The sequence below is a fragment of the Oncorhynchus nerka genome, linkage group LG18, assembly GCF_034236695.1.
Source record: "Oncorhynchus nerka isolate Pitt River linkage group LG18, Oner_Uvic_2.0, whole genome shotgun sequence".
In the NCBI taxonomy this organism is placed as follows: domain Eukaryota; kingdom Metazoa; phylum Chordata; class Actinopteri; order Salmoniformes; family Salmonidae; genus Oncorhynchus; species Oncorhynchus nerka.
This window is the reverse complement of record NC_088413.1, coordinates 33729796-33873974: the sequence shown is the minus strand read 5'-3', so window position 1 is coordinate 33873974 and position 144179 is coordinate 33729796. Positions and strand designations below refer to the sequence as shown.

The 144179-nt window shown below is 44.0% G+C and overlaps 1 protein-coding gene and 1 pseudogene across 1 annotated transcript; both read right to left on the bottom strand.

Moving 5' to 3' along the window:
• Positions 1-37129: 37129 nt before the first annotated feature.
• LOC115145795 (melatonin receptor type 1A-A) lies at positions 37130-95310 on the bottom strand. The gene is made up of 2 exons (XM_029687328.2): positions 94895-95310; positions 37130-39126 (listed from the first exon to the last, which is right to left on the bottom strand). Exons 1-2 carry the CDS (start codon positions 95076-95078, stop codon positions 38258-38260), a joined length of 1053 nt encoding a protein of 350 aa, XP_029543188.1. The 5' UTR covers positions 95079-95310; the 3' UTR covers positions 37130-38257.
• Positions 95311-108528: 13218 nt separating this feature from the next.
• On the bottom strand, positions 108529-121388 carry LOC135561615 (cytochrome P450 4V2-like; annotated as a pseudogene).
• Between the last annotated feature and the right edge of the window lie 22791 nt (positions 121389-144179).

The window sequence follows — 144179 nt, the reverse complement described above, 5'->3', positions numbered from 1 at the left end:
AATGGAAACCGATGACTTTGAACCATTCAGTGTCTATTTTCAACCAAAGCAGTGTGCATGAATTCATGTTAGTTGACAACTCAACCAAATGTGATGTCTGTGCCCAGTGGAAAGCTTCATTGAAATCAAGTACATTTTTAGAAATGTGTGTTGCAACGGTAGCTCAGAAGGTAGGTTGGAAAATATGACACACTCGGAGACGATAAAGAGTAAGGTTGAATCCAGGCAAAGCCACACTTTTTTTGTATTGTTTTGAAACAACTGCACATTGTTGTTCTAATCATTTGTTTAATGTAGTAGGCTATATTATAAGCTTTTGCTGCATACTAAATAATGTTTTAGAAAAATAGTGAACTTGGAGGGAAAGAAGAGAACTAACCTAGGATGTAAGATGCAAACCTTGTATTCTACCCGAGGGGTTAAAAACCCATGACTAACCTCTGCGCCACAGAGATTTGACAAATGATGGGAAAAAGTATCTGAACATCAAATGCTGCTGTTTGTCACTGACCTGCAGATGTCACTAACATGCATTGTGTTAACTGTTTTTTTGGCACAATTTGGTGAAAGCCCCAAAGGCTTTAGAAAGCCTCGTTTTCCCATAACTACTAATTCAAGATGGCACTTTTGGGTTGGTCACACCTCCAACCACACCCATACCTGCAACCTTAAAGGCCTACTGCTTAATATGTATGTATCAGCACATTATAGTGTGTTAGTGACAAGACAGTCCACAGGGAGGAGGTGAGGGCCCTGGGAGAGTGGAAAATAACCTCTCACTCAACGTCAACAAAACAAAGGACCTGATCGTGGACTTCCGGAAACAGCAGAGGGAGCACCCCCGCTATCCACAGCGACGGGACAGCAGTGGAGAAGTTCTTCGGGCGTACAAAAAAAAACTGCAATGGTCCACCCACACACACAGTGTGGTGAAGAAGGCGCAACAGCGCCTCTTCAACCTCAGAAGGCTGAAGAATTTGGCTTGGCCCCAAAAACCCTCACTAACTTTTACAGATGTAAAATTGAGAGCATCCCGTCGGGCTGTATCACCGCCTGGTACGGCAACTGCACCACCGGTAACCACAGGGCTCTCCAGAGGGCTGTGTGGTCTGCTCAACGCATCACCGGGGGCAAAACACCTGCCCTCCAGGACACCTACAACAACCGATGTCACAGGACGGCCAAAAATATCATCAAGGACCACCCAAGCCACAGCCTGTTCATCCCGCTATCATCCAGAAGACGAGGTCATTACTGGTGCATCAAAACTGGGACAGAGAGACTGAAAAACATCACCTATCTTAAGACCATCAGACTGTTAAACAGCCATCACTAGCCGGCTACCACCCGATTAAACAACCCTCCACCTTAGAAGCTTATGCACTATATACATAGACTTAGAATCACTGGCCACTTTAATAATGTTTAAATAATGTTCACATCCTACTTTACTCATCTCAAATGCACAGTTGAAGTCGGAAGTTTACAAACACTTAGGTTGGAGTCATTAAAACTAGTTTTTCAACCACTCCACAAATGTATTGTTAACAAACTATAGTTTTGGCAAGTCAGTTAGGACATCTACATTTTTTCCAACAATTGTTTACAGACAGATTATTTAATTTATAATTCACTGTTTCACAATTCCAGTGGGTCAGAAGTTTACATACACTAAGATGCCTGTGCCTTTAAACAGCTTGGAAAATTCCAGAAAATAATGTCATGGCTTTAGAAGCTTCTGATAGGCTAATTGACATAATTTGAGTCAATTGGAGGTGTACCTGTGGATGTATTTCATGTGCCTCTTTGCTTGACATCATGGGAAAATGAAAAGAAATCAGCCAAGACCTCAGAAAAAAAATTGTAGACCTCCACAAGTCTGGTTCATCCTTGGGAGCAATTTCCAAACACCTGAAGGTACCACATTCATTTGTACAAACAATAGTACGCAAGTATAAACACCATGGGACCACGCAGCCGTCATACCGCTCAGGAAGAAGATGTGTTCTGTCTCCTAGAGATGAACGTACTTTGGTGCGAAAAGTGCAAATTATCCCAGAACAACGGCAAAGGACCTTGTGAAGATGCTTGAGGAAACAGGTACAAAGGTATCTATAGCCACAGTAAAACATCGACATAACATGAAAGGCCACTCAGCAAGGAAGAAACACCTGCTCCAAAACCGCCATAAAAAAGCCAGATTACGGGTTGCAACTGCACATGGGGACAAAGATCGTACTTTTTGGAGAAATGTTCTCTGGTCTGATGAAACAAAAATATTACTGTTTGGCCATAATGACCATTGTTATGTTTGGAGGAAAAAGGGGGATGCTTGAAAGCTGAAGAACACCATCCCAACCTTGAAGCACGGGGGTGGCAGCATCATGTTGTGGGGGTGCTTTGCTGCAGGAGGGACAGGTGCACTTCATAAAATAGATGGCATCATGAGGTAGAATAATTATGTGGCTATATTGAAGCAACATCAAGACATCAGTCAGGAAGTTAAAGCTTGATCACAAATGGGTCTTCCAAATGGACAATGGCCCAAAGCATACTTCCAAAGTTGTGGCAAAATGGCTTCGACAACAAAGACGAAGTATTGAAGTGGCCATCACAAAGCCCTGACCTCAATCCCATAGAAAATTTGTGGACAGAACTGAAAAAGTGTGTGTGAGCAAGAAGGCCTACAAACCTGACACAGTTACACCTGCTCTGTCAGGAGGAATGGGCCAAAATTCACCCAACTTATCATGGGAAGCTTGTAGAAGGCTACCTGAAACATTTGACCCAAGTTAAACCATTTAAAAGCAATGCTACCAAATACTAATTGAGTGTATGTAAACTTCTGACCAACTGGGAATGTGATGAAAGACAAAAAAGCTTAAATAAATCATTCTCTCTACTATTACTCAGACATTTAACATTCTTAAAATAAAGTGTTGATCCAAACTGACAGGAATTCTGAAACATTGAGTTTAAATGTATTTGGCTAAGGTGTATGTAAACTTCTGACTTCAACTGTATACTGTATACTGTATTCTATTCTATTTGATTTTAGTCAATGCCACACTGACTGTAACGTTCTGGGTGTAGTGGGTGAGAAGTCAGGCGCAGGAAGCAGAGAGTTCAGGGTAGTGCTAATTTAATACACAAAACGGCGAACATACGCCAACCCCACGAAAACACAGGGCGTACAACAAAACAAATGCCCCAAACACGGGGACTTAAACTGTCCAGCAAAACCCACGGAATGGGAAACACGTTACCCACAGACGTGCACACAAGTTACACAAAACAATCCCGCACAAAGAGCAGGCGGGCCGGCTGGCTAATAAAGCCCAACTAATCAGCAAATACACAACAGGTGTAACCAGTAAACAGACAAGGAGGGGGAGGAAATATTCAGTGGCAGCTAGTAGGCCAGGGAAGACGACCGCTGAGCGTCACCCGAACGGGAAGGGGAACCACCTTCGGTAGGAGTCGTGACACTGATGTGACGCTCGATCGAATATTTGTATATCTCTTAATTCTATTTTTCTACTTTTCTATTTTTGTGAATTGTTTTTAGATACTACTGCACTGTTGGAGGTAGGAACACAAGCATTTAGTTAGATACTACTGTACTGTTGGAGGTAGGAACACAAGCATTTAGTTAGATACTACTGCACTGTTGGAGGTAGGAACACAAGCATTTAGTTAGATACTACTGCACTGTTGGAGGTAGGAACACAAGCATTTAGTTAGATACTACTGCACTGTTGGAGCTAGGAACACAAGCATTTAGTTAGATACTACTGCACTGTTGGAGGTAGGAACACAAGCATTTAGTTAGATACTACTGCACTGTTGGAGGTAGGAACACAAGCATTTCGCTACACCTGAATTAACATCTGCTAAATGTGTGTATGTGACCAATACAATTTGATTTGATTTGATTTCAATATAGTCTTTGCTAAGTACCTACGCTACATGACTAAAAGTATTGGGACCCCTGCTCGCCAAACATCTCATTCCAAAATCACGGGCAGTAATATGGAGTTTTCCACTAGTTGTTGGAACATTGATGTGGGGATTTGCTTCCATTCAGCCACAAGAGCATTAGTGAGGTTGGGCACTGATGTTGGGCGATTAGGCCTGGCTACTGATCTAAGATCAGTCTGCATTCCAATTCATCCCAAAGGTGTTCGATGAGAGTTGAGAGCAGGCAAGTCAAGTTCTTCCGCACCGATCTCAACAAATTATTTCTGCATGGACCTTGCTTTGTGCATGGGGGAATTGTCAAGCTGAAACAGTTAAGGGATTTTCCCAAACTGTTGCTGCAAAGTTGGAAGCACAGCATTGTCTAGAATGTCATTGTATGCTGTAGCCTTAACATTTCCCTTCACTGGAACTAAGGGGCCTAGCCCGAACCATGAAAAACAGCCCCATACCATTATTCCTCCTCCATCAAGCTTTATAGTTGACACTAAGCATTGGGACAGGTAGCTTTATCCTGGCATCCACCAAACCCAGATTCGTCCTTCAGACTGCCAGATGGTGAAGCGTGATTCATCACTCCAGAAAAGGCATTTCCACCACTCCAGAGTCCAATGGTGGCGAGCTTTACACCACTCCAGCCGACACTTGGCATTGCGCATAGTGATCTTAGGCTTGTGTGCGGCTCCTCGGCCATGGAAACCCATTTCATCAAGCTCCCGGCGAACAGTTATTGTGCTGACATTGCTTCCAGAGGCAATCTGGAACTCAGTAGTGAGTGTTGCAACCGAGGAATTTTATGCACTACGCGCTTCAGCACTCGGCTGCCCCATTCTGTGAGCTTGTGCGGCCTACCACTTCGCGGCTGAGCCATTGTTGCTCCTAGACGTTTCCAGTTCACAAGAACATCACTTACAGTTGACGGCGGCAGCTCTAGCAGGGCAACAAAAATTGACAAACTGACTTGTTAGAAAGTCACTGAGCTCTTCAGTAAGGCCATTCGACTGCCAATGTTTGTCTATGGAGATTGCATGGCTGTGTGCTCGATTTTACACACCTTTCAGCAACGGGTGTGGCTGAAATGGCCAAATCCACAGATGTTAAGGGGTGTCCACATACTTTTGTATATGAACTGTACATTTACACATTATTTTCCTAATTTCCTAATTGAATTTCTTTAAGGACTAGATATTCACGTTATGCGTTCACGGTAGTGTGTGTTACAAACTCTATGGATCTCCAGAGGATGACGTTTGTCACCAGTGGCAGACACGTCACTTCACTCTCTTCCCATATCTGGAGTGTTTCCAGATGATTCGTCCTCACTCGTGATTTATATCAAGTGATTCATGAAGTCTATGTTCTCCTGTTACATGTCTGAGTGGTTGATAGCGACATCTCCTCCTCTCCTCTTTTTTTTTTTGAATGGTCGGCTAAGGAGTGACCCATTCGGCCCAGACGGAGTGGTGAGAAATGCCTCCAGAGTCAAATTCCCCAGGTCTCAAATCACCTTATTCTTTCCTCCCTTCTCCTTTCACATCATTTATGCCTCTAATACATAAAACATTCAAAATAATTTTTTATATAAACCGGCTTAGATAAGGAGCCACTGCTTAACGATGGCAGGAATACTAATAATTATTTCTTATCTACAGCGGTGTGGATGAAAGGGGTGGGGGGACATTTGATCCTAAGCTCTCGAAGGTAATGATGGGGGGTGAATAGCGATAGCAGGAGCCCCTTATTACGCTCGTGTGTTTTTGTGCTTCATGTTCCTTCGACCCCTGCTATGATGAAGGTCAAAATGGCCACCAGATTGGCGTTCACGGCGGGATGAAAAATGACTCATCATTCATTTGATGTAACTCAAAGCTCATTGCCATTCCGTGCCACTTCTTGCAGCACTTTTTAAAGAAGACCTGTTTAATTAAACACTATGTTTAATCACTTGAGTTGGTGTAACTAGTTAATTATCAAACAGGCTGTATTAGTTATGAAAGATTGGGTGGTAATTGTTTTTGAACTCGTTTTGATCCACAGTCAGGATTCATTATTCTGTCTCTATGTGTAAAGAAAGTTCCAAAACTTTAACGGTGGTTGGTAGACATACATTTTCCAAAGATCTAAGTTGGCCATGACATAGTAGTGTCACACCCTGATTTGTTTCACCTGTCTTGGTGATTATCTCCACCCCCCTACGGGTGTCGCCCATCTGCCCCATTATCCCCTGTGTATTTATACCGGTGTTCTCTGTTTGTCTGTTGCCAGTTCGTCTTGTTTGTTCAAGTCAACCAGCGTTTTTGTGTCTAAGTTCCTGCCTTTTCCAGTCTCTCTTTTTCTCGCCCTTCTGGTTTTGACTGTTTGCCTGTCCTGACTCTGAGCCCGCCTGCCTGACCACTCTGCCTGCTACTGACTCTGAACCCTCCTGCCTGACCACTCTGCTTGCTCCTGACTCTGAGCCCGCCTGCCTGACCACTCTGCCTGCCCCTGACTCTGAGCTTGCGTGCCGACCTGTGCCTTTGCCCCACCTATGAATTATTGACCTCTGCCTACCCTGAGCCTGCCTGCCGTCCGGTACCGTTGCCCCACCTCTGGTTTACTAACCCCTGCCTGCCTTGACCTGTCTATTGCCTGCCCCTGTTGGATAATTAAACCATTGTTAATTCGACGTTGTCTGCATCTGGGTCTTACCCTCATACCTGACAGTAGTCTTTACTTGTGGAATGGTCAGGTGCGTGTCAGACATGGCCAAAGCCTGGGCTGTGTTCATTGGGCACTAGGCGAAAGAAAAAGTTCTGAAACATGCAGGGACCACCTGTACTTGTCCAATAGCAAACATTCACTTTCATTACAAAATTTTGTCAAATGTTACCCATTGTGTGCATTAATGAACATAACCCAGGCACTGTCATGGAAATTGTAGTCAAGGACAAGGCAGACAGATCGCTTTTCAAACCCCATTCACAGCCACTTGCATGGCTCTTTTAGGCCCTCATCCCTCTCTTTTTTTATTTATTTTTTTATTTCACCTTTATTTAACCAGGTAGGCTAGTTGAGAACAAGTTCTCATTTGCAACTGCAACCTGGCCAAGATAAAGCATAGCAGTGTGAACAGACAACACAGAGTTACACATGGAGTAAACAATTAACAAGTCAATAACACAGTAGAAAAAAAATGGGCAGTCTATATACAATGTGTGCAAAAGGCATGAGGAGGTAGGCGAATAATACAATTTTGCAGATTAACACTGGGGTGATAAATGATCAGATGGTCATGTACAGGTAGAGATATTGGTGTGCAAAAGAGCAGAAAAGTAAATAAATAAATAAATAAAAACAGTATAAAAACAGTATGGGAATGAGGTAGGTGAAAATGGGTGGGCTATTTACCAATAGACTATGTACAGCTGCAGCGATCGGTTAGCTGCTCGGATAGCTGATGTTTGAAGTTGGTGAGGGAGATAAAAGTCTCCAACTTCAGCGATTTTTGCAGTTCGTTCCAGTCACAGGCAGCAGAGTACTGGAACGAAAGGCGGCCAAATGAGGTGTTGGCTTTAGGGATGATCAGTGAGATACACCTGCTGGAGCGTGTGCTACGGATGGGTGTTGCCATCGTGACCAGTGAACTGAGATAAGGCGGAGCTTTACCTAGCATGGACTTGTAGATGACCTGGAGCCAGTGGGTCTGGCGACGAATATGTAGCGAGGGCCAGCCGACTAGAGCATACAAGTCGCAGTGGTGGGTGGTATAAGGTGCTTTGGTGACAAAACGGATGGCACTATGATAGACTGCATCCAGTTTGCTGAGTAGAGTGTTGGAAGCCATTTTGTAGATGACATCGCCGAAATCGAGGATCGGTAGGATAGTCAGTTTTACTAGGTAAGCTTGGCGGCGTGAGTGAAGGAGGCTTTGTTGCGGAATAGAAAGCCGACTCTTGATTTGATTTTCGATTGGAGATGTTTGATGTGAGTCTGGAAGGAGAGTTTGCAGTCTAGCCAGACACCTAGGTACTTATAGATGTCCACATATTCAAGGTCGGAACCATCCAGGGTGGTGATGCTAGTCGGGCATGCGGGTGCAGGCAGCGATCGGTTGAAAAGCATGCATTTGGTTTTACTCACGTTTAAGAGCAGTTGGAGGCCACGGAAGGAGTGCTGTATGGCATTGAAGCTCGTTTGGAGGTTAGATAGCACAGTGTCCAATGACGGGCCGAAAGTATATAGAATGGTGTCGTCTGCGTAGAGGTGGATCAGGAATCGCCCGCAGCAAGAGCAACATCATTGATATATACAGAGAAAAGAGTCGGCCCGAGAATTGAACCCTGTGGCACCCCCATAGAGACTGCCAGAGGACCGGACAGCATGCCCTCCGATTTGACACACTGAACTCTGTCTGCAAAGTAATTGGTGAACCAGGCAAGGCAGTCATCCGAGAAACCGAGGCTATTGAGTCTGCCGATAAGAATATGGTGATTGACAGAGTCGAAATCCTTGGCGAGGTCGATGAAGACGGCTGCACAGTACTGTCTTTTATCGATGGCGGTTATGATATCGTTTAGTACCTTGAGCGTGGCTGAGGTGCACCCGTGACCGGCTCGGAAACCAGATTGCACAGCGGAGAAGGTACGGTGGGATTCGAGATGGTCAGTGACCTGTTTGTTGACTTGGCTTTCGAAGACCTTAGATAGGCAGGGCAGGATGGATATAGGTCTATAGCAGTTTGGGTCCAGGGTGTCTCCGCCTTTGAAGAGGGGGATGACTGCGGCAGCTTTCCAATCCTTGGGGATCTCAGACAATATGAAAGAGAGGTTGAACAGGCTGGTAATAGGGGTTGCGACAATGGCGGCAGATAGTTTCAGAAATAGAGGGTCCAGATTGTCAAGCCCAGCTGATTTGTACGGGTCTAGGTTTTGCAGCTCTTTCAGAACATCTGCTATCTGGATTTGGGTAAAGGAGAACCTGGAGAGGCTTGGGCGAGGAGCTGCGGGGGCGGAGCTGTTGGCCGAGGTTGGAGTAGCCAGGCGGAAGGCATGGCCAGCCGTTGAGAAGTGCTTATTGAAGCTTTCGATAATCGTGGATTTATCGGTGGAGACCGTGTTACCTAGCCTCAGTGCAGTGGGCAGCTGGGAGGAGGTACTCTTGTTCTCCATGGACTTCACAGTGTCCCAGAACTTTTTGGAGTTGGAGCTACAGGATGCAAACTTCTGCCTGAAGAAGCTGGCCTTAGCTTTCCTGACTGACTGCGTGTATTGGTTCCTGACTTCCCTGAACAGTTGCATATCACGGGGCTATTCGATGCTATTGCAGTCCGCCACAGGATGTTTTTGTGCTGGTCGAGGGCAGTCAGGTCTGGAGTGAACCAAGGGCTGTATCTGTTCTTGGTTCTGCATTTTTTGAACGGAGCATGCTTATCTAAAATGGTGAGGAAGTTACTTTTAAAGAATGACCAGGCATCCTCAACTGACGGGATGAGGTCAATGTCCTTCCAGGATACCCGGGCCAGGTCGATTAGAAAGGCCTGCTCACAGAAGTGTTTTAGGGAGCGTTTGACAGTGATGAGGGGTGGTCGTTTGACTGCGGCTCCGTGGCGGATACAGGCAATGAGGCAGTGATCGCTGAGATCCTGGTTGAAGACAGCGGAGGTGTGTTTGGAGGGCCAGTTGGTCAGGATGACGTCTATGAGGGTGCCCTTGTTTACAGAGTTAGGGTTGTACCTGGTGGGTTCCTTGATGATTTGAGTGAGATTGAGGGCATCTAGCTTACATTGTAGGACTGCCGGGGTGTTAAGCATATCCCAGTTTAGGTCACCTAACAGAACAAACTCTGAAGCTAGATGGGGGGCGATCAATTCACAAATGGTGTCCAGGGCACAGCTGGGAGCTGAGGGTGGTCGGTAGCAGGCGGCAACAGTGAGAGACTTATTTCTGGAGAGGGTAATTTTCAAAATTAGTAGTTCGAACTGTTTGGGTATGGACCTGGAAAGTATGACATTACTTTGCAGGCTATCTCTGCAGTAGACTGCAACTCCGCCCCCTTTGGTAGTTCTATCTTGACGGAAGATGTTATAATTGGGTATGGAAATCTCTGAATTTTTGGTGGCCTTCCTGAGCCAGGATTCAGACACGGCAAGGACATCAGGGTTAGCAGAGTGTGCTAAAGCAGTGAGTAAAACAAACTTAGGGAGGAGGCTTCTGATGTTGACATGCATAAAACCAAGGCTTTTTCGATCACAGAAGTCAACAAATGAGGGTACCTGGGGACATGCAGGGCCTGGGTTTACCTCCACATCACCCGCGGAACAGAGAAGGAGTAGTATGAGGGTGCGGCTAAAGGCTATCAAAACTGGTCGCCTAGAGCGTTGGGGGCAGAGGATAAGAGGAGCAGGTTTCTGGGCATGGTAGAATATATTCAGGGCATAATGCGCAGACAGGGGTATGGTGGGGTGCGGGTACAGCGGAGGTAAGCCCAGGCACTGGGTGATGATGAGACAGGTTGTATCTCTGGACATGCTGGTTGTAATGGGTGAGGTCACTGCATGTGTGGGAGGTGGGACAAAGGAGGTAACAGGGGTATGCAGAGTGGGTCTAGGGGCTCCATTGTGAACTAAAACAATTATAACTAACCTGAACAACAGTATACAAGGCATATTGACATCTGAGAGAGACATACAGCGAGGCATACAGTAATCACAGGTGTTGAATTTGGAAAGCTAGCTAAAAACAGTAGGCGAGGCTAATCCGCTAGCACAACAAACAGCAGGTAAAATGGCGTTGATTAGGCAACGGGGCCGACAGGTAAGACAAACAAGCAGAAAGGAGTACCGTGATTAATGGACAGTCCAGCGTGCATCAGCTATGTAGCCAAGAGATCAGTGTCCAGGGGGCAGCGGTGGATGGGCAGGGGGGCTGGGCTGGCGAGTGTTATCCAGGTTTTTTTAAAACTAACAATGACTAACTAGCTTGTAGCTAGTTAGCTGGTTAGCGTCTGGAGGTTCTTGAGTGTGTCATAAAAATAAAAATAAGAGTAAAAGTAACAGCGATTCCGTATCACATTGGGTGAGGCAGGTTTCCGGAAGGTATAAACAAATTAAAAATCAAAAAGAGATAGAAAGTAAATGGGGTCAGAGAGTGATTGGGACGCGGTGGTTCAGACGGTTAGCAGGCCTGTGCTAACAAGCTAACAGTTCGTAGGCCCGAGCTAGACAAGGTAGCAGTTAGCGGACCGGAGCTTGACAAGCTAGCCGTTAGCAGGCCGAATTAGCAAGCAGGGAGATAGCGAGGGCTAGAGAGTTAACCTTTGGGGGACGTCGCGATGGGGTGAGTCTGTTTATTCCTCTTCATGCGGTGAGCTGGAGATACAGCGATTCAGAAAGCTCGCGGGCCTTGGCCAGCAGATGGATCTTTGGCGATGTCGCAGCGGAAAAGCCTGTTGAAACCCCCTCGGACGATTATGTCGGCGGACCAGTCGTGATGGATCGGGCGGGGCTCCGTGTCGGCAGTAGAGGGTCAGTAGAGGGTCCAGGCCAATTGGCAAATTAGGTATTTTGGACCTCTTCAGCAAGTCGGGAGATGGGCTTAGCTCGAGGCTAGCTCCAGGCTAACTGGTGCTTGCTCTGGGACAGAGACGTTAGCCAGGAGTAGCCACTCGGATTGCAGCTAGCTATTTACGATGATCCGGTATAAAGGTTCAGAGCTTGCGGTAGGAATCCGGAGATGTGGTAGAGAAAAAGCAGTCTGATATGCTTTGGGTAGATGTCGCGCTGGTGTCCTAGTTAGCGTTGAAGACCGCTAGCAGTGGCTAGCTAGTAGCTAGTTAGCGGCTAGCTTCTGATGAGGGTTCCGATTCTAAAGTATAGAAAAAGCAGATCCGTACCACATTGGGGGATGCGGGTTGCAGGAGAGTATATTCAGCCTGTAGTTGGAAAGTGAGATTAAAATATGTACAAAATATATACAGAAAAAAAACGAGGAAAAAACTATATTTACACTATACAGGACGGGACAAGACAAAACACACGTCCGACTGCTACGCCATCTTGGAAGAGATGTCACTGTCACACAGATATCGTCAGGAGGGGGGAAGATGTCTATGAAAAACGTATCCGGTATCATTGATATTGGTATGAATGACGGATTGTGTCAGTTGATTCCTTCCCCCTACTGGGATGCTATTATGAAAACAAGAAAGGAGGGCTGGAGAGATGGGAGAGCAGAGAGTGGGGAAGGAGGTGGCTGTGAGAGGCTTTTGAATGCAAACACCTTTATTAATACACATATATTGATTTGGATCATCTCGAAAATCACATTACTGTTCCGGGGCTTGTGACGCACAAGTCTGCCCGACGAAAATAGCCAAAGCTGGAAAGCTGCAAAAAATATTACCAGAATGGATAATGCAAAAGAGGCTGATTTAGACTGCAGGTTTAGGCCTTTACACAGACAATGGATTCAAGCACTCAGCTCTGCATGCACTGACCAAAGCCTATAGATCCACTTTCCTACTCATTCATCACTGCTGCACTGCTTGTTGTAGCGCTGAGTGGAAATAGGAAGAACGTGCATTTTATGGCTTATAAAAGTGTTGAATACAAAGTGTTGACAGTTCTGAGTAAGAACTTAAACATGAACTCACTCATAAAAACAGCAGCTCTTTGCTGTGTTCGTTGACAGTCTCTATCTAGTCATGGTTTTAAACGTTTTTTGAAATCTCACAGTATCAATTTAGCTTTCTTTTATGCCTGCTATGTTACTGCAGACTCATCTGAGCAATCTGATTGGCCAGAGGTTGCACAGTGCACTTGATTTCCTCTCCAGGCCCACCGGGAAGGCAGAGTTTGTACCTTCAGACACATGAAATGGCAACAGTTTACCTGGTGCGCAGGGCAGCTGAATTGGACCTACCACCAACAGCCCGAAACTAATAAAAAAAATAGGAAGACAAGGCTTTATCGTTGTTGTTTTTACATAAATGTTTGGGATCGACTAGAAATGCCTTGTAGATCGACAAGTCGATAGTCAAGTCACTGTACTAAGACATATGGAATTGTTTTAATATGGTCATAACAAGGATAATTTTGCTATTTGATGTAGAATTTTAAGACCCCTTGAAGTACCAAAAAAATACAGTGGGGCAAAAAAGTATTTAGTCAGCCACCAATTGTGCAAGTTCTCCCACTTAAAAAGATGAGAGAGGCCTGTAATTTTCATCATAGGTACACTTCAACTATGACAGACAAAATGAGAAAAGAAAATCCAGAAAATCACATTGTAGGATTTTTTATTTATTTATTTGCAAATTATGGAGGAAAATAAGTATTTGGTCACCTACAAACAAGCAAGATTTCTGGCTCTCACATACCTGTAACTTCTTCTTTAAGAGGCTCCTCTGTCCTCCACTCGTTATCAGTATAAAAGACACCTGTCCACAACCTCACAGTCACACTCCACTATGGCCAAGACCAAAGAGCTGTCAAAGGACACCAGAAACAAAATTGTAGACCTGCACCAGGCTGGGAAGACTGAATCTGCAATAGGTAAGCAGCTTGGTTTGAAGAAATCAACTGTGGGAGCAATTATTAGGAAATGGAAGACATACAAGACCACTGATCTCCCTCGATCTGGTGCTTCACGCATGATCTCACTCCGTGTTGTCAAAATGATCACAAGAACGGTGAGCAAAAATCCCAGAACCACACTGGGGGACCTAGTGAATGACCTGCAGAGAGCTGGGACCAAAGTAACAAAGCTTACCATCAGTAACCCACTACGCTGCCAGGGACTCAAATCCTGCAGTGCCAGACGTGTCCCCTGCTTAAGCCAGTACATGTCCAGGTCCGTCTGAAGTTTGCTAGACAGCATTTGGATGATCCAGAAGAAGATTGGGAGAATGTCATATGGTCTAGCCAGTCTCCAGATCTCAACCCCATAGAAAATCTTTGGAAGGAGTTGAAAGTCCATGTTGCCCAGCAACAGACCCAAAACATCACTGCTCTAGAGGAGATCTGCATGGAGGAATGGGCCAAAATACCAGCAACAGTGTGTGAAAACCTTGTGAAGACTTACAGAAAACGTTTGACCTCTGTCATTGCCAATAAAGGGTATATAACAAAGTATTGAGATAAGCTTTTGTTATTGACCAAAAACTTGTTTTCCACCATAATTTGCAAATAAATTTATTAAAAATCCTACAATGTGATTTTTTTTTCTCATTTTGTTTGTCATAGTTGAAGTGTACCTATGATGAAAATTACAGGCCTCTCTCATCTTTTTACGTGGGAGAACTTGCACAATTGGTGTCTGACTAAATACTTTTTTGCCCCACTGTATACTACAAAATGACTTGATCAAACATTTCATTCAGCCTTACTGCTTGTTGAATAACAGTGTAACGTGTGCTCTGGGAGACAGGAAGCAAGTTCAGGGGGTGAATAACTTAATAAATGAACGAAACATAATACAAAACAAGAAACACGAACAACGCACAGACATGAAACCTCTGCTGAGGCGCTGGAACCTGTCGATCCGGCTGAGGCGCGGGAGAATGGTGACCTAGACCGCCAGAGAGAGAGCATATGTGACAAACAGATTCACTACACAGATAGCCCCCCCAAAAAAAAAAAAAAAATCTAAAGTAAGTTTGTTCTGAAGTGTATGTCCTATATCTGAGAGCTATAAGAAAGATCAGGAAGTATATATAAGTATTGACTTGATTACACACAGGTGGATTGTATTTATCATCATTAGTCATTTAGGTCAACATTGGATCATTCAGAGATCCTCACTGAACTTCTGGAAAGAGTTTGCTGCACTGAAAGTAAAGGGGCTGAATAAGTTTGCACGCCCAATTTTTCAGTTTTTGATTTGTTAAAAAAGTTTGAAATATCCAATAAATATCGTTCCCCTTCATGATTGTGTCCCACTTGTTGTTGATTCTTCATAAAAAATACAGTTTTATATCTTTATGTTTGAAGCCTGAAATGTGGCAAAAGGTCGCAAAGTTCAAGGGGGCCGAATACTTTCGCAAGGCACTGTATTTATGACTGTCATAAACCTACCCCCAGGCCAACGTGATGACACTGCACTTCCATAGTTTTTTTTCAACTGGTACCGGGTGACCTTCAGACGAGTCTTGTGAGACCTGTGGCCGTACTAGAGCAAAACAACTGACATGTAGGTGTCTGTGAGAATCTCACCATTCCACAGAGGGGTTATCAGTGTGTAGCCCAAACTGTTCGGACACTACAGCAGTTGCAACCCCAGGGTTGTGGGTTTGATACCCAAAGGGTACCAGTGTGAAAATGTATGCACTCACTACTTACTGTATGTCGCTCTGGAAAAGAGTGCCTGCTAAAATGTGGAAGTGCGACGTTGGTGGAATGAGACGCATCCAATGCACCAGATATCTCAAGCTTAAACTAAGAGATTTTTCATTAACCTAATAAGATTTTTGTGGGGGCGCGAACAACGACTCTAGGTTAATTTGTCCATTTATGAATGTTTTCTCTGGATATGTTGTTGTTTTGTCACAGCATTATAATTGCCATGACACTGGGAATAACTATTTGGCCATTTACGGTTCCAACTACCTCGCTGTACAATACCATAAAGGAGAGCCTTGGAGTGACATTGGTTGAAGTGACTAGGTTTTCCAACCAGTCCCAAGAAGCGAGTCAAAATTATAGGCAGTTGTATTGGAACATAACGCCTACCTTTACAGTTTTCTTTTTTTACAATCGCTAGGACCCATTTCTCAAAACTTAGGTCACTTTTTCAAAACTCTTCACACAGTGAGCACAACAGCAGTCTATGTGGGCGAAACTGTGGATCATTTTGTATTGTTTTAGCACAAAATGCATTCAATTACTACAATTTTCAAATGTTATCAATTATTTTCTCACTCAGACACTACCACCAAAACCCTATGTACCTACAGTCCAATTTGCACGTTTACATACTCGTTTCAAAACTTTTAAACTTAAGTTCAAAACCTAACATAACACTAAATTGAATAAGACAGCAATTTGCTACATTTCTACAGTAATACAGCATATTCCAAATCTAATAAATGAAATACTATCAAAACAATTAGACCAACCACAGCTGATTCCCATTGTAGCTGAACACCTACCCAGGTGTTAGTCTTTCAATTGCATTACCATCTATATTACAGTTTTTATCAGTCGCTTTGGTGCATTTCTTAGATCAAAAGTGCAATTCTTGATACTACTACTTCCAAATCATCTAGTCACTTGTGCACATCATTAAAGCAAGTTCTTATTCCTTTGAACAAATTGCAATTGATAATGTACAAGTGTCAGCTTTTTTCCACATTATCAATTGCTTATGTCATGTTGATCAAAATATAGTAGATGGTTCTCTGTTGAATAGTCTTACCCCTCAAAACATCTAGGCATTAGTTCCTTGCATAAGCCATTACATGCACAATTGTTGAACTATTTGTCATAAACTGTCAGACATAGTTTTACACATTTCTATTAGACCTTTTGTACAAAAACGTGAATTGATGAATCGTGCAGGTGAAATTGACCCTCACTCATGAAGGAATGTAAAAGTGTTAGTTCAACCAACAATCAACCAGTTGTCTAAATTGCTCAAAGGTGCATCTCATGAAGAATCAATTGGCAAGCATATATAGACAGACCACAACACAGAGTTGCAATTTTCCAATAATGGATGGACCAGGAAACGAACAGGGTCAACAGCCAAAAGGAGGAAGAAGAGGAGCAAGGATGCGTGGTGGAAGGCAAAACTGAGGAAGAGGCAGAAGAGGACATAGGTGCATATCTGATGACATAAGGGCCACTATTGTAGACCATGTTGTCAATCATGGCCTTACAATGGCTGAGGCGGGTTTAAGTGTGCAGCCGAATATTGGGAGATCAACCGTGTCCTCAATAGTTCAAACGTTTCGAAGAGAGAACAGGTATGTCCACCAATGTACAGTGCACTGTTACTGTATATAAGCAGTATACTGTATACTTCCTACAATGCTTCATATTACAGTAGTCATTTTATAGTGATACATAGTACAGTAAGCATAAACTGCACACATTTCCATTGCTGTGGAAGGAACATGCAATATATGTACATTTTATGTCACTCTTCCTTACCAAAACAAATTCAACTGTGTGTTCTGGGATATCAAATCAAATCAAATCAAATTTATTTATATAGCCCTTCGTACATCAGCTGATATCTCAAAGTGCTGTACAGAAACCCAGCCTAAAACCCCAAACAGCAAACAATGCAGGTGTAAAAGCACGGTGGCTAGGAAAAACTCCCTAGAAAGGCCAAAACCTAGGAAGAAACCTAGAGAGGAACCAGGCTATGTGGGGTGGCCAGTCCTCTTCTGGCTGTGCCGGGTAGAGATTATAACAGAACATGACCAAGATGTTCAAATGTTCATAAATGACCAGCATGGTCGAATAATAATAAAGCAGAACAGTTGAAACTGGAGCAGCAGCACAGTCAGGTGGACTGGGGACAGCAAGGAGTCATCATGTCAGGTAGTCCTGGGGCACGGTCCTAGGGCTCAGGTCCTCCGAGAGAGAGAAAGAAAGAGAGAATTAGAGAGAGCATATGTGGGGTGGCCAGTCCTCTTCTGGCTGTGCCGGGTGGAGATTATAACAGAACGTGGCCAAGATGTTCAAATGTTCATAAATGACCAGCATGGTTGAATAATAGTTATAGCGTAGATATAGCGTATAATGGAGTTGGAATCAAGTGAACCCTCTCAAAACTTTGTATACGTGGATGAGGCTGGCTTCAACCTGACCAAATGTAGAAGGCGGGGTCGGAATATCATCGGTCACAGAGCTACTGTGGATTTGCCAGGCCAAAGGGGAGGAAATATCACCATGTGTGCTGCTATTTCGGAGCATGGTGTCCTAACCCATATCCCCCTTATAGGGCCATACAACACCCAGCATCTACTCTACTTTTTAGAGACTCTCTACGGGGTCTGTTTAGAGAGGATTGTCCAAAGTATGTGGTAATTTGTGATAATGTGAGTTTCCATCGATCAAACATCATAAGGCAATGGTTTGTGACCCACCCGAGGATGCTCATAGAATTCCTCCCACCTTATTCACCATTCCTTAACCCAATTGAGGAGTTCTTTTCAGCATGGAGGTGGAAGGTGTACGATCGTCAGCCACACACACAGATGACCCTGCTGGCTGCAATGGATGCAGCATGTGAGAACATCACAGTAGACGCCTGCAGAGGATGGATAAGGCATTCCAAAAGATTCTTTCCACATTGCATTGGAAGGGAAAATATCCGGTGTGATGTGGATGAGAATATGTGGGCCGACAGACAGGAACGTCTGGATGTGTAGAGACAGCACAACAGTGCTGCGGGCAAAGTTGTGCCTTAGGGGTGGTTTCCTGTGTTTCTTTCTAATTTCATTTTTTTCCCTTTGTGCCCCTTGGGTTGTCCAGTCTCTTTCAATCAATAACCCACATACAGTAATATGTAAATAATACTGTTGAAATTGATATATGCCATAGAAGTGCAGCCTTGTGCATTTTCCATACAGTAATTGTCATCCAAACTGTAGCCTAAGTTTACATCAGGTAATACTGTCAAAGTACACAGTTACATTGACAACATGCCTAAACATTTTGACGACCTTGTTTGTGAACAATGACTCAATGACTTATCATTCTGATGACACTGACATGATCATTGGCATGAATATTTACTTTTGAGAGATGCACTAAGGATTTTTAGTGACTGACTAGCTTTAGAAACATATATATTGTATATTGCAGTTTGTACAAATTGTTCTGAGAAATGCACTTATTCTTTTGCACATGTTAGGGATGATGTGAAAAATGCACCAAAGTGACTGAGAAAAACTGTAAAGGGGACATCTTAGGAATAATGCTGTACTGTGATGTGAACATGGACCCAGACAGAGATAGAGAAGCGGCTGACAGATAGAAGGATAGAAGGGTGACTGGTAGAGGAAGAGGAGTACGTACGCGTGGTGGAAGAAGACAGAGGAAGATCAAGGGCTGTAGTCTCAGATGAATTTAGGGCTACTATAATTGATCGTGTAATAAATCATGGTCTATCAATGAGAGAGGCTGGTCTGAGTACAGCCAAATCTGCAACGCTCATCAACAGTATCATCTACTGTTACACATTTCCGGCAAAACAACAGGAAAGATGTGCATTCTGCAAGGGCATCTGACTGAACTGCACACTACAGAAGTAAATTGAGCAAAGCCTCCAAACCCACTTGTGTGTAATTGTTTTTGTATTTCTGCTTAGGACCCAACAGTTACCTCCCACGGGTGGTAAAAGGGAGGATTTTCACTGCTGTGCAGGAAACTGCAATTGTTGATATGATCATCAGCAACATTGGCATAAAACTCAGAGATTCTGGACAGTGTTGGCAGTTAACATTCCATTTGGAAATATTCACAACGTAAGCATAACAACTCTTTCTAGAGTCCCGAAACAACATCAAGTCAGGATGAAGCAGTTGTACACTGTCCCCTTTGAGAGGAACTCTGAACGAGTCAAGCAATTTAGGAACCAATATGTCCAGTTAAGATAACTACAACATACAGAACTGGTTCTGAACAAAACCAAACAGGGCAGAGGGCACACAATGGCATGTTTTTAGGTACAATGTAAACTACCGTAATAGCCTAACTCTTATGTTGCCTTAGAGAGTCATGGAGATTGAAGCCAGGCAAACACCCGATATATTCATCTATGTGGATGAGGTTAGTTTCAACTTGGCCAAAACACGGCGGCGGAGGAAGAAATGTGACTGGGAAAAGAGCCACAGTGGATGTCCTGGGCCAGAGGGGTGCCAACATCACAATGTGTGCAGCAATATCCTCTAATGGATTGCTGCTACACAAACGGCTAATTGGGCCACACAACACAAGCGTCTCATTTCATTCCTGGGTGACCTCTATGGAAGGTGTTTGCCAGGTGAGGGAAGGGTTGCAGTGAAGCGAAATCGACCAACGTTTGTAATTGTATGGGACAATGTGGCATTTCACCACTCCCGTGCAGCCACAGAGTGGTTTTCAGCCCATCCCAGGATGGTGCCACTTTTCCTCCCACCTTACTCTCCATTCCTCAACCCCATAGAGGAATTCTTTTCCTCGTGGAGGTGGAAGGTTTATGAACCCCATCCACATGATCAAATGTCCCTCCTGGACGCAATGAAGGCTGGATGCCTGGACATATCTGCAGATGACATTTCTTGTTAACAAACTATAGTTTTGGCAAGTCGGTTAGGACATCTACTTTGTGCATGACACAAGTAATTTGTCCAACAATTGTTTACAGACAGATTATTTCACTTATAATTCACTGTATCACAAATCTAGTGGGTCAGAAGTTTACATACACTAAGTTGACTGTGCCTTTAAACTGCTTGGAAAATTCCAGAAAATAATGTCCTGGCTTTAGAAGCTTCTGATAGGCTACATTACATTTTTTGTGTCAATTGGTGGTGTACCTGTGGATGTATTTCAAGGCCCACCTTCAAACGCAGTGCCTCTTTGCTGGACATCATGGGAAAATCAAAAGAAATCAGCCAAGACCTCAGGAAAAAATTGTAGACCTCCACAAGTCTGGTTCATCCTTGGGAGCAATTTCCAAATGCCTGAATGTACCACGTTCATCTGTACAAACAATAGTACGCAAGTATAAACACCATGGGACCACGCAGCCGTCATACCACTCAGGAAGGAGAAGCTTTCTGTCTCCAAGAGATGAACATACTTTGGTGGGAAAAGTGCAAATCAATCCCAGAACAACAGCAAAGGACATTGTGAAGATGCTGGAGGAAACAGGTACAAAAGTAACTATATCCACATTCAAATGAGTCCTATATTGACTTAACCTGAAAGGCCACACAGCAAGGAAGAAGCCACTACTCCAAAACTGCCGTAAAAAGCCAGACTACGGTTCGCAACTGCACATGTGGACAAATATCCTACTTTATGGAGAAATGTCCTCTGGTCTGATTAAATAAAATGTAACTGTTTGGCCATAATGACCATCGTTATGTTTGGAGGAAAAAGGGGGAGTCTTGCAAGCCGAAGAACAACATCCCAACCGTGAAGCACCAGGGTGGCAGCATCATGTTGTGGGGGTGCTTTGTTGCAGGAGGGACTGGTGCACTTCACAAAATAGATGGCATCATGAGGTAGGAAAATTATGTGGATATATTGAAGCAACATCTCAAGACATCAGTCATGAAGTTAAAGCTTGGTCACAAATGGGTCTTCCAAATGGACAATGACCCCAAGCGTACTTCCAAAGTTGTGGCAAAATGGCTTATGGACAACAAAGTCAAGGTATTGGAGTGACCATCACAAAGCTCTGACCTCAATCCTATAGAAAATGTGTGGGCAGAACTGAAAAAGCGTGTACGAGAAAGAAGGCCTACAAACCTGACTCAGTTATAACAATTCTGTCAGGAGGAATGGGCCAAAATTCACTCAACTTACTGTGGGAAGCAGGTGGAAGGCTACCCGAAGTTAAACAATTTAAAGGCAATGCTACCAAATACTAATTGAGTGTATGTGAACTTCTGACCCACTGGGAATGTGATGAAAGAAATCAAATCTGAAAGAAATCATTCTCTGTACTATTATTCTGACATTTCACATTCTTAAAATAAAGTGCTGATCCTAACTGACCTAAGACAGGACATTTTTACTTGGATTAAATGTCAGGAATTGTGAAAAACTGTGTTTAAATGTACTAAGGTGTATGTAGCCCTCCGACTTCAACTGTATGTAGCCTTAGAAATAAGGTTTGTGAAATCAATAACTTGCTAACATCAGATACCATTCATATATTAGCCATTTCTGAGACTCACTTAGAGCATTCATTTGATGATACGTCAGTAGCAATACAAGGATAAAACATACATATATAGAAGAGACAGGAAAGGTTATGGGAGAGTTGTTGCTGTATATATTCAGAGCCATATCCGTAAGGCTTAGAGAAGATCTTATGTCAAGTGTTATTGAAATGTTGTGGTTGCAGGTTCACCTGGAACTTGGTGTTGCTATAGGCCACCAAGTGCTAACAGTCAGTAACTAAGTAATATGTGTGAAATGCTTGATAGTGTATGTGATGTGAACAGAGAGGTCTACTTTCATGGGAAAACTGAATATTAACAGATTTTCCATCAAGCTGTCCCCTCGGGAGGAAGCTTCTCGCTGTAACCAAGTGCCTGTAATCTGATTCAGGATATCAATCAACCTACCAGGGTGTTTCCAAACTCTCCAGGAACAAGATCATCCACATGTATTGATCACACCTGAACTAATACTGTAGAACGTTGTTCTAAGGCTGTATCTGTACCCATTGGATGCAGTGATCACAGTGGTTCTTCCTAGAAGTGTTGAGCTCATGCCGCGACCGTTGTTGGTAGATTGCGGCATTCTGTTATTGCACCACACTATCACAATGGGGGGTTAGAACTCCGATCTTTCGGTAGTCTAAACTGTGGCACAAATTGACTATCTTTTCTTGAGTTAAGGGAGGTGTTTTCAGTCTGAGAGTCTCTCTTCTCTGGCACGAGAGTCCCGCGTCAGGCAACAACGACGAAAAACTGTCGGTGGTGTTGGAGTTAAGAGAGAACTTGGGTAAATACAATGGGGGAAGTTACACTTGACATGTGGACTGACGATGTTCGAAAAATAGGCACGTGGGATTTTGGTTTCTCTCACTCTTAAAACTGAAATAAATCATTCTAAGTAAGAAACTGGCTTTATTTACCACAGTGTGAAAAAGTGATAGCCCCTCTATATAAAGTGAGTTTCTGAAACCCAGAGTCCTTCTCTGATGACGTGAAGAAGAAACGTAATGAAATAGTCCAGCGAGGATTTGTCTGCATAAAGATGAGTGACTCCCTCATTCAATTTGCTTTTGATCAAAATAAATATGTAGCAACCTTCTTTCTGATCCTCTTTTAATAAAGAAATGTTTTGACTGTTTTGTCCAAGTTAATTAGCTCACGTTGTGTTCAATTATTTGTGACATTGTGGTTACAATGAAGAATGTAAAGAAAATAGATCAAATAAATCCTATTCATGATAAATAATCAGATGCGTGATACAAGCTTGATTTATTTGTTCTTACTATATCACAAAATCACAAAAATATATAACTTTTACATTACTGTGTAGTTTACCAATAAAATGGACTGACAGGGATGTGGACATACTCGGTATATAATTTTTTTTTTTTACCTTTGCAGGTTGTTTAACCTGTTAAAATTGAATATTTTTTTATCATATAATTTAATTTGGAATTACAAGCCAGACAAAATTAAAAGGGCCTATTTATATAATGAATTTGGAGGGCAGAAATGAGAAATTACTTGATCAATTGGAAGGGAGAAAAAGTAAGGAACTTGTCTGTCGGCCATGCATTAAAGACCAAAATTGGTTAAAGAAAATTGTGATGAATAAAAAGAAACTCAGCATAAAAAGAAACTTACCTTTTTCAGGACCCTGTCTTTCAAAGATAATTAGTAAAAATCCAAATAACTTCACAGATCTTCGTTGTAAAGGGTTTAAACACTGTCTCCCATGCTTAAACAATTAACAATTAATGAACATGCACCTGTGGAACGGTGGTTAAGACACTAACAGCTTACAGATGGTAGGCAATTAAGGTCACAGTTGTGAAAACGTAGGACACTAAAGAGGCCTTTCTACTGACTCTGAAAAACACCAACAGAAAGATGCCCAGGGTCCCTGCTCATCTGAATGAACGTGCCTTAGGAAAGCTGCAAAGAGGCATGAGGACTGCAGATGTGGCCAGGGCAATAAATTGCAATGTCCGTACTGTGAGACGCCTAAGACAGCGCCACAGGGAGACAGGACAGACAGCTGATCAGCCTCGCAGTGGCAGACCACATGTAACAGCACCTGCACACGATCGGTACATCCGAACATCACACCTGCGGGACAGGTACAGGATGGCAACAACAACTGCCCGAGTTACACCAGGAATGCACAATCCCTCCATCAGTGCTCAGACTGTCCACAATAGGCTGAGAGAGGCTAGACTGAGGGCATGTAGGCCTGTTGTAAGTGCTCTTCACTGACAGTCACGTTTTTGTCTCACCGGGGTGATGGTCGGATTTGCGTTTATCATCGAAGGAATGAGCATTACACCGAGGCCTGTACTCTGGAGCAGGATCGATTTGGAGGTGGAGGATCTGTCATGGTCTGAGGCGGTGTGTCACAGCATCATCAGACTGAGCTTGTCATTGCAGGCAATCTCAACGTTGTGCGTTACAGGGAAGACATCCTCCTCCCTCATGTGGTACCCTTCCTGCAGGCTCATCCTGACATGACCCTCCAGCATGACAATGCCACCAGCCACACTGCTCGTTCTGTGCGTGATTTCCTGCAAGACAGGAATGTCAGTGTACTGCCATGGCCAGCGAAGAGCCCGGATCTCAATCCCATTGAGCACGTCTGGGACCTGTTGGATCGGAGGGTGAGGGCTAGGGCCATTCCCCCCAGAAATGTAAGGGAACTTGCAGGTGCCTTGGTGGAAGAGTGGGGTAACATCTCACAGCAAGAACTGGCAAATCTGGTGCTGTCCATGAGGAGAAGATGCACTGCAGTACTTAATGCAGCTGGTGGCCATATAAACATATACGCCCCTAACACAGATACTCCTGCCTTCATGTAAAAAATTATAACCCTGTTCAATGAGCATTGTGTCTCCTTTGGTGTGGTGGCCGGAGATTTTAATTGTACCCTTAACCCAAACCTAGACAAATCATCTTAAGTCCCCACCACAAATCCTAGATCTGCAAAGATGTTGAACTCTCTTACTAAAGAGATGGGGCTGATAGATATCTGGAGAGAGACTAATAGCTCATCTATGGACTATACATACTACTCTAATGTCCATAACACCTACTCCCGTATAGATTACATTTTTATCCCAAAGAGTTTCATAAATTCAGCCACTTGTACAATCGGACCCATAGCACTTTCAGATCACGCCTTTGTCCACCTCCGCTTTGACCTCTGCAAAAACATCCCGAGGTCAAAGAGCTGGAAATTCAACACCTCCATGCTATCAAATGACGAGTTCCATACATTAGTAACTACATGGATAGACAACTACACACAAGACAATAAAAATTCCCCTGTTTCTCCGGCCACAATGTGGGACGCTGCTAAAGACACACTAAGAGGTCATCTAATTGCATATGCTTCCTCTAAGAAAAAAGCAATGGGAGCACACAGGCTAGATCTTGAGAGGGAGCTGGAATGCTGTGAAAAAATACACAAACAATCCCTAGACAGCACTTCCTGGAGTCATCTTAAAGCAGCCAAAGCCAAACTGAATTTGGACTACACTCGGGAGATAAAAAAAAAAGTTTTCTTTACTAAACAGAAATACCATGAGTATAGCAATAGGCCCAGTAGATTGCTTGCTTACCAATTAAAAAAGGAGCAGTCAGAGCGTACAATCATGGCTATCCGAACAGCAGAGGACGAGGTCACATATGACCCAAAAAAGATCAATTGAACTTTTCATGATTTTTACTGCAAACTATATACCTCTGAGAGAAAACACACGGAGGCAGAACTCCACTCTTTCCTAGAGGGAATCTCGCTACCTAAACTATCAGAGACCGACCAGGAAGATCTCAACTCCCCCTTCACTCCTGAGGAGATCCTGGAGGCAATTACCTCCATGCCACCTAATAAGTCCCCAGGCCCAGATGGATTCCCCAGAGAGTTCTATAAAGCTTTTTAGCCCCAGCTCAGCCCTATCTTCATGCCAATGCTGGAGGATTTTTGCAAAAACTGAGTTCTCCCAGACTCAATGCACACAGCTCGCATTACAGTGTTGCTAAAAAGGGACAAGGACCCCCTATCCTGCTCGTCCTTCCGGCCCATAAGCTTGTTGGATTTCGACTATAAAATAATTAACAAATTGCTCGCCATAAGACTAAACACTCTTCTTCCCAAAATAATAAAAGCGGACCAAACTGGATTTATTAGAGACAGATACTCTTCTGATAACATTCGCCGTCTTTTTGATATTATTGATCAAGTAAACGCACAAAAGACCCCTGTCCTGCTGGCTTCACTGGATGCTGAGAAGGCGTTTGACAGGATGGAGTGGAGCTTTCTGTTTTCAGTCTTAAAAAAGTTCAATATGGGCCCAAATTTTATTAAATGGATCAAATCACTATACTCTCATCCAAATGCCATGGTGACTACTAATGGACTGAACTCTGACAGATTCCCTCTGGAACGGGGCACAAGACAAGGGTGCTCGCTGTCCCCGCTGCTCTACTTGTTGGGGGCAGAGCCTCTGGCAGAGCTGATAAGGAGCAATCCAAGTATTATGGGTGTTTCTGCAGGTGGCCTGCAGCACAAGATTTCGCTTTACGTGGATGATGTCTTGCTCTACATATCCAACCCTGAGAAATCCCTCCCTCTCATTTTAGACACAATTGCTCAGTATGGCAAGTTCTCAGGTTATAAGATCAATTTTAACAAATCCACTGTCTGCCCTCTCAATATTACACTCACCAGCTCTATGAAGACACTTTGTCCTTTCCAATGGAAAACACAGGGGTTTCAATACCTCGGGATCTTCATAACACCAGATCTGAGTAGCCTTTTTAAGGAAAATTATCTTCCACTCCTGGATCGAATCAAGAACAATCTCCAAACCTGGATCTCCCTCCCAATTAGCTTAGTAGGAAGAATTAATGTAATCCGTATGAACGTCCTCCCTAGACTGAACTACTTATTTCAGATGCTCCCATACTATCTCCCAGTTTCCTTCTTCAAAACAACTAACCAAAGCATCACCAAATTTATATGGGGCAATAAAAAACCTAGGATCAAGATTTCCACTTTATCAAAACCTGAATCTAAAGGTGGCCTTGCCCTTCCCTCCCTTCAATTGTACTACTGGTCTGCCCAAATCCGCAACATGCTAACATGGATCACAAACAGACAAGAGTCAACGTGGATTCAGATAGAAGCCCAATCCTGTGGCTCATTGCCCTTAAGCTCAATTATATTCATTAATAACTTTAGTGAAGTGGGCAACATAGCCAAATCCTTTGTGATTTACAGCACCCTACTAGCGTGGAGGGACTGTAAGAAATACCTGGGCATTTCCTCCCAAATATGTTCTCACTCGCCTATAGTAGGCAACCCAGACTTGCCAAAAGCCCTGAGGGATGCCAACTTTAATCTTTGGCATACTCTAGGAATCAGGACCTTTTCAGACCTATTTCATCAGAAAACCACTACACTGAAATCCTTTCAAGAGCTCTGCAGTGAATTCGATGTGCCAAGATCCCATTTTTTTAAATATCTTCAAATTAGACATGTAATTTCCTCATTTACCTCCAAGAGGAGGTTTAGAACTCAGTTGAACGAAGTTGAAACCCTTCTTGTCACAGCACAATCCATTAAAGGCAAAATATCTTGCATCTATAGACTCCTTTCTGAGAAAGGAAGCTCCTCCTTTACTCCTTTGAAAATAATCTGGGAAAAGGACCTTGGTCTGACTATTAGTGATGAGTTATGGGCGGAGGTTTGCGACAAGGTATACTGCTCCTCTACCAGTGTAAAAATGAAAGAATCTAATTACAAATTTTTGTACAAATTTTATTATACTCCTTTGAGACTCCATAGAATGAAAACAGATATGTCTCCTAACTGTAAAAGATGTACCTCTGAATGTGGAACCTATATGCATGTATTTTGGAGCTGTAGGGAGATTGCCAGATTCTGGCAATCTGTACATACCGCTGCACAGAAAATACTAGAGGTACAGTTTGATATGACCCCATGTATCTATCTTCTTAATGCCCAGCAGGACTTTGTTCTTGATCCTGACAGAGAAAATTTGCTTATGACTATTACATACTTTGCTAAGAAATGTATTCTTCTATTGTGGGCCTCTAATACCCCGCCTACATTTAAAATGTGGATTGACCAGATTGTTGACTTTCTTCCTCTTGAAAAGCTCACTTATGACCTTCACAAGAGACAGCCCAAGTTTGATAGACTCTGGTCCCCACTATTCAACTATATTTCAAACTGGACAGAGTGAACGGGGTGACTAGGGAAATGCGCAGATACATTTTGTGTAAGGTACTGTAAAACCTAAAAACGAATTATTGGCCCGTCGTCTCAGCGAATGCTTGAAATAGCTGATAAGAACCTTGATAGTGCTGCTGCAAGTGGTATGTTTCATTCATTTTAATTGTATTTAAATTTTTTCAAATGTATTATTATTTTTTGACTTTTTATTTTTTTAAAGCCTGTCACATCTGTGAATGTGGAATGTGTTTTGTTGGTTGATTGAAAAACAAGAACTTAATAAAACTTTAAATTGAAAAAAATAAAAAAAATAAATAGAAAATAAGCACAGATGACAGTGAGAGGATGTTTCTTTTTTACATCAATGATGTCGCTCTTGATGATGGTGATTCTCTGATCCACCTCTACGCAGACAATACCATTCTGTATACTTCTGGCCCCTCTTTGGACACTGTGTCAACAAACCTCCAGACGAGCTTCAATGCCATTCAACTCCTTCCGTGGCCTCCAACTGCTCTTAAATGCAAGTAAAACTAAATGCATGCTATTCAATCGATCACTGCACGCACTCGCCCGCCTGTCCAGCATCACTACTCTGGACGGCTCTGACTTAGAATACGTGGAAACTACAAATACCTAGGTGTCTGGTTAGACTGTAAACTCTCCTTCCAGACTCACATTAGGCATCTCCAATCCAAAATTAAATATAAAATCAGCTTCCTATATCGCAACAAGGAATTCTTCACTCATGCTGCCAAACATACCCTCGTAAAACTGACTATCCTACCGATCCTCAACTTCAACGATGTCATCTATAAAATAGCCTCCAACACTCTACTCAACAAATTGGATCCAGTCTATCACAGTGACATCCGTTTTGTCACCAAAGCCCCATACACTACCAACCACTGCGACCTGTACACTCTCGTTGGTTGGCCCTCGCTTCATACTCGTCTCCAAACCCACTGGCAACAGGTTATCTACAAGTCTCTGCTAGGTAAAGGCCCGCCTTATCTCAGCTCACTGGTCACCATAGCAGCACCCACTCGTAGCACGTGCTCCAGCAGGTATATCTCACTGGTCACCCCCAAAGCCAATTCCTCCTTTGGTCGCCTTTCCTTCCAGTTCTCTGCTGCCAATAACTGGAACGAACTGCAAAAATCACTGAAGCTGGAGACTCATATCTCCCTCACTAGCTTTAAGCACCAGTTGTCAGAGCAGCTAACAGATCACTGCACCTGTACATAGCCCATCGGTAAATAGCCCATCCAACTACCTCATCTCCATACTGTATTTATTTCCCTGACAACCAAAAGTACTCAATACATTTTGAATGCTTAGAAGGACAGGAAAATTGTCAAATTCATGCACTTTCAAGAGAACACGTTGTCATCCCTACTGCGTCTGGCCTGGCGGACTCACTAAACACAAATGCATCTTTTGTTAATAATGTGTTGGAGTGTGACCAGCTCACAGATCACTGCACATAGCCCATCTGGAAACAGCCCATCTATCTACCTCATCCCCATACTGTATTTATTTATTTATCTTGCTCCTTTGCACCCCTGTATCTCTATTTGCACATTCATCTCCTGCACATCTACCATTCCAGTGTTTAATTGTTAAATTGTAATTACTTCGCCACCATGGCCAATTTATTGCCTTAACTCCCTTATCTTACCTCATTTGCACTCACTGTATATAGACTTCTTGTTTTCTTTTTTTCTACTGTATTATTGAATGTATGTTTTGTTTATTCCATGTGTAACTGATTATGTCATTAGCAAAGTGAGCAAACTTAGGAAGGAAATTCCTACAATGAAAAGTGTGCCATCGTACTCATGCATAAAAAAAAATGAAAGAAAGAAAAGCATTGTAAGTTTGAATTTTGTAAAGTTAGAGTGGGTGATGTGGAAAAATTATTGTTATTGATCAATAATGACAAACTTCCTGGCATTGACAACTTAGATGGAAAGCTACTGAGGATGGTAGCTGACTCTATGTCCACTCCCATCTGTCATGTCTTTAATCTGAGTCTAGAGGAAAGTCTTTGTCCTCAGGCCTGGAGGGAAGCCATAGTCATTCTGTTACCCAAGAGTGGTAAAGCGGCCTTTACTGGTTTTAACAGCAGATCTCTCAGTCTGCTGCTGGCTCTTAGCAAACTGTTGGAAAAAATTGTGACCAAATACAATGCTTTTTCTCTCTTATAGAGAAGGGCACTCGGCGTGTGCTGCACTGACATAAATGACTGATGATTGGTTGAAAGAAATTGATAATAAGATTTTGGCTTTTTACAGTTATATTTCAGTGCAGCCTTTGATATTATTGACCAAAACCTGTTTTTGAGAAAACGTATGTGTTATGGCTTGTCAACTTCTCCTATATTATGGATCCAGATCTATCTAATATAACTCAGAGGGGTTTCTTTAATGGACACTTCTCTAATGTCAAACATATAACGTGTGGTGTACTGCAAGCCAGCTCTCTAGGCCCTCTGCTCTTTTCTATTTTTACCAATGACCTGCCACTGGCATTAAACAAAGCATGTGTGTCCATGTATGCTGATGATTCAACCATATACGCATCAGCAACCACAGCTAATGAAGTCACTGAAAGTCTTTATTAACAAAGAGTTGCAGTCTGTTTTGGAATAGGTGGCCAGTAATTTACAAATATATATTTTTTATTTTACCTTTATTTAACTAGGCAAGTCAGTTAAGAAAAACATCTATTTTCAATGAACAACAGATTTTGTATTTATATTTTACCTTGGGGATTTGATCTTGCAATCTTTCAGTTACTAGTCCAATGCTCCAACCACTAGGCTACCTGCCACACTAGTCCTGAACTAAGAGCATTGTAAACTCTCATGGTCAAAACATATACTGTAGATTCAATGGTTGTGAAGATAGGGAGAGGTCTGTCTGTAATAAAAAATATATCCTCTACTTTTTTGACACCACACTCCACAAAGCAAGTCCTACAGGCTCTAGTATTATATTATCTTGATCATATGGTCAAGTGTTGCAAAGGAAGACCTAGTTAAGCTGCATCTGACCCAGAACAGAGCCGCATGTCTTGCTCTTCATTGTAATCAGAGGGCTAATATTCGTACTATGTATGCCAGTCTTGGCTAAGAAAGACTGTGTCACTTCTGACACACACACTTACCCCACCAGACATGCACCAGGGGTCTTTTTCACATTCCCCAGGTTCAGAACATAATCAAAGAAACATATACTGTAGTATTAAACAGAGCCATGAGTGCATGGAACTTGCTTCAATCTTATATAGTGCAAGTGAACAGCAAACCTGGTTTCAAAAAACAAATAAAGCAACCCCTCATGGCACAACACCTCTCACCCATGTGACCTACTTCTTGTGTGTATACAGTGCCTTGCAAAAGTACTCAATCCCCTTGGGATTTTTCCTATTTTGTTGCATTAAAACCTGTCATTTTTAGTAGATTTTTATGTGGATTTCATGTAATGGACATACACAAAATAGTCCAAATTGGTGAAGTGAAATGAAAAAATAACTAAATTTAATTTAAAAAAATAAAAAACAGAAAAGGGGTGTGTGCATATCTATTCACCCCCTTTGCTATGAAGCCCCTAAATAATATCTGGTGCAACCAATTACCTTCAGAAGTCACATAATTAGTTAAATAAAGTCCACCTGTGTGCAATCTAAGTGTCACATGATCTGTCACATGATCTCAGTATATATACAACTGTTCTGAAAGGCCCCAGAGTCTGCAACACCACTAAGCAAGGGGCACCACCAAGCAAGCTGCACTATAAAGACCAAGGAGCTCTCCAAACATGTCAGGGAGAAATTTGTGGAGAATACAGATCAGGGTTGTCCTAAACCCTGAACATCCCACGGAGCACCATTAAATCCATTATCAAAAAATTTAAGAATATGGCATCACAACAAACCTGCCAAGAGAGGGCCGCCCACCAAAACTCACAGACCTTGCAAGGAGGGCATTCATCAGAGAGGCAACAAAGAGACCAAAGATAACCCTGAAGGAGCTGCTAAGCTCCACTGCGGAGATTGGAGTATCTGTCCATAGGACCACTTTAAGCCGTACACTCCCCAGAGCTGGGCTTTACGGAAGAGTGGCCAGAAAAAAGCCATTGCATAAGCAAACACATTTGGTGTTCGCAAAAAGGCATATGGGAGACTCCCCAAACATATGAAAGAAGGTACTCTGGTCAGATGAGACTAAAATTGAGCTTTTTGGCCATCAAGGAAAATGCTATGTCTGGCGCAAACCTAACACCTCTCATCACCCCGAGAACAACATCCCCACAGTGAAGCATGGTGGTGGCAGCATCATGCTGTGGGGATGTTTTTCAATGACAGGGACTGGGAAACTGATCAGAATTGAAGGAATGATGGATGGTGCTAAATACAGGGACATTTTTGAGGGAAACCTGTTTCAGTCTTCCAGAGATTTGAGACCGGGACGTAGGTTTACCTTCAAACTGGACAATTACCCTCAGCATACTGATAAAGCAACACTTGAGTGGTTTAAGGGGAAACATTTAAATGTCTTGGGCCTAGTCAAAGCCCAGACCTCAATCCAATTGACAATCTGTGGTATGACTTAAAGATTGCTGTACACCAGCTGAACCCATCCCACTTGAAGGAGCTGGAGCAGTTTTGCCTTGACGAATGGGCAAAAATCCCAGCGGCTAGATGTACAAAGCTTATAGAGACATACCCCAAGAGACTTGCAGCTGTAATTGCTGCAAAAGGTGGCTCTACAAAGTATTGACTTTGGGGGAGTGAACAGTTATGCACGCTCAAGTTTTCTTTTCTTTTTTTTCTTATTTCTTGTTTGTTTCACAATAAAAAATATTTAGCATCTTCAAAGTGGTAAGCATGTTGTGTAAATCAAATGAAACAAACGCCCCCAAAAATCTATTTTAAGGTTGTAATACTTTCACAAGCCACTGTACATGTACACTGACATGCATGAGTGACAGATAGATGCGCACACACACACACACACACACAACATGTTAACGTTTTTAAATGTATGTAAATTGTAAAGTATTTTGTCTGTAATGTTTTTTCCATTATGTGTCGAACCCCAGTAAGACTAGCTGTCTGGCATCTGCTAATGGGGATCCTAATAAATCAAATTAAAAAACGAATTAAACGGGCCGAGTCACACACAGTCGAGGAGCCTATGACATTTGTCCTTCAACAAAGGCAATACTCATCACTGTAAAACAAAGTAGCCTATAGCCGGCCCATGCAAAAAGGATTTGACATGCAAAAAAGATTGATCAAAGTGGAATGATGACGGGATCTTCATCGAATTGCAATTGAAAGTGGGTATTCATTTCATGAATCCGCTTTGTTCAAGTTTAATTATCTGTAAATCTGTGTGTGACAGCAGGCTGTTCGAGAATGTGCAGACTAAAAATGCACCAGCCTGAATGCGCACGATGCGCTGTTCCAAGTTGTCAATGAGGTCATGAAAAGTCATGGAAATTAGTTTAATAATTTTTGCTAATGTAATTCATGAAGGCACACTTTAAAATATTATCAATCCCAACAAATGAACATATCCATTATCGTAATGACCCTTTAGTTTGTGTCTGTGCCCAGCTAGCACAGTGGATCAGGGCCGATTCCGGCTGAGAGTCAGGGCACTCGGCTGAGAGTCAGACTCAGACGACATCATGTGTTCCGATTCTGGGCCGCCTTCGGCAGTATTACTTATGGCTAGGATGTGGGGATGTGGTACACCTTAGCCAAATACATTTAAACTCATTATTTCACAATTCCTGACATTTAATCCTAATAAAAATTCATTGTATTAGGTTAGTTAGGATCACCACTTTATTTTAATAATGTTAAATGTCAGAATAATAGTAGAGAGAATTATTTATTTCAGCTTTTATTTAGTTTCATCACATTCCCAGTTGGTCAGAAGTTTACATACACTCAGTTAGTATTTGGTAGCATTACCTTTAAATAGTTAAACTTGGGTCAAATGTTTCAGGTAGCCTACCACAAGCTTCCCACAATAAGTTGGGTGAATTTTGGCCAATTCCTCCTGACAGAGCTGGTGTAACTAAGTCAGGTGAGTAGGCCTCCGCACATGCTTTTTCAGTTCTGGCCACACATTTTCTATGGTGTTCTTCGGCTTGCAAGCCTTCTCCTCCAACTTAACGATGGTCAAGAAGTTATATTTTTCTTTCATCAGACCAGAGGACATTTCTCCAAAAAGTATGATCTTTGTCCCCGTGCGCAGTTGCAAACTTGCAACCTTTAGGTTACTAGCTCAATGTGTTAGCCACTAGGCTACCCTGCCCCTCATTCCTGAGCTGTATAACGGCTGCATGCTCCCATGGTGTTTATACTTGTGCACTGTTGTTTGTACAGATGAAAGTGGTACTGTCAGACATTTGTAAATTGCTCCCAAGGATGAACCAGACTTGTGAACCAACTTGGATATGTAAACTTCTGACCCACTGGAATTGTGGTACAGTGAATTATAATTGAAATAATCTGTCTGTAAACAATTGTTGGAAAAATGACTTGTCTCATGCACAAAGTAAATGTCCTAACCAACTTGCCAAAACTAAAGTTTGTTAACAAGCAATTTGTTGACTGGTTGAAAAACAAGTTTTAATGACTCCAACCTAAATGTATGTAAACTTCTGACTTTATTTCATTATTTATTTTTTCTGTATTTTCTAATTATTTCTTTGATCGAAAAATACAATGAACATTTAAATGAAATTGTTTAAGAGTCCTGTGTAGTATTTGAGTATTTTGATACTTTGTGCAAGGCAATTGATAAGCATTAAAACCTTTGAGGATGGAGCCTCCCGAGTGGTGCAGTACAAACTGCGTTGCTACAGATGCTGGTTCGAGACACATGAGCCGACGCACAATTGGCCCAGCGTCGTTAGGGGAGGGTTTGGCTGGTCAGGAAGTCCTTGTCCCATCATGCTGTAGTGACTCCTGTGGTGGACCAGGTGTATGGTGTTTCCTCCGACACTATTTTTTTTTTGTGGATGGGTATAATTTGTATGTATAAAATTAATATTCTTAATATTTAAAATTACTAAATCGGGTAATTTTGAATACATTTATTTGAATTTGCATCGGGCCGCTTCTGCGTGGATTCTCGTACGATGCCGGTAGATGGAAACGGATTCTGGGCTGTCATTCATTTTGATTCCGGGCTGAGTCTGGCACACAATTCCGGGCCGATTCAATCAGTTCTGGCCCCCCAGAAGAGGGCCTCTTCAGAGGGCCTCTCCCCCCAGAAGAGGGCCGATTCCTCATTGCTAGCTGGGTGTGTGTTAGTGCGAATGGGCCGTTGCCCCAATAGAGAGAGTGCAACATTTTAGCAGCAGGTAACAGACTAACTAGATAACTACTACAAGTCATATTTTGAATTGGCTATCTCTCTAGTTAATAGCTAACTAAGCATTAATGTCATTGTCGCCTTTCCATCAGCACTGTAGATAGCCTAAATAAATTGGCAACCGTTGGCTGGGATGACCCTCTATTAAACAGTAGCCATGTAATTGCGACAATGTAAAAAAAATATTCTAAGAATAGCCTAAATGACATAACTTGCTTTGCATAGATCTCCCCTCAAACACGAATATTTGAGACTGATATAAAAACATGTCTAGTTGGATACCTTGCTTTGAAGTAGCCTACCTTATCCATTTGATCTCTGATTCATTGAATGAGGGAATCGTTTTATAAAAGACAAAAGTATTTGATTGTAAATGCTGCAATATTTTATATCAAGGGTGGCAACTATCCTCCAGGATAGTTACTGGGGGTGCAGGCTTTCGTTCAAGCCCAGGTCTAACCAAATTGTAGCCTAAACATCAGCTGCTCAACAGGACCTTGATAAGCAGCCTTGGGTGTTTCAGGGATGGACCAGAAGCCAAGCCCGCACACCCAGGAGCTCTCCAGATGGAGGGATGACCACATGTTGACATCAAGGTTAAGTGCCTTGATCAAGGGCACAATGGCAGATGACGGTAGACCTGCATGGGATCAGTAACAGCAGCAGTGTCAATAATGCTTTAGTTTCTAATGTAGGCTGTAATAGTAGTCATGGAAATGTGGTTAAAGGTAATGGAGATGTCATGAAAAAATGTGTATGAACCCTTAAAAGTGAATAATCAAAGGTCTTTATAGCTTTATAGCATTTGTGAGTTGGTGAACTAGTCTAATGGACCGAATTGGAAAAGACAACTCTTTCATCCCAAGTCAAACACTATTTCCAGCTAGTTGTTATAGAGTCCTGGGCCCAGGAAGTGTATTCAAATGTTTGAAGGAAAAATCTTGTTTGTTAGAAATAGAATACCTGAAAGCTATCAAATTATATCATTAACAGTGGTAAACAAATTTACTTTTGCAATGAGAGATAGTGGTTTCAAATCGCCTGGAATCCAAACTGATATAGTCCATTGTACCATACAAAAATGTGAATTCCAGCCAGGATAGATATCGAGTTGGTTTACAGCTACTGTTAGTGATTGAGCCTTTGCATGGGCCAGGTCGAATCACATATTACCTGAGCAGATTTGTAGCTTTGTAGCACTGTCGATCTCTGGTTCTGGGCCAAAAAATAGGGTTGTGGAGCCAGGACATCAGCCAAGTCGGGGGACATCAATTAACGTTGCGCATCGATACAGCCCCAGCCTGAGAGAGATTGGTGTGTTTTCTAAGGCAATGAAAGTGTATTCAGTGGGTTTGAAAGTTTATTTATCTTAGCGAGCGTCGTCTGACAAAGCCTTTCATCAAATATGTCATAAGGAAACGGCTGAGAGGTGAAAATGTACTGGCTGATGGCAAGGTCATCCATTTTACCCAACTGTCTTTACTAAGTATATTTCCTTATGTATCAATATAACAAAATAACTTTCAGAGAAAAAACAACAAAAAAGATTACATTGGATTTGAACAAACTGAACTGCAATATGTGTGTGCGCTCGTGTTCTGTTGTGCTGTACTGAAATAGGAGCCCCCATGTCTACATCTGATCCTTTATTTTTCATATGAACGATTCCTCAGATCCATGCATACAAAGAGCTCACAGAGATATATAGAGAAAGAGACAGAAAGGGAATGAGAAGTGAGTCAGAAAGAAATCCCATGCTTACAAAACATATTTATTCCACCGAACGATGGAAACAGTTCCGCAGGGCATTGTGAAACAAGCAGCAATCCAAACATGTTGCTTCCCCCTCCAAAAGGAAGGAGTGTAACAGCGTCACACCCCAACATAAATGATAATTAACATCGGTAAAATCTGTAAAACACTTTTGGTTATGTCTGTGACCAGACATTGCAGAAATGTTCTGGCTTTCATGGCATGATATATTTGTCATTTGTAGGTTTGCAAAATTCAGGGAACTCCACTAATGTTCCCAGTTTTCCATACATCTTGGTTGGAAGGTTCCTGTTTATTCCCTCCTGATTCTGGGAATATTCCAACTGGAATTTCTGAAAAACCCAGGAACTTTTGAGTAATTACAGGAATTTTGCAACCTTAGTCATTTTCTTTCATCGGATTATCGATGTTGGTGAAATGAACCTGATATATATTCTTGTATATTTATATAACATATACTTCATACAAAATAAAACATATAATATGTCTTACATAGAGTCACTGTTATCATCACTGTAAACATGAAAACAAAGTACATTATATATTTTTTAGGTATCGAAAAATTAACAAAAGTGATTTTTGCAAAAGACAGATACATTTTCCCCATTTCGCTTTGATTGTATAGAGGTGAAGATAGCACAGATCACGGACGGTCCGGAAAGTTTTCTCCGTTCACTTGTATTTTTTAAAACTAATTTAACTCTTTTATGTCACATTGGTTCCCTTAATCCCCCCTCCCCCTTTGTCCATGTGTGTGTCTATGTGTTAGTATCACCCAGTCCCAAATCGCTCCCTACCCCTTCCCCTGGGCTCCTTTACCCCTCCGATGTTTATAGATCTGCAGTGTACTGGATAGGTACAAGGAGCAAAATGGTGAAGCTTGAGCTTCCGCCATATTGCTGGTTTCCACTTTACAGATGTATAGACATCGAAGGGTTCGCGCCATGGGGGAGGGGTAGGGAGGGTACTGGGACCAGCTGGTCCTCTCACACCGACTCCACCTTGACTTGGTTGTTGTTGGTGATGAGCGGCGAAGGCTTGCTCTTGAGCCGCTCGGCCGCGTCATTGGAGCTGCCGTGGAAGAAGATTCGCGCCGTGCACACCGACACCACGATGCGCTTGTACTCGCGCCGGAAGTTCTGGTTGAGCACCCCGTACACGATGGCATTAAGGCAGCTGTTGAAGTAGGCCATGAAGTAGCTCGCCACGAAGAGCCACTCGGGGATGAGAGGCACCACCACCTCTGGGTTGATGGCCACCGCCAGCCCGATGAAGTTGAGCGGTGCCCAGCACACGGCGAACAGCACAAACACCACAAACATAGTCACGAAGTTCCTCACGTCGTTTGGCGTCAGTTTTGGTCTATTGTCCGGTTTGACCCGTCGCCTAACTTGAATGACCAGGATCCAGATCCTCAGGTAGCAGTAGGTGACGATCATGATCGGTAGGATGAAGTGGAAGAAGACCACGGCGATAGTGTATGCCGAACTCGCCGACTGCTCGAACGTACACGAATACACCCTGGGGTCATACTGCAACGAACCCACGAAGAGATTCGGCACGATGGCCACAATGGTCAATGCCCAGATGAGTAGGACGTAACACACTGAGTTCTTGTCACTGTACAGCTTGTCGTACTTAAGGCTGTGACATATATAACAGTAGCGGTTGATGGCAATGCCGGTGATGTTGAAGATGGAGCCAATGACGCTGACGCCCATGAGAAAACCGCTGATCTGGCAGTGGACATAGCCCAGGTTCCAGCCTTTGTGGAAGATGGAGGTGAGGACCAGAGGGTATGGGTAGATGGCCACCACCAGGTCGGCCACAGCCAGGCTTACCACAAAGATGTTGCCTGGAGACACACAGAGAGAGAGAGCATAGAGAGAGAGAGAGCATAGAGAGAGAGGAAGAGAAAGGGAGAGAGAGAGCATAGAGAGAGAGCATAGAGAGAGAGAGCATAGAGAGAGAGAGCATAGAGAGAGAGAGAGCATAGAGAGAGAGGGAGAGAGCATAGAGAGAGAACAGAGAGAGAGAGCATAGCGAGAGAGAGCATAGAGAGAGATAGAGAAAGAACATATAGAGAAAGAACATATAGATAAGGAGAGAGAAAACAAAGACCATGGTAATTAGTAAATATTCTATCCTTTCACAATGAGCACAATCAAAGTCATCAAGACAAACACAATGTTAATGTCACTAAATAAGTGGCTGAATGGACGGACAGGTAATTGTGTTTCGGTTCTTTCAGCCAGCGAGGGTTGACTCATTTATTTACATTTACCATTTTGCATACCTCATTACACAGCAATCTGCTTCAAGGCAACTACTTTGACAACTAGGTGCTTATGATGAGAGAAAAACAATTCCTTTGAATCTGCATATGCTTGTGTAAATGTGTATGTCAGTGTGTGAATGTCATTGTGTTTGTGTGTGTGTGTGTTTGTTTGTTTCTTAGCTAGGGACTGTCAATAAATTACACAATGTCAATGAGACAATATTTTTATGTTGCACACCTTTAAATTATTTCAATATTTGTATATGAATTTCTACAATTTATAGTTGTTTTTAGGTTTTTTAGTCATTGTAATTTAGAGCTACTGGAATTTTAACATATTCCTCATGTATAATGTGTAATTTACTGATGGTCCCTGACTATAAGGATATCCAAAGTCAACCCAAATTTACCACAGACATTACGATTCGGTCGCTTGCAGCAAAGATGGTGGATAAATTAAGATAGTTCACCCAGGCCGTTATCTATTGAAAAAATAGATTACTTTCCTACTTAATTGGGTGTGTCTCCCATAGACACCAATGCAATAGCAGCTGGGTCTGGTCGACTTAGTTATTTGACTTTCCTTGAACCAAAACATTTGACAAAATAAACAGCAAGTGTGGTGTCTCACTTCATCTTAACAGGCAGTTAACAGCTTTACAGTACCTACAGTACTGTATGTGTGTCATAAACCTGGTCCTGTTAGTGACGAGTTCCTTGTGTGTCAGACGTGAGCTAAACATAAAGACAGCCTAGTACCACGCTTCTACAACATCGCTACAACGACTCAGCAACATTGCAGTAGCGTTGAAGTATTGTCTTTCCACACACATCACTCCTTGACCGAAGACCTTACCTGCAATAAATTAAGCTTCGTCCTCTTGGATCTGTCATCCAGGAGACCTCTGTAAGAGGATTATGTGCACCTGCTATTGTCACGATTAGGCTTCACAAAAGGTCTGGCGGCTAAAACAAAGAGATGTTTCTCAAGCTGTGTGGAGAGAACTTACGGGCGGAGACAGTAAGGGTCGAGGAGTTCGTCTTTAAAACCTATAAGACCAGGATTGCATTACCCCTCGACGTGAGACTCGCTAAAGCAAAGCTGGGACCAGGGTTTAGACTATTTGAGCTGCTTGGAGTGTTCATACAGAGCCTAGACCTTGACAAGGTTGAGACAGAGCCCTTACAGGCTGCTCGGCTGGCTTTCAAGTGCCCTGAGGCCTGGCTTCTATCAGCTCTTGTCACCGTGGAGGCTAGACCCGGTGATTGACACACCACTCAAAGTATTAATTTAGCTTAAGGGGAAATACAGCCCAGCTCTTCCAAGTTTTCATTTTCATTCACTTGCCACCAACTTTGATAAGGATTTATGCATGAGGGAATCACCCCTGGTCTTTTTCTTTGGCAGGCAGTGGAGATACATTTTTTGCAATGGAGCAGCATGGATAAGATACCTTCAACACCTCGAGCGGCGTGCCCTTTTTTAAGGACAGCAGGTAGAGCGAGTCGGAGTGAGTCCAAGCCCGTCAGCGGCGGCCAACTGTAGCCTCACGGTTACGCTCCGCTAATGAGGTGGGAATGTTAACACCTAGAGTCAAAGTGTAAACTACGCAACTTGAGGGTCAGCGAGGCACCAAGGTTGAAGTGTCAGTAAGCGGAGAAGGTTACAAGGGCCCTAACACTATTGCCCCTGGCAGCTAGCTAGCTGTTAAAAAGTCATCTATGATAATGTATGGCAGCAGTGTCAAGTGTGCCCCCTCTCCAGCCTCTAGGTCACCAGGATGCTCGTTATGGCCCACACCTGTCACCATCGTTACGCTCACTTGCACATCATTAGACTCACCTGGACTCCATCACCTCCCTGATTACCTTCCCTATATATGTCACTCCCTTTGGTTCCTTCCCCAGGCGTTATTGTTTCTGTTCCTGGGTCGTGCCAGTGTGTTGTTTGTGTTACGTGTTGGTTTCATTTCATTATTAAAACACTCACTCCCTGAACTTGCTTCCCGACTCTCAGCAACACATTGTTACAAGCGGTTCCCAAACTAGGGGAGATGAACAAATGAAAAAGGAACCCAGTTGGACTTTCAAATTACAGTGCACTTGAAAGTTGTAATAGTAAAATGCACAAGGTGCAATTTCAAAATTGGCTAGTGCATCAGCAGTTTTCCTCTTGTCATGTCAGCCATTGTAGAGAGAGCTATTTATAACTTGTCAGAAATACCCAGTTGATCAACTAGCCCATGTCATCTGTTGTTTTCTATTTTGTTGTAAACGTTGAGTCACTCCGATATCACATGAACATACATAAGACATAAATGTGTAAAAAATTGCAGGGAATTAGCTTAAAAACAGCAAAACAAGAGGGGTGTGAACAGTGTCATGAACAGTGCTTGTGCAGATAAAACATAGATGTTGGTGAATGCATATCTGACATTCATGAATTGTAACTTCGCATTTAACGTTCACCTTCTGTACTTGGCCATCGATAAAATGGTTAATAGTTCAAGTGTTTCTTTCACAAAAGTAACGTGGTAACACTGGCGTATTAAGTCAATAAAATCGATATGTGTCACAGATGGGCATGGCGGGTATTTAGTAGGGACTAGTTGGAATTAACTCCAAATATCCCACCGCTGCCACCAGCACAACAAAGATAGAATATGATGGCTCCAAACAAACAAACAAAAACTTTTGTAACATTATTGGATTTGCAGATATTGTGTTTATGAATGAGGGCTGGTGACAGGCATGAATGATGAGGCCCGCCTCTCCAGAGTTAATCTGTTCTCTCCTCGCTACTAAGGCTATTTCAAGAGCGGAGACCATAACACGAACGGCTTAGAAATGGCCAGGCCCCAGAAAGCATGGTGAAACAATCTGTTAATGCAAGCAGTGTAGAGTATCAGCGGGATCACACCAGATATTACTTCAGTATTCTGTCCAGGTCCCCAGGACGTCAGGAGGCGCCTTCGATACCATCCACTAGAGGCAACGTGAGCACGCATCAAGTAGGCACGTGGCTCCGAGGATCACAGGTTTAATCCTAGTGCTATGCTCTGTTTTTTTTCTTCTTTTCTGCATCACCTTAAACCAAACCTTAACCCTTGCCTTAACCAGTCAAATCAAATCAAATCAAATCAAATTTTATTTGTCACATACACATGGTTAGCAGATGTTGATGCGAGTGTAGCGAAATGCTTGTGCTTCTAGTTCCGACAATGCAGTGATAACCAACAAGTAATCTAACTAACAATTCCAAAACTACTGTCTTATACACAGTGTAAGGGGATAAGGAATATGTACATAAGGATATATGAATGAGTGATGGTACAGAGCAGCATACAGTAGATGGTATCGAGTACAGTATATACATGTGAGATGAGTATGTAGACAAAGTAAACAAAGTGGCATAGTTAAAGTGGCTAGTGACATAAGAATGCAGTCGATGATCTAGAGTACAGTATATACATATGCATATGAGATGAATAATGTAGGGTAAGTAACATTATATAAGGTAGCATTGTTTAAAGTGGCTAGTGATATATTTACATCATTTCCCATCAATTCCCATTATTAAAGTGGCTGGAGTTGGGTCAGTGTCAATGGCAGTGTGTTGGCAGCAGCCACTCAATGTTAGTGGTGGCTGTTTAACAGTCTGATGGCCTTGAGATAGAAGCTGTTTTTCAGTCTCTCGGTCCCAGCTTTGATGCACCTGTACTGACCTCGCCTTCTGGATGATAGCGGGGTGAACAGGCAGTGGTTCGGGTGGTTGATGTCCTTGATGATCTTTATGGCCTTCCTGTAACATCGGGTGGTGTAGGTGTCCTGGAGGGCAGGTAGTTTGCCCCCGGTGATGCGTTGTGCAGACCTCACTACCCTCTGGAGAGCCTTACGGTTGAGGGCGGAGCAGTTGCCGTACCAGGCGGTGATACAGCCCGCCAGGATGCTCTCGATTGTGCATCTGTAGAAGTTTGTGAGTGCTTTTGGTGACAAGCCGAATTTCTTCAGCCTCCTGAGGTTGAAGAGGCGCTGCTGCGCCTTCTTCCACGACGCTGTCAGTGTGAGTGGACCAATTCAGTTTGTCTGTGATGTGTATGCCGAGGAACTTAAAACTTGCTACCCTCTCCACTACTGATCCATCGATGTGGATAGGGGGTGTTCCCTCTGCTGTTTCCTGAAGTCCACAATCATCTCCTTAGTTTTGTTGACGTTGAGTGTGAGGTTATTTTCCTGACACCACACTCCGAGGGCCCTCACCTCCTCCCTGTAGGCCGTCTCGTCGTTGTTGGTAATCAAGCCTACCACTGTTGTGTCGTCCGCAAACTTGATGATTGAGTTGGAGGCGTGCATGGCCACGCAGTCGTGGGTGAACAGGGAGTACAGGAGAGGGCTCAGAACGCACCCTTGTGGGGCCCCGTGTTGAGGATCAGCGGGGAGGAGATGTTGTTGCCTACCCTCACCACCTGTGGGCGGCCCGTCAGGAAGTCCAGTACCCAGTTGCACAGGGCGGGGTCGAGACCCAGGGTCTCGAGCTTGATGACGAGCTTGGAGGGTACTATGGTATTGAATGCCGAGCTGTAGTCGATGAACAGCATTCTCACATAGGTATTCCTCTTGTCCAGGTGGGTTAGGGCAGTGTGCAGTGTGGTTGAGATTGCATCGTCTGTGGACCTATTTGGGCGGTAAGCAAATTGGAGTGGGTCTAGGGTGTCAGGTAGGGTGGAGGTGATATGGTCCTTGACTAGTCTCTCAAAGCACTTCATGATGACGGAAGTGAGTGCTACGGGCGGTAGTCGTTTAGCTCAGTTACCTTAGCTTTCTTGGGAACAGGAACAATGGTGGCCCTCTTGAAGCATGTGGGAACAGCAGACTGGTATAGGGATTGATTGAATATGTCCGTAAACACACCGGCCAGCTGGTCTGCGCATGCTCTGAGGGCGCGGCTGGGGATGCCGTCTGGGCCTGCAGCCTTGCGAGGGTTAACACGTTTAAATGTCTTACTCACCTCGGCTGCAGTGAAGGAGAGACCGCATGTTTTCGTTGCAGGCCGTGTCAGTGGCACTGTATTGTCCTCAAAGCGGGCAAAAAGTTATTTAGTCTGCCTGGGAGCAAGACATCCTGGTCCGTGACTGGGCTGGGTTTCTTCTTGTAGTCCGTGATTGACTGTAGACCCTGCCACATGCCTCTTGTGTCTGAGCCATTGAATTGAGATTCCACTTTGTCTCTGTACTGACGCTTAGCTTGTTTAATAGCCTTGCGGAGGGAATAGCTGAATTGTTTATATTCGGACATATTACCAGACACCTTGCCCTGATTAAAAGCAGTGGTTCGCGCTTTCAGTTTCACGCGAATGCTGCCATCAATCCACGGTTTCTGGTTTGGGAATGTTTTTATCGTTGCTATGGGAACGACATCTTCGACGCACGTTCTAATGAACTCGCACACCGAATCAGCGTATTCGTCAATATTTCCATCTGACGCAATACGAAACATGTCCCAGTCCACGTGATGGAAGCAGTCTTGGAGTGTGGAGTCAGCTTGGTCTGACCAGCGTTGGACAGACCTCAGCGTGGGAGCCTCTTGTTTTAGTTTCTGCCTGTAGGCAGGGATCAGCAAAATGGAGTCGTGGTCAGCTTTTCCGAAAGGGGGCGGGGCAGGGCCTTATATGCGTCGCGGAAGTTAGAGTAACAATGATCCAAGGTTTTACCACCCCTGGTTGCGCAATCGATATGCTGGTAAAATTTAGGGAGTCTTGTTTTCAGATTAGCTTTGTTAAAATCCCCAGCTACAATGAATGCAGCCTCCGGATAAATGGTTTCCAGTTTGCAAAGAGTTAAATAAAGTTCGTTCAGAGCCATCGATGTGTCTGCTTGGGGGATATATACGGCTGTGATTATAATCGAGGAGAATTCTCTTGGAAGATAATGCGGTCTACATTTGATTGTGAGGAATTCTAAATCAGGTGAACAGAAGGATTTGAGTTCCTGTATGTTTCCTTCATCACACCATGTCTCGTTAGTCATGAGGCATACGCCCGCCACTCTTCTTACCAGAAAGATGTTTGTTTCTGTCGGCGCGATGCGTGGAGAAACCCGTTGGCTGCACCGCATCGGATAGCGTCTTCCCAGTAAGCCATGTTTCTGTGAAGCAGAGAACGTTGCAGTCTCTGATGTCCCTCTGGAATGCTACCCTTGCTCGGATTTCGTCAACCTTGTTGTCAAGAGACTGGACATTGGCAAGAAGAATGCTGGGGAGTGGTGCGCGATGTGCCCTTTTTCGGAGTCTGACCAGAACACCGCCTCGTTTCCCTCTTTTTCGGAGTCGTTTCCTTGGGTCGCTGCATGCGATCCATTCCGTTGTCCTGTTTGTAAGGCAGAACACCGGATCCGCGTCGCGGAAAACATATTCTTGGTCGTACTGATGGTGAGTTGGCGCTGATCTTATATTCAGTAGTTCTTCTCGACTGTATGTAATGAAACCTAAGATGACCTGGGGTACTAATGTAAGAAATAACACGTAAAAAAACAAAAAACTGCATAGTTTCCTAGGAACGCGAAGCGAGGCGGCCATCTCAGTCGGCGCCGGAAGTAGCTTAAAAAGAATAGTTTGGTAGATTTGGGCTTGCCTGCCTGGTTTGTTCTCTCGCTCTCTCGCTCTCTCTGGGCATAGACAGATTCTGCAATTGCAATCAATACATAAAGCACCACAACCTTGTAGAACATATAAAACGCAATAGGTTATCCTATATGCAATATGTAAACATTTGGCATTCGACCAATTCACACCAGCAGACATAACAAAGGAAAAGATGAAAGAATACAAAAGCAACAACGGAATACACAAGACGACCACAAAAGACGAGACAGACAAAACAAATCCTACGATTCGAGACAGTATAAATGAAAGCTGATTCTGCAGGTAAGCTACCGCACGTGAACTGTCATTGCCACCAGTTAATAAATCACAGGAGTCGAGAGCTGTCACACGGGGCGGACTAGTGCCAGAGGAGAGAAGAGAGAACCTGACTGCAGCCCCAAGAGATTCACATTACCACAGATATTTCAAGGCCCTTACCTAGCTCTTGACATTTCGGAGAGTGCTTTTGACTTGACTTGACTTTCCATCTGGGATTCTGTCTCTTTTTCTCTCAGACAAGGGTGCAGCTTTTGGCATAAGATGTCTTGCAGACAGACTGTCAGGTCAGGGTTCTTCCCTCTGTCTGTATTCAGAGAGAACTCTTCAGACGAGAGTGAGTTTTTAATTCTGTGCAAATGTACATTTTGTTAAGTGAAACAAAGTACTTTTATGGGCGCTTGAAAGACCTTTCAGGAAATGACTTTCACTGTTATATTCGTGGAAATCAGAAAGCAATCGTCAAGTTCTTCCAATTCCCTATTTATTTATCTTAGTGTTCGGCACAGCAGGACGAATCCTAGGGTGTGATAGCGCTGTGGTTTAATCAATACTCAGACAAACTTGAGTCAACTGAATCCCACATTGCACCTACTCACAGAACATGCCACAAAAAAAGTTGCTCATCCTCCCTAGTTCCCGATCTCATTCTCAATTTGCCGGGCTGCTAGTCAATTTTTACGGACCACTAGACCACAGCGTGTCGCGGCTTTGAGGATCATACGCTGTGCATGTACCTGTCCGGCGCACTCACTGTCTCTCCTCGGGAAGCTGAGGAAGCCGCGATGACAAAACACCATGGGTGGTGTCACACTGGATGTCAACATGGCCCACACAGCTGGTGGCAATGAAGCGAGATGACAGGACCAGCCATGTTGGACGTGGAGCCAGACAGAACCCCCCCCGAGCGGAGTTGTTCACTGTCATGTTGTCACTCCGATTACACCATCCTTCATTTGTGACGTTTTGGCGTCTCCAATGTTAATTGCAACCTCTCCTCCAAAAACATAGACGGAAAACATCAAACTGGTGAACGGGCGCTAATTAAGGTATCGTATTTGCTCATACCTGAACGGCGTGACAAAGGCTGTTTGTGTCACCGTTCCAGATGTAGCACTGGCCTGCAGGTGTAACAACCCCAGGCAACATCTTCAGTGACAGAGGAATTACGATTCAGTCCAACACGAGGATCTGAAAAGGTGCGTTTTAGGCTAGCTAGCTGTTAGGATGTACTGACTGCTACACAATAACATAGCTGCGTAATTTTCCCAAACACTCATCTTGCTTCTAGTTCTGAACGATTAGTGCTTTTTGAGGTCAGTTCAGTTTCTGTTCAATAATTTTTTTTAATAATATTTTGATTATATGATTATATGGGTTGAAAACTGTAACAGGTGTTCAAAGTAAATAAGGCATACTTTTATGACTGCTGAATATCAGCTATCAATCTCGAACAAAATGGAAATCATTGAACAGGTGACTGTCAATTAGTTGTAAAAAAATGAAAATCAATGACATTTCGGTTAATCGCTCAGCACTACTTGCTTCACATGGGGCCCTGGCCTGTTGTGTAAGGGCTACTGTACTTGATGCCCTGAGGGGGGTGTGGGTTGGGTGAGCCATGTGGGTCACGGCTTGTCGTAGCCCCTGAGGGGGGTGTGGGGAGCCATGTGGGTCACGGCTTGTCGTAGCCCAGGGCACCACTGCACCTTACCTCAGCTGCTCACAAAATCAAATCGTATTTGTCACATGCCCCGAATAAAACCTTACAGTGAAATGCTTACTTACAAGCCCTTAACCAACAATGCTTAAAGAAGTTTTAAGATGAAAAAAAAGTGTTAAGTGAAAAAAAAAAGATGAAACAGCAGCAGTAAAGTAACAATAGCGAGACTATATAAGGGGAACCGGTACAGAGTCAATGTCTGGGGGCACCGGTTAGTCAAGGTAATTGAGGTAATTATGTACATGTAGGTAGAGTTAAAGTGACTATGCATAGATAATAAACAGAGTAGCAGCAGTGTAAAAGAGGGGTCTGGGTAGCCCATTGATTAGCTGGTCAGGAGTCTTACGGCTTGCGGGTAGAAGCTGTTTAGAAGCCTCTTGGACCTAGACTTAGCGCTCCGATACCGCTTGCCGTGCGGAAGCAGAGAGAACATTCTATGACAAGGGTGGCTGGAGTCTTTGACTAACTTTGGGGCCTTCCTCTGACACTGCCTGGTATATAGGTCCTGGATGGCAGGAATCTTGGCCCCAGTGATGTACTGGGCCGTACACACTACACTCTGTAGTGCCTTGCAGTCGGAGGCCGAGCAGTTGCCATACCAGGCAGTGATGCAACCAGTCAGGATTTTCTCGATTGTGCAGCTGTAGAACCTTTTGAGGAACTGAGGACCGATGCCAAATCTTTCAGTTTCCTGAGGGGGAATAGGCTTTGTCGTGCCCTCTTCACGACTGTCTTAGTGTTTTTGGACCATGATAGTTTGATGATAGTTTGTTGGTGATGTGAGCACCAAGGAACTTGAAGCTCTCAACCTGCTCCACTGCAGCCCCGTTGATGAGAATAGGGGCGTGCTCTGTCCTCCTTTTCCTGTAGTCCCCAAACATCTCCTTTGTCTTGATCATGTTGAGGGAGAGGTTGTTGTCCTGGTATTACACGGCCAGGTCTCTGACCTCCTTCCTACAGGCTGTCTCATTGTTATTGATTATCAGGCCTACCACTGTTGTGTCATCTGCAATCTTGATGATGGTGTTGGAGTCATGCCTGGCCATGCAGTCATGAGTGAACAGGGAGTACAGGAGGGGACTGAGCGAGCACCCCTGAGGGGCCCCTGTGTTGAGGATCAGCATGGCGGATGTGTTACCTACCCTCACCACTTGGGGGCCAGTTTCAAGGGGAGGTGTTTCGTCCCAGGGTCCTTAGCTTAGTGATGAGCTTTGCGGGTACTATGTTGTTGAAAGCTGAGCTGTAGTCAATGAATAGCATTCTCAAATAGGTGTTCCTTTTGTCCAGGTGTGAAAGGGCAGAGTTGAGTGCAATAGAAATTGCATTATCTGTGGATCTGTTGGGAAGGTAGACAAATTGGAGTGGGTCTAGGGTTTCTGGGATAGTGGTGTTGATGTGAGCCATGACAAGCCTTTCAAAGCACTTCATGGCTACAGACGTGAGTGCTACGGGTTGGTAGTCATTTAGGCAGGTTACCTTAGTGTTCTTGGGCACAGGGACTACCGTGGTCTGCTTGAAACACGTTGATATTACAGACTCAGTCAAGAACAGGTTGAAAATGTCAGTGAAGACACTTGCCAGTTGGTAAGCGCATGCTCGGAGTACACGTCCGGGTAATCCGTCTGGCCCTGCGGCCTTGTGAATGTTGACCTGTTTAAAGATCTTACTCACATTGGCTACGGAGAGCGTGATCACACAGTCATCCAGAACAGCTGATGGTCTCATGTATGCTTCAGGGTTACTTGCCTCGAAGCGAGCATGAAAGTAATTTAGCTCATCTGGTAGGCTCGCGTGTACTGGGCAGCTCGCGGCCGTGCTTCCCTTTGTAGACTGTAATAGTTTGCAAGCCCTGCCACATCCGACGAGTGTCGGAATGACCGGGATTGGGGACCTTGTCGGGCGTCTGAAGTAAATCCTTCCCGTTTGACTCGTTGAAGAAAAAGTAATCGCTGTCCTGATATCTAGAAGCTCTCGGCAGAAACATTATGTACAAAATAAGTTACAAATAAAAACATACACAACAGCACAATTGGTTACGGGATTGTAAAACGGCAACCATTCGGCATCAATCTGTATTTATTCAGAGATCCACCATCAGATACAGTAATAAGAGAAAAATATATTCACAGAACCACGCCCCCAGTGCACCACAGCTGCAGTCCCTGATCCACTTCCTGGGCACTGTGAATGCAAAACTAGGACCCTACACTGGCACTGTGTTGCACTGTGCTGGACTGTGCGCTAGAGAAAAGGATGTCAAATAGCAAGGCTGCCCGTTTCTGGATCCATACTGAGTGGGTTCACAAACACAACCCCATTCGGTCCTAAGTTCCAATCCCATCAACCCTTTTTCTGACGTTAAATATCAGAGGATCAAAGTGATTTCCGTGTCCCACCAGAGGTCCACTGTAATGATGGTCACCACATCAGGAGTATCACAGGAGAGCTGGCACCTGCCCGGGTGCTTTGGGCAAGCCCCAGGGGCCAACTCCATTATTTTCGAAAGGGGCCCTTTGATTTTCAGCTTTGTGGCATAAGGATACAGGCTAGGGATGGCCTAGCAGCAGGAATCAAAGTGTTGTCCATAGCCAACACAGTGTGATTATCACCTTCCCTCCACCTCCCATTAGACACCCAGGTGAATTTGTTTTGAGTGGGTGTGTGAGTTTTGATTTGGAGAGGCAAGCCTGGGCACGGCACAGTAGGGGACTGATGAGGTGACTCAGATAGGGGGGAAACAAACTGACACAAGGACACAAGGATTACAGGACATGAGCGTGGTAGAGGTCTTACTTGGAAGTGATTCTGGGGCTTTTCTCAATGTTTTTTTTCTCAGGGAATGCTAGGTGGCTAACAGGCTAACAAACCATATATTGCAGTCAAATCCCATTAGGTGGTGGAACGCGAACACTAATGAAGAAGAATGGACAGAAAACCCCTAGCATCGTGATATACAGAGAAGAGGTTTTCCCCTCCTTTTTTCTTCCTTCCCATATAAACTGGTTGAATCAACGTTGTTTCCATGTCATTTCAACAACAAAAATTCAACGATGACGTTGAATCAACGTGGAGAACTGATAGGATTTTTGAAAAAGGCATCAATGTAAGGGAATTTAATTTTTTTTCACCCAACTTTTCACGTAAATCCAATACAATGGTGAAATGTTTTGTTGAATTCACATTAGTTGACAACTCAACCAAATGTAAATCAAAATGTTGAACTTACATCTGTGCCCAGTGGGTTTGGGCTCCATTTTGCAACTACTAGCAAGGGTTGGAGGAAACAGAACCGGGTTCAGGAAACAGAACCGAAAACCTCAAAATTATATTTTTTGAGAAACAGAACCAGAGCCGGGAATGAAAGTGAGCTATAATGTGCCGGAATAGAACCGTTATTTTAAAAGCACGGTAACCAGTTAATAAAGTTATTTTGCGCTCCAGGCATTTTTTTCCAGTCCCACAAAAAACGCACAAAGCACGTATGCAAAGCCCTCGCTCTGTCACTTAGAAACATATTCTGGTGTCTGCTTGCCAGCTGAAAATCTATTCCAGTGTGTGTGCCGTGCTTGTGTAGGTTTTTCTGTAGTCCACAATCATCTCCTTGATCACGTGTCTTGATCACGTAATCTTGATCATGTTGAGTGAGAGGTTGTTGTCCTGGCACCACACAGCCAGGTCTCTGACCTCCTCTAACCTCCAAGTCTCTGACCATGTTTATGCAACATGTTCACCATCATAGACATGCCAATACCTTATCCGGAATTCTGAGCATTTAGTCACATTTATTAATCCCTATATTAAAAAACGATCCACTATCTTCAATTCAACATGAAAATGAATCCTATTTTCCACAACAGTGAGTAGATCCCATCCGTTCGCCTGCCTCCCACCACTCTCTCCCTCCATCCCAGACAGCTCAGATACTCCTGTAATTACTTCTCTGACAGCTCGGCGAGAGGCCCCAAAAATACATAAGCTGTGTCTCTCTCTCTTTCTCTCTCTCTCACACACGCACACAAAAACACACCCTAAAACAGATTAAATCATAGCAACACACACAGATAGTAATACAACTACACACACACTAGGGATGTGCATCTCTCCTTTGATGAACGATTCAATATGCATCTAGATGCATGGGCTCCGATATAATACAGAAACTATATGTTTTAGTTTGAAACGATTCGGTATGATTAGGGGAACGAATTGATGCGATACTGTTCGATGCAACTTTTTGTTATTGCATGAACACATTAATTTTCCATTTTAAATTCATATCTGATGCTGATGGGAGCTCAGGAGCTGGGCCTGTCTGAGGTGACTTCTCTTCACTAAATGGACCTCTGGTGTGTGTGTGTCAGTTAAGAACTAATTCTTATTTACAATGATGGCCTAGCCCAGCCAAACCCTAACCCGCTCAACTCTAGGACATTGTGCACCGCCCTAAGGGACTCCCAATCACAGCCAGTTGTGATGCAGACTGGAATCGAACCTGGGTCTGTAGTGACACCTCTTGCACTGAGACGCAGTGCCTTAGACCACAGCGCCACTCAGGAGCTTGCAAAACAATCAAATGTGACTCCAGGTGAACATTAGGACTGTTTCTCTTCAAAGATTAAATTTGCTTCATGTTTTGTTTCCTTGCCACGATACTTATGAGTATCGCCACAACCCTAATAAGACACCCCTCCCACCCTGAAGAGCTGCCTCGCAGGAGACAGAGAAATACCGGGTCCAGGCCTAAACGTGGGGTTAGGCTTTCAGAAAGCCCCACTCATCACTATTCCATTGAATCCGGGCTCCCGGTATCAGGACTGTATTAGTTTTAAACACATTTGCCCGATTTGGTGGCACACCGTGTGCGGCACTTTTGATGCCACTTTTAGTTTCTCTACTGCATTGTGTGATCTCGCCTACTGTGGGATTGGGGGGAGCAAACACAGAGTTTTTTTTTAAATGTCACCTTTATTTAAATAGGCCATAGTAGCGAAGTAATTACAATTTAGCAAATTAACACAGGAGTGATCGATGTGCAGATGATGATGTGCAAGTAGAAATGCTGGTGTGCTGCAAAAGAGCAGAAAAGTAAATAAAAACAATATGGGAATGAGGTAGTTGGATGGGCTATTTATAGATGGGCTATGTACAGCTGCAGCGATCGGTTAGCTGCTCAGATAGCTGATGTTTAAAGTGAGGGAAATATAAGTGTCCAGCTGCAGTGATTTTTGCAATTTGTTCCAGTCATTGGCAGCAGAGAACTGGAAGGAAAGGCAGCCAAAGGAGGTGTGGGCTTTGGGGATGACCAGTGAGATATACCTGATGGAACACGTGCTACGGGTGGGTGTTGTTGTAGTGACCAGTGAGCTGAGATAAGGCAGAACTTTACCTAGCATAGACTTATAGATGACCTGGAGCCAGGGGGTCTGGCGACGAATTGGTAGCGAGAGCCAGCCGACTAGAGCATAGAGTGGTGGGTGGTATATGGGGCTTTGGTGACAAAACGGATGGCACTGTGATAGACTGCATCCAGTTTGCTGAGTAGAGTGTTGGAGGCTATTTTATAAATGACATCGCCAAAGTCGAGGATCGGTAGGATAGTCAGTTTTACGAGGGTATGTTTGGTGGCGTGAGTAAAGGAGCCTTTGTTGCGAAATAGGAAGCCGATTCTAGATTTTATTTTGCATTGGAGATGTTTAATATGAGTCTGGAAGGAGAGTTTACAGTCTAGCCAGACACCTAGGTATTTGTAGTTGGCCACATATTCTAAGTCAGAACCGTCCAGAGTATTGATGCTCGATGGACGGGCGAGTGCGGGCAGCGAACGGTTGAAAAGCATGCATTTAGTTGTACCAGCATTTAAGAGCAGTTGGAGGCCACGGAAGGAGAGTTGTATGGCATTGAATCTCATTAGGAGGTTAACACAGTGTCCAAAGACGGGCCAGATGTATACAGAATGGTGTCGTCTGCATAGAGGTGGATCAGGGAATCACCCGCAGCAAGAGCGACATCGTTGATATATACAGAGAAAAGAGTCGGCCCGAAGATTGAACCCTGTGGTACCCCCATAGAGACTGCCAGAGGTCCAGACAACAGGCCCTCCGATTTGACACACTGAACTCTGTCTGAGAAGTAGTTGGTGAACCAGGCGAGGCAGTCATTTGAGAAACCAAGGTTGTTGAGTCTGCCGACAAGAATACAGTGATTAACAGAGTCGAAAGCCTTGACCAGGTCGATGAAGACGGCTGCACAGTACTGTCTTTTATCGATGGCGGTTAGGATATCGTTTAGTACCTTGAGCGTGGCTGAGGTGCACCCGTGACCAGCTCAGAAACTGGATTGCACAGTGGAGAAGGTACGGTGGGATTCGAAATGGTCAGTGATCTGTTTGTTCACTTGGCTTTCGAAGACTTTAGAAAGGCAGGAAATTATGGATTTAGGTCTGCAACAGTTTGGGTCTAGAGTGTCACCCCCTTTGAAGAGGGGGATGACAGCGGCAGCTTTCCAATCTTTTGGGATATCGGACGATACGAAAGAGAGGTTGAACAGACTGGTAATAGGGGTTGCAACAATGGCGGTGGATAATTTTAGAAAGAGAGGGTCCAGGTTGTCTAGCCCAGCTGATTTGTACGGGTACAGGTTTTGTAGCTCTTTCAGAACATCTGCTATCTGGATTTGGGTGAAGGAGAAGCTGGGGAGGCTTGGGCAAGTAGCTGCGTTGGGTGCAGAGCTGTTGGCCGGGGTTGGGGTAGCCAGGAGGAAAGCATCGCCAGCCATGGTGAAATGCTTATTGAAATTCTCGATTATCGTGGATTTATCAGTGGTGACAGTGTTAACTAGCCTCAGTGCAGTGGGCAGCTGGGATGAGGTGCTCTTATTCTCCATGGACTTTACAGTGTCCCAAAACCTTTTGGGAGCTTTTTGAAAAAGCATTGGTACCTGACTTCCCTGAAAAGTTGCATATCGCGGGGACTATTCAATGCTACGGCTAAAGGCTATCAAAACTGGTCGTCTAGTTCATTGGGGACAGAGAATAAAAGGAGCAGATTTCTGGGCGTGGTAGAATAGATTCAGAGCATAATGTACAGACAGAGGTATGGTGGGGTGCGGGTAAAGTGGAGGTAAACCCAGGCATTGATGTGATAAGAGAGGTTGCATCTCTGGGCGCGCTAGTAATGCTGGGTGAGGTCACCGCACGTGTGGGAGATGGGACAAAGGAGGTATCTCAGGCATGTTGAATGGAACTAGGGGCTCCGCAGTAAAGTAAAACAATGATAACTCTCCTAAAAAACAGGATACAAGACATGTTGACATTTGAGAGAGACATAAAGCGAGGCATAAAGCAATCACAGGTGTTGATTGGGAGAGCTAGCTAAGACAACAACGGGTAAGACAACAACAGCTAATCAGCTAAGACAACAGGTAAAATGGTGATGAATGGGCAGAGATAGACAGTTAACTACACACAGGGCCTGAGTTCGAGGCTGGGGCCCACAGATAAAAAATAATTTTTAAATATTTAAAAAATAAATAAACAAAACGGAGTACCGTGATCAATGAACAGTCCAGCAGGCATCAGCTATATAGCCAAGTGATCATAGGGTCCAGTGAACAGCAATAGATGAAACAAGGAAGCCGGGGTAGTTGTTACTACGCTAGCAAGCAGGAGACACAGCGTTTAAAGTTAGCAGGCCGGGGCTAGTAAAAGCGCCTGCTCCGAAGTCCGGTTGAGGACACAGTGGATGGAGTTACGTCGGCAGACCAGTCGTGGTGGTTTGGCGGGGTGCCGTGTCGACAAAGGGTCCAGGCCAGTTGGCGAAAGAGGTATTGTAGTTCTAGTAATTTTGTTTGCTAGCCGGGAGATGCGCCTGGCTCGCGGCTAAATGGTGCTAGCTTCGGGACAGGGACATTAGCCGCTATAGCCACTCGGTAGCAGCTAGCTAGCAGTGATGATCCGTTGCAAAGGTCCAGAGCTTAAGGCAAGGATCCGGTGGAGTAGTGGATTCTAGCCATGTTGGGGTAGAGTCCGGGAGGCATCAGCTGTGTAACCGAGTGATCACTGAGCAGGCCGGGAGGTGGGCCTGGCTCAGAGCTAGATTCGGGGCTGGGACACTCGGTGGCAGATGGTAATGGTCCAGGGCTTACGGCAGGAATCTGGTGTTGTAGTGGAGAAAACAGTCCGATACTGGCAGGCTGGCAAGTATTATCCAGGCTAAAAGCGGCTAGTGTCTGTGCAGAAGGTAAAGGCCGCTAGCAGCGGCTGACAATGACTAAATAGCTAGTTATCTATTAGCTGATTAGCTTCTGATGGCTAGCTCCTGATGGAGGTTCTGGCTATAAGGTCTAAAAATAGCGGATCCGTATCACATTGGGCGAGGCGGGTTACCGGAAGGTATATTTAATTTAAAAATAAAAAAGATATTGAAAATACATTTTAAATATATACAAAAAAAGACAAAAAATACAAAAATGTACATGGGAGAACATCAAACCATGTCTGCACTGCTACGCTATCTTGGAACTTTTGTGAACAATGTGAAACATTGAAGAGTGCTTAGACACACACTGGAGAGAGGCACACAAACACACACACACTGGAGAAAGAGATATACACACACACACACACACAGACGCACACTGGAGACAGAGATACACACACACAGTGGAGATACAGAGATACTCACACTGGAGAGATCCTGCATGCCACAACAGTGTTTTAGCCTGCTGAGCTATTACCTCAGGGACCTACAGCACAAGTCTTCAGGTCTTAGAGAGTTCAACGATTGAAAACACGGGCAACTCTTGGGTGGTGATTAGAAACATACCAGCAGGCAGAAACTTAGCAAACAGAATTGGGCAGAATGTTCCAGGGAAACCGCAGCCTCACACACACACACACACACACACCACCAGGAGAGACTTGGGAGACGGAGCTGAGCGTTGCAGTTTGGGAGTGTGCAGAGAGAGCTAAACCAGATAAATTATGAATTAGTCATTATCAGTCTGTAGATACCCAAGAACATGTTTTAGAACAGTAATCTTAGTAAGAAATATGCTAACAAGATTGCTAGCTAGCTGTCATTGCTAGCTAGATAGCTAGCTAGCTAAAATGGTTGCCAAGCAACAAACATCGTTGAGAAGTTCCTGAGAAAATCATTCAATTTTATGATATTGTTGGGGAATTGCACTTACGAACTAATTTATGAACTTCTTATTTCTTAAGTTTTTGCGTAAGAAGTGTTTTGTGAATCTGAGCCCAGGACTGAAATAAAGAGTATCAGTAGAACCGGTCAGCTACTAGGGAGCTAGGAAATTAAGTTAATTAAGAGCACATTCTCATTTACAAATACGACAGGAATAGAGAGGTTGAATGAGCCCATTGGAAACTGAGGGCCAGGTTTGGAATTTAGCCAGGACATTGAGATTAACACTCCAACTCATGCCACACGTGTGCAATGGGAACTTAGAGCTCAGAACACTGAGACCCAGAACATGGATTGTACGTCAAAACAAATCTATGTTTATTGGACGTACACACCTTTTATATTAGGATAAGTAGGATAAGCCATGGCTAGAATACAGTATATACATCTAAAATGGGTAAAACAGTATGTAAACCTTATTAAACATTATTAAAGTACATAGGGCTGCAGTCTCTAAAGTGCAGGGTAGAGGTACGGGGTGGTAGATGGCTATTAACAGTGAATAAGGTTCAGGGCACTGTACTGGGCAAAGGCTGACTAGTGGTGACTGTTTAACAGTCTGATGGCCTGGAGATAGAAGCTGTTTATCAGTCTCTCGGTCCCAGTTTGATGCACCTGTACTGTGGTGAACAGGCCGTGGCTCGGGTGGCTGAGGTCCTTGATGATCTTCTTGGCCTTCCTGTGACACTGGGTGTTGTAGATATCCTGAAGGGCAGTCAGTGTGCCCCCGATGATGTGTTGGGCTCTCACCAGTAGGCTGTCTCATGTTGTTGGTAATCAGGCTTACCACTGTTGTGACGTCAGCAAACTTGATGATTGAGCTGGAGACGTGAGTGGCCGCACAGTCATGGTTGAACAGAGGCTACAGGAGGGGACTGAGCATGCACCCCTGAGGGGCCCCCGTGTTGAGGATCAGCGTGGCGGAGGCGTTGTTGCCTACCTTCACCATTTGGGGTCGGCCCGCTAGGAAGTCCAAGACCCAGTTGCACAGGGAGGGGTTCAGACTCAGGGCCTGGTATGCCAAATAGTGTTCCCCTGCCATAAAGTGCCCCTCCCACCCCGCCCTGCATCACAATGGGATTCGATCAATTCTGGCTTCCATTGCAAAGGTTGTTGCTAGAACAGAATTCTGACCAGATTACGAGATGAATCAAAGCGTCCGTTGCTATGCTATGCTGGATGCTTGGCTCTATTTTACCTCGTAGGGCTCACGAAGGAAGGAGGGTGGTGGAATTTCTAGTAGAACACTCTTACTTTACCATTTATTTGTCTTCATATAAGAAAATATTGTTAAATAGGAAGAAATCATTTAAGATGTTTTTAGATTGACATTGCTAGCAACTTATTTACCTCAGCCTGCCTAGTCAGGTAGCCAGCTAGCTAGCCAAACAGTTTTATTTAGCTAATGTTAGCTAGCTAGCTACTGTAACTGTTATTGTAGCTTTCTGTTTGAATGTAGCTTACGTTTCAATGGCATCCCTCGAGGAGATTTTCTTTTATCTTTACAACTAGGCGAAGTACTATGAAGGCACCACTGATCTCGACAAGAGGCGCAACATTCAGACATTAAGCAGTTCACTTCTATTAGGTAACTGGACGGATTTAGCTATGTACAACCATTTTTTCAACAACCGTTTTCCATCTAGCTAATTGGTCATCTACATGTTGCTAGCTAAACATATAGTTCAGTGGAGGCTGCTGAGGGGAGGATGGCTCATAATAATGTCTGGAATGTAAATGGAATGGTATCAAACACGTGACGAGGTTGATACCATTCCATTGACTCCAATTATATGTCTGTCATATTGAGGTGTCTAGCTACAAGTTAAACTTGATCAAGCAATTATGGTAATTCCAAACTAGGTGTCTTTGCTAGACAGACACAGAGAGAGAGGGGGGAGAGGAAGAAAGTGAGAAAGAAAGGATCAAAGTGAGAGAGGGTAGAGAGAGGTGGGAAGAGAGTGGAAGACAGAGCGAGGGAGAGAGATGAAGAGAGAGAAAGAGAGAACGAAAGGCAGAAGTACAAATGTACTTAGACTAGAGTATTTCTCTTCCAAATTGTTAGGCCATCACATGTACGTACCTATGAGGGAAGGATGGCCAGCCATACAGGAGGGCGATTTTTACTAAGGAGAAAGAGGCCGTACTGACCGAGATGCATTCTGGCCATTTCGGAGTGAAGAGCATGATTGCCAAAATCAACCTACGCTTCTTCTAATGGGGAATTGTCAAGGAGGTGGACAGCTGGAAAAGTGAAATAACCTTTTGTTTATCAATCACATTCTATTATATCTGAAATTATTAGGATTTCAATAAATGTCATATCAGAGAGCCCACAATGTTTCAGTTTGACACTTATTGCTTAAAGGTCAGTACCCTGTCTAGCCTGCCAGAAGTTTGAGAAGGCGAAGAATGTGGTGTCGGAGTTGAAGCTTATTTCACCTTGGCACATGATCAGTAGGTGTCCCAATTCAAATTCTGCACTGATCAGTTGTTTTGTAATGGTTGCTTTATTTGACCACAGCAGAGTTCAATATTATAGAATGTGTGTGTGAGTGTCAGTATCCTTACAAATATGAAAATCTGCACTAAATCTTAGGGGTGGACCTCATCGAACACTTCACGAAATCCAGGAATGGCAACAGCTGGTGTCTGACAGCTACCGATCACTTTACCAAGTGGGTGGAGGCGATACCCATTAAGGTTAGTAAAGGAAGAGTATGTGCTTAACTCTAAATTCCCTTCTGTAAACCCATTAAAAAGGGTGCTTGGAACCAAAAATGTATTTAATTTTGTATGATACCCAACAAGGACGAGACTGGCGAGGCCACCTCCAAGGCAATGATGGACATCTTCAACACCCACGGCTCTCCTGAGGTCATCTTGAGTGACCGAGGTCATGAATGCTGGAACAAGGTACGGAAGTTATATTCTGTCACCAATGGTTTGTTTTATTTATTTTTTACAATTTGTTTTAGTTTTTCCATGGTACATAATCAGACATATTTCAATATCTTACATTATCAATAGATATCACCTTCCTACCCACTCCTCCAGGTTTGGTGAATGGACCAACCAGACTTTCAAGACTGCCATGGGAAAGTCTCTTGATTGGTACCAGGAAGGGTGGGAGAACAACCTGAAGGTAATTCTCTTTGCACACAACAACAGTATCCAGGCCTCCACCGAGTACAGACGGGAGCCGCAGCTGTTGACTGAGGTAAACAATGCAATTTTATATACAATTATTGTATATACTGTAGTCTTTCAAATGTGTGATTGACTTAGTGTTGTTGTTTGTCTATTGCTATGTTTGTATAACGTACTTTCAGATCACTGAACCAGACCAGAATGCCTTCGAGGACCACCTTCAGGCACTACCTTCAGGCACGGACTGAGAAGGATGTGGATGTTTTTAACCAGGTAAAAATGATTGTCTGCTGTTCATTTATTTTCCGGCCCTCCGAGAGATATGTAAGACATGTATTTGTAATATGAAATTAATTTGTTTAAATTCCTGTTATCAATCAAGGTAAGACTGAACCTCGACAGGGCGCAGGAGAAACAAAAAAACAAAAGGAGAGCTATCGGAGCAGAATCAAGAAGGAGACCAAGTGCTAAGACATCTGGGCGAATTACTTGGTTTGGAAGAAGGACGAAAGGAAGGCGAGAACTGGATAACCTCGCTGCTCTTTTGCTCCTAGTGTAACGGATGTGAACTGGGGTCACCATCTATTAGGGTGAATATAAAAAATCTCAGATAAAAACTATTTTCATTTGCACCCAAAATAACCTGAAGATAGTTTTAGCTTCCTTAACACTGATATTTTTTCTCTTCCTAGGTTTATCTCGGTGGAAGCCAACAATCTTCTCCAGTTGGAGCAGTTTGATGGTCGACCGTTGAAAGCACTGACGCCCTACACTTCGGTGAAGCCCAATAGACAAAGTATATTAAGCTTTGGTTGACATTTGAGGAAGCAAGAAACAGTAGTTATGCTGAGTTTATAAAAAATATACCTCTTCAATTTACCTCTCCAAATGACTTTAAGACCATCGACTCCCCGAGCCCCCCCAGGGGGTATCCCATTCACCAGAACCAGTAAGTTCGGATCAGTCTGATTCTCTGTGCTTTGAGTCGGAGGGGGACCAGCTTGAGGTAGGCTATACCTTCTAAAAGTGTTGATATCTCCCATTTATAACACTGCACTAATCCATCAGATTTTCTCACAGTAAAGTGTAACCTGTGTGTTTGCTTGTTTACGTCTCTGTCTCCTACCCTGTTCCCTTTAACTCTGCTCCTGTTCTCCAGGACCTAGTGGTTCTGCCATCCAACACCCAGTCATGGATCCACCAGATGTCCTCCATTACCAACCACCCTCCAACTTTCATTACATCATCTACAGCTACTGTTATTGTCATGTTGTCATTATCTGCTAAGAAAGTTTTCTTGCTCTATGCACAAAATATGTGAGATACACAGATGAACTAAAAACACAACAACGAGAGCAGCAGTGCCTGGACTTTGCAGTCTCCCTCTTCAAGTCCCCCTGACAGGCAGAACCTCACACCCACACAGCAACCACCTCCTCAATATTCCACAAACCAGAATTCCGTATTTTAGTCTTTGATTGCCATGTGAGTGACCCAATTGTACAAAAAATATGTATAAAGGTTTGTATTAATATCCAAAATATTGCCAGGTTAGTTTTGACCTCTGTTTCACAAGGTGTTCCTTATTGTAAGTTGTAAGGTATCCTTTGATGGTATTTATTTGTTCCACATGATTCATTGTTGTATACCAGGACCCGACAATAGATATTCAACCACAGGGGGGTGCTAATGAGCCTTGTGAGATAGAACAACATGAATCACAATAGAGGACTACTGAAATTATCTCATTTCAGTGTCGATAAGGAAAAGGCAGGGTAAAATAAAAAACATGACAGCCAGACAAGCCAGTGTATGAATCAAACGGATATGAATGGAGTGTAAATTAGCTGCCGTCGTGATCTGTAAGGTAAGCAACTTGAATGTGTCAAGCAGATGACACGTTTCCTTTGCCATTTCCGAAACGTAGCAAAGTTTAAGACATGAATTTCATGTTGCTATGTTAACGAGGTACCCAAAAGCAGTTCAAAGTCACGTTGTCATTTGATTAGCTCGACTAAACTCTAAAGAGCGAAATTGTCACGGGAATCAGCCTTGTTGAAAGGAACGTCATTTACGCTGTCGTGATCTCCAAAATTCTTATCATTAGGTCATCACACCGTTGATATAGCAACGGACGCTAAAAGTTTATCGAGTCCCATTGTGACGCAGAGGGTGACACTTTTTGGCAGGGGGACATTATTTGGCATGACAGGCTCTGAGCTTAGTGATGAGCTTGGAGGGCCCTATGGTGTTGAAGGTTGAGCTGCAGTCAGGTGGGATAGGGCAGTATGCAGTGCAGTGGCAATTGTGGATCTGTTTGGGAGGTATCCCAATTTGAGTGGCTCTAGGATGTTGGGTAAGGTGAAGATGATATGATCCTTAACTAGACTCTCAAAGCACTACATGATGACAGAAGTGAGTGCTACAGGGAGTTAGTCATTTAGTTCAATTACGTTTGCTTCCTTAGGTACAGGAAAAATGGTGGACACCTTGAAGCAATTGGGGACAACAAACTGGTATATTGAGAGATTGAATATGTCCGTAAACACTCCAGCCATCTGGTCTGCAAATGCTCTGAGGACGTGGCTTGGGATGCCAAGTTTCCCAGGTACAGATCTAGAATCAGCTTCCCATCCCCCAATCCTAACCTTAACCATTAGTGGGTAAAATGCTAAACTAACCAAAGATCAGTGTCTCTGTGGCAAGAGAGACAAGGAAGATAAAGTAATCCTTCTCACCCCCCCCCCCTTAAAAGACCTAGATGCACTATTGTAAAGTGGCTGTTCCACTGGATGTCATAAGGTGAAAGCACCAATTTGTAAGTCGCTCTGGATAAGAGCGTCTGCTAAATGACTTAAATGTAAATGTAAATGTAAGATTTAGGGTATAGATGACCAGGGGTAGAAGTCTAAACTCACTTTGAGAACTAAACTATGTAAAATGACCGGGATTCTTTGTAAAAGAAAGAAGTCCAAATTATTTCACTCTATTCTCACGCCTTCTGCCCCGACAATACTGGATAATTAATATTGTTATGACAGTTTGGACAGGGAATTAGAAACTGTTGACAGCATATGACAATGTAATGCTTAAATATATTATAAAGTATGGCTGGGAATTGCCAGGGACCTCACGGTACGATATTATCACGATAATTAGGTGCCGATATGAGATGAGTTATAAGACGACGCCGAGGAGGATGGCTGACGTTTCACATGTTCCTAACCAACTGTGCTATTTTGTTCGTTTTTGCGTTGTTTGTAACCTATTTTTTAAAACTTATTTTACAAATAATGTTGCTGCTACCGTCGCTTATGACCGAAAATAACTTCTGGACATCAGAACAGTGATTATTTTTCCTTTAACAAGTCTGACGAGAAGGATATACTGCTTTCCCGGGAACTTGCCCAAATCCCCATCATTTGCATGAAGAAAAGACAGAGGAAAAGAGGGAGCAGGTCGGGCTGCCTTCTGAGAATCCGTAGGCGAGCAAGAAAACTTCTACAGCCATTTGTTCTACTTGCTGACATGCAATCATTGGAAAATGAAAATTGATAACCTACGATGACGATTAATCTACCAATGCACCGGCAGAACAGAGAAGAAGCCACGTCTGGTAAGACGAGGGGAGGGGTTGTGTGTCTTTTTTGTAAATAACAGCTTGTGCGCAATGTATAATATTAAAGAAGTCTAGAGGTATTGCTCGCCTGAGGAAGAGTACCTTATGATGAACTGTAGACCACACTATCTACCAAGAGAGTTCTCAACTAAACTCAGCAAAAAAAGAAACGGCCCTGTCTTTCAAAGATAATTAGTAATAATCCAAATAACTTCACAGATCTTCATTGTAAAGGGTTTAAACACTGTTTCCCATGCTAGTTCAATGAACCATAAACATTTAATGAACATGCACCTGTGGAACGGTCGTTGAGACACTAACAGCTTACAGATGGTAGGCAACTTAGGACACTAAAGAGGTCTTTCTACTGACTCTGAAAAAAAAAGAAAGATGCCCAGGGTCCCTGCTCATCTGTGTGAACGTGCCTTAGGCATGCTGCAAGGAGGCATGAGGACTGCAGATGTGGCCAGGGCAATAAATTGCGATGTTCGTACTGTGAGACGCCTAAGACAGCGCTACAGAGAGACAGGACGGACAGCTGATCGTCCTCGCAGTGGCAGACCACGTGTAACAACACCTGCACAGGATCGATACATCTGAACATCACACCTGCGGGACAGGTACGGGATGGCAACAACAACTGCCCGAGTTACACCAGGAACACACAATCCCTCCATCAGTTCTGAGACTGTCCTCAATAGGCTGAGAGAGGCTGGACTGTGGGCTTGTAGGCCTGTTGTAAAGCAGGTCCTCACCAGACATCGCCAGGCACAACATTGGCTATGAGCACAAACCCACCCTCGCTGTACCAGACAGGACTGGCAAAAAGTGCTCTGCACTGACGAGTCACGGTTTTGTCTCACTAGAGGTGATGGTCGGATTCGCGTTTATCATCGAAGGAATGAGCGTTACACCGGGGCCTGTCTCTGGAGCGGAATCGATTTGGAGGTGGAGGGTCCGTCATGGTCTGGGGCGGTGTGTCACAGCATCATCGGACTGAGCTTGTTGTCATTGCAGGCAATCTCAACGCTGTGCGTTACAGAGAAGACATTCTCCTCCTTCAAGTGGTACCCTTCCTGCAGGCTCATCCTGACATGACCCTCCAGCATGACAATGCCACCAGCCATACTGCTCGTTCTGTGCGTGATTTCCTGCAAGACAGGAATGTCAGTGTTCTGCCATGGCCAGCGAAGAGCCCGGATCTCAATCCCATTGAGCATGTCTGGGACCTGTTGGATCGAAGGCTGAGGGCTAGGGCCATTCCCCCCAGAAATGTGAGGGAACTTGCAGGTGCCTTGGTGGAAGAGTGGGGTAACATCTCACAGCAAGAACTGGCACATCTGGTGCAGTTCATGAGGAGGAGATGCACTGCAGTACTTAATGCAGCTGGTGGCTACAGCAGATACTGACTGTTACTTTTAAATTTGATCCCCCCTTTGTTCAGGGACACATTATTCCATTTATGTTAATCACATATCTGTGGAACTTGTTCAGTTTACGTCTCAGTTCTTGAATCTTGTTATGTTCATACAAATATTTACATATGTCAAGTTTGCTGAAAATAAACGCAGTTGACAGTGAGAGGACGTTTCTTTTTTGCTGAGTTTATATTATTCGTAGCCATCTATTTACCACCACAGACCTATGCTGGCACTAAGACCGCACTCAACCAACTGTATAAGGCCATAAGCAAACAAGAAAATGTTCATCCAGAAGTGGTGCTCCTGGTGGCCGGGGACTTTAACGCAGGCAAACTTAAATACATTTTACCTCATTTCTACCAGCATGTCACATGTGCAACCAGAGGGAAGAAAAACTCTAGACCACCTTTACTCCACACACAAAGCTCTCCCCCACCCTCCATTTGGCAAATCTGACCATAATTCTATCCTCCTGATTCCTGCATACAAGCAAAAACGACAGCCGGAAGTAATTGTGACTCGCTCAATACGGAAGTGGTCAGATGATGCGGATGCTACTCTACAGGACTGTTTTGCTAGCACCGACTGGAATGTGTTCCGGGATTCATCCAATGGCATTGAGGACTATACCACTTCAGTCATCGGCTTCATCAATAAGTGCATCGACGACGTTGTCCCCAAAGTGACCGTACGTACCTATCCCAACCAGAAGCCATGGATTACAGGCAACAACAGCATCAAGCTAAATGCTAGAGCTGCCGCTTTCAAGGAGCGGGAGACTAATCCAGACGCTTATGAGAAATGCCGCTATGCCCTCAGACGAACCATCAAACAAGCAATGCTACAATACAAGATTAAGATTGAATCCTACTACACCGGCTCTATTACAGACTACAAAGGGAAACGTGAGCTGCCCAGTGACGTCAGCCTACCAGATGAGATAAATGCCTTTCATGCTCGCTTCGAGTCAAGCAACACTGATGTATGCACAATAGTACCAGCTGTTCTGGATGACTGTGTGATAATGCTCTCGGTAGCCGATGTGAGCGAAACCTTTTAAACAGGTCAACATTCACAAAGCCCAGGACGTGTATTCAAAGCATGCGTGGACCAACTCGCAAGTGTCTTCACTGACATTTTGAACCTCTCCCTGACTGAGTCTGTAATACCTACAGATTTCAAGCAGACCACAATAGTCCCTGTGCCCAAGGAAGCGAAGGTAACCTGTCTAAATCATTACCGCCCCGTAGCGCTCAAGTCGGTAGCCATGAAGTGCTTTGAAAGGCTGGTCATGGCTAACATCAACAGCATCCTCCACCCTTACCCACTCCAATTTGCATACCGCCCCAATAGATACACAGATGATGCAATCTCAATCGCACTATGTGAGAATGCTGTTCATTGACTACAGCTCAGCGTTCAACACCATAGTGCCCACAAAGTTCATCCCTAAGGTAAGAACCCTGGGACTAAACACCTCCCTCTGCAACTGAATCCTGCACTTCCTGAGGGGCCATCTCCAGGTAGCAACAACAGGTCTGCCACACTGATCCTCAACACTGGGGCCCATCATGGGTGTGTGCTTAGTCCCTCCTGTACTCCCTGTTCACCCACGACTGGCCAAACATGACTCCAACACCATCATTAAGTTTGCTGACGACACAACAGTGGTAGGATCACTGACAACAATGAGACTTCCTATAGGGAGGAGGTCAGAGACCTTGCAGTGTGGTGCCAGGACCACAAACTCTCCCTCAATGTGAGCAAGACAAAGGAGCTGATCGTGGACTACAGGAAATGGCGGGCCGAACAGGCCACCATTAACATCGACGGGGCTGTAGTGGAGTGGGTCGAGCATTTCAAGTTCCTTGGTGTCCACATCACCAACAAACTATCATGGTTCAAACACGCCAAGACAATCGAGAAGAGGGCACGACAGGAGAATGAAAAGATTTGGCATGGGTCCCCAGATCCTCAGAAAGTTCTACAGCTGCACTATCGAGAACATCCTGACCGGTTGCATCACCGCCTGGTATGGCAACTGCTCGGCATCTGACCGCAAGGCGCTCCAGAGGGTAGTGCGTACGGCCCAGTACATCACCGGGGCCAAGCTTCCTGCCATCCAGGACCTATATAATAGGCAGTGTCAGAGGAAAGCGCATAAAATTGTCAGAGACTCCAGTCATCCAAGTCATAGACTGTTTTCTCTGCTACCGCATGGCAAGCAGTACCGGAGCGCCAAGCCTAGGACCAAAAGGCTCCTTAACAGCTTCTACCCCCAAGCCATAAGACTGCTGAACAATTAATAAAATGGCCACCGGACTATTTACATTGACCCCACCCACCTCCCCCCATTTGTTTTTACACTGCTGCTACTCGCTGTTAATTATCTATGCATAGTCACTTCACCCCTACCTACAAATTACCTCAACTAACCTGTACCCCCGCACACTGACTCGGTACTGGTACTTCCTGTATATAGCCTCGTTATTGTTATGTTATTGTGTTACATGTTTAACTTTCGTTTATTTGGTAAATATTTTCTTAACTCTTCTTGAACTGCACTGTTGGTTAAGGGCTTATAAATAAGCATTTCACGATAAGGTCTACAGTTGTTGTACTCGTCGCATGTGACAAATGAGGTTTGATTTGATATGTATTGCGAGTCTCACAATTATCACAATTCTATATGTGTTGCAATTCGATACTGTTATTTTATTGCAATTCAATGTTTCAAACATATTGCTCACAATATGCCTGCTGCAGTGGGACAAGAGAGCTTATGAGAAAACAAGTTTTGCTCTGTCATGGAAATAGAAGTGCTGAAAACAAAATGGAGGTCCAGCCAACAAGGACAAAAACATAATATTGTTCAAACGATGAAATAAAACATATCATCAAAAAGAATATCCTGACATGTGACTGTATAGATTTTTCCCCCGTCACTACAATAAACCCTGTTGCAACAAATGAAAAAAAGTTGAGATGAGATAAATTTGCAATATAGTGGAACACGGACATTTTTTCTTTCCTTCCTTCCTTCCTTCCTTCCTTCCTTCCTTCCTTCCTTCCTTCCTTCCTCTTCTTTTTCCCCCACCTCTTCCTTCCTCTTCTTTTCCCCCCACCTCTTCCTTCCTCTTCTTTATCCCCACCCCTTCCTTCCTTCCTTCCTTCCTTCTCTCTCTCTCTCTCTCTCTCTCTCTCTCTCTCTCCCTTCCTATCTCTCTGTCGCCTCCCTTCCGGTCTCTATCCCTTCCTGTCGCTCTCTTCCTCCCTCCCCTCCCCTCCACTCCTCTCTCTCTCCATCCCCTCTCTCTCTCTCTCTCTCTCTTCCTCTCTCACTCTCTATTTCCTTCTGTTATGAGTAGCAGAATGAAATGTGGGATAAATCCACAAGGTAACGACAGCAAAGCTGCTACGGTCTGATTTGGCATTTGATACAGAGCGCAGCTCACTCAAATTGGAAGCCACACCATTTCTGACAGAGGAGACATATCCGTGAACCACACCCATGCAGCCACCTTCCAACCGCCAAATGCTTATCAATGTTATCTTTTCCTCTAAAATACCAGAGGTGATATCAATTATAGACAAACGCCAGGCTGTCTTCACCACCACATTAGCACGGAAGTCACTCCTTTGGATTCATAACACATCCAAAAGTGTTTTCTGACAGGCTCAAGGCCTCTGAGAAACTACGGCTCGGCCGAGTTTTGGACGTGCGGCTATTTTTTATTGGTCGAGATCATCTTATTTCCTACTGCATCATTTTCAAATGCCATTTCATCGCCGTCGGAGTGCACGGGGGACGGCTCTGGACTAGCTGGCTTGGACAAGGGCTGAGCAGCCAGGCAGGCGGAGGGAGCGTGTAACGGATTTGAAAGTCTATGAAATAATCCTATAACCCTAACCCAATTTCAAAGAATTTGTTTAATGGCCTGTTAAAAGAAATCATACAGCTTGGAAGGAAAACAATTTGCACCCACTTTCATATTAGAGTTAGCAAACGGAAAGTTACTGTTTCATCCCCCATCCTTGCAAGTCAATGGCACATTCTAAAACAATATATACAATTCTACAAGAGATGTCTTTGCGGTTTTGGGACATACAGTTCACATACTGGAGGTATAAATATCCTTAGAAGGTTTGGCAACACAATCTGCTACTACTACACAATCTCTATATGTAGCGCAATTCAATCATTCATAATGAAGGCCTCATTGATGCATTTACTGAAAATATAGGCTGTTACTCGGAGCCATGAGCTGCTATAGCTGTTTATAACAAGTCAAAAGCTTCTCACTATGTGACAATGACAATGGAGGAGAAGTCAGAGGGGGTGCTTACTTGTCCCTAAGGTCCATCCAGACAAGGGAATGCATACCGCCCTATGGGAGAAGCTGACACCAATGTCCTCTGGTACATGGACGGCCCTGTCACAATAGTGACACATACAGTACTGTGAAGTACAACTGCGGTCGTTGACACAATGTCTACATCCCAAATGGCACCCTATTCCCTACATAGTGCACTACTATGGGCCCTGGTTAAAAATTAGTGCACTATGTAGGGAATACGGTGCTATTTGGGATGCATGTGTTACCACATCATCAGGCCTCAACAATTACAAGCCATTAGCGGTTGGTCAGTTCAATGGAGTGGCTATGGAAAACCTATCGGGTAATATTGGCATATCGTGTGACGAGGACAGGTTAAATGGCTTATCTTGGCAGTTCACAGCTACGTGGTTTCGCTGGTCCTCTATAACCTCCTCAGGTTATAGGAGCGTGGCTCTAGCAACACCAGGGTCGTAGGTTCGATTCCCACTGGGTCACATATACAACAAATGTATGCGCTCACTGTAAGAGCTAAATGATATTACACCTACTCGTCTCATGTCTTTGGCCCTTGTAATCCGCACTGCATTGAGGTTGACAGTGTGATAAGACTTTCAATTCTTTAAGGAGAGAAATGACCATGCAGCAATGTTGAAATGGGATGTCTGGGCTAGAAACCGAGTCAACTGTGCACCACAAGACTGTGTTATCCCGCTGAGCTAAAGCCTAGGCATTAGCTCTGAGCGCTTATGCAAGTCTTCAAGTCTCAGGCAAGGTTACTTGTCACGTGAACATGGTTCACAGAACCAGCCCTTTAACACCTTCAGTGTTAGGTGAATACTAGGATTCCAGGGTAAATTTATCCACAGACAGAAGGGTTGGAACCGGTTCAGGAAACAAAACAGAAAACCGGAAAATAACTACATTTTTCTAGGACCAGAATCTGAACCAAGAAAGAAAGTGAATCTATACCGTTCCGGAACAGAACCGTTATTTTAAAAGCATGGGAACCGGTTAATAACGTTCTGGTGAACATATTCTCAGAAGCTTATTCTGGTATCTGCCTGCTAGCTGAAAATCTTTACCAGTGTTCGTGCGTGTGTAGGCTACCTGCCCCTCTCCCTTCCAAAGCATAGGCTACTGCAGCCTACTGATGTTACAAGTGTGATTCAGAAATACGGGAGAAAGATTTTTATTAGAGAAGAATGGATTAACTTTTTCAATGTTAATTAAGGACACTATAGTCATCACGTTTCAAATTGGATTTATTAACTACAAAAAGGTAAGATGTGTTTTATTTTAATTCTGGTGCCGATCTGCACCAGTGGTGAAAAGTACTTAAGTAAAAATAATTTTACTTCACTACATTCTTAAAGAAAATGGTGTACTTTTACTGCATACATTTTACCTGACACCCAAAAGTACTCGTTACATTTTCAAACGCTTAGCAGGACAGAAAAATTCACACACTTATCAAGAGAACATCCCTGGTCATCCCTACTGGCTTTCCGTAAATACATTTAAAAAAACAAGAAAATGGTGGTTTGCTTAATATAAGGAATGTGAAATGATTTATACTTATACTTTTGATACTTAAGTATATTTAAAACCAAATACTTTTAGACTTTTAATCAAGTAGTATTTTACTGGGTGACTTTCACTTTTACTTGAGTCATTTTCTATTAAGGTATAGTAGCTGTGTAAGCTAGCTAGCTAGCTCTGGTCCAACATCAAACCAACCTTGGGACATTCAAAGATCCTTCATGGAAGCCACTCCTCCATAGGTATAATTCTGTGGGCCTAATTCAGATCATGCATGTCATAACAAGATGCCCAGCGCTTCAAGCCAAGCCTCCTCCTCCACAGTCTCATGCTCTCTCCTCACACTCCCTACATTTGTCTGTCCAATGCATGTAAACAATAGCGTGCCTGCTCTATAGCAAGCTGCTCTATCTTCACTGATTGGTGAAGTAATTTAATGCCGAGCTAAACGTACAAAATTGATTTCAGAGGTTTAAATACGAGGCTGTCTCCAATTTCAGACGTTTAAAAGGAACAGAAAGGAACAATATTAACCATTTACTTTTTTGGGGTTCGAACCGGATCAGAACTTTATTTAGCTGGACGTAAGAGAGGAACGGAACCAAAATGATTATGGTTATTTTCAGAACGGAAAATAATTTTAGTTCCAACCCCTGCTGAAAATCCAGATACCGTAATTGATCCAAGCAAAAGAAGAAAAAAACAATAGGTTAATTGTTTTAATCACATGGAAGGAGTCAACGCATCTCGCCTTGGGGTGGAACTGGCTTTCTTTCTATCCTGCTGAGCACAAATACCCATTTGATAAAAGTTTGTCTCTGTAATTACACTTTGAGCATCGTGATACTTTATAATTTCCAACAAATCTGTTGCCCAAAATAAAAAGAGATACGATTTTTTCTTTTGTTTTTTTCTTCATAGTTTGGCTTGTATTCCTCTCTTGCTCTTTTCCTCTGGCACACAAAGACAACAGTGATGTTTCATCACCTCGTGTCATCCTTTGCTGGTTTCTGCATATATGTCATGCTGTTTTCCTTCCTTCCATCCCTCTCTCCCCTTCTTTCTCTCTCTTTTTCTACCTCGCTGCTCTTCTTCATCCTCTCTCTCTCCCTCTCTCTCTACCTTTCCTTCTCTCTCTACCTCACTCTCTCCATCTTTCTACCTCTCTCTCTCTCTCTCTCTCTTACTTATGTGAGTTCTGATTGTAATAAATGTAACTGCCAATCTAATAATGACAAGGAAACGCAGAGGCAGCGTTCAGATAAAGCTTGAAGGGGACCAAGTGTTCACAGTGGATATTAAAGAAGAACATTAAAGTGCCTATGTGTCTATCATCCACTATGGGTTTGTCCCAAAATGGCACCCTATTCTCTATAAAGTCCCTATGGGCGCTGGTCAAAAGAAGTTCACTAGAGAATAGTGTGCCATTTGGGACGTACATAGTGAATCAGTTAATCACTCTGAAGACTGGGGTGGGTGGAGAGTCTCTTGTTCACGTTCATCTATGACACAGTTAAAGTCGGAAGTTTACATACACTTAGGTTGGAGTCATTAAAACTTGTTTTTCAACCACTCGTTTTTCAACCACACACAGATATCTTGTTAACAAACTATAGTTTTGGCAAGTCGGTTAGGACATTATAATTCACTGTACCACAATTCCAGTGGATCAGAAGTTTACATACACTAAGTTGACTGTGCCTGTCACGTTCTGACCTTAATTTCCTTTGTTTTGTATTTATTTAGTATGGTCAGGGCGTGAGTTGGGTGGGTTGTCTATGTTTGTTTTTCTAGGTTTTGGGAATTTCTATGTTTCGGCCTAGTATGGTTCTCAATCAGAGGCAGGTGTCATTAGTTGTCTCTGATTGAGAATCATACTTAGGTAGCCTGGGTTTCACTGTGTGTTTGTGGGTGATTGTTTCCGTGTCTGTGTTTGTTCGCCACACGGTACTGTTTCGGTTTTGTTCACGTTTATTGTTTTGTATTCATTGAGTGTTCAGTTCATGTTTTTAAATAAACAACCATGGACACTTACCACGCCGCATATTGGTCCTCTGATCCGTTTCGCCTCTCCTCTTCAGACGAAGAGGAGGAAAACCTTTACAGAATCACCCACCAACCAGCTCGGACCAAGCGGCGTGGTAAACAGCAGCGACGACAGCAGCAGCAGCAACAACAGCAGCAGCAGCAACAACAGCGGCCAGCATCACAGGACTCCTGGACATGGGAGCAGATATTGAACGGAGAGGGACCCTGGGCACAGGCTGGGAAAAATCGCCGTCCCAAAGCAGAGCTGGAGGCAGCGAAAGCTGAACTGCGGCAATATGAGGAGCCAGCACGGCAGTGCGACAGGTACGAGAGGCAGCCCCAAATTATTTTTTGGGGGGGGCACACGAGGTGTGGTACTAAGCCAGGTAGCAGACCTGAGCTCACTCCTCGTGCTTATGATAAGCAGCGCATTACTGGTCAGGCACCGTGTTATGCGGTTAAGCGCACGGTGTCGCCAGTGCGTGCCCATAGCCCGGTGCGCTATAGGGCAGCCCCCCGAGAGTGCCATGCGAGTGTGGGCATTGAGCCAGGGCGTATGGTGCCTGCTCAGCGGGTCTGGTCGCCGGTATGCAGTTTTGGTCCAGGTTATCCTGCGCCGGCTCTGCGTGCTGTGTCTCCGGGGCGCTGGGAGGGTGCAGTGCGTCCTCTGCCTGCGCTCCGCTCGTGCCGGGCAAATGTGGGAGTGGAGCCAAAGGGAGAGGTGCGTGTAGTAAGCACTAGATCTCCCGTGCCTACCCACAGCCCGGTTCAACCTGTGCCTGCACTCTGGAGGGTCCGGGCTAGAGTAGTTGTCCAGCCTGGGGAAGTGGTGCCAAGGTTGCGCACCAGAACTCCAGTGCTCCCCCACAGCCCGGTCCTTCAGGCTCCTCCTAACACCAGGCCTCCTGAGGGTCTCCCCAGCCTGGTGGTTCCTGTGGCAGCTCCACGCACCAGGCTGTCTCTCTTCTCCTCCCTGCAGGTGGTTCCGCCTGTCCGGCGCCGATGCCGGAGCGTCCCGCCTGTCCGGCGCCGCTGCCGGAGCCTCCCGCCTGTCCGGCGCCGCTGCCGGAGCCCCTCAGCCCAGAGGCGCCAGAGCCCCTCAGCCCAGAGGCGCCAGAGCCCCTCAGCCCAGAGGCGCCAGAGCCCCTGCCCCTCTGTCCCGAGCCCCACAGCCCAGAGGCGCCAGAGCCCCTGCCCCTCTGTCCCGAGCCCCTGCCCCTCTGTCCCGAGCCCCTGTCCCTCTGTCCCGAGCTCCTGCCCCTCTGTCCCGAGCTCCTGCCCCTCTGTCCAGAGCTTCTGCCCCTCTGTCCCGAGCTGCCCCTCTGTCCAGTGGGGTCATTGGGAGGGGTGGCCATGGTGAGAAAGCCACGGAGGCGGACAATAAGGCGGACTAAGACAATGTTGAAGTGGGGTCCGCTTCCCGCGCCAGAACCGCCACCGCGGACAGACGCCCACCCAGACCCTCCCCTATAGGTCAAGGTTTTGCGGCCGGAGTCCGCACCTTTGGGGGGGTACTGTCACGTTCTGACCTTAATTTCCTTTGTTTTGTATTTATTTAGTATGGTCAGGGCGTGAGTTGGGTGGGTTGTCTATGTTTGTTTTTCTAGGTTTTGGGAATTTCTATGTTTCGGCCTAGTATGGTTCTCAATCAGAGGCAGGTGTCATTAGTTGTCTCTGATTGAGAATCATACTTAGGTAGCCTGGGTTTCACTGTGTGTTTGTGGGTGATTGTTTCCGTGTCTGTGTTTGTTCGCCACACGGTACTGTTTCGGTTTTGTTCACGTTTATTGTTTTGTATTTTGTATCATTGGAAAATAAAAAAAATCAGCCAAAACATTAGAAAAAAAATTGTAGACCTCCACAAGTCTGGTTCATCCTTGGGAGCAATTTCCAAATGCCTGAAGGTACCACGTTCATCTGTACAAACAATAGTACGCAAGTATAAACACCATGGGACCACGCAGCCGTCATACCGCTCAGGAAGGAGACGCGTTCTGTCTCCTAGAGATGAATGTACTTTGGTGCGAAAAGTGCAAATCAATCCCAGAACAACAGCAAAGGACCTTGTGAAGATACTGGATGAAACAGGTACAAAAGTATCTATATCCACAGTAAAACGAGTCCTATATTGACATAACCTGAAAGGCTGCTCAGCAAGGAAGAAGCTACGGCTCCAAAACCGCCATAAAAAAGCCAGACTACGGTTTGCAACTGCACATGGGGACAACAAAGATCATACTTTTTGGAGAAATGTCCTCTGGGCTGATGAAACAATAAACAGAACTGTTTGGCCATAATGACCATCGTTATGTTTGGAGTGAAGCACGGGGATGGCAGAATCATGTTGTGGGGGGGTGCTTTGCTGCAGGAGGGACTGGTGCACTTCACAAAATAGATGGTATCATGAGGCAGGAAATATAAGTGGATATATTGAAGCAACATCTCAAGACATCAGTTAAAGCTTGGTCACAAATGGGTCTTCCAAATGGACAATGACTGTAAGGATCTGGGTGTAGCTGGTGCAGAGGAGTCAGGCACAGGACAGCAGAGATGAGTAACACAAGGAACTTTACTAAAAACATTAAAATACATGAAGTAACACCATGCCCACAAACATCGGACCGAACATACAATAAACAAACACGCACAAAAACCATGGGGGAAACAGAGAGTAAATAATGAACATGTAATTGGGGAATTGAAACCAGGTGTCACGCCCTGGTCGAAGTATTTTGTGTTTATCTTCATGTATTGGGTCAGGCCAGGGTGTGGCATGGGTTTTTGTATGTGGTGTGTATATATTGGGATTGTAGCTAGTGGGGTGATCTAGCAAAGTCTATGGCTGTCTGGAGTGGTTCTCAATCAGAGACAGGTGTTTATCGTTGTCTCTGATTGGGAACCATATTTAGGCAGCCATATTCTTTGAGTTTGTCGTGGGTGATTGTCCTTAGTGTCCTTGTTCCTGTCTATGTGTTAGTGTACACAAGTATAGGCTGTTTCGGTATTTAGATTCGTGTTACGTTTGTTTATTAAAACATGGATCGCAATCTACACGCTGCATTTTGGTCCGACTCTCCTTCACACCTAGAAAACCGTTACACCAGGTGTGTAAAACAAAGACGAAACAAATGGAAAATGAAAAGTGGATCGGCGATGGCTAGAAGGCCGGTGACGTCGACCACCGAATGCCGCCCGAACAAGGAGAGGGACCGACTTCGGCGGAAGTCGTGACAATGACCCCAAGCATACTTCCAAACTTGTGGCAAAATGGCCTGTCATCCTGTTAAGGATGATGCGAATTTTCGCAGCTTTTTGTTAAAAATCACGCAACATTTCAAAGTCCTGCTACTCATGCCAGGAATATAGTATATGCATATGATAAGTATGTGTGTATAGAAAACACTCTGAAGTCTCTAAAACTGGTTAAATTGTGTCTGTGGCTATAACAGAACGTGTTTAGGAGTAAAAATGTTCACCAAAAACACACAAAAAATATTCATCCGCCAGTCAATGTATTGTCTAAGGCGACAGAAAATAAATGAGGTTCCCATTACAATGCCTACAGCTTCCACACGATGTCGCCAGTACTGGTATTTCATGGCTGCTTTATCCTTGGTTAGATGACGTATAGGCACTTCCTGTCTTGGGGCGCACCGCAGGATGTTATGAAAATGGAAAACATGGACGGTGATTTCAAGACTTGCTGCTATCGAATACAGATCGCCCCGTGATCAATTGTTTAGATTATTAACGTTTATTAATACCTAAAGTTGGTTTAGAAAAGTAGTTTGAAATGATTTGTAAAAGTTTATAGGCAACTTTTGTCATTTTAAAAAGTGACGTTGCGTCTTGGAAAAGGGCATTTTCCTGGATCAGACCGGCTTCCAGCAAATGACATTTAGGCTATACAATGAACGGATTTAATCGGGAAAAAGACCCAATTGTGATGTTTATGGGACATATAGGAGTGCCAACAAAGAAGCTAGTCAAAGGTAATGAATGTTTTATATTTTATTTCTGCGTTTTGGGTAGCGCCGGCTACCGCAAAATCTGTTGTTTAGGTGACGTTGCGGTATTTAGGGGAGTGCATGCTATCAGATAATAGCTTCTCATGCTTTCGCCGAAAAGCATTTTACAAATCTGACTTGGTGGCTAGATTCACAACGAGTGTAGCTTTAATTCAGTACCTTGCATGTGTGTTTTAATGAAAGTTTGAGTTTTATCAAAAACTATAGGTGGCGCTCTTGAAATTTCCGCTGATTTGGTCCCGAACCAAATCCCTAACAAGTTTTAAGGACAACAAAGTCAAGGTACTGGAGTGGCCATCACAAAGCCCTGACCTCAATCCCATGGAAAATTTGTGGGCAGAACTGAAAAAGCGTGTGCGAGCAAGGAGGCCTACAAACCTGACTCAGTTACACCAGCTCTGTCAGGAGGAATGGGCAAAAACTTATTGTGGGAAGCTTGTGGAAGGCTACCCAAAACGTTTGACCCAAGTTAAACAATTTAAAGGCAATGCAACCAAATACTAATTGAGTGTATGTAAACTTCTGACCCAATGGGAATGTGATGAAAGAAATAAAAGCTGAAATAAATCATTACTACTATCATCACTACTATTATTCTGACATTTCACATTCTTAAAATAACGTGGTGATCCTAACTGACCTAAGACAGGGAATTTTTACTTGGATTAAATGTCAGGAATTGTGAAACTGAGTTTAAATGTATTTGGCTAAGGTGTATGTAAACTTCTGACTTCAACTGTACAACTGTTCACTAGTTCCAAAGTTAATGTAGTAATGACTCCTGAGTTTAACCAGAAGGCCAAATGTGTTATGCGATGTATGACATTTTCTGGTTGTAAATTGGTTTTCTGGTCGTAGATTTCACAGATCCATTTTTCTGGTCTCTAGACAGATGTCGAAAGAACGTCCTTTCACAATCCGCATATAAAACCACGATGTCACAAACATAAGTGGGTCATGCCCAAGCTCTTTTGGGGAAACAGACAGGCGCACCGGAGGGGAGAGCTTCCCAGTAAACGCCTTGATCACACATACAGTGTCATTGCATTTTGACACACCAGAAGCACATTCATTTCCAATGGAACACTGTGTTTGCCTCGCAGCATTGTGTGTGTGTCAGAGGCAGCTGCAGTGTGTTCAGTGTGGCGCATGCCGTTGCATTTATCAAACGTATGTATCAAATCGTATGTGTAGACGGCTTGACATAAATGGTAGCAGAACACACTCATTCAAATGCACACATGTGCACATACACAGACACACACACAGGTAAATAGTGCCATACATGCACTCAAACATATTCAGTTGACCTTGCTGTTGTGATTGTTGTTGTCCTTGGTGTCTTTGTTGGTTTTTGCATAGTTTATTTCTGGTTTTCCTTTGTCTTTCTCTTTTTTCTCTTTTGTTCATTTTGTTGGTTGTTGGTGCATTGGGTGGGGGAGGGTCTTGGGAGTGGGGGAATGGATTTTTTTGGTCATTATTATAATTATTTATTTACATTTTCTCGGAGGGGGGCCTGTGGGGAGGGTCTCGGATGGTTGAGAGGCAGCTCTTGGGGAACTGTGGGTGGGCTGGCGGTTGGATCGCTGGTTCAGGTCCCCGTTTTTTGACCCTGTGGGAGATCTGTTGACCCCGGTTACTTCTGTGTGTCTCTCTGAATGGGAGTCTGTTAGATGACTAATGTGATGTAGTTGTTGAGCGGCTTCACTGCAAGTATATTGTATGTTTTCAATACAATTTTTATTTTTATTTAAAGAACCTGAATGTTGAATTTTCATGATAATGCTGCATACCATTTTGCACAATGGCGCTGTAAGTGTAATTGAGGCGTAACACGGAACCCAAACCGGCTGCGCGTGTGCGCCATCGTGCATAAATGTATTTTGTCACCCTACACCAAACGCGATCACGACACGCAGGTTAAAATATCAAAACAAACTCTGAACCAATGACATTAATTTGGGGACAGGTCGAAAAGCATTAAACATGTATGGCAATTTAGCTAGTTACTTGCACTTGCTAGCTAATTTGTCCTATTTAGCTAGTTTGTGGTTGCTAGCTAATTTGTCCTAGGATATAAACACTGAGCTGTTATTTTACCTGAAATGCCCAAGGTCCTCTACTCCGACAATTAATCCACACATAAAACGGTCAACTGAATCGTTTCTAGTCATCTGTCTTCCTTCCAGGCTTAAACTTCTCTTGACTTTATATTGCGATTGGCAACTTTCATAAATTAGGTGCATTACCGCCACTGACCTCGTTCGTCTTCAGTCACCCACGTGGGTATAACCAATAAGGAGATGGCACGTGGGTACCTGCTTCTACAAACCAATGAGGAGATGGGAGAGGCAGGACTTGCAGCGCGATCTGCATCAGAAATAAAAGTGATTTCTATTTTAGCCCTTGGCAATGCAGATGCTCGTTGGCGCGCGCAATGTGGGTGCAATGCGAGCGGTGTGGTCAGCCTTTAAGTGTGTGTGCGTGGGTGTGTGTGTGCATGTTCACAACATCTCTTATACTATAACCCTGTATGTTGTGCACGGTTCCCCACGGACGAGCATTAGGTTATACTTGATTGAGCAAGCCAATTTGCATCATCCTCAGTGCACATCAAGCAGAAAGAGGTTTGTACTGTATAGTATTGTAAACTATTAAATGCAGCCCTGAAATGAGGGAGAAAGAGCAGGATAAAGATAATTAAGGAATGAAGAGGTGGGGGATAAAGAAGAGGAAGGAAGAGGTGGGGGATAAAGAAGAGGAAGGAAGAGGTGGGGGATAAGGAAGAGGAAGGAAGAGGTGGGGGATAAAGAAGAGGAAGGAAGAGGTGGGGGAAAAGAAGGGGAAGGAAGAGGTGGGGGATAAAGAAGAGGAAGGAAGAGGTGGGGATAAAGAAGAGGAAGGAAGAGGTGGGGGGAAAAGAAGAGGAGGGAAGAGGTGGGGGAAAAGAAGGGGAAGGGAGAGGTGGGGGGAAAAGAAGGGGAAGGAAGAGGTGGGGGATAAAGAAGAGGAAGGAAGAGGTGGGGATAAAGAAGAGGAAGGAAGAGGTGGGGGGAAAAGAAGGGGAAGGAAGAGGTGGGGGATAAAGAAGTGGAAGGAAGAGGTGGGGATAAAGAAGAGGAAGGAAGAGTTGGGGGAAAAAGAAGAGGAAGGAAGGAAGGAAGGAAGGAAGGAAGGAAGGAAGGAAGGAAGGAAGGAAGGAAGGAAGGAAGGAAGGAAGGAAGGAAGGAAGGAAGGAAGGAAGGGGTGGGGATAAAGAAAAGGAAGGAAGAGGTGGGGGAAAAGAAGAGGAAGGAAGAGGTGGGCGATAAAGAAGAGGAAGGAAGAGGTGGGGATAAAGAAGAGGAAGGAAGAGGTGGGGGAAAAAGAAGGGGAAGGAAGAGGTGGGGGATAAAGAAGAGGAAGGAAGAGGTGGGGATAAAGAAGAGGAAGGAAGAGGTGGGGGAAAAAGAAGAGGGAAGGAAGGAAGGAAGGGGTGGGGATAAAGAAGAGGAAGGAAGAGGTGGGGGAAAAAGAAGAGGCAGGAAGGAAGGAAGGAAGGAAGGAAGGAAGGAAGGAAGGAAGGAAGGAAGGAAGGAAGGAAGGAAGGAAGGAAGGAAGGAAGGAAGGAAGGAAGGAAGGGGTGGGGATAAAGAAGAGGAAGGAAGAGGTGGGGGAAAAAGAAGAGCAAGGAAGAGGTGGGCGATAAAGAAGAGGAAGGAAGAGGTGGGGATAAAGAAGAGGAAGGAAGAGGTGGGGGGAAAAGAAGGGGAAGGAAGAGGTGGGGGATAAAGAAGAGGAAGGAAGAGGTGGGGATAAAGAAGAGGAAGGAAGAGGTGGGGGAAAAAGAAGAGGAAGGAAGGAAGGGGTGGGGATAAAGAAGAGGAAGGAAGAGGTGGGGGAAAAAGAAGAGGCAGGAAGGAAGGAAGGAAGGAAGGAAGGAAGGAAGGAAGGAAGGAAGGAAGGAAGGAAGGAAGGAAGGAAGGATAAGGAAGGAAGGAAGGGGTGGGGATAAAGAAGAGGAAGGAAGAGGTGGGGGGGAAGAAGAGGAAGGAAGAGGTGGGGGAAAAAGAAGAGGTAGGAAGGAAGGAAGGAAGGAAGGAAGGGGGGGATAAAGAAGAGGAAGGAAGAGGTGGGGATAAAGAAGAGGAAGGAAGAGGTGGGGGATAAAGAAGAGGAAGGAAGGAAGGAAGGGGTGGGGATAAAGAAGAGGAAGGAAGAGGTGGGGGATAAAGATGAGGAAGGAAGAGGTGGGGGATAAAGATGAGGAAGGAAGAGGTGGGGGATGGGCACAGGGGCTTTTAAGGTACTTGTGAAAGTATTGAAGAGAGAGAGAAGGAGAGACATAGCAACCCATTTGGCACACACTGCTTGAATCAACATTGTTTCCACGCCATTTCAGTTCAAATATGCTGAACAAACAAGAAATAGACTTTGAATTGACATCTGTGCCGTGGGAATGGAATAGGCAAAAAAAGAGGGACCCAGAAAATTGCTATATTTTCATCTTCAATGAACAAATTCAACAGATGAAATGTCTCTGTATCCCTCCCTCTCTATTAGTCTCTCTCTACCTCTCTTTCCCCCCACTCTGTCCATCCCCATGGGAGTTAGCACAATAGAGGATAACAGCAGACTTATAACCAAACCACACAATCCAAACCTTTCATTAGGTTTGCTCACTGCTCCAGGGTGGCTTGACAGACACATGCACCTGACGGCACTCCAATAGAATTCACATTGGCCAATATACAGATCACCAGAAAATACCACAGTGTCACAGAGAATAGTACTGTTGGCATAACTCATGAAAGGTACAAACACACAGCTGTTCTTGTCTATTAATGTTCTGTATTACGTCATGTTTCATGTTTCATGTGGACCCCAGGAAGTGTAGCTGCTGCTTTCGCGACAGCTAATGGGGATCCTAATCAAATACAAAATACACACACGCAAGCCTACTTGAAGAGGTATTGACGACTTCCACTTTTTTTGTTATTGCCCTAGTTGACTGGTGGTGATGTTAAGTGGGTTATGATGAGAACTAAGGAGAACGTTGCTTAGCCAGGCCTGGCTCTCTAATCCACTTCTTCCCAACACATTATTCATTTATGCAGCTTGAACACACACACACACACACACACACACACAGCGAGGCCACCAACACACACACACACACACACACACAGCGAGGCCACCAACATACACACACACACACACACACAGGGAAGCCACCAACACACATACACACAGCGAAGGCACCCCAAGGTCATGCAACCCCGCGGCCACTCTCACCTGAGTCACCTGAGTTTACCCACCATCCTGATAACGGTCCTGATAACGGTCCTGATAACGTGCCCTATCCCTCCGCCACTGCTTGACTCCTAGTGTGGTCAGCAGGAGCATGACGTCAACAGGAGCATGCAGCTTTTCTTGGCCAATGTTCACATGTAAGAGTTGACAAAGATGTTGATCGCAATGTGACTTCCTGGATATCGTTTTGATGCCTTGAGGTGTTGTTTTAAACATGTTCTTATACTAAAAGAATGGTACCAATTCCCTTGATAGGAAAGTTGTGCTTTGTGTAGTGTAGCGAGGCAAACTCTTTGGTAAAAGACTGGTTCTCGGCTGATGGTTTTGTAGAAACTCTGACAGACATGATGAAAAGTTTGAGCATATCAACCAAGGCTAGACATATCCAACTGAGACAGTTATGCAACTGAAGAAGACAGGAACTGTGTCTACAGAGAGATTGCGGAAGCAGATTACTGGTATTCACCTTGCAAGATTGAGTGATGTCTCATGTATACAATACAGTCTATACGACCAACGTGTCTACGGTGTCTCTGTAGAAATGTGAACAGGGGTTTCAAGGACATAGTTAATGATAGCTTCTCCCCTGCAGCCAGAGGAGAAAGCGAACAAGCACAGTGTTTGAGTAACAATATGTCAGATGTAGCAGCGTTCACAGTGGTGGGGCATTTCAAACATATCAGCCAGCCGCTGTTCAATTTCACATAGAGTAGCAGTGGACACCTGGCGTGTGACACTCCACCCCACATTCAAATCACCTATAGCTGCACTGATCCAACAGAAAAAGCCAACAGAAAAAGCGAAGTCAAAATGGGGTCCCGGCAAGTCTTACAGAAGAAAGAGCGGAACTGTTGCTGCTTTGTTTGAGCGCTTTTGGGATTCATATTAGAGGTTGACCGATTCATTGCCGATTAATTAGGGCCGATTTCAAGTTTTCATAACAATCGGTATTCAGCATTTTTGGACGCCGATTATGACCAATTACATTGCACTCCAGACTGCGTGTGTCACGCCCTGACCGTAGAGATCCTTTTGTTCTCTATGTTTGTTTGGTCAGGGTGTGACTCGGTTGGGAAATTCTATGTTTTGTATTTCTTTGGGTTTGGCCGAGTGTTGTTCCCAATCAGAGGCTATCGTTGTCTCTGATTGGGAATCATACTTAGGTAGCCTTTTTTCCCAACTATGTTGTGGGATCTTGTCCTTGTATTGTTGCTGTTGAGCCCTACAAGGCTGTATTCTCTCTTTCTTGTTTTTCGGGTTATCATTAAAAAATATGATTAACCTACCCCACGCTGCATCTTGGTCCACTTCTTCAGACGAGCATTACAGCGTGGCAGGCTGACCACCTTTTACGCGAGTGCAGCAAGGAGCCAAGGTAAGTTGCTAGCTAGCATTAAACTTATCTTATAAAAAACAATCAATCTTAACATAATCACTTGTTAACTACACATGGTTAATGATATTACTAGTTTAACTTGCTTGTCCTGCGATTTATCATCGAATCACAGCCTACTTCGCCAAACGTGTGCTGATTTAACAAGCGCATTCACGAAAAAAAGCACTGTCGTTGCAACAATGTACCTAACCATAAACATCTATGCCTTTCTTAAAATCAATACACAAGTATATTTTTTGAAACCTACATATTCAGTTAAAAGAAATTCATGGTAACAGGCCATATTAACTAAGGAAATTGTGTCACTTCCCTAGCATTCTGTCAGGGTATGTGCAGCAGTTTGGGCCACCTGGCTCGTTGCGAACTGTGTGAAGGCCATTTATTCCTAACAAAGACCGTAATTAATTTGCCAGAATTGTACATAATTATGACATAACAATGAAGGTTGTGCTATGTAAAAGCAATTTTTGTTTTTTTTACACAATTTATTGTCCAAGCAGGCAGTCTACACAGCAAGGGCTTTTAATGGGTATTGAGTGCTATGGTCGGGCAGTATCCAGATTTTCACAACTCATACCATTCCTGTACCATACCGGGTTAATTTTTCTTTTGGGGGGCGGGGGGGGGGGTGCACAAAGCTAATTTAGGCAGCAGGGATGTTGATCCAGGAGGAGATTGATTGTCTCTGCTGTAACCAAGAAACGTGATCTTGCAAGCTAGCCACGTATCTAGCAACCAAATGCATAGCTGGAGCCCTGAGCTGGAGATCATTTATTTCTCCCTTTTTTTTACGCTGTTGAAAATCATACCGTTGGTATTTCAAAATATCGCGGTATAGGGTATATACGGTATAGTGTCCAAGCCTATTGAGCGTGTCTCTCGAAAACAGGTGGTGTTGACGTCTTTATGGAACCGCATGACAGCTCACTTTGATATTGTTTCGATTACGCAATAGAAGTTGACTAATGCAACTGGATTTAACAAATCGACCCGGTGCCAAAATGTACTCATTCCAAACCTTGTGAAGTAAATACAACACACTACATTCTGGTAATACTTTGCAAATGAATATGAACAGCAAAATGGACATTGCACTTCACAAGACAGGTTCAAAATGGGACTCTCCTTCTGTCTGGTACACTCCAATGACAGATATTGAGCAGCAGATTGTCAGAGAGGTGGACAAAAAGCTTTGTTCACAACACCCATGTATTTTCCTGTCACTCAAACATGCTAGGCTGTCCATTGACCATCCAGATGATTGGTAAATACCAGACCTGTGTCAAATAGGAATAAATTCATGAATTTGTATGTCTGATGTTGTGACTATATTAGGTTTCTCTTTTTTGTTGTGGAATCTCTTTGAACGCAGTGCAATTTCTGTATATAATAGACACTTCTGTGAAAACACACAATAAAATACTATCTAAACTAATCAAAATATTTGAATACTTTCTTATACTTTAGAGTTGCTGTTGGTTAGGTGTGTCTGGCACAATGGAATAGTCCCAAAAGTACAAACCTCAATCTTTCTAATCGAAATATTTGAATACTTTCTTATACTTTAGAGTTGCTGTTGGTTAGGTGTGACTAGTACAATGGAATAGTCCCAAAAGTACAAACCTCAATCTTGTTTGATCCAGAGTTTTACGTTAAAGAGGTTTAACAACAAAGCCAGTGGGATATTTAGGGGCCATAAACGCTTGTCGTAAATGGAGACATACGCAAAGCACTTAATGCCGTATTATATGCTTAGAAATCATGTATTACGCTTGGAGCTACAGCAACAGACTCTGGAGGGGCAGTGGGGTTTGATCCAAAATAACATTAATGAAATGAAAACAAACTTTGGGGACATCCGGTAGCAAATCTAATCGTGCTTTGAGCTAAAGAACTTCATTGGGACTTGAAGATTGAATCTGAAGTTTACCGTAACACCATTGAAACTTGTAATGTGCATACATGAAAAGACATGAATTTGATAGTGCACAAATGGCTTGTAGACATTATATAGCTTTTACACCAGACTCTATAATCGGACTCTGTGATATAGACATACAGTACATTTGGAAAGCATTCAGACCCTTTGACTTTTTCCACATTTGGTTACGTTGCAGCCGTATTCTAAAATGGAGGAAATGGTTTTTTCTTCCTCGTCAATCTACACATACAGTACCAGTCAAAAGTTTGGACAAATCAAATCAAAGTTTATTGGTCACGTGCACCGAATACAACAGCTTACTTACAGGATCTAACCAATAGTGCAAAAAAGGTATTAGGTGAACAATAGGTAAGTAAAGCAATAAAAACAACAGTAAAAAAGACAGTGAAAAATAACAGTAGCGAGGCTATATACAGTAACGAGGCTATAACAGTAGTGAGGCTGCATAGTCGGGCTGATTGAGGTAGTAGCTACATGTAGGTATGGTTAAAGTGACTATGCATATATGATCAACAGAGAGTAGCATAAAAGAGGGCTTGGCAGGTGGTGGGTGGCGGAACACAATGCAGGGAGCCCGTTTAGCCAATGTGCTGGGGCACTGGTTGGTCGGGCCAATTGAAGGTAGTATGTACATGAATGTATAGTTAAAGTGACTATGCATATGTGATAAACAGAGAGTAGCAGCAGTGTAAAAGAAGGGTTGGGGGGTAGCCATTTCAACTGGGTAGCCAGCCCTAGTCCAGGTAGCCATTTGACTACCTGTTCAGGAGTCTTATGGCTTGGAGTTAAACACTGTTGAGAAGTCTTTTTGTCCTAGACTTGGCACTCCAGTACCGCTTGCCATGTGGTAGTAGAGAGAACAGTCTATGACTGGGGTGGCTGGGGTCTTTGACAATTTTTAGGGCAATCCTCTGACACCGCCTGGTGTAGAGGTCCTGGATGGCAGGCAGCTTAGCCCCAGTGATGAACTGGGCCGTATGCACTACCCTTTGTAGTGCCTTGTGGTCGGAGGCCGAGCAATTGCCGTACCAGGAAGTGATGCTCTCGATGTTGCAGCTGTAGAACCTTTTGAGGATCTGAGGACCCATGCCAAATAATTGTAGTTTCCTGAGGGGGAATAGGCATTGTCGTGCCCTCTTCACGACTGTCTTGGTGTGTTTGGACCATTGTAGTTCGGTGATGTGGACACAAAGGAACTTAAATCTCTCAACCTGTTCCACTACAGCCCAGTCGATGAGAATGGGGGCGTGCTCGGTCCTCCTTTTCCTGTAGTCCACAATCATCTCCTTAGTCTTGGCTACGTTGAGGGATAGGTTGTTATTCTGGCACCACCCAGCCAGGTCTCTGACCTCCTCCCGATAGGCTGTCTTGTTGTTGTCGGTGATCAGGCCTACCACTGTTGTGTCGTCAGCAAACTTAATGATGGTGTTGGAGTCGTGCCTGGCCATGCAGTCGTGGGTGAAAAGGGAGTACAGGAGGGGACTGAGCACGCACCCCTGAGGGGCCCCCGTGTTGAGGATCAGCGTGGCAGATGTGTTGCTACCTACCCTCACCACCTGGGGGCGGCCCGTCAGGAAGTCCAGGATCCAGTTGTAGAGGGAGGTGTTTAGTCCCAGGATCCTTAGCTTAATGATAAGCTTTGAGGGTACTATGGTGTTGAACACTGCGCTGTAGTCAATGAATAGCATTCTCAGGTAGGTGTTCCTTTTGTCCAGGTGGGAAAGGGCAGTGTGGTGTGCAATAGAGATTGCATCATCTGTGGATCTGTTTGGGCGGTATGCAAATTGGAGTGGGTCTAGGGTTTCTGGGACAATGGTGTTGATGTGAGCCATCACCAGCCTTTCAAAGCACTTCATGGCTACGCACATGAGTTCTACGGGTCTGTAGTCATTTAGGCAGGTTGCCTTCGTGTTCTTGGGCACAGCGACTATGGTGGTCTGCTTGAAACATGTTGCTATTACAGACTCAATCAGGGACATGTTGAAAATGTCAGTGCCAGTTGGTCAACACACGCTAGGAGCACACGTCCCGGTAATCCGTCTGGCCCCACAGCCTTGTGTATGTTGACCTGTTTAAAGGTCTTACTCATGTCGGCTACGGAGAGCGTGATCACACAGTCGTCCGGAACAGCTGATGCTCTCATTCATGCCTCAGTGTTGCTTGCCTCGAAGCGAGCATAGAAGTGATTTAGCTCGTCTGGTAGACTCGTGTCACTGGGCAGCTCGCGGCTGTAGTCTGTCTCGCCTTTGTAGTCTGTAATAGTTTGCAAGCCCTGCCACATATGACGAGCGTCGGAGCCGATGTAGTACGATTCAATCTTAGCCCTGTATTGACGCTTTGCCTGTTTGATGGTTCATCGTAGTGCATAGCTTGTTTTCTTTTAAGCTTCCGGGTTAGAGTCCCACACCTTGAAAGCGGCAGCTCTACCCTTTAGCTCAGTGTGAATGTTGCCTGTAAATGGCTACCCGGTTGAAAGAATGCCAAGAGTGTGCAAAGCTGGCCTCTCAGGTGGCGCAGTGGTCTAAGGCACTGCATCACAGTGCTAGCTGTGCCACCAGAGATTCTTGGTTCGGGCCCAGGCTCTGTCGCAGCCGGCCGCAACCGTGAGGCCCATGGGGCGGCGCACAATTGGCCCAGCACTGTCCGGGTTAGGGAGGGTTTGGCTGGCAAGGATATCCTTGTCTCATCGCAAACTAGCGACTCGTGTGTCGGGCCGGGCGCAGTGCACGCTGACCAGGTCACCAGGTGTACAGTGTTTCCTCCTACACATTGGTGTGGCTGGCTTCCGGGTTGGATGTGCATTGTGTCAAGAAGCAGTGCGGCTAGGTTGTGTTTCGGAGGACGCATGGCTCTCGACCTACGCCTCTCCCGAGTCCGTGCGGGAGTTGCAGCGATGAGACAAGACTGTAACTACCAATTGGGGAGGGAAAAGGGGTTAAAAAGTGTGCAAAGCTGTCATTAAAGGCAAAGGTTGGATACTTTGAAGAAGCTCAATAAAATACATTTTGATTTGTTTAACACTTTTTGGGTTACTACATGATTCCATATGTGTTATTTCATAGTTTTGATGTCTTCACTATTATTCTACAATGTAGAAAATAGTAAAAATAAATTAAAAAATTGGAATGAGTAGGTGTGCCCAAACTTTTGACTGGTACTGTAATACCCCATCATGACAAAGCAAAACTGGTTTTTAGAAATATTACCAAATTTCTTGAAACAAAATGGAAATATCACATTTACATAAGTAATCAGACCATTTACTCAGTACTTTGTTGAAGCACCTTTGGCTGACGCTACAAGTTTGGCACACCTGTATTTGGGGAGTTTCTCTCATTCTTCTCTGCAGATCCTCTCAAGCTCTGTCAGGTCATAGTGAAGGAAGTGTTCTCATGAGGGTAAACACAGAAAACTTTCCATTCCACATCAGAGACAGAAAAACACAATCTGAGGATATTATACTTTTTTTTTTTGCATGCACAAATCATTTCAAAGTAACTTTATATGAAGTTATGTGGTTATGATTGTTGCCCTTGTGAGGTAACTAAGGGATCTGGGAGTGATGTCTAATGTATTTACAGCCAGGAAAGCCATGATGCATACCCCATAAGACATGCCACCAGAGGTCTCTTCACAATCCCCAAGTCCAGAACAGGTGCACAGTACTACATAGAGACATGACTACATTGAACTCTATTCCACATCAGGTAACTGATGCAAGCAGTAGAATCAGATTTTGAAAAACAGGTAAAAATACCAGTGGTGTAAAGTACTTAAGTTAAAAGACTTTAAAGTACTACTTAAGTCGTTTTTGGGGGTATCTGTCTTTTACTATTTATATTTTTGACAACTTTTACTTCACTATAATGTACTCTTTACTCCATACATTTTCCCTGACACCCAAGAGTACTCGTTACATTTTGAATGCTAAGCAGGAAAAGGGTCCAATTCGCACATTATCAAGAGAACATCCCTGGTCATCTCTACTGCCTCTAATCTGGCGGACTCACTAAACACAAAAGCGTTCTGGTGCCATCTGGTTTGCATAATATAAGGAATTTGAAGTGAAGTTTACTTTTGATGCTTATAGTATAATTAAAACCAAATACTTTTACTCAAGTAGCATTTTACTGGGCGACTTTCACTTTTACTTGAGTCATTTTCTATTAAGATATCTTTACTTTAAAAAAATAAATAATGGGGAGTGGCGCTTCACATCTATTTTCAGGTCTCTCCAGAGATGTTGTATTGGGTTCAAGTATGAGCTCTGGCTGGGCCACTCAAGGATTTTCAGAGACTTCTCCCGAAGCCACTCCTGTGTTGTCTTGACTGCGTGCTCAGTGTCATTGTCCTGTTGGAAGGTGAACATTCACCCCAGTCTGAGGTCCTGAGTGCTCTGGAGCAGGTTTTCCATCAAGGATCTCCCTGTACTTTGCTCCGTTCATCTTTCCCTTGATCCTGACTAGTTTCCCAGTCCCTGCCACTGAAAAACATCCCCAAAGCATGATGCTGCCACTACCATGCTTCACCGTAGGGATGGTGCCAAGTTTCCTCCAGCTTGGCATTCAGGCCAAAGAGTACAATCTTGGTTTCATCAGACCAGAGAATCTTGTTTCTCATGGTCTGAGTCTCTTTAAGGGCCTTTTGGCAAACTCCAAGCTGGCTGTCATGTGCCTTTTACTGAGGACTGGCTTCCGTCTGGCCACTCTACCATAAAGGCCTGTTTGGTGGAGTGCTGCAGGGATGGTTATCCTTCTGGAAGGTTCCCCCATCTCCACAGAGAAGGTCTGGAGCTCTGTCAGAGTGACCATCGGGTTCTTGGTCACCTACCTGACCAAGAACCTTCTTCCCCGATTGCTCAGTTTGGCCGGGTGGCAAGCTCTAGGAAGAGTCTTGGTGGTTCCAAACCTTCCATTTAAGAATGGGGACCTGCAAAAATGTTTTGGTACCCTTCCCCAGATATTGTGCCTCAACACAATCCTGTCTCGGAGCTCTACGGACAATTCCTTGAAACTCATGGCTTGAATTTTGCTCTGACATGCAAGGTCAAATGTGACCTTTATATAGACAGGTGTGTGCCTTTCCAAACCATGTCCAATCAATTGAATTTACCACAGGTGTACTCCAATCAAGTTGTAAACACATCTTAAGGAAGATCAACAAGATGTATCTACCTGAGCTCAATTTCGAGTTTAATAGTAAAGTATCTGAATACTTATCTAAATAAGGTATTTCTGTTTTGTATTTATTAAAACATTTGCAAAAATTATAAAAACCTATTTTCACTTTGTCATTATGGGTAATTGTGTGTAGATTAATGAGGACATGTTTGTTTTCATCCATGTTAGAATTAAGCTGTAATGTAACAAAATGTTGAAAAAGTCAAGGGATCTGAAAATATTCCTGAATGCACTTTACATGTATGTCATGTCTTCAAGTTCTCTGTTCCCAAGATGTACTGTCTGTTACAACCTGAATGATGAATTGAATTGAATGACTTGCCCTCAACCACACACAACATGACAAGTAAACACTGTTGTTGTGCCTGGAGTACTACAAACACACACACAAGCGTGTGCGTGCGTGCATGTAGCGTCTATACAAAACTTTGGCACACAAACAACATTCTGCTTCTGAAAGGATGGAAAACAATGCAACATCGCTGGGTTGAGAGAGAGTGCTTCAGATCAGAGTTCAATGTGCAGTCACACACACACACACACTCTCCTGCGGCACAGCCATTCTGTTCGCTGGCAGAGGGGCAGGCCACATGGGCAGATAGACCTAGAAAGTACAAAAGAAAAGTTTCTGTGTCAATCAATATGGCCGCCATGAGGTATGCGATTTGCCAATGTAGGGTTTCTCCTTTTCTTTGGCTTGAATAGAAGGACAGGCACCATCTTTGGGAACTGGGCTGAGAAATTGCAAACGCTCCTGAAAGGCATGAACCTAAGGATACAGGGAAATCGGGTGGCTGGCCTGCTTAAGGGATGTTAGTACTCGCCAAATGCTGTTGTGGAAACAGTGTTAAGAGAGATACATCATTTTTTTCACGTGACTCACGTGAAAAAAGCCTGTGACATACGTCCATTATTGATGACATCATACAAAGCCAATTATTGTTGTGTAGAAAGTTGACAAAAGACTGAATGGATATTAATGTCAATGTACTGTAAATGGTTTCATAGAAAGCAAATATTCTAACTAGGGTTGGGCGGTATTTCATACCTTCATACCGTTCCTGTACCATACCAGGGTATACGGTATTGCCAGCAGTGCAGACAGGGGGCGCTATTTCTTTCCAAGCATAAACATTTAATTAAATTAATATAAAAGCAAGGCAGCGGGGATCTTAATCGAGGACGGGATTAATTGTCTCGGCTGTAACCAAGACGCTTGATCTAGCAAGTTAGCCACTTAGCCAGCAAGTTAGCAAACCAAATGCCTAGCTGGAGACCTAAACTGGAGATAATTGATTTGGTACATCTTAGATACTTAACATATTGTTAGTTTTAAGCAGTGCTACTTCAGCTACTCTGAACTGGGAAAAAAACGGCTTCATATCAATAGTCTAAAGTTGCTTCCTCGACTTGTCTCCTTTCCTTCATCTGCACTGATGTGAATGGGCTGGGCTGGACTGGACAGGTGAAGCAGTTTAATAATTCGGGACTACAATTAGGACTTTCAAACCAGTGCAAATGAAGGACATGAGACAAGGAGTTGGCGTCACTTTAGACTGTTGAGATGCAGCCATTATTGATTCAGAAGAAGGAGAAGGAACCGTGTCAGACTGTTGAGATGAACAGAGAGACTGCACTTGATAAATCAATTGAACTCTGTGCACTTACATTTAAATGAATCGGACCTCAAAGATCAAAGATGTGCTCCCTAAATAAGTATCTGTGTTTGTCACAGACTGGGCAGCATAAAATGTCATCAAACTTGTAATATCACATTTAAAAATATATATATATATTTTCTCTGCACCTGACGGTATCTTCGATTCTATTTACTGCATAAACTATTAAAAGCTCATATCCAGGACACAGCGATTGTGCAATTTGGTGTATGTTTTTTCAACTGGAAGTGATTAGAAGGATAAATAAAGATAGAGAGGGGGGTGGGACGAGAAATTACAGGAAGTCTTTATAATAACCATATTCATCACATTAGGGGGAGGGCCTTCATTTGACTGGCACAAATCCATTTGGCTTAATTCACAAAACAAATCCTCTGCGTTTGACATTATTTCTAGGCTGTGACAAACAAACGCAACTAATAACATGAAACATCAAAGAAAATAAAACTAATTTGGGGGGTAAAAAAATTAGTGATTTAGCTAGATAGACATTCCAGTAAACGATAAAGCACTCAAATATATCTACAATGTGGGCTCGTCTAGAATTCCAATCTGTCATTGAATGGCCAGAGCGGCACCGGAGCGCAAAGCATGTCCACTTGGTATTTGGGGAACACACCAGTCTGTAATAATGTAGGACAAAATGTATATTTTCTCAACAGCCTAACTTCTATCTGGCGCACATATTATCTGTAGCTTATCAAATCACGATGTACTTCGTTTTTATGATGTGTATATTATTGCGTTTTCTCACACAATAATGCCATAGGTTCTTATCACAGGGTTACAGCAGTACAGTACTTCGGAATATAATCACTGGAATATAATCACCCAAACAAAACGTTAAATAATCACGCCACGGTACAACACCATAACGAATTTAAGATATCCACACTACACGACATACAACATTATCCCATAAACAACATTATGCTACATTATATAATATCTGGTGTTAATGGGCTTGTCGAGACACAGCAGCCCCACTCCGATCCCAATTCATAAAACCGACGTGCGCACGTGACGCATGTTCCGTCGCCTAATCCAAATGTCCCATTGAAAAATAAAACGGATAGTACAAGACGTTCTCATTCAACTTCCAAGTTTAGTTACATGCTATTGATATGATGTGAAACGCAATCCCCAGCTAAGCATGCCGAGGCTGTGGCGCAAATGTTTCCTAAAATACACTGCTGTCCATCCTGTAGTCTCTCCTGAGTGGCTTCGGGCGGCGCGTGTCAATCAATCCCCGCGAATCTATTTTTCATTCTTGGAAGAGCCTCATTCGTTGACACTTTCTATTTATTATTTCATCTTTGCTCGCTCGGAGATTAAACAGAGAAGTGTTTAGTTAGACATGGTTATTCGGTCTGGTCAGAGCAGTTTGCGCGTCCATAGAATTATAATACGAGGGCGATAATCTAACTTTCATGACATGCCGATTTAGCCTATATAAAACCTACCGGTATATAACATACATTGTTTGGGGTATAGCATCATAAGGTATAAAATCAGGCTACCAACATTGACATGGAATCCTCTATAACGCTCGGGTAGCTACCTCCAAATGGCACCGGGACATTACTTTCACCGTAGCTTTAAACCCAAGCTAAATTAATTGGGTTAGACCAATGCGCTTTATTAATATTCATCGATATATGTAGTACGCCTATCACAATTTCTGAATCCCAAATTAGCATACTTTTCTTGTTCATTTCGACAATTGCGCGCGAAGTGTACACAGCTTTACCCAAACGCAGGTCTATTGTTGTCATATTTCGGACTCAAATGTATCAAAACAATAATGTTGTGTCAATTACAACACTTTGAAACTTGTTTATAAACACAATACAATACTTTGGCTCCTCCGACCTCATGCACAATATTACCCACCTGCATTCCTTAGCTTCTTATTCCGGTAGACAGAGAATATCACCAAAAGGTTGCCCAAAATATCAACCACTATAGTGAATATGAGGAAGCACCCCAAAGTTGTAGTAACCCACGGAGGGCGATTCAGCACTTCCTCGTACGGGTCCAGCGACGACCTGTTCAGATAAGACCCATTGATAATCATTGTATATTTTGTAACTTTTCCAATTAGCGAAGTAAACGTGCCGCCCTTCCCATAAAATGTAGTCTACATTTTGGATACAGGGATGCCGTGGTATTCTCCCGTGGCTTTCCTCCTCTCCATATTGCCCGTTTATAGCTCCCGTAGACAAACTTCTGTTTATCCTTCTAGTCACAATGCTCGCGTGTCAGAGTCTACACGTACATGGCTATATGTGTACGCATCACATTGTTGGTATGTGACATTCAGAGGCAACTCCAAACCTTCCCATGTTAACATTGTGTTATTACAGTGAGCCTGTCGTGGGTGGTGACGGGTAAGTGGTAGCCTAATGCTGCCTCTCAGCGCCCGAAAGAGGGAAAAACAGTGGACGACACGCGGCGGCACTCCTTTTTTTCCCGGGTTTGTTTTGAAGCCTGGCTGCGAGCTCTCCTCGCAATTATTGCTTTGCTTCCAGCGACTCGTTCATTTATTCATGCGTTCGTTCGTTGATCATTATTTCTGAGGAATGGTTCATATTTTATCCATTCCCACATCGATGTACTCACACTTAAAGAAGCAGATAGCATGCACCTTTTATAACATGCCGATATAAGGATGTTGACTAGCCTATGGCATTATTAAAATGATCCTAATGATTATGCTTAATATCAATTATTGGAATTGATTCCAATTACTATGTTAGAGAAAGTACTATTTATTCAAATAACATATTTACAATTGTTATGGAGAGACAGAAAGATTTAGACAGATGTATGGATGTAAATCCAGATGATATGTTAGATCACAATATATAGGTCAGGATGAGAGAATATAATGGCATGTGCATCTCTCTCTCTCTCTCTCTCTCTCTCTCTCTCTCTCTCTCGCTCTCGCTCTCTCTCTCTCTCGCTCTCGCTCTCTCTCTCTCTCTCTCTCTCGCTCTCTCTCTCGCTCTCTCTCGCTCTCTCTCTCTCTCGCTCTCTCTCTCTCTCTCTCTCTCTCTCTCTCTCTCTCTCTCTCTCTCTGTGTGTATGTGTTGCAAAGCAGAATCCACATGATTACTACCACAGAATATCAAGATAAACTACAAACTCTGACATAGAAATATGAATTGCATCTCAAATGGCACCCCATGCACTAGTTCTGCTCAAGGCTCATTGAGATCTGGTCAAAAGTAGTGCACTATATGGGAATGTGCAGACTTAAAGAGACAGGTTGAGGAGACTGCTTGTAGCTGAGCTGGGGAAGTATAGTGGAAGTGACTCGAAACGGCAACACGCGGTTAGGTTACGTTTATTTTACCAAAGGAAACTGCGCCCCTGCGACCTATAAGTACATTTATGATCGCTTTATTCTGCACAAATGCCCACACACACGCACGTACAAGCACACACACACAAATGTCAGCACATGGCAGCTACTTTACACTTCCACCTCCCCTTATATACACACGCACACGCTGTTGAGGGGTTGTCACCCAAACCTCCTCTGCCATGCGAACGCAACTTTAATGTGGAGACATCCCACTAATATGTCTGCTGTGAGTATGGCAGTTCATTAAAAAGGTTGTTTGGGCTATATTCTCTCTCTCTCTCTCTCTCTCTCTCTAATTCTCTCTCCCCTTCTGTCTTTCATTCACTCTCTTTCCCTCCAGCTCTCCCTCTCCCCATTATCCTTCTGTGTGTGTGTGTGTGTGCGTGCGTGTGTGTGTGTGTGTGTGTGTCTCAGTGAGTGAGTCCAGATGCCGTGAGCCAGACCACCGACTCAAAATAGTCTGTCTCACAGTAGAAGGTAGGTCCATCTGTTCAAATTACCTTTATAATCAACCCAGAACATCAGCAGTTTGTGTGTTGGATTAACGTTGTTAAGGGCTAATTCCAAACCCTAGGCTCTAGGCTTGGTTATTGTCAGCATATTTATCCTTTACATTTACATTTAACATTTAAGTCATTTAGCAGACGCTCTTATCCAGAGCGACTTACAAATTGGTGCGTTCACCTTAAGACATCCAGTGGAACAGCCACTTTACAATAGTGCATCTAAATCTTTTAAGGGGGGTGAGAAGGATTACTTTATCCTATCCTAGGTATTCCTGAAAGAGGTGGGGTTTCAGGTGTCTCCGGAAGGTGGTGATTGACTCCGCTGTCCTGGCGTTGTGAGGGAGTTTGTTCCACTGTCAAAGGTATATATATGTATTCCACCATTGGGAATACAAGAAAATACAAAAAATACTTTAATACAAGTAAATTAGGCTCCTAATTATCAGACTGATTACCGCTCCATTATCATTCTGGAAGAGATACCATTGAAGCCGTTTTGCCCGAGTGTTGTTGCAGAAAAACCTATTTTGAAAGTAATTGGATCATATTCAACCAGTCAGAAAACAGATGCCACAGCGCCGCATTTTGCAGAAGTAAAACCAGCACTTGTCGTCTTTGCAGAGAAAGGCACATCGAGTACCAAGACATAAACCAACTGGGTCTCACAGTCTCACGTCAGAATTAGACGTTCGTCCAACTTTCTCAAACATCAACTTTCAAAGTATATTATTGTAGTGTTTAAGGTTAAGTTTAGGCATTAGCTCAGAGTTTTTAAGGTTAGGGTTTAAGTTGAGGCGTTATCCCCCAAAATCTTAAAGTTAGGCATTAAACTCAGCATGGTTAAGGTAAGGGTTGAGGTTTGGGATAGGCTTGAAAAAAAATCTCAAAAACAACTTTCTATCGCTGGATTCGAACTTGCAACCTTTGGAATCAGAGGCAGATGCTTAGCAAAACGCCCTAGCAAAACAAAAACCCAATTTAAGTTAACTGCACTCACGGTTGCCCCTAGTGGCCGGTTTCCACATCATCTCCCGACGTCCTTGGACATGGATGGACGTTGAATACTGACTTGCATCCTGATGACCTGGCTGCAAAAGCATTTTAGCTAACATAGCTATCTACTTACTGCCTTGGCTTCAGCCAAGAAATGCCAACTGAACTAAAGCCCAATGGTGCCTGTCAACAGTAGCGCTTCGCGTTTCGCCATCAACTAAACCACCCCCATAGTTCATCAAAGGACGCTGATTGGTCCGACAAAACGGTGAGCGCACCAAGCTCACATCTTCCACCCATAGCCAGATGTAAACCGTGTTGCAAAACAGAATGTAAACCCGTAAGACTTCTGGGTGGTTATAGGTTACAGGCTAGTCTCATTAAGATCAAATCTATTTAGCAAAAGCCACTTGTTCACGATAGCAGCAGCTTCATTTTGACATCTTGTTCATAGGGCTATATAGAAACAATTTGATTGATTGATTGATTGAGCACTACTCAAGTAATTCAGTTTGGACGGGACAGGGCTTTGTCCCAAATGGCACCCTATACCCGATATAGTGCACTACTTTTGACCAGAGCCCTGAAGTGCACAAAAGGGAACAGGGCGCTGTTTGCGATGCAAACACTGTGTCTGACCCAGCACGGCTACTATATGAGGCTACTTTGTATGTCCACCATGCTTTTTTAGCTTGTCAAAAAATGTTAACATATTGCCCTGAAAGCCAATATGAAGTTAGACCCATTACCACCTGTCATAAGGTTGTAATGTGTCCATGTGTGGTAGTAAAAAATATTATCCAGACTAAATTGTTAGTGAACCAGGAATAGACTTGAGTTAAGTTGAAGAGAGGGCAAAGGTCACTCCAAGAAAACATGGCCCCTGCATGATACACACACACACATAGTCAGGCACGGGTTCACGTTCGCACACGCACACGTCCAGACACAGTTGTCCCAGCGTCGTCAGGGTTTGGCCGGGGTAGGACAGTCATTGTAAGTAACAATTTGTCCTTAACTGACCTGCCTAGTTAAATAAAGGTTACATTACAAATAATAAATGACCCCGGAATGCTGTGTGGTCAGAAACGTGCTTTCCCCATCCTAATGAGCACTTCCACAGGTTTCCCTCCTGCTGAACTTATCCTTCTGTGGACTGAGTCCCTGTTTGTCTGATGTTTAATTGTGCGTGCATCCGAACCACCACATAGTTTATGTCAGTTCTCATTGGACATGATCCTCAGTTATCTGAACCATGAGAGGTCAGATGTGTGTGTGATGTGTGTGTGTGTGTGTGTGTGTGTGTGTGTGTGTGTGTGTGTGTGTGTGTGTGTGTGTGTGTGTGTGAATGTGGACATCTTCTTCAGTTCGACATCTGCCTCATCCTTGTTTTGATCGGACATTCTGTAGTGGTTGCTTCCGGCCTTAAGCCAGCACCCAAGGTTTCTTATTACATTCATGGTACCTTCGACTCTCTTACAACCCTACCCCTATGTTTTACTGCTTAATCTCATGATACACTACAGACAGAGAGAAGAAGAGAGGGGGGAGATATATTTACTGTTTGTTTATTTCACTTTTGTTCATCCATTCCACTTGCTTTGGCAATGTGAACATATATCTCCCATTCCAATAAAGCCCCTTGAATTGAATTGATTTGAGAGAGGGAGGCAGAGAGGGAGGAGAGCTAGAAGGAGGGAGAGAGAGAGTGCAAGAGAGAGAGATAGAGATGTAGGGAGGGGAGAGAATGAGAGAGGGGAGAGAGAGAGAGATTCTGAGTTTTGAGACCCTTTGACAATTTTGTGATCTGTTGAGTTTTCTATCATCCTCTTTGGGTCTGATACTGGCCAACCAAACCCAAACACCCCCCCCCAAAAAAAAAAAAAAAAAAAAAAACTTTTTCGGACAATAGAGAATGAGTGGGGAAACCAATGCATCCAAACTTTTTAGTCCAAACAAGAATCCTAGTCACAGTGGAAGTGAATCTCACAAAGCAACCCTAAAACAAAAAAACAGAATCATACACATTGTCACACTCTGACCATAGTTTGCGTTGTTTGTTTCTATGTTTTGTTTGGTCAGGGTGTGATATGAGTGGGCATTCTATGTTGTATGTCTAGTTTGTCTGTTTCTATGTGTTTGGCCTGATATGGTTCTCAATCAGAGGCAGGTGTTTGTCGTTGTCTCTGATTGGGAACCATATTTAGGTAGCCTGTTTTGTATTGTGGGGTGTGGGTGATGGTTCCTGTTTCCAGTGTTACTGTGTTGGTATTCACGTTACGGGACTGTTTCGTCTTTGTTGTCGGTTCATTGTTTTTGTTCGTTGTTTAAGTATCCCATTAAAAATGTATAATCATCACGCTGCATTTTGGTCCTCCTCTCTTTCTCCCGAAGACGATCGTTACACACATGGTTCTGCTGCGTTACCAATCACTAATAAATCTATGGTTTGAATCAAATACAAAAAGGCACTGAAGTGAGCAGAGACGTAAGGGAAACACACTACACACACCTCTGAATGAATGAGAGCAAGAGAGAAGGGGGGGGGCAGACAGAACAAAGACACATTTAGACCCAAACAAATCATGAGAAAAAATATATATAATTACTTGACACATTGGAAAGAATTTATTAAACAGCTAGAGAAGTAGAATCCTATTTGGCCCTAAACAGGGAGTACACGGTGACAGAATACCTGACCACTGAGACTGACCCAAACTTAAGGTAATATTTGAATATGTACAGAAGGCAGACCTGGCTCTCAAGATAAGACAGGCTATGTGCACAATGCCCACAAATTAAGGTGGAAACTGAGCTGCACTTCCTAACCTCCTGCCAAATGAATGACCATATTAAAGACACATATTTCCCTCAGATTACACAGACACACAAAGAATTTGAAAAACAAATCAAATTTTTGATCAACTCGCATATGTACTGGGTGAAATACCACAGTGTGCCGTCACAGCAGCAAGATGTGTGATCTGTTGCCACAAGAAAAGGGCAACTAGTGAGGAACAAACAACATTGTAAATGTAACCTATATTTATGTTTATTTTCCCTTTTGTACTTGAACTATTTGCACATCATTTCAAACACTGCTTATAGACATAATTTGACATTTTAAATCTTATGTGAGTGTAATTTTCACTGTTAATTTCATATAGTATTTTTCACTTTTGTTTATGATATATTTCACTTGCTTTGGCAATGTTAACATGTGTTTCCAATGCCAATAAAGCCCTTAAATATAACTGAATTTAATTGAATTGGGAGAGAGAGAGAGAGAGAGAGAGAGGGAGAGGCTGCCTATTTCGTCGGGTCTACTCAGATTACTGCATGACTTCACTGACTTCCTAGAACAGAGAACAGATACAGGCATGACGCCACTGCCTCTGGGCCCTCTTTTATTTCCAGGGCCTCTAAAAGGAAGGGACTGCTGATCTAAGATCAGGTCCCCCCCTGTCCATCTAATCTCATTATCTTCCAAAAGGTAAAACTGATCCTACTCTTACTCTGGGACACTCAGTACAGTACAACCTGGGTGGGTGATATTTGTTGGAGCTTCACAAGATTGAATTACCTAACAGTTGTTGCTGCAATACTTCCATAGACTGCTGGGATTACTGGGATTTCAATGGGGGGCAACCCTCATGTGAAAGAGAGGAGATGGGATTGTGGGATGGAGGGACAGAGAGAGATATGAAGGGAGACATGAAAGAGAGAGACGTGCAAATAGGGAGGCAGAGAGAGAGGGGAGGGTGAAAGAGGTGGATAGAGAGAGAGAGAGACCGGAGAGAGAGAGAGAGACCGGAGAGAGAGAGAGACCAGAGAGAGAGAGAGAGAGAGAGAGAGACCGGAGAGAGAGAGAGAGAGAGACCGGAGAGAGAGAGAGAGAGAGAGAGAGACCGGAGAGAGAGAGACCGGAGAGAGAGAGAGACCGGAGAGAGAGAGAGAGAGAGAGAGAGACCGGAGAGAGAGAAACTCCCTGGACAGGAAGGATATGGAAGCTAGACAGGCACAAGAGAGTCATAGCTCTGGGGTTAGGTGTCGGAGGGGGCAGATAGGTGTCGGGCCCCAAAAAGACCAACGAAAAAAGACATGTACATTTACCAACTTTAACAAATATTTATCATCTTATATATCTGAAAGGTAAAATGTAACATTCAATATGCGGATTCAGTATCTGTCCAGTCACATGGTCCATCTGGTTTCAAAGATTTTTTTTTTTTAATTCTTGAATGTAAATTTACTTTTTGCTTGGGAAATATGAGTTGGTAAAGAGTTCCATTCAGTGATAACTCTGTACAGTGCCTTCGGAAAATATTCGCACCCTTTGACTTTTTCCACATTTTGTTACGCTTCAGCCTTATTCTAAAATGGATTAAATAAATAATAATTCTCAGCAATCTACACACAATACCCCATAATGACAAAGTGGAAATCGTTTTTTAGAATTTTTTGCAAATGTATTAAAAAAACAAAAACTGAAGTACCTTATTTACATAAGTATTCAGACACTTTGCTATGAGCCTTGAAATTGAGCTCAGGTGCATCCTGTTTTCATTGATCATCCTTGAGATGTTTCTACAACTTGATTGGAGTCCACATGTGGTATATTCAAATTGATTGGACATGATTTGGAAAGGCACACACCTGTCTATATAATGTCCCACAGTTGACAGTGCATGTCAGAGCAAAAAAACAAGTCATGAGGTCAAAGGAATTGTCTGTAGAGCTCTGAGACAGGATTGTGTCGAGGCACAGATCTGGGGAAGGGTCCCAAAAAACGTATGCAGCATCATTCCTAAATGGAAAAAGTTTGGAACCACCAAGACTCTTCCTAGAGCTGGCCGCCCAGCCAAACTGAGTAATCAGGGGAGCTAGGCATCGGTCATGAAAGTGACTAAGAACCCGATGGTCACTCTGACAGAGCTCTAGAGTTCCTTTGTGGACGTCTGGAGGAAACCTGGCACCATCCCCGCGGTGAAGCATGTTGGTGGCAGCATCATGAGGTGGGGGAATTTTTCAGCAGCAGGGACTCGGAGACTAGTCAGAATCGAGGCAAAGATGAACAGAGCACAGTACAGAGAGATCCTTGATGAAAACCTGCTTCAGAGCGCTCGGGACCTCAGACTGGGGCGAAGGTTCCCCTTCCAACAGGACAACGACCCTAAGCCCATAGGCAATACAACGCAGGAGTGGGCTTCAGGACACGTTTCTGAATGTCCTTGAGAGGCCCAGTCAAAGCCCGGACTTGAACCCGATCTAACATCTCTGGAGAGCCTTGAAAATAGCTGTGTTGAAACGCTTGCCATCCAACCTGACAGAACTTGAGAGGATCTGTAGAGAAGAATGGGAGAAACTTTTCCCAGTGCAGATGTGCCAGGCTTGTAGCGTCATACCCAAGAACACTGTTAAGGTGTAATCACTGCCAAAGGTGCTTCAACAAAGTACTGAGTAAAGGGTCTGAATACGTATGTAAATGTCATATTTCATATTTAAAAAATGTATGAGGGGGGACAATTTAATCCATTTTAGAATAAGGAGTGTGATAAAGGGGGTGATGAAGGGAGTAATGAAGGGGTGCTGAAGGGAGTGATGAAGAGGGTAATGGAGGGGTGATGAAGGTAGTAAGGAAGAGGGTAATGGAGTGGTGATGAAGGGAGTAATGAAGGGGTGATGAAGGGAGTGATGAAGAGGGTAATGGAGAGGTGATGAAAGGAGTAATGAAGGGGTGATGAAGAGGGTAATGGAGAGGTGATGAAGAGGGTAATGGAGAGGTGATGAAAGTAGTAAGGAAGAGGGTAATATAGAGGTGATGAAGGGATGATGAAGGAAGTGATGAAGAGGGTAATGGAGGGGTGAGGAAGGGAGTGATAGAGGGGTGATGAAGAGGGAAATGGAGGTGTGATGAAGGGGGATGAAGGGAGTGAAAGGGAGTGATGAAGGGAATGAAGGGGTGATGAAGGGAGTGATGAAGCGGGTAATGGAGAGGTGATGAAGGGGGTAATGGAGAGGTGATGAAAGTAGTAAGGAAGAGGGTAATGGAGGGGTGATGAAGGGATGATGAAGGCAGTGATGAAGAGGATAATGGAGAGGTGATGAAGGTAGTAAGGAAGAGGGTAATGGCGAGGTGATGAAGGTAGTAAGGAAGAGGGTAATGGAGAGGTGATGAAGGTAGTAAGGAAGAGGGTAATATAGAGGTGATGAAGGGAGTAATGAAGGGGTGATGAAGGGAGTGATGAAGAGGGTAATTGAGGGGTGAGGAAGGGAGTGATAGAGGGGTGATGAAGAGGGAAATGGAGGTGTGATGAAGGGGGTGATGAAGGGGTGATGAAGAGGGTAATGGAGGGTGATGAAGGGAGTAATGAAGGGGTGATGAAGAGGATAATGGAGGGGTGATGAAGGTAGTAAGGAAGAGGGTAATGGAGAGGTGATGAAGGTAGTAAGGAAGAGGGTAATGGAGAGGTGATGAAGGTAGTAAGGAAGAGGGTAATGGAGAGGTGATGAAAGGAGTAATGAAGGGGTGATGGAGAGGTGATGAAGGTAGTAAGGAAGAGGGTAATGGAGAGGTGATGAAGGTAGTAAGGAAGAGGGTAATGGAGAGGTGATGAAGGTAGTAAGGAAGAGGGTAATTGAGGGGTGAGGAAGGGAGTGATAGAGGGGTGATGAAGAGGGAAATGGAGGTGTGATGAAGGGAGTGATGAAGCGGGTAATGGAGAGGTGATGAAGGGGGTAATGGAGAGGTGATGAAAGTAGTAAGGAAGAGGGTAATGGAGGGGTGATGAAGGGATGATGAAGGCAGTGATGAAGAGGATAATGGAGAGGTGATGAAGGTAGTAAGGAAGAGGGTAATGGCGAGGTGATGAAGGTAGTAAGGAAGAGGGTAATGGAGAGGTGATGAAGGTAGTAAGGAAGAGGGTAATATAGAGGTGATGAAGGGAGTAATGAAGGGGTGATGAAGGGAGTGATGAAGAGGGTAATTGAGGGGTGAGGAAGGGAGTGATAGAGGGGTGATGAAGAGGGAAATGGAGGTGTGATGAAGGGGGTGATGAAGGGGTGATGAAGAGGGTAATGGAGGGGTGATGAAGGGAGTAATGAAGGGGTGATGAAGAGGATAATGGAGGGGTGATGAAGGTAGTAAGGAAGAGGGTAATGGAGAGGTGATGAAGGTAGTAAGGAAGAGGGTAATGGAGAGGTGATGAAGGTAGTAAGGAAGAGGGTAATGGAGAGGTGATGAAAGGAGTAATGAAGGGGTGATGGAGAGGTGATGAAGGTAGTAAGGAAGAGGGTAATGGAGAGGTGATGAAGTTAGTAAGGAAGAGGGTAATGGAGAGGTGATGAAGGTAGTAAGGAAGAGGGTAATTGAGGGGTGAGGAAGGGAGTGATAGAGGGGTGATGAAGAGGGAAATGGAGGTGTGATGAAGGGGGTAATGAAGGGGTGATGAAGGGAGTGATGAAGAGGGTAATGGAGGGGTGATGAAGGTAGTAAGGAAGAGGGTAATGGAGGGGTGATGAGGGGAGTAATGAAGGGGTGATGAAGAGGATAATGGAGAGGTGATGAAGGTAGTAAGGAAGAGGGTAATGGAGAGGTGATGAAGGTAAGTAAGGAAGAGAAGGTAATGGAGGGTAATGGAGAGGTGATGAAAGGAGTAATGAAGGGGTGATGAAGAGGGTGATGAAAGAGGATGAAGGGAGTAATGAAGGGGGTAATGGAGAGGTGATGAAGTGGGTAATGGAGAGGTGATGAAGTGGGTAATGGAGAGGTGATGAAGGTAGTAATGAAGAGGGTAATGGAGGGGTGATGGAGGGGTGATGGAGGGGTGATGAAGGGGGTGATAGAGGGGTGATGAAGGGAGTAATGAAGAGGGTAATGGAGGGGTGAGGAAGGGAGTAATGAAGGGGTGATGAATGGGTAATGGAGAGGTGATGAAGGGAGTGATGAAGAGGGTAATGGAGAGGTGATGAAGAGGGTAATAGAGAGGTGATGAAGGGAGTAATGAAGGGAGTGATGAAGATGGTAATGGAGAGGTGATGAAGGGAGTAATGGAGAGGTGATGAAGGGAGTAATGAAGAGGGTAATGGAGAGGTGATGAAGGGAGTAATGAAGAGGGTAATGGAGAGGTGATGAAGGGAGTGACGGAGGGGTGATGAATTTCTCAACCTCTCTCATTCTCCTCACTTACTCTCTCCCTCTCCCTGTCTCTCCCTCCTGCTCTTTCTTTCCCTATTCTCTCTCTCTCTCTCGCATCACTGTGCTCTGAAGCATTGTGCAGAGGTCCAGAGGCGAGCTTTACTATTTCCCTGGTGTTTTTGTAGTTGACTTGCCACTGTCTTGTTTTCGTAGGTTACCACAGTGACTGGAGAGCCCGGCGGGGCCAGAGCAAGAGAGAGAGGTGTATTCTGTGAGACAGAGGGATGAAGCGATCACTGGTGGTATGTGTGTGTGTGTGTGTGTGTGTGTGTGTGTGTGTGTGTGTGTGTGTGTGTGTGTGTGTGTGTGTGTGTGTGTGTGTGTGTGTGTGTGTGTGTGTGTGTGTGTGTGAGAGAGAGAGAGAGAGAGAGAATGTGGCTGAGAGCGAGGGTTATTTATAAGTCCGTCCCTGTGTATTTTGAGAGGTATGTCTCGGCACGAACCAATGAGATTGTTTGATTCGGTCCGAGAGGTGATGCTACAGAATTCCCTTGCTTTGCTGTTTTTATTTTATTTTTAGGAACTCATAAATGTAGTATGCTTGTAAACATATGCATATCCTCGTACACATACATGCACACCACACACACAACACCCCATGGGGTATGTGGAACGGTGGAGGCTGGTTGGAAGTGCTATAGGAGGACGGTTGCGTGGTGGCCATATGTTTAATCTGTTTGATACCAGTCCATCTATTCCATTACAGCCATTACAATGAGCCTGTCCTCCTATAGCTCCTCCCACCAGCCTCCCACAGATGTGGAACCACAAGAAAGGACAAGAGAATGCCCATCATCCCTAAACACCCCCTGCCCCCACCTCAACATTATCACTCTTCAGAAATAAACGATCAATACTTTCCTCTCTTCCCTCCCTGCTATCCAGCACTATTTCTTATTTGTATTTTGGACACATCCTCTTTGGGGAATTTAACAACAGCCTTTGCAGATAGTGGTTAGGCTTTCTCCCTTGCCGCTCGCTCCCTGTCTTTGAAAGCTATTGTTTGGGGGAGCGCCACACAAGGTCGATTGCATTGATCGGAGCTCTGGGTGTCTCAGAGTAGGAGTGCTGATCTAGGATCAGGTTCGTTCTAGGATCAGCTAAACGTATTCATAATGAGCAAAAGACTAAACAGGATCCTAGATCACCACTTCCGAGACAGTTTGTGAATACGGCATCTGAGATTCTGGAGCTGGAGGGGAGAGGGAGCTAAGAGTGAGAGGGAGGCAGAGGGAGATGGAGAGAGAGGTAGAGGCAAAGGAGGAGTCTGAAAAAAGATGGGAGGGTTGCCACATCAAAGTTCTCTCATTCAGATTTGGCAGCCCTGTGGGGTGTTTTTTATTTCTTCTTCTGTTGTTCTGACGATGTGGTTCGTTGTGGTCGTGCAGATTGCAGGGCAGGCGGCGGCAGTGTCTTGTCCTTGAGTGCTCACCCATTCATAGAGTGAACATACCCCCAACAAATGTAGCATACAGACAATACATGCACCACACAGCCACTGATGTGGACACACGCACACACACTTGCACACAAACAACCACTGACATGCACACTAACACACATCGTGAGACTGTCACTGACATGCGTGGGCACACATACACACTCCCTGTCAATAACAGGAGGGAAAAGGGGACCACTATCACCCCCTTGTGGAGAATAAACAGTAGGTCCCTTTTCACCACATCACATGCAACAATGAACCTGACAACCACAGCCTCCATTATCAGTACTATTTCAATATGTTCTCAGATAATAACATACTGAACGTACCGTCTTCTCGAGAAACGATAATAGCTTCCAATAACTGAGAGTCCCAACAAGGACACTTGTGTTGTCGGACACGAATATGTCAGGACACAGGTCGTTTGATGTCGGTGAGATGTTTTCATTTTTATTTCATCGCAATCTTCAGAGCGTATACATTTATTATAACCCTGTCACTGTGAGAGGTCTTCATTTCAAGGCTTTTTCTAGATCTAGGATCTAGCTGGGGGGCAATGCAAAACTGACTATAGATCAGGTGGCAACATGCATTTTCTGATTGGCTCACCACCTTGCTTTACGGGTAACCCAATTAGTCACTAATAACCAATTTGTCATCAAAGAAAGATCTAGAGCCCCCATAGGAGACTGATTAGCCTGGAAGAGGCTGAAGTTCTGTCTATATTATTTGGGAACTTTGGCTGAACATTTGTTGCCAATACACTTGCTAAAGTCAAAGAAGAAGAAATGTATTACTTACACATCGGGGTAGATATGCAAAGATATGAGCTCTCTAGTACATCTCTATGGCTATGTCCCAATTATCTCTCCTTCCTCTCAAAGTGTGCACTTGTTCACTTTCCTTCACTGATTGAAAAGGAAATTACTTGTGTAAAAAAAACATGGTAGAAACTCCCCTCTAGCCCACGTCTCCATTAATCCAATGCTTTTAGATTCGTAGGAAGTAGTGAAGTGCCCTTCAGGGGAAATGAGATGTCATTTGGGACGCAGCCTGTGAGTGTTGATGCTGATTCCTCTACTCCAGTTTGATCCAGATGCCAAATCTCGGGGCGAAGGATGAGCTCCCTTAGTGGACGGAGGTCTTCCCGCTTCTGACACAACCTCCGCGTTGAAGTAGCGCAAGATGGATGCCAGGATCACCTTCTCCTCCATCACGGCAAAGCGCTGACCTGGGGGCACGGGTGTAACAAGAGCATGTGAGGATACACACTTTTAATCCTCCATTTTGTTTTAATTATGTCTTGTTTTTTGTTGTTGTCTGAAGTTAAACTTTAGTTTGTCACTATCATTAAGGTAGTGATAGCTTGTAAGCATCTTCGTTGGACAGGCCCACTGTAGTGGACAGTCCACTTTCAAGCTGATAAAACATTGATCAATACCTGTGACATTGTACAACCCAATTCTTGTTTTATTTTAAAATCTTTTATTTTGGCTTCAAGTTGAAAATTGCCGCCAAAGGTGACAAATCTTGTGTCATTAATCTCAAATGGAATGATGTTGATTTACCAATTTTCAAAAATGTTGTACTATTGTATTGAATATATTAAATGTCTCCTATTCTGACCAATGCGATCGCGGAGTCCAGCAGGGAAGGGAACAAAGGCGTAAGGTTGTCTCCCGACGCAGTTTTCCGGCAGGAAGCTCTCCGGGCAGGAAAACCTCTGGCTGGGGGAAGTGGCGCGGGTCACGGTGGAGGGAGTAGGGCATGATGATGGCGTTGGCACCTTTGGGAACCTTGAACCCGTCTACAGGTACAACAGTGAAACACAAGCTAGGCTATTAGGTCCACAAAATGTATAAGTGGATAAATGAACTAATGAACACAAATAACAACCAAAAAATAGCAAAACGAGATGACTGAAATGGAAATGGGTGCTGGATACACTGTAGGTTCATCTTCAATATGGCACAGACCAGCTAACAATTCTAGGGAAATAAAACATTTTTTTTGTAGTGTTACCTGTTATTTTTCCCTGATGTTTGAGTGTCCATTTTGCCGTTAGCTACAGGAACATTCTTTGTGTGTTGGCAAAAACCTCCTGAGAACCTATTTAGCATGTGGATGGCTTACCAAGAAAAACGTTCAAAAGGACTAATTTGAGGAAGACGTTAGCTTGATGCCTAAACATCAGTCACATGTACAGTGGATTATAGTGAGCAAAAATGAATCACTCTGCCTTTTCTTGGTGAGTGTTCCAACTCCTTATTAGCTCGAATTAGTCATTTTGTCATTTTCTTGGTCAGCCATTCTCGTGATTTTATTCGTTGTTGTTGAGCACCCTTCCTTTCCTTTTTTATTGCCGAACCACAAAGACCCACTTGAACTCTAACCTATCTAGAATGTTTTTTGCCTTAGAGGTAGGAAGAAATGATTTTAACGTCAAGCAGAATTTACCCAGAATGTGGTTAGCATGTTCTCAGAATATAGCCTATGATATTAATATTCCAGTCCAGTTTCCTGAGGGTTAAGAGAATATTCCATCAACATCACACCAAACATACACAGAACATGGTTGCCATGTTCTCAGAATATAAGGTATTAATGTTCTAGACGTGTTTCGTGGGATTGTTGCAAGAACATTAATGTGTTCAGTTTTCTGATAGTTAGGAGAATATTCTATCAACGTCACACCAAACATGGTTACCATGTTCTCAGAATATAAGATATTCATGTTCTAGACACATTTCAAGAACATTCATGTGTCCAGTTTCCTGATTGTTATGAGAATATTCTATCAGCATCACACCAAACATACCCAGAACGTGGTTACCATGTTCTCAGAATATAGAATATGAACGTTAATATTGAATATTCTGAGAACATGGTAACCACGTTCTGTGTAAAGTTATATTTTGACATATTTTTCCTTTGTTTTTCCTTCACTATTTTCCCCTAACCCTACCACCCCTCCCCCCTAACCCTCCCCTAACCCTACCCCCCCCTACCACCCCTCCCCTAACCCTACCACCCCTCCCTACCACCCCTCCCCTAACCCTACCACCCCTCCCCTAACCCTACCACCCCTCCCCTAACCCTACCACCCCTCCCTACCACCCCTCCCCTAACCCTACCACCCCTCCCTACCACCCCTCCCTAACCCTACCACCCCTCCCTACCACCCCTCCCCTAACCCTACCACCCTCCCCTAACCCTACCACCCCTCCCTACCACCCCTCCCCTAACCCTACCACCCCTCCCCTAACCCTACCACCCCTCCCCTAACCCTACCACCCCTCCCTACCACCCCTCCCCTAACCCTACCACCCCTCCCTACCACCCCTCCCCTAACCCTACCACCCCTCCCCTAACCCTACCACCCCTCCCTACCACCCCTCCCCTAACCCTACCACCCCTCCCTACCACCCCTCCCCCTAACCCTACCACCCCTCCCCTAACCCTACCACCCCTCCCTACCACCCCTCCCCTAACCCTACCACCCCTCCCCTAACCCTACCACCCCTCCCTACCACCCCTCCCCCTAACCCTACCACCCCTCCCCTAACCCTACCACCCTCCCCTAACCCTACCACCCTCCCTACCACCCCTCCCCTAACCCTACCACCCCTCCCCCTAACCCTACCACCCCTCCCTACCACCCCTCCCTAACCCTACCACCCCTCCCCTAACCCTACCACCCCTCCCTACCACCCCTCCCTAACCCTACCACCCCTCCCTACCACCCCTCCCCTAACCCTACCACCCCTCCCCTAACCCTACCATCCCCTAACCCTACCACCCCTCCCCTAACCCTACCACCCCTCCCCTAACCCTACCACCCCTCCCCTACCACCCCTCCCCTAACCCTACCACCCCTCCCCTAACCCTACCACCCCTCCCTACCACCCCTCCCCTAACCCTACCACCCCTCCCTAACCCTACCACCCCTCCCTCCCTACCACCCCTCCCCTAACCCTACCACCCCTCCCTACCACCCCTCCCCTAACCCTACCACCCCTCCCCTAACCCTACCACCCCTCCCCTAACCCTACCACCCCTCCCTACCACCCCCTCCCCTAACCCTACCACCCCTCCCCTAATTGTAGTAAACTAATGGACAACAACACTTAGGCTTCTACATACTATATCCATTTCATGGACACAGTATACTTAGTTATATTTGGTTTGTTTTTAGTCCCATCCTTCAGCTCCACTCAACCCCTACCATCTATCTCTGAAGACCATCCAGTTTTGTTCAACTGTGCTGTGATGTTTCACAAAAGTTCAACCTTTCTATTCTCATAGTTTCTACAGAATGTAAATGAAAGATAAACATTTTTGCTACGAGTATTATTATATTTTTAATCGATTGACTATGACTTTTCAGATCACCCAGCAGTCCTATTTTCAGAGTTAGTTCCTGGTAAATGCTGCAGTTCTTCAGCCATTTCTTAACCTGTGACCAAAAACAAGCTTCATGTGGACAGTACCAAAACAAATTATCAGATGATTCTGTCTCTTCGCAGCAAAATCTGCAGAGCTGGGATGGTTGTGTCCCCCATATATAATGTATAACAATCTATTGGTTTCAAGAATTTTGTTCAAACGCTAAGTTTTGATTCTGGCATCATTTTGTGTATCAGTTCATAAACCATGTGCCATGGAATCGGTACATCAAGAATCTCTTCCAAACTATTTTGCAATCTATATGGCACATCTGTCCATTTTTTGGTCCTTAAATTAAACTGGCATACCTTTTTATGTATCACAATTTTCATTAAAGAATGTTGGTCTTTAATTCAGGGCCGGCAGACAAGTTCATTACTTTCTCCCCCTTCCACTTGCCTCTTCCATTTTTTTTGTGGTAATGCTGCAAATAGTTGTTTGTAATTTTGGATAGAGCAGACATTTCCATATATTTTTGTGAGCTGCATGTGTGACAACTCCACAATTACTATTTAATCAAATAGTATATTTGAGTTTAATCATAATATATGTTGTAATGTTTGTTCTGTCTTTTCTGGCAAATTAAACTGAAATGGCAACCAACTTTCTATGGCTTGTTTTAAAAATGGCGATATGGAAATGATGCAGACAATTACATTGATAGAAGCCACAATCTGAGGCCTCCCAAGTGGCGCAACGGTCTAAGGCACATCACTACAGACCCAGGTTCAGACGGCTAGAGACATCACTACAGACCCAGGTTCGATCCCGGGCTTTATCACAACCAGCCGTGATCGGGAGTCCCATAGGGCGGTGCACAATTGGTCCAGCGTCGTCCGGGTTAGGGGAGGGTTTGGCCGGGGGGTGCTTATCGTGCTCTAGTGACTCCTTGTGATGGGCTGGGCGCTTGCAGGCTGACCTCGGTCGTCAGGTGAACAGTGTTTCCTCTAATACATTGGTGATGCTGGCTTCTGTGTTAAGTGGGCAAGTGTTAGAAAGCGTGGTTTGGCGGGTCATGTTTCGGAGGATGCGTGACTTGACCTTTGCCTCCCGAGCCTGTTGGGGAGTTGCAGCGATGTGACAAGATTGAAATTGGGGAGAAAAAGTGGGTAAAATACCAAAAAAAGAAGCCAAAGCAATATTAAAGCTGACATTAATGGAATGGTATCTTAGAAACAGTCCTCACTGTGACAATCCTATGAAAATGTAAAATGTTACGTAAAGGAACATTCTTTAAAATTGTGCGAATGTTTGTTGTTAGCTGGGAGGCCACCCAATGTGAACATGTACAAGAATTAGTATAAATTAAATACAGTGTATACCTAATCCTGTCCATTTAAATCAGTTTGAAAATGAAGGACAGACTGAAATAAACTTGAATGGTTAAGAATGTGTCATTCATGTCACTCACTGATGTGGCAGTCTTCACAGATGCTGCGGGCGAAGAAGGTGACGGAGGGGAACAGGAGCAGGGACTCTTTGATGACACACTCCAGGTGGCGCAGCTTCTTCAGATCCTCTGTGTTTATTGGCCGGTCGGACTCATCTGAGCACTGGGGTACAAGAATGCATGTTACACCCCATTATGAAAGTTATGTGGCGAATGGCGGGACAGAAATTGGGACCCTCACAATTCCCTTACCGACCCTATAAGGGGGGGGGGGGGGGGGGGGATTGGGAACTACTGGGAACTACTGCTGTACAGCAAACCATTTTGATATGCCACAGAACCACTTTGGGGTGACTGGGTTTGAACTCACTCTAACCCGAGAAGGAGAAGGATTTGAACGAGAGTCAGCATTGAAGAGAACCAAAAGGCCCCAGGCAGAGAAAACAAGATAGAAGCAGGAATAGCGACGGTAAACTAGAGGGTTATAATTACCAAGTGCCTCCTGCAGAGGCCCGTTGTCTAGCAGCTCCTCTAATTAGACTTCCCACACCGGAGACCAGTGTTCAATCCCAGCAACCACCCTTTCTGACTGTCTCTCCCAATTACCTATCTCTGCTCTCTTTCATCACTGTTTAAATAAAAAAAATAAAAAAACACTTTTAACCCTCTACTGCATGCATTATAATAGAAACATGAAAAAAAATGAATTTGTTTTACTAATGTAGAAGGGCCCCAAATGAACACGTAAAATCTCTCTCTCTCTACATATACAGTTGAAGTCGGAAGTTTACATACACATTAGCCAAATACATTTAAACTCAGTTTTTCACAATTCCTGACATTTAATCCTGGTAAATAAGTCCCTGTCTTAGGTCAGTTAGGATCACCACTTTATTTTGAGAATGTGAAATGTCAGAATAATAGTAGAGAGAATTATTTCTTTCAGCTTTATTTCTTTCATCACATTCCCAGTGGGTCAGAAGTTTATATACACTCAATTAGTATTTGAAAGCATTGCCTTTAAATTGTTTTACTTGGGTCAAACGTTTCCACAAGCTTCCCACAACAAGTTAGGTGAATTTTGGCCCATTCCTTCTGACAGAGCTGGTGTAACTGAGTCAGGTTTGTAGGCTTCCTTGCTCACACACGCTTTTCAGTTCTGCCCCCAAATGTTCAATAGGATTGAGGTCAGGGCTTTGTGATGGCCACTCCAATACCTTGACTTTGTTGTTCTTAAGCCATTTTGCCACAACTTTGGAAGTATGCTTTGCGACCAAGCTTTAACTTCCTGACTGATGTCTTGAGATGTTGCTTCAATATATCCACATAATTTTCCAGCCTCATGATGCCATCTATTTTGTGAAGTACACCAGTCCCTCCTGCAGCAAAACACCCCCACAACATGATGCTGCCACCCCCGTGCTTCACATTTAGGATGGTGTTCTTCGGCTTGCAAGCCTCCCCAGTTTTCCTCCAAACATAATGAAATGTTAAAAATATTAAACAGAATTGTTTTATCCACGCATATATAACAAATATATTTTATCTTTGTTCTGCCCCTGAACAAGGCAGTTAACCCACTGTTCCTAGGGCGTCATTGTAAATAAGAATTTGTTCTTAACTGACTTGCCTAGTTACATAAAATAAATTAATAAATACATTTACAAAAATAAATTGAAATCCTATTAGTCAGGTCAATATTATAGTTAACAGTTAACAGCAAATACATACAAACTCAAAACCCCAGCTACATTAAAAAAAAATGTTCAAGCAAAGTGAATTTTCTTTGCTTTAGTAAATTACGATTTTATGGAAAATTTGACTCTTCCTCTAGTATCCGATACAGTCGGGTTTGCTTTGGCACGCTTGCACCCAAAGCAGCAGGCCAGAATGGGTTTTGATAGCAGTTACCATATATTGATTGTCAGGCTAGCAGGATGTGGTTTATTACGACCTTATTTATGGAGAGTAGATTTCCATCTCTGCAGTGAACCGATGTGGTGTTGAGGTTTCGAAACAAGTGTGACACCAACTTGTATGTTTTAGCATATTCAAACACACAGGTGTTATGCATCAAGTTGATTCTTTGATTAATGAGCCTATCTCAATGGTTTCTGCATGGAACAGAGCGAGGAAGGGTACTGGTCCGATCCAAATCTTCGACAGTGGTGAGTCCCTGAACTGCTCTGTGTAGCCGATGACTTGATGGAAGAAATCTGAAACCAAAGAGAGAGAACTCTGAAGTCATTCACTAGTTCAAGCGTCTGATTATCTGTAGATTGACAGGGCATTAGACCTTGTAGACTGAATGAATGTTTGAAGCTCTCCTCCCTAAACTACTGCCCTCTCCTCTCTCTTCCCTTCCCTTCTCCTCACATCTCCTCTCCTCTCCTCGCTCAATTCCGGAGTTGGCTTTGAACTGCAATGCGTTCCCTATAAGGGGGTATGTGCTTTCAATCTCTGGTATGGGCTTCATCTCCCTCCATTTATACAGAAAACTGCTGAGTAGCTGGTGTAGGTCAGCATTGAAACAAAGAGACTCACCCCCAGCAGCCCCAAAGTGTAAGCCCCCAAAACTATACCATCTCTGGGTAGTACGTGGCCTAAACAACCTCCGAATGAATGTCTGAGACCTGCTGGCTTCACCTCATATCAGGTGGACTTAAATCCTTAACTGTTCCCCACTTCTCTCTGTTTTTCCAGCCGCTAGTTATGAATGATTAACCAGTAGGGAGGGGGAAAGAGGTAAACATGGATGTTCATCAAGGGATAGTATTTTGTACTGTCATGCAAGCACATGTAGTACACATGATGAAAAAGTATGCACTCTCTATTGTAAGTCGCCGTCACGGTCGTCGTAATAACATTCGGACCAAAGCGCAGAGTGAAATTGGTTCGACATTTAATTAGAAGTGAACCGCACAAAAAAAACAATAAAGAGCCACCGACACGTGAAGATATGGCGTGCTCACAGGCAACTACACATAAACAAGACCCCACAAAACACAGTGGGGAAATGGCTGCCTAAATATGATCCCCAATCAGAGACAACGATAAACAGCTGCCTCTGATTGGGAACCATACCAGGCCAACATAGAAGTAAAACAACCTAGATTACCCACCCTAGTCACACCCCGACCTAACCAAAATAGAGAATAAAAAGGCTCTCTATGGTCAGGGCGTGATGGTCGCCCTGGATAAGAGCATCTGCTAAAGGACTAAATTGTCAAATAAAAATGTAAAACACGCAGACATACACAGACAGGTATAAACACACATGTGCATACACTTAGATGATAACTGCCTGTCATAACACAGCAACGTTTTATTCACAGACGGTTATAAACCAAAACATGGTTAAAACTATTATTTTGATATCATGGATGGTCAGTCCTTGTATCCATAGCTATGTCTATAAAGTTGAGTGGTTACATTGTCCAGCCCCATCAGCTTTTTACCAAAACAGTGGCAGCTTGACCGCTTTGTTGTCGTATGAACTGCAGATTGCCTCTTTAAAGTGGGGGCCCTCCAAAATATTGAACAGTCACACAAGGTGTGAAGAGGTTGCCGTGCTGCGAGTCTCCATGCAGCAACAATGCAGACAATATATTGTGTTAATGAGAACAGCCTCATTTCTAGGACATTTGGGAGAAACAGATTAACGTGATTCACCGTTCAAATTGGATATTGTATTCACGTATCTCTTGAATGAATTGATTTCTTGTCTTTCTTTACTGCTACAAAGTATTTCCTAAAGATATTACGGATGGCATAATTTAAGTCTTCATGGTTCCCCAACGCTAAATTGATAAAAGCACACCCTCCACAAAATACAAAAAAAATATATATATACAGTGCTCAAAAAAATAAAGGGAACACTTAAACAACACAATGTAACTCCAAGTCAATCACACTTCTGTGAAATCAAACTGTCCCCTTAGGAAGCAACACTGATTGACAAGAAATGTCACATGCTGTTGTGCAAATGTAATAGACAACAGGTGGAAATTATAGGCAATTAGCAAGACACCCCCAATAAAGAAGTGGTTCTGCAGGTGGGGACCACAGACCACTTCTCAGTTCCTATGCTTCCTGGCTGATGTTTTGGTCACTTTTGAATGCTGGCGGTGCTTTCACTCTAGTGGTAGGATGAGACGGAGTCTACAACCCATACAAGTGGCTCAGGTAGTGCAGCTCATCCAGGATGGACCATCAATGCGAGCTGTGGCAAGAAGGTTTGCTGTGTCTGTCAGCGTAGTGTCCAGAGCATGGAGGCGCTACCAGGAGACAGGCCAGTACATCAGGAGAAGTGGAGGAGGCCATAGGAGGGCAACAACCCAGCAGCAGGACCGCTACCTCCGCCTTTGTGCAAGGAGGAGCACTGCCAGAGCCCTGCAAAATGACCTCCAGCAGGCCACAAATTTGCATGTGTCTGCTCAAAAGGTCAGAAACAGACTCCATGAGGGTGGTATGAGGGCCCGACGTCCACATGTGGGGGTTGTGCTTACAGCCCAACACCGTGCAGGACGTTTTTAATTTGCCAGAGAACACCAAGATTGGCAAATTCGCCACGGGCGCCCTGTGCTCTTCACAGATGAAAGCAGGTTCACACTGAGCACGTGACAGACGTGAAAGTCTGGAGACGCCGTGGAGAACGTTCTGCTGCCTGCAACATCCTCCAGCATGGGTCAGTCATGGTGTGGGGTGGCATTTCTTTGGGGGGTCGCACAGCCCTCCATGTGCTCGCTAGAGGTAGCCTTTTTGCCATTAAGTACCGAGATGAGATCCTCAGACCCCTTGTGTGACCATATGCTGGTGCGGTTGGCCCTGGGTTCCTCCTAATGCAAGACAATGCTAGACCTCATGTGGCTGGAGTGTGTCAGCAGTTCCTGCAAGAGGAAGGCATTGATGCTATGGACCGCCCGTTCCCCAGACCTGAATCCAATTGAGCACATCTGGGACATCATGTCTCGCTCCATTCACCAACGCCACGTTGCACCACAGACTGTCCAGGAGTTGATCCCTCAGGAGACCATCCGCCACCTCATCAGGAGCATGCCCAGGAGTTGTAGGGAGGTCATACAGGCTTCATCTGGGTCCATCTGTGCAGAGAGCTGCTGAGGAACTGCCAGGTAAAGACGCCGGCCAATATGGTCAGGAGTAAGACCAAAACGATCGACCCACTCAGCAATTCACCGATATTCATCTTGGTTAGTTAGGCGGTGGTCCAATATTGACTCATAAATGTACATTTGCTTCGGGGTCTCATTCTTTAGCAATAGCAGACAAAAGGTTCTGTGTAATTATGGAAAGATGTCCAACCACTGACCATGTAATGCTCCTCAGGGAGAATCGGGTAGGCTACCTCTACGAGTACCCCTGAAGTGAGCCACAATAGCAGGCTACTAATACAGTCGTCAACGTTTTTAGGATGCGGGCCCCCTTGCCAATTCACAGTGAGATGCCCTTAAAAAAGGGGTGTTACTTTTGTAGCAAATGAAGGGGGGAGAGCTATGATTGAAGCTTGAAAAAGTATATCAGGTAAAGGGGCAATCCCCAAAACCAATAGAGTTGGCTTCCAACGAAGGCCTTGGATCTGGGCTTGAACTAACAACTCGGCTGCGTAAGCATCATATGTGCCGCTAAGGTTTTAAGGTCCAGACCTCTTAGAAGTACTTTATGATATCACACAAGGGAACATTTCATTCTTAGGATGTACTCTATACCCCTCAAACAACTCATTGTTCCCTTCTATATCAGGGACTGATTTAGACCTGGGACACCAGGTGTGCACAATTAATTATCAGGTAAAGCAGAAAACCATCGGGCTCCGGATCTCGGGAGGTAAGAGTTGAATGCCCCTGCTCTATGCTATTTCCAAACATTTCTGACATGCGTAAAGAACTCTTGTAAGACTAGCCCTTGGTGGGCTTAAAGAGATCCTAATAAATAAACATTGTAAAAAAATCCCCCCCCATGTAGAGTATAATACAGAACTGATGAATTACTGACTGCTTATGAATTGAAAACATGATCGTGTAACTAAAAGCCCACTGGTCAAAAACTGGTTAAATCAATGTTGTTTCCACATCCTTTCAACACCAAAAAGCTGTGACGACATTGAATCAATTTTATCTTTATTTAACTAGGAAAGTCAATTGGGAACAAATTACTATTTTTAATGATGGCCTAGGAACAGTGGGTTAACTGCCTTGTTCAGGGGCAGAAAGACAGATTTTTACCTTGTCAGCTTGGGGATTTGATCTTGCAACCTTTTAGGTTATTAGTCCAACACTCTAACCACTAGGCTACCTGCAACCCAAACCAACACAGAAAACTACTTGGATTTTCTTTTTTTCCACCCACATTTGAACCTAAAACCAATGACATGGTGAATTGTTTTTGTTGATTTTACGTTGACAACTTAAACAATTGTAAATCAAAACTAGATTTGAAAATTACGTTTGTGCCCAGTGGGAGTGTTCATTATCAATTGAACCAGGGGAGAAGGTTAATCTAGCAGCTGTATCTCGGTAGAAATTAGCCTGTGGATGAGGTTGTAGCTAATATGAATCCAACACGAGTGAGAAAGGACAGAGTTTATCCCTTTTCCTTCCCTTTCTTAATCCACAAACCCTTGAAGTAAGCCTCCTTCCTCTTTCTTTAATTGAGCAAAGTTTAGTTATTCCTGGCCCTTTTTTTATTCAAGTTAAGGAACGTTTTAAGTGCCCCAAATGCCAACGGCTTACTTTCAGGGTCCCGTAGTTCCTGTGCCATTTGTTAGAAGTCAGTTTTAAGGATGTGGCCAGGAGCTGGCTAGTTTTTGTCAGGCTTTTTTGTTTTTTCAACTTTCCCTTAAGTCTCCCTAAAAGAAAAATGGGAGAATGTCACGTTTAAAACCTAGCTTTTAAAAAAAAAATTTTTTACCTTTATTTTACTAGGCAAGTCAGTTAAGAACAAATTCTTATTTTCAATGACAGCCTAGGAACAGTGGGTTAACTGCCTGTTCAGGAGCAGAACGACAGATTTTGTACCTTGTCAGCTCAGGGATCTGAACTTACAACCTTTTGGTTACTAGTCCAATGCTCTAACCACTAGGCTACCCTTACCGCCCCTTTTTGCGACCTGCTTGAGGGACATGATTTAGGATTTAAGTTTGATTATTTTTTCACAAAGTTTTGAAGTAGAGACTAATGTCAGAACCCAACTTTACTGAAAACATTCTGAATAGCATACAGATGGGGGGGGGGGGGGGGGGAACAGACGCTCCAAAAAACAAGAATGCCTTCAAATCAACACTAGATGTCATGAGACAAATGCAAAGATAGATTTTTGTTGAACCATATTCTATTAAACAAAATTCTAACTTTCAAGTAAGTGTACAAAACAACTGAAATTACCTACTTAAAATTGTCTTAGCGTCTGGATAACAATTTATTCGTAAAAAAAATTAAATAATAATTCAAAAGTGTCTGCAAAATGACATAATTGTAAAATGCAATTATTCTGAATTATTCTGAACAGTGATAGAAAAAAATAATACAATAAAGTTTTTTTTTTTTAACTGTTATTGTATTATTTTATTCTATCACTGATGACGTTTCACCCTTTTGATTGATTTGATTGCACATCTCTCTAGATAAAAGTGTCAATTACATGTATATGATTTGAGATCTGAAATGTAATTCCTGTTCTGCTTCTGTACTTAGAGCCTCTTCTACTTGCACTCTGACAAATGTCCTCTTCTGTCTTTCCACATTTCTCCCCTTTCCCCTCCTCTCCCTTAAAACCCCTTCCTCCCATTTCCTTTCCCTCCCCTCACCTCCCACCATTCTCCTCCCTGTTTCCCCCCAGGTTCATGGCCCACCACACCCTGCACCATGGCATTGAGGACAGCGGTGGTGCTGGTCTTCCTGCAGGATGTGCAGGACTGTCCCGCTGTCTGCTCCTGAGCAGGGGTAATGCTGCGCCCACATTGCCTCTTCAACTGGCCCCTGCAGAGGGAGAGGGTGCCCGCCTTCCACCAGAGGTTCCACATCGCCATGGGCACCACCAACCGAGTGTAGTAACTTTCTCCATGCCATTATGCTCAGAGGTGTACTGAAAATGTTACTTAAGTCAAATCAAATGTATTGGTCACGTACTTTATACAAATGTATTGGTTACGTACTTTATACAAATGTATTGGTCACGTGCTCATATTTTACAGAGGTTATCACAGGTGCAGCAAATTGCTTATGTTTCTAGCTCCAACAGTGCAATAATACCTAACAATACAAACAAATCCCCAAAATGTAAAGAAAGAAATTAAGAAATGTCAGAGTCCGGAAAATGAATATATACTGTATGTATTTGATGGTGTGTGTGTGTATAGACAGTATATGAATAGAAAAGGTGTGTACAGCAGTAGTTACATTGGATAAGCCTTGACTTGACTAGAATGCAGTATATACTGTACATATGAAGTGGGTAAAAATGGTATGTAAACATTATTAAAGTGACCAGTGTTCAATGACTATGACTATACATAGGGAAGCGGTCTCTAAGGTGCAGGGTAGAGTACCGTAACAGTGACTAGTAACAGTGACTAAGTTCCGGGAGGGGTATTGGACAGAGGCTGGCTAGTGGTGACTATTTAACAGTCTGATGGCCTGGAGACAGAAGCTATACTAATGTGTTGTAATAGACAATTATGCAATTATCAGTCATAGAAAATATGAATTGTGTTTAGAAGGTAGTTTTCCATAAATGTGTATTTTCTTTGCTCACTGTTAGGACACTTGGAGTAAGCCTATAGTGAAACACTAGCCTAGTGAAACACTAGCCTATAGTGAAACACTAGCCTAGTGAAACACTAGCCTATAGTGAAACACTAGCCTAGTGAAACATGTGCACCCCTTTCTATACTCATCCATTCCACAAGAGTCTTGGTGAAATTGAAAAACTGTCTAGGTGCCACTTTCACAGACTTCCCCCACTAGCTTAGCTTTTTGCCTTTTGATTAAAAAAAAACATCAATACATAAATTAAAGCTAGTCTGCGATTGGTGCATTTGTTTACTTTCAAATGAATTATATTCATTATTAACTAGACAAGTCAGTTAAGAACAAAATCTTATTTATAATGACTGCCTACCAAATAGCCTCTCTCAGATATATGACAAAACACACATCATGACAAGATAGACAACACTGCATAAACAGAGAACTAAGACAACAACATAGCAAGGCAGCAACACATGACAATACAGCATGGTAGCAGCACAACATGACAACAACATGGTGGCAACACAACACATGGTACATTATTGGGCACGGACAACAGCACAAAGAAGGTAGAGACAACAACACATCACGCAAAGCAGCCACAACTGTCAGTAAGAGTGTCCATGATTGAGTCTTTGAATGAAGAGATGGAGATAAAACTGTCCAGTTTGAATGTTTGTTGCAGCTCGTTCCAGTCGCTAGCTGCAGCGAACTGAAAAGACAAGCGACCCAGGGATGTGTGTGCTTTGGGGACCTTTAACAGAATGTGACTTGCAGAACGGGTGTTGTGTGTGGAGGATGAGGTCTGCAGTAGATATCTCAGATAGGGGGGAGGTGAGGCCTCAGAGGGTTTTATAAATAAACATCAACCTGTCTTGCGACAGGTATACAGAGATGACCAGTTTACAGAGGAATATAGAGTGCAGTGATGTGTCCTATAAGGAGCATTGGTGACAAATCTAATGGCCGAATTGTAAAGAACATCTAGCCGCTCGAGAGCACCCTTACCTACTGATCTATAAATTATGTCTTCATAATCTAGCATGGGTAGGATGGTCATCTGAATCAGGGTTCGTTTGGCAGCTGGGGTGAAAAAGGAGCGATTACGATAGAAGAAACCAAGTCTAGATTTAACTTTGGCCTGCAGCTTTGATATGTGTTGAGAGAAGGACAGTGTACCGTCTAGCCATACTCCTAAGTACTTGTATGAGGTGACTACCTCAAGCTCTAAACCCTCAGAGGTAGTAATAACACCTGTGGGGAAGGGCATTGTTCTTACCAAACCACATGATCTTTGTTTTGGAGGTGTTTAGCACAAGGTTAAGGGTAGAGAAAGCTTGTTGGACACTAAGGAAGCTTTGTTGTGGAGCATTTAACACAAAATCCGGAGAGGGGCCAGCTGATTATACGACTGTATCATCTGCATATAAATGGATGAGAGAGCTTCCTATTGCCTGAGCTATGTTGTTGATGTAAATTGAGAAGAGTGTGGGGCCTAGGATCGAGACTTGGGGTGCTCCTTTGGTGACAGGCAGATGTTCTGACTTTATACACTGCACTCTGAGAGAGGTAGTATGCAAACCAAGCCAAAGACTCCTCAGAGACGCAAATACTCCTTAGCCAGCCCACAAGAATGGAATGGTCTATCGTATCAAAAGCTTTGGCCAAGTCAATAAAAATAGCAGCACTTAGAGTTAAGGGCAATGGTGACATCATTGAGGACATTTAAGGTTGCAGTGACACATCCATAACCTGAGCAGAAACCAGATTGTATACCAGAGAGAATACTATAGACATCAAGAAAGCCAGTCAGTTGATTATTGACAAGTTTTTCCCAACACGTTTGATAAACAGGGCAAAATAGAAATAGGCCTGAAACAGTTAGGAACAGCTTGATCTCCCCCTTTAAATAAAGGGCAAACCGTGGCTGCCTTCCAAGCAATGGGAACCTCCCCAGAAAGATGAGACCGGTTCAAAAGATTGGAGACAGTCTTAGCGATGATAGGGGCAGCAACCTTAAAGGGTCTAAACCATCTGACCCAGATGTTTTTTGGGGGTCAAGTTTAAGAAGCTCCTTTAGTACCTTGGACTCAGTGACTGCCTGCAGGGAGAAACTTTGTAGTGGGGCAGGGGAAGAAGAGGGAAAAGCATCAGGGATAATCGCATTAGAAGGGGTGGGAGATTAGGAAATGTTAGACGGGGAAGGAGGCATGGCTGAGTCAAATAGGAATCCTGACTTAATGAAGTGGTGATTAAAGAGCTCAGCCATGTGCTTCTTGTCAGTAACAACCACATCCTCAACTTTAAGGGACACTGGCAGCTGTGAGGAGGAGCGTTTATTCTCCAGGACTTTAACTTTTTTCCAGAACTTCTTGGGGTTAGACCCACAGAGAGAGAACTGCTCCTTAAAGTAACTAACTTTGGCCTTCCGGATAGCCTGAGTGCACTTATTTCTCATTTGCCTGAACGAGAGCCAGTCAGTGATCTGCAAGATCACGTCAAAATTGTATAAATTCTCATTTTCTTTACGGGGGAGTGTTTGTTAACAATAAATACCACTGAAAATATCAAAAAAGGAGGTCCAAGATATCTTCCTTCTTGAAGAATATGTAAATGACCTTAGTGACCTTAGTTCAACTGAACCCAAACTATAATGGCATTTATTAAATCTAAGTCCAAAAATGGACCAATTGCAGACTGCAGTTTTAATATTTTTCAGAACTTAATGTCAAGGACTTTTTCAGACTTGTGATAACTGCAAAGCTCACTAAACAGACCATTTCTAAACATACTGGCTTTTGTCCAGGAGATGGCGATAGTGATCAAGCAATAAGTTCCTCTTTGGAAAATGTGTAAATTTATTAATAAAATAAGTAGGTTGCGTAATAGAAAAGGACTCACGCAAAAGTCAAAGTCACCCAGTAAAATACTATGAGTAAAAGTCTGAACGTATTTGGTTGTAAATATATGTACGTATTTATTTTTTTATCAAATTCCTTATATAAAGCAAACAATACGCCACGCTTTTCTTGTTATATGAATTTACAGGAGGCACACTCCAACACTCAGACATCATTTGCAAACAAAGCATGTGTGTTTAGTGAGTCCGCCAAATCAGAGCAGTAGGTGTTCCAGCGATGTTCTCTTGATAAGGGATGTTTCTGTCCTGCTAAGCATTCAAAATGTACTTTTGGGTGTAAGGGAAAATGTACGGAGTAAAAAGTACGTTATTTAAGAATGTAGTGAAGTAAAAGTTGTCAAAATTATAAATAGTCAAGTACACATACCAAAAGAAAACTACTTAATTACAGAACCTCTAATGAATTATGTAAACAAGAGAAACTGTTCCATTACAACAGTCTACCATTTCCCTATGTCTATTTGAATGTTGGTTCATTATTTTTGTATCGGGATTCCACCCTTAGTGCCTAAAATAGCAGTTTATCCCTTTGAAGTGTAGAGTAAGACAAAATTCCACAATTTATTCCAAAATCAGCATGGCTATGAATTGATCTGAATCTAAGTAGTAAAAAACACACACACAACTCATTTCTGCTTTGTGGTTTGTCATAGTTTGGTACACACACAACTCATTTCTGCTTTGTGGTTTGTCATAGTTTGGTACACACACACACAACTAATTTCTGCTTTGTGGTTTGTCATAGTTTGGTACACACACACACAACTCATTTCTGCTTTGTGGTTTGTCATAGTTTGACATTTACTTTAAAAAACGTAACTTTTCTGTGGCACTTTCACATACCCCTTCACACTGACTAATATGGATAATGTTATTTCAGTTGAATATACACTAAATCATGACATTTGAGGGGTTCGTTTGGCTACCAAACGTTCTGGATTTCTTTCTATATTGCTGACCAGGAAGTGAAAGTGAACCACAGTGAATTTACAGAACCCAATGTTTTTTATTGCCATCTGAATCAGAGGCATTGTGTCGACAAGAAGCAATACAATCTCACTCCTCGAGCTAATCCATTCCCCACAGGATGGAGTCAAATCTAGTGATTTATAGGAAAGTCAACTATGGTATCCACTTCTCTTACTCAATTGGCGAAGTGAGCACACCTTCGCTTTGCCCTGTCTTAGAGCTGTAATCACCAAGGTTCTATAGGCAAGTGGTTTTCAGCCCCATCCATTCTGGAACATTGACATTCAATTAGGGACATTTTGTTATAGTCCAGCACAAACACACGCGATTCAACTAACCATCAAGACCCTGACTTTTTGAATCAGGTATATTAGAAGGGTTAGTACATGTAGTGGCTCCCTTACCAATTGACCAAAGCCACTGACCAAGCCTGAAGCGGGGCTGTTTCGGACAAATACAGTCCACATTCGAAGTTCCCAAAAGCCAAACGCCAAAAACATCAAATGAGATCCAGGGATAAGGTGCAAAAAAAAAAAAAAAATCTAACAACAACAAAACATATCCAATCAACTTAAAGCATAGATTACTTGAAATGAAAAATAATATGGTTTATTTGTATGTATGTATGTATGTATGTATGTATGTATGTATGTATGTATGTATGTATGTATGGATGGATGGATGGATGGATGGATGGATGGATGGTCAAAAGACTGTACCGCTCCTGTGTCTAGCTAGGACTCCCTCCGCTCCCGCGTCTAGCTAGGACTCCCTCCACTCCCGCGTCTAGCTAGGACTCCCTCCACTCCCGCGTCTAGCTAGGACTCCCTCCGCTCCCGCGTCTAGCTAGGACTCCCTCCGCTAGCCGCGTCTAGCTAGGACTCCCTCCGCTCCCGCATCTAGCTAGGACTCCCGCGTCTAGCTAGGACTCCCTCCGCTCCCGCGTCTAGCTAGGACTCCCTCCGCTCCCGCATCTAGCTAGGACTCCCGCGTCTAGCTAGGACTCCCTCCGCTCCCGCGTCTAGCTAGGACTCCCTCCGCTCCCGTGTCTAGCTAGGCCTCCGCTCCCACATCTAGCTAGGACTCCCTCCGCTCCCGCGTCTAGCTAGGACTCCCTCCGCTCCCGTGTCTAGCTAGGCCTCCGCTCCCACATCTAGCTAGGACTCCCTCCGCTCCCGCGTCTAGCTAGGACTCCCTCCGCTCCCGTGTCTAGCTAGGCCTCCGCTCCCACATCTAGCTAGGACTCCCTCCGCTCCCACGTCTAGCTAGGACTCCCTCCGCTCCCGCGTCGAGCTAGGTCTCCCTCCGCTCCCGCGTCTAGCTAGGCCTCCGCTCCCACGTCTAGCTAGGACTCCCTCCGCTCCCGCGTCTAGCTAGGACTCCCTCCGCTCCCGCGTCTAGCTAGGCCTCCGCTCCCACATCTAGCTAGGACTCCCTCCACTCCCGCATCTAACTAGGACTCCCTCCTCTCCCGCGTCTAGCTAGGACTCCCTCCGCTCCCGCGTCTAGTTAGGACTCCCTCCGCTCCCGCATCTAACTAAGACTCCCTCGTCTCCCGCGTACCTAATATTTAATCACATACATATTTCATGTATTTACACACACATACATGGAGCTCTGTATGTTCTGTCAAATATGTCTAAATCGGCTAGTCTGGAACACAAATGTGTATATCCTGCTGACAACCATTGCCACAGAGGCCATAAGAGATGTAGACCTATAGATTCTAGACTGTATTGATTCACTTATTTACTCATCGCATTGTTGCTTCAGAAACAAGCCAAATAAGGAAAGGAAACCCTTGTGTTCCAAAGTACTGAGCATACGATATGATAACTTCTGTATCTGTGATTGATACATCAACTTTTGGATATATACCCGTTGATCCTTGAGGAATATAACTTACAAATGTCTCATGGTCTTAGTTAAACTGCTGTACAGCATTAGAACCCAAAATGTGAGCCTGTTTAACTGACCTGTTTATAAACAATACAACTGTAAAGCTTCAAAACATGGTTCAAAGTATAATTGGATGATCAGTCCTTCTGTCCAAAGCTTTGTGTATGAGAGTACTTACATTTCTCCCGCTAACCCCTCAGTGTTGGCACTTTGTTATTGTATGAAATGCAGATTTCCCCTTTAAGTGTGCATATCGGAAGAGTTCCAGTCTGGCAATAAATTACTTTGACGCATGTTAATTGCAGAGCTGTCTGGGAGCTTCCCGTGTGAAATTACAGCCCTATGATTCGCCGTTGTGTCGTTACCTGGCAACAACAGCAGGCAAAGGGCTGCGCTGACAGGACCTGTGCGAACATAGCTAATTGACAGAGCACGCTTTACAGTTCCGGAGAATACATCAGAGGATGAGGAAGCTGTGGGGCTCTATTTGCTCAAACTCGAACTGGTTATCACTTTCCCTTATTGATATTTGGGAATATGAAGTCTGTAATGATGAGGATGAAGTTCATTACAACTCACTTTGAATCTTGTCTTTGGTAATTGAAGAATGAGTTGATCACGTCCAGTGGGAATGATGGGGAAGGTGAAGGTATCAGTTTACATGCTCTGATTGTATCTATGAGTATCATTTCCTCAGAAAGTCTTACATGTAATGGCCTTATTTCTCTCTCTCTCTCTCTCTCTCTCTCTCTCTCTCTCTCTCTCTCTCTCTCTCTGTCTCTGTCTCTGTCTCTCTCTCTGTCTCTCTCTGTCTCTGTCTCTCTCTCTGTCTCTCTCTCTGTCTCTCTCTCTGTCTCTCTCTCTCTCTGTCTCTCTCCACATACTCACACACACTTAACCTTTATTTAACTAGGCAAGTCAGTTAAGAACTAATTCTTATTTACAATGACGGCCTACACCGGCCAAACCCGGGCAAATTGTTGCCCTATGGGACTCCCAATCACGGCTGGATGTGATACAGTCTGGGTACACACACACACACCTTTCTCCTCCTCCTCTGTCTGCCCCTCTCTCATCCCCAACCATCTGTATCTCTCTATTGATCTCAGTGGCTGCAGGGAGTACATGACGGGGGGGCGGCACCAACTGTGCTGTCAGTCTGCAGTCTTTCCACTCCAGCTCTTCAGTGCCTTGCGGTCGCAGGGCCAATCACGGATCAATCCCTCGGCCATATAAAGCTCACCAGTCTAAAGCATTACTGTAATACCGAGTGACAGAGTGACAGGATGTTCAATATGCTAGCCTGGCACTATAGTGCGTGTAAGACAGGAATTCCACTTTCCTATTATATTTTTCATTATATTTTTATACTGTATTGAGACAAGTGTAGTGTAGGAAGGAAGATAAAGTCAGAAGGGTAGACGTGGGGATTGAACCCCGGTCTCCAGTGGGGAGACACATAACATATTATGTGACTAGCCCACAGCTTTAGACACACTGTGAACTGCTATTAGTGTTTTATTTCAGCAACATAGTCCTCATTGATATAAGAGGATGACTGATGCCATTGAGATTAAAAGCATCCTAGATTGTAAGGGAGACGTATCCCAAGTTGTGTAAAGGTAGCAATTAACAATTTAAGGACCCATCTGAGGACCCATGCTAAATCGTTTCAGTCTCCTGAGGGGGAATCTGTTTTGTTGTGCCCTCTTCACAACTGTCTTAGTGTGTTTGGACCATTCTAGTTCATTGGTGATGTGGACACCAAGGAATTTGAAGCTCTCAACCTGCTCCACTACAGCCCCGTCGATGAGAATGGGGGCGTGCTCGGTCCTCCTTTTCTTGTAGTCCACAATCAACTCCTTTGTCTTGATTACGTTGAGGGATAGGTTGTTATTCTGGCACCACCCGGCCAGGTATCTGACCTCCTCCCTATAGGCTGTCTCGTCATTGTCGGTGATCAGGCCTACCACTGTTGTGTCATCTGCAAACGTAATGATGGTGTTGGAGTCGTGCCTGGCCATCCAGTAGTGGGTGAACAGGGAGTACAGGAGGGGACTGAGCACGCACCCCTGAGGGGCTCTAGTGTCGAGGATCAGCATGGCAGATGTGTTGCTACCTACCCTCAACACTTGGGGGCGGCCCGCCAGTAAGTCCAGGATCCAGTTGCAAAGAGAGGTATTTAGTCCCAGGATCCTTAGCTTAGTGATGAGCTTTGAGGGCACTATGGTGTTGAACGTTGGGCTGTAGTCAATGAATAGCATTCTCACATAGTTCATTGGTTATGTGGACACCAAGGAACTTGAAGCTCTCAACCTGCTCCACTACCAGGTGGGAAAGGGCAGTGTGGAGTGCAATAGAGATGGCATCATCTGTAAATTACGAAAACCACATAGTCATTCTCTGTCAATACTAATCTTAACACAAAAATAACCTTTGTTATTATCATCTAGACCTGAGGGTTGTAATTTCAAAGCATATTGGATCGGCGGATGAAGTTAGTGCTGTTGTAAGCACCAAGTCCCGGGATTGCACTTGATCGGACTTTCGGGATTTATTTATTGATCGCAATGTGGTTATTAGATCCTGGCAAGGTACCAATTCAAAAGATATGGCGGAGCCGAGCAGTAGCTTGTTTGTGAACGTTTTATGAAGTTTAACGGTGTTGCAGTGGGATTCATAAATCCCTGTTAATTCAACGTCAGTGCTTTTGCTCGACTTATTAGTTGTGTATAGCTCAACTTTCTCCTCCAGTATGTCTGTTACTAATGTGCACGCTGAAACCAAGAACACTAGTGTTATCCACCTTACGTATTAGTACGCTACTGTAATTACACTACTGTAACACTACTGTAATCCGCCTTACATATTAGTAAGCTACTGTAATTACACTACTGTAACACTACTGTAATCCACCTTACTTATTAGTATGCTACTGTAATTACACTACTGTAACACTACTGTAATCCGCCTTACTTATTAGTATGCTACTGTAGTTACACTACTGTAACACTACTGTAATCCGCCTTACTTATTAGTATGCTACTGTAGTTACACTACTGTAACACTACTGTAACCCGCCTTACTTATTAGTATGCTACTGTAGTTACACTACTGTAACACTACTGTAACCCGCCTTACTTATTAGTATGCTACTGTAGTTACACTACTGTAACACTACTGTAACCCGCCTTACTTATTGAACATAAACAAGTCATTTAGTTGGAGTTTTGTTCTTCATTTTAAAAGGTTTTATATTGAAATGCATTGCATTACATTCCATACATGCACAACCAACAATAGTATAATATTATAATCACTATTTTATTTCATTTGAGTTTGAGAAATGCTATTGAGATTAAAAACATTTCTATATAATTTATTGTACAAATAATTCCTTTAGAAATGTCTATGAGAGGAATACCTCCCTTCAAGTGCCTTCCGAAACAGCCTCTGAGTTCCCTCACTTATTAATGTGTACGGCAACACTTGTATACCTGCTACATTATTAAGCAGATAACATAATCTGCCCCCATCTGTCTCAGGAGAGCTGAGCCTGCTTATGTTCCCTCTCTCTTTATGAGCCCCCCTTTCATTCCTCTTTCACTCTATCTCTCCCATGAGACCTTTCACTCAGAGCTGTGACCCTACCGTGACCTTTTGTCAAAACACACACTCTCTCTCTCTCTCTCTCTCTTTCAGGAACCTTTGAGTCATTTTACTGTGAAGGAGAATCATAAATATAATCACACTATCTAACTGTGTTGATGTACAGGCTACCAGGAAAGCGTCGACACAATCACACTATTGGTTCATTTAGGGATTTGTTTTGTGTGATTTCAAGCAGTTATATCCAACCTGATGGACATATCTTGGAGGTCTTGAAGTGTTAGCCTGTACTGGTGTGTAGTCCACCAGTGTTTGGCTCAATCCCATTTAAATTCAGTTCATTTCAGGAAGTGAATACTCATTTCCGTAGAATCATTTCATTTCATTTCAATTCTTGTTGCAGTACGTCTTGCCGTGGCATGGAATTAACCCTGCCGTGAGTTGCTGAAAAGCGGACCACAATCGGACCATAGGTCAATGCAGGTGTTTCACATACTGAACATTTTCAGGTCTTGGGGTAAATACTTTATTTTATTGGTTCAAGGTTAATAAGAACCATGGTTACCCCTTCTAGGATTCCGGTATCATTAACATTTGTCTCCCTGATGTGTAAAGTAAATCAAATGTTATTACAGCAACAAGTGTTGGACAAATTCATGTAATTCAAAATGTGTAATTACACACTCGAATGCATGTCTCATCAAACACTCTCACTTACACTATCAGCATTACCCGCAATACAGTGGAGGTTGCTGAGGGGAGAACGGCTCATAGCAATGGCTGGAACGGGGCAAATGGAATGGTATCAAACACCTGGTTTTTATGTGTTTGACTCCATTCTATTCACGCCATTCCAGTCCCAATACTCCATTCCAGCCACTATTATGAGCCGTCCTCCCCTCAGCAGCCTCCACTGTCGCAATAAGATGGATTGCCAGTCTATTGAGCCGCTCTATGGCTGCATCCCAAATGATACCCTGTTCCCTATATAGTGCACTACTTTTGACCAGGGTCCATGGGGTCTCATACCCTGTGGATACAGGACAGTACCTTGCAGCCATGGCGTCTCATACCCTGTGGATACAGGACAGTACCTTGTAGCCATGGCGTCTCATACCCTGTGGATACAGGACAGTACCTTGTAGCCATGGCGTCTCATACCCTGTGGATACAGGACAGTACCTTGTAGCCATGGCGTCTCATACCCTGTGGATACAGGACAGTACCTTGTAGCCATGGAGTCTCATACCCTGTGGATACAGGACAGTACCTTGCAGCCATGGTGCAGTAGTGAGGCTCAGCTTTAGAAAACTGAGGTTGGTTGTTGTAATACTAGCAATCCTGAGACAGGTTTCTATAACTGTGCAAGATAGTTCCGGGGATAGAGAGATGGGAAGAAAGGAGAGTGGGGATTTAGAGGTGGATAGGGAGACAGAGCGCGAGAGAGAGAGAAAGAAACTGAAAGTGGGACAAAGAGGAGAGAGGGAGGCAGATGCCTAAAAAGATGGACAGGGAGTCGGAGAGAGGAGAGGGAAGCAGAAAAGAAGACAGAGGCACATAGAGAGACACTGACAGTGAGAGAAAAAAAGAGTAGAGAGGGAGACAGAGAGAGAGAGAGAGAGAGAGAGAGAGAGAGAGGGGAAACTGACAGGATTCCAATGCGGATCTGAAATGCCTACAGGAGTGAGATGCCTTGCACTGGAGCCAGTGAGCAGGGACTTGAGGGAAAAGGAGTAAGCCCAATCGTACTACTTTCTGACAGGCATAATATGTTCTGGATACTGTGACAGAGGTTAGTGTGTGTGCATGCGTGTGGGTGTTTGCGTTTGTGTGTGTGTGTGTGTGTGTGTGTGTGTGTGTGTGTGTGTGTGTGTGTGTGTGTGTGTGTGTGTGTGTGTGTGTGTGTGTGTGTGTGTGTGTGTGTGTGTGTGTGTGTGTGTGTGTGTGTGTGTGTGTGTGTGTGTGTGTGTGTGTTTGAGTGCACTCATGCAGAAGGGTCAGCTGAGGGGAATGGTGGATCCACCATTGAGCATCTGTGTGTGTGTCACGCTCCTGACCTCCTCAACCTAGTACAAATCCCCACTCTGTCAGTTGGTGACTGCATCTCTCAGGTGCTGGGATACCACGCAAATGACGGTAAGTTTAAAACTTTTGGTGTATTTGAGGTTTAAAAAGCCTTCTGAAGTTTGTAATTACCACATTGATTTCAGACTTGACAAAAATGTCCATGAATTATAATCCACATAATAATTCACATTTCCTGTTGCTGCAGGATTATGTTCCTGTCATAGAAAACTGGCTCAAATTAATGATCCTACATCTGTGTCTGAAAAAAACCTTTGCAATTGGATTAGGAACATTACATCGGATGAGCAAATGTAGTTAAATAGCAATCAAAAATACATGCTCTTATCTTCTTATGGGAAGTCACATTATGTTAGCATACAGTATAATTTCTACATAAACATGGTAATTGAACTGAGAGTTGCAACAAGGGCTCCTAATGGGCAGAACAGCTGAGGTTATTAGAGCCTTCAACAGATTTCCCAATCCCAAATCAGGGTTAACCATAAGGAGGATACCAAAAAATCTGACCCTGGACCATTGGTTATTGGAGCAATGAACTCTGTGACCGCTCACAGGAGACAGGGAGAGAGAGAGAGAGGGAGGAGGAGAGAGGGAGAGAAAGGGATGAGATGAGAGAAAAGGGGAGGTGGGATAACAGAGGAGAAGCAGCAGAGGAAAGAGAGAGTGAATGCAAAAAGTGTGGGTCGAGGAGGAGGGTAGAGAGGGTAAAAGAAGAGGGAGGAGAGAGAGAGCAAGCAGGAGATGAGAGGAAAGAGAGAGGGTAGTAGTGCGAGAAATAGAGAGTGGAAGATAGAGACAGAGGGGTGTGGAAAGACAGAGACAGAGACAGAGAGAGAAAGAGGGAGGGCGAGAGCAAGAGATGATAGAAAGGGGAAGGAGAGAAGAAGGAGCGAGGGAAAGGTGACCCAGGAGAGGAGAGGAAAAGAGAGAAGGCTAAAATAGAGAAAGATATAGAGACACATGGGAACAGAGACCGTGTGAGAGAAAGAGGGAAAAAAAATCACTGCAGTACATCTCCCCCTCCTCATTTGCTGACAGATGATGTTTAGAGGTCAGACACAGGCAGGTGGCAGCGGTGGGATCCAGAACACATTCTGATTGCGTCCCCCATTGCACCCTACTCCCTACATACGAGCCCTGGCCAAAAGTAGTGCACTATGTAGGGAATAGGGTGCCATTTGGGACACCGCCTGGGTAGTACTGGATCAGAAAGTCAAGGACACCCCTTGCGTCCCAAATGACACCCTAGTCTCTATGTAATGCATTACCTTAGACCAGGTCAAAAGCAGTGCACTATGGGCCCTGTTCAAAATTAGTGCACTATAAAGGAAGTATGCGGCCCTTTTGGAATCATCCAAACACATGGTCGTGACCAGAACCACACTGCATGACATAGCCATTAGTCATAGTGACAAGGACTCAAAAAGGGCATTACATGCTGGAAAATGGATTATAGCCATATACAAATATTGCAACTTTTTATGCTATATAGTGACTTTAAATATTCAAAAATCTGAAATAATTTTAATCCATTTTTTATACTGTGTAGTTGTGACTAATTAGATTTTTTTTGAAATACGTCAATATTACATCATATACATCTTACAATTTAGGTCAAAGTATTGAATCTTCATTATCATTTCCTTCCAATCCGCTATCAACCCTAATCAAAGAGGTCCTACTGCATATACAGTAGCCAGCAGGCACTGCTATAATCAATGAAGTCAGTGGCGTAAGTGCTTTTGAACAATGGCTGATGGTGTGTGTTTCTCATTATTGGCTTGTAGTCAGGGACAGACTGGGACCAGAAATAGGCCCTGGCATTTCTAACACACTGGCCCAACATTTGTCCCTGAGGGACCCACTCTTGCCCATTTCTTTTCTCCTTATTATTAGACTCCATTACTAGCCGAATAATGTTATTTCTGCGTGAAAACACAAACTTAGACAGACCTACTGGGCTATATATGGACCAGCCCATCTGGCATTTGCCAGAATTTCCCTATGGACAGTCCATCTCTGCCCGGGTGCTGAGTCAGGTCTCTTCTCACTCTAAAGCCCCGGGGGCTGACAGAACATCAACTGAACTGGGATCAGCAGCGTGGCTCCACTAGGCTATCCCCTCTGCACTGCGCTGTAATGTAATGTAATAAGATTACATCAATACTGAACTGGGATCAGCAGTGTAGCTCTACAGTACTGGGATATCGCCTCTGTACTGTACTGCAAGTAATAATGTAATAATTTGAGAGCTCAGTCCCACCCTGGCTGACAAATCAATCTGTTATCAGTGCTGCATGACATCAATACTGAACTGGGATCAGTACCATGGATCTACAGCACTACTAATGTCATGACATTACAGTAAACCCTCAGCAAAAATCTCCTTTCCATTCATTCACAGGCTCTCCGATTCTGAGCTCTGACAGATGTGTGTGTGCGTGTGTGTTTGTCAGTAAGTGCATGTGATTGTGTGTGCATGTTTCTGTATTTCCTCGCACACACCTCACACACACACACTGCATATTCTAGGCTCTATTGGCTGCGTCTGTTGGGCTGACAGAGTGGTGGTGGTGATAGTGAGTGGTGATAGTGAGTGGTGGTGATGATAGTGAGTGGTGGTGGTGGTGATAGTGAGTGGTGGTGGTGGTGATAGTGACTGGTGGTGATAGTGACTGGTGGTGGTGGTGGTGATAGTGAGTGGTGGTGATAGTGACTGGTGGTGGTGATAGTGACTTGTGGTGGTAATTATGAGTGGTGGTGATAGTGACTGGTGGTGGTGATAGTGACTGGTGGCGGTGATAGTGACTGGTGGTGGTGATAGTGACTGGTGGTGGTAATAATGAGTGATGGTGGTGGTGATAGTGACTGGTGGCGGTGATAGTGACTGGTGGTGGTGATAGTGACTGGTGGCGGTGATAGTGACTGGTGGTGGTGATAGTGACTGGTGGTGGTAATAATGAGTGATGGTGGTGGTGATAGTGACTGGTGGTGGTGATAGTGACTGGTGGTGGTAATAATGAGTGGTGGTGGTGGTGAAAGTGACTGGTGGCGGTGATAGTGAGTGGTGGTGGTGATAGTGACTGGTGGTGGTAATAATTGGTGGTGGTGGTGGTGATGATAGTGACTGGTGGTGGTGATAGTGACTGGTGGTGGTAATAATGAGTGGTGGTGGTGGTGATAGTGACTGGTGGTGGTGATAGTGACTGGTGGTGGTAATAATGAGTGGTGGTGGTGGTGATAGTGAGTGGTGGTGGTAATAATGAGTGGTGGTGGTTGTGGTGATAGTGAGTGGTGATAGTGACTGGTGGTGGTGATAGTGAGTGGTGGTGGTGGTGGTGATAGTGACTGGTGATAGTGACTGGTGGTGGTGATAGTGAGTGGTGTTGGTGGTGGTGGTGAGTACTGGGCATTAGCACCAAGCAACTAGCTTTGGTTTAAGTGGCTTTATCAGGAGACGATTACACTCAGCTTTAGTGCACCGAGGCCAAGGAGATTTTAATTCTTAGTGCCCTTAGCTCGCCGGCCTGCTTGGCAGAGTCTATCCACCAGCTGGGTTGGGGCTTGATGCCTGGACATCTCATTGGAGTCGGCAGATGGTAGTTAAAACATGGTGTTGGAGAAGGGTAACACCAGGGTTGTGGGTTTTATGGGTCAAATATACTGAATATGTGTATCAATGTCATTAGTAAGTCAAATGGCACCCTGTACCCTACATTGTACATTACTTTTGTAGTATTTTATTATTGGACATCTCTGCTCTGCCAAAAAGCGGAACCCCTGGACAAAACCACCATTGATGATTGTACGTGTGATGCAGTTGATTTGCTTATTGTTTATACTGTACATTGATCGGGTTACATGACAATATCCTGACCTGTACAGATTTGGTTTGTAATAATATGCCATTTAGCAGACACATCCAAAGTGGTGCGTGCAAACATTTTTGTATGGGTAGCCCCCAGCTGGAATTGAACCCACGATCCTGACGTGAGAAGCACCATGCTCGTCTACTGAGCTACATAGGAGAGGAATAGTGGGGTTTGTAAATATCAAGGAAGAATATGTTGGCCTCTCTTATCTGTCAGGTACTGAGGTGAGTCATGAGAGCAGCCGTGGCCATTTGCATTTTGGTGTTTGAATTTGATTATGCAAATACTGTATCACGGACAGGGACTGTCGTCAAACATGAATCATTAACCCTGTAGATAAAATGCCCATGTAGGCAGAGATAATAGTCTAGTAGTCTTTGACTGACTATACAGCAACATTATTTTGCTGAAAAATTAGATCTCTTTCAGTTGTACGAACATGTACATTACAATGTAACACATATGTTGTTACCTAGTTCTGTCAGACTCAACTTGATTCCCTGAGTTGACATAACTTAACATTTTATGTCAGTGAAAAAAAAACTATTATTTTAAAGTTTTACAGTTAATATACAAATGATGATGTATATATACTGCTGAAATGTTTTGTTTTCCTAAGTCAAATAGAGTAGGCAATTGGACATGGAAGATACAGTTTACTATGATTTTGACAATCTGTGAGTCCCAAGCTAGGCTTGGGCGGTATACCGTATATACTGCACTGTATACCGGGGTATTTTGAAATACAGATGGCATGTTTTTCAATACCTTCATCAACAAAAAATGGGGGTGCCCAAAACATTAACTATATGTTAACTATCTAAGATGTGTCAATAAAATTATCTCCAGCTCAGGGCTCTAGCTAGGCATTTGGTTTGCTAACTTGCTAGCTAAGTGGCTAGATGTCAAGATTAACTTCTTGGTTAATTTGTAAGGCTGAGCCGTGTGTTTCAGACTACACAGACAGATGTCTGTCTAGAGTCGTAAACAACATGTCCAACAGAACACATGTTATATAAAACTGATCAACACACACACTAACACCCCCCCCACACACACACTCACACACACACACACACACACACACACACACACACACACACACACACACTAACACCCCCCACACACACACACTCACACACACACACACACACACACACACACACACACTCACACACACACTCACACACACACACACACACACACTCTCAATCAACACAGAGTGACTCGAGGGCGACCGCTGCTATGGCCCCTGTGGGTAAAAACTGCCATGTGTCATTTGAGCACCGGGGAAGTCATGACTTGACATGTGCAGTCAGCTGTTAGAGATGCAGTGAGGGGAAGGAAGCTTTCCATCAGTCCCAGTCAACCTGGTGACATTAACGGCTGCGTCTCAATTAGTGGAGAGTGGCCTCCTTTCCTCGCCTCCTTTCCTTTATCTGCACTGATCTGACATTTTTATAATAAAGCGATGCACAGGGGGAAACGATATGCCTCTGTCATTATTGAATGAAGTTTAGAATGGCATTTGTTTTCCTCTCTCTTTTCCTATTTGTCTTGATGTCCTTTGGGTTGGTCAACCAGGAGACTATTCTGTTGAGTTTGCTGGCAGTGGAACCATTGTCAACACACTAACTTCCTCTGTGAGGTTATATAAGAGTTGTGACGCAGAACAACACTTCTGACTCATGGTTGGCACAGAGTACATGTCATCCTGCTCTCTGGGTTCACACACTGTGGACTTGTCACTCACCAGAACAAAATGGCATGCAGTTGCTTATTCTGAACACCTGAGTGCATGGTTGTCTTCCTGAGTGTGTTTCTGCAGACATGGCCAAACCCTGACAGGTTGTTCCACTGACCTGGCCTTCCATTGTGAACCTGGCCTTCCATTGTGAAGATCTGTCCGGCATGACTGCCAGGTGCACTTGTGACTGCCTGCACTCTTAGAAAAGACATGTTGTGGAACGGCTAGCTTGGTTGGACTGTTCGACCAACACCGATATACTCTCATAAATGTGAGGCTAACACGTGTGTGTGTGTGTGTGTGTGTGTGTGTGTGTGTGTGTGTGTGTGTGTGTGTGTGTGTGTGTGTGTGTGTGTGTGTGTGTGTGTGTGTGTGTGTGTGTGTGTGTGTGTGTGTGTGTGTGTGTAATATTAAAACATGCAATCTACTTGCAGTGAAGCCACTCAACATTTACATTACATTCAGTCAACTAACAGACTCCCATCCAGAGCCACAGAAGCAACCAGGGTCAACGCCCTGCTCAAGGGCACATCGACAGATCTCGCACAAGGTCAAAACGGGGACCCGAGCCAGCAACCTATCAGTCACTGGCCAAGCTCCCATACTGGGTTTGCAACTTATCATACCCTATCCAATTTCAGTCCATTGTCCTGTATCCCAGGTACAAAAGTGTCTGAGTTGGTCTCTCTGGACTGCATATCTGACTGGCTAGCGTTGAAGAGCAAGGCTCAATTTCTCCACTGTTTTGGTGTCCTGGCTACCACGTTGTAAACAGTGTGAAGCAATCTCGTGCACATGGGCTGTGTGAGAGTGAAATCTTGCATCTCGCTTATCTCAATATCTGCGGTGCTGATCGTGGCAAAGTCATTTCACTGAGTCCACCTTTTAATTTAATAAATGGCTATCATTTTTCTACACAGTGGAATATAACACGATATGTGTAAAGAAAAAAGAAAAGAAAAAACATAGTTTGACACACACCCTCCCATTGGGCAAAAATGGCTTGAATCAACATTGTTTCCACGTTATTTCAACCTGAAAAATCTATGTGATAACGTTAAACGGATTGGATTTGCTAAAAAATAATCAAGGCTGTATCACATCTGGCCGTGATTGGGAGTCCCATAGGGCGGCGCACAGTTGACCCAGCGTCGTCGGGGTTTGGTCGGAGTCGGCCGTCATTGTAAAGAAGAATTTGTTCTTAACTGACTTGCCTAGTTAAATAAATAAAAAATACAAAAAAAATAAAAAGGCTTTGTCTTTTTTTTCACCCAAATGTTAACCTAAATTCAATGACTTGGTGACCTTTTTTTGTTGATTTCATGTTAAATCCAACCAACTAAACAAACTAAACGTTGAACTGACGTCTGTGGGCGACGTCTAGTTAGGGACAACACATGCTGTGTTACTTTTAACATGACAACATCACGTGTTAAATGTGCCAACACAGGTTATTGTGTTAAAAGTAACACAACATCCATCGTCCCTAACTAGACACACGGATATGTTAAGAAAATAGCACAGCGTCTGTTGTTTTTAAAACAACTGTTCTAAGAGTGTGGGTTCAAACCCAGGTCACCTGCATACCACCGTGTTTAGTTACCACTCAGTGTTACCCTGCTGAGCTAAAGACTAGGCATTAGCTCTGGGATTTAATGCAATTGTCACATTCTGACCTTAGTTCCTTTGTTTTTGTCTTTGTTTATATGGTCAGGGTGTGAGTTGGGGTGGGCAGTCTATGTTTGTTTTTCTATGTTTGGGTTCTGTGTTCGGCCTAGTATGGTTCTCAATAAGAGGCAGGTGTCGTTAGTTGTCTCTGATTGAGGATCATACTTAAGTAGCCTTTTTCCACCTGTGTTTTGTGGGTGTTTATTTTATGTTCTGTGTTTTGTTGCACCGTTCAGGACTGTTCGTTTGTCGTGTTTTGTTTCAGTGTTCATTAAAACCGTTTTAATATGAACACTTACCACGCTGCACCTTGGTCCTCCTCTCTATCTCCAGACGACATCCGTTACAGCAATTATTAAGCTCTATCAAAGCCTGTTGGCTAGAAACTGTCTAAAAGGAGGAGGGGTATTCATTCAGCGGAGGAGGCGAAAGAGGAGTGATATTTATTCTCTTTTATCACTCTGTGGGTTCAGAACAGTTGCCTTTTTTTGATGTCTTAATACTTTTAACCGAGATGCTGGAATTTACATAACAGTCAAATCGGTTCCTCCTAACAGATTCCGAGCTCATTCCGTTTGGAATGCGAAAGCTCGTTCTGAGAAGAAATCCATCATTCATAGCATTTTTCCTCCTTTTCATTCCGCTTCAGGGAATCCATCCCTTTTTGGTCATGGTGCGACCAGATTTTGATCTCTTTTTAACTGAGGGAATGTTGATACCAAAGAAGGAGAAAAAGAGAGGAGAAAGGAATGTTTGAACTCCCAATCCTACAAATGTATGCTGTAAGACTCAACTGTCTCCAAAAATCGCACAGAAGACATTGATTGTGGTGGGTATTTTACCCAGTTTTATTTCATTTCATACCTCTTCGTCTCTCCTCTTCCGTCTGCCATACTTGTATTTGTCTCTCTCCCTCGTTTACCTTTTGAACACCTCTGTCTCTTCTCACATATGTTTTTTATCTTCCTCTCTCGCTCTCTCTTTTCCTCCCTTAACCCAGTGTCTTTCTTTTTTCTCTCTCTCCACCCTCCCTCTCTTCACGCCCGCCCCCCCACTCTCAATTTTTCACACCACCTCTCTTGCTTCTGCTCCCCATCCCCCTTTTCCAGTTGACATAAGCGTAAGCCGCTGGGTCATTTTTAATGATTTAAATCGTGTCGGTTATTAAGAGTACATTTTAAATCCCCAAAGCCAGGAATTAAGACCTAAGGTGCTTTAGTACAAACTAAATTGCATTGTTCATCACCTGCAGCCATCTGCAAAGCTGCATAGACAGTGGTAGAGGGCAGTTTAAAATGTAATTGCCGTGCAGAGCTGTTGTAACACTTGGCCCGACTCATACTGCTTCCCAGCAGAGACAAGGGTAAATCCCAGCGTCCACCCTTCCCACTGTTTCTCCAACCTGCCTGTATCCATCCCCATTCTGATTTCCTTTCGGTCAAAATACCTTAAAATAAATGACCCATGTAGAATTCTACCTGGTACCAACACCACTGTAGGCCTATGCCTGGCTTGTTCCCTAACGTTGCTCTGGCTCTAGCTGAATAGAGCTGCTCTCTCCCTGGCAGCCTTTTTCATAGCGTAGCTCTGGCTCTAGCTGAATAGAGCTGCTCTCTCCCTGGCAGCCTTTTTCATAGCGTAGCTCTGGCTCTAGCTGAATAGAGCTGCTCTCTCCCTGGCAGCCTTTTTCATAGCGTAGCTCTGGCTCTAGCTGAATAGAGCTGCTCTCTCCCTGGCAGGAGTAGCCGCTCGGATAGCAGCTAGCTATTTGCGCTGATCCAGATGAAAAGGTTCAGAGCTTGAGGTAGGAATCCGAAGATATGGAGATTTGGTGGAGAAAAAGCAGTCCGGTATGCTCTGGGTTGAATCGCGTTCTGCAGACTGTCAGGAGTTGACTGGGCTAAGGTTAGCTGATGACCACAAGCAGTGGCTAACTGACTAGTAGCTAGTTAGCTGGCTAGCTTCTGTTGGGGGTTCCGGTTCGTGTTAATGGACAATCCAGCAGGCATCGGCTGTGTAGCTGAGTGATCATAGGGTCCAATGAGCAGCACTAGATGAAACAGGGAACAGTTCGGTAGTCAATCACTATGTTGAGCGAGCGGGAGACACAGCGTTCAGGGAGCTAGCAGGCCGGGGCTAGCAGATGGATCATCACCCAAAATCCACGACGCAGAGGCCGGTTGAGAGCAAATCTTTCGAGTTATGTCAGCAGACCAGCAGTCCAGTCATGATGGATTGGCGGGGCTCCGTGTCAACAAAGTGTCCAGGCAAATTGGCAAGAGAAGTGTTGTAGTTGGTGTACTTTGTTTGCTAGCCGGGAGATGGGCCTAGCTCGGGGCGAGCTGGTGCATGCTGGACAAGGGCGTTAGCCACAAATAGCTCATCGGTAGCAACTAGCTAGCTGCGAAGATCCGATGTAATGGTCCAGAGCTTGCGGCAGGAGTCTGGTGATGTAGTGGAAAAGAGCAATATGCTCAGGGCTGGTATCGCGCTGTGCAGACTGGCAGATATTATCTGGGCTATCCAGGTTAAAGTGGCAGGAGTCCGAGCTAAAGGTAAAGACCACTAGCAGAGGCAAACAATGACTAAATAGCTAGTAGCTAATTAGCTGGCTAGGTCTGATGGCGGTTTCTTCAGAGCTAGGTTAAAAAAATAGCTGATCCATACCACGTTGGGTGAGGCGGGTTGCAGGAATGTATATTTATTTCGGAAATGGAAAAAAGAGATGCACAGCACTAACCCCAAGCAGTTAGCCAGCAACTTCAACTGTTAAGGTTGTACCCTCACCAACCGGTGCTTGTTTTGTGCCCCATGCCGATGGCTTCTGGGTCTATCTGTGCCACCCTATTCTGTTCTGCCCTGGCACTACCTGGCATGCTGTCCATCTCAAATTCAACAGCAGGCATCCATGTATTTGTCACAGGCTGTGTGTGTGTGTGTGTGTGTGTGTGTGTGTGTGTGTGTGTGTGTGTGTGTGTGTGTGTGTGTGTGTGTGTGTGTGTGTGTGTGTGTGTGTGCACAAGTCTCCCAGAGAGCAAGGTGTGGAGGGGAGAGGTGGGTGAAGAGGGCGGTAAAATTAGACGTGTGACTAAACTACACTACAGTGCACCATCTGACAGGGGGTGTTGGTGTGAAGTCCTGGGTCGTGTTCATTACGGCAAATATTTCATAAAACATTTTGCAACAGAAGACAAAAAGTTCAGGTATTCCCTCCCTGTTTCATTTTTTTTCTCAGTTTTCTTCCGTTCCGTACCGAATGAACAGGACCTTTTGGTGAAGCTGAATAAAACACATGGGA

Excerpts from the sequence above, each read along its gene's own strand:
- LOC115145795 (XM_029687328.2), bottom strand. The coding sequence starts at position 95,078 with ATGATTATCAATGGGTCTTATCTGAACAGGTCGTCGCTGGACCCGTAC. Across the intron at positions 39,127-94,894 it reads TAAGAAGCTAAGGAATGCAG|GCAACATCTTTGTGGTAAGC; the intron begins GTGGGTAATATT and ends GTGTGTCTCCAG.